The sequence below is a fragment of the Diadema setosum genome, chromosome 2 (assembly GCF_964275005.1).
Source record: "Diadema setosum chromosome 2, eeDiaSeto1, whole genome shotgun sequence".
In the NCBI taxonomy this organism is placed as follows: Eukaryota; Metazoa; Echinodermata; class Echinoidea; order Diadematoida; family Diadematidae; genus Diadema; species Diadema setosum.
The window spans coordinates 13581689-13719095 of NC_092686.1; the positions used below are offsets into that span (position 1 = coordinate 13581689).

General features: G+C 37.0%; 3 protein-coding genes and 1 pseudogene across 3 annotated transcripts in view; all 4 read left to right on the forward strand.

Annotated features, from left to right (window-relative positions):
* Positions 1-23649: 23649 nt before the first annotated feature.
* On the forward strand, positions 23650-52481 carry LOC140242629 (uncharacterized; annotated as a pseudogene).
* Positions 52482-59679: 7198 nt separating this feature from the next.
* Positions 59680-78000, forward strand: LOC140242639 (uncharacterized). Its single transcript, XM_072322396.1, has 8 exons — positions 59680-60058; positions 68017-68207; positions 70194-70322; positions 72636-72969; positions 73941-74094; positions 74625-74706; positions 76877-76927; positions 77842-78000. Exons 1-8 carry the CDS (start codon positions 59680-59682, stop codon positions 77998-78000), a joined length of 1479 nt encoding a protein of 492 aa, XP_072178497.1.
* A 26294-nt stretch (positions 78001-104294) lies between these two features.
* LOC140242649 (uncharacterized) lies at positions 104295-105578 on the forward strand. The gene has a single exon (XM_072322408.1). It carries the CDS (start codon positions 104295-104297, stop codon positions 105576-105578), a length of 1284 nt encoding a protein of 427 aa, XP_072178509.1.
* A 16833-nt stretch (positions 105579-122411) lies between these two features.
* The window catches only part of LOC140242669 (uncharacterized), a 41975-nt gene continuing 26979 nt past the window's right edge, over positions 122412-137407 (forward strand). The window contains exon 1 of the mRNA XM_072322432.1: positions 122412-122793. Coding sequence (XP_072178533.1) covers positions 122412-122793 — 382 coding nt within the window. The remainder of the gene's footprint in view (positions 122794-137407) is intronic.

Below are 137407 nucleotides of genomic sequence, written 5' to 3' on the forward strand. Positions count from 1 at the left end.
AAACAAACAAACAAACTCATGCGCAGAACTTGGAGAATGATATCGAGTTAATTTAATTCGTAAAGAATTTCTGGCAATTAGAAACTCCACCACACCCAGCCGCTATTTGGAATGGTGTTAGGAAGAGCATACTTTAAGTGACGACCAGGAACCTCGTTCTAACAGTTTTGTCATGTTTGTAGCGTGGTTTAAAAATGCTCTTCTTAGCGGAATAAGTCAGGCTGATGTGTACTACTTGCAGAGTACAGAATGCTGCCTCTAGATTGTGTACCATGTTGGTTTACGTTTGCATGTCACTCCTCTCAGGCATCAACTCCACTGGCTGTAACGCAAAAATATCTTACAAACTTCTCGTACTGGTCTGCAAAGAAGTCAGCAATGGATCTTCAGTGTACACTTGGGAGTGTAAGACATTCATTCTTCGACGTTTGTATTTCCCAATTCAAAAATTGTCATTCCTTTCAATTTCAATTATCAAGTAAGAATTAATCTCACATCAGCATCTGGGAATCTACACACCACAAGGAATGCTTCTACGTAGATTCCTCATATTTCACACGTTAAATTGTCTGAAATGATGTATTTGACAATTCATCCATGCTTTTGTATTGTTATGTTTATGGTTTATTTATTTGTTGAAATGTGGAATATGGAACAATAAAAAACAAACAAATAAACATACAAACATGCTCACTCTAGGCGCACTCGTCTTGCACTCAACCACGCACCAACAAACCAGCTGGTGATACTGTACAGACTTCTCTACTGCTCCCAGGCTATGGAACAGGCTCCCTCCTCATCTGAAATCATAACGAACACTTGCTCACTTGAAACAAAGTTTGAAGAACTACTTATTTTGAAATCTCTATGTATGCATTGGACGTGTACTGTCGCTGCCTGGAAATCTGTATATGTTAAATTTAGTTTTTGTTTGTTTGTTTACTTTAAACTCCTATGGCGACCAGGGGGAACATCTCATAGCTTTGTATCCAGTGGAAAAGGCGCTCAAAAACATTAAATGATTTATTATCATCATTGTATAGTTTTCCACTTCACCTCAAATGGGGTGAAAAGATTACTGTTAAGCCATCTTTTATAAAGGTTATCGCTGACTTGTTTCGTATTAAAAAAAAGAAATGCGTTCGAAAACATGATTCTACGGAAGGTCATTGCGGAGCTGGAGAGTGGAGAACATCGACAGACAAAAGCCAATTTTAAAGGGAAGGTAAACCCAAAAAGCAATGTGGATTGAGTGAAAGCACCAACATTAGTAGAACACATCAGTGAAAGTTTGAGGAAAATCGGACAATCAATGCAAAAGTTATGAATTTTTAAAGTTTTAGTGTTGAAACCGCTGGATGAGGAGACTACTAGAGGATATGACGTATGAGTGGACAACAATACAAAGAAAATATAAAGGAAATTCAACAAAAATTCACTTTTCTAGAATTATGAAAGAGCAATGGACCAACCTCTTTCAGAAAGCAGGGGGAATAATTGCTACCCCTAACATATATCAATATCAAGTTGATGGAATTTGTAATTTTCATGAAAACTGGATTTTTGTAGAATTTTCTTTATATTTTCTTGGTATTGTTGTCCACTCATACGTCATAACCTCTAGTAATCTCCTCGTCCAGCGGTTCCAACACCAAAACTTTAAAAATTCATAACTTTTGCATCGATTGCCCGATTTTCCTCAAACTTTCACTGATGTGTTCTACTAATGTTGCTGCTTTCACTCAATCCACATTGCTCTTGGGGTTTATCTTCCCTTTAACATTTTGCCGATCACTTCCAACAGATGGCACTGAATTATGGTTTGATCATCAAGTACAATAATTCTCTACCAATCTGTAAATTGGATTGTGTAAAGATGTCTTCAACTGATTAATTTCTGTATTCATTCAATCTAAATTCGCGCATGCCAAGATATGCTAATGAATTAGGGACAGCGAAAAGTAGCTACCATCAAAAAGAAATATCTTGGCTGCCACCGGCTGCCACTATATATGCAAAGAAACATTTATAAATTGTTTTCAAATCTTCATAAATATCATATCTTGATCTTCAGATCCAGTTTGACACAAACCTGTGAAGAATAAGTGTGGATATGCTGAAAAGTTAGGTGTCTTGACGCGAAACTGGATCAGAGCAGGACCCTTTTCGATGAGATAGTTGCAGACCTTAAAACAGAAACAGAAACAAAGAAACAGCTATTTCTCCCTTTGAATATATCAGCTATATTGATTTCGTTGTATGTGACATCGGATGAGTCAAATGATCTTGAGTCTAAACTGGATACTACCCTTCATTTGTGTCATAAGCTCATAATTTGTTAAAAAAAAAAAACACTTGTAAAATATAGCAGCTATCCTGGAATAAAATTGTAAATAATTCAAACGTGGAATAGTGCTGCAGTCTCTATTTTGAGTCTCCACATGTGACGACTCACATTGTACAGTACCTTGAAGACAACCACTCTTGCATGTAAAACATTCAAGTCCGATGAGTTTCTTATTGTACGTCTAGCAGTTTCTCTGCAGTTACTGTATTAACTTACTGATCCATTGTAAACACTGGGGGATTTGATCTCTAAACCTGTACATGCCTTGCTGTGGAAAAAAGAGAGAGCCATCATTAGAAAGGTTTCACTTTAATTTGTCAAAAAATGTAGACGAACACAAGACATCAATATCACTGAGGTGGTCAGTTGGTTAAGGTTTTGTCGAAATCATTACCCTATAATAACGTAATGAAGTTTCATTTTTAGAATACTGGAAGTCGATTATTGTGAATATTCATGTCCTTATATGCACAAATATCCGTCTTTGTTATTATTGCATGATCACGGTAATCACAAATGTCACTTAACTCTTCAGTGTGTGCCATGGTGGAAACCCCCGTGTGCCACATTATTCTGAGACACCAGCGTATTCATACGTTGAGGAAATAATCTGTTTTTCAAATCAATATAACATTTATAAATTTCTGTTGTAGAAAAAATGCCAAGCTTTGCATTAATGTAAATTCTATGACAAATCTATAATTAATTTTCTTTCAAATGCCCGGTAGATACATTACTGTAAATGTATGACTTTTACACACAAACAGTGACAGAAACTTAGAATTTGCACGCAAATCCAGTACGAAACACTGCTTGTTAGTCATTCACCACATGAAATGCAAGCTATAGACAAGAGGAACGGAATCGCGTGAAACGCTTTCATTGTACTGTGGCATTTGGCGATTTATCATTTGGTTTGGGTGGGTTTGTGCGTTTGAGCGGAATATGCGAAGTTGGCACGCCGTCGACTGAGTCGGACGTGCGAACGTGCCACATAAAGAGTTAAAAATGATTACATAGCCGTTTTCAGTTCGTGCTTTTTGCAAAAGTAAGTTTACATTCATGTAGTGTGCGCTACTGGTTAAAAAAAAAAGATATTAAAAAGCAGTTCAGATTCTAAGCTGAATTAGTTCTGTAGGCATATTGTCATGTTTGAGAAATATAAAAAAATCAAAACAAGAAAAGAATTGAAATGCTAAAAAATAAGATGTTTCAAGAAGGAAATTAGTGCTCGATCTCCTCATATCTAGTCATGGATTCAATAACGTCATCTTTATCGTTTGAGTGACAGTTGGCAATTGATAAAGAAAAACTTAAAGGACTCGACCTTGTACATGTTTTTAACGTTTTGGAACCGTTGTTTACACGTCTTTGACAATCTGATCCTGCCCCACGTCATTTTGGTTCCGAATACCCCAAAATAATGTGTGTCGTTTAATACGCATTTGTTGACCCATTTTGATGTCATTTAATCGAATCACCAAAAATGTACAGCATTACCATAAAAAGTACCGCAACATAGTGCCTGACACAGTGTTATCTTTGTCATCGATTTGTGTGTGTGCGGGGAGGGGGGCTCTCATTTCTTGACTGTTTTCACGTGGCTTAATGCTATTTTGTCAAACAAGACAGTGGTCATCAAAGCAGTTATATTAATTATATAATATTGACTGGCCTCGAGGGCGATGCCAGAAAATATTGCCCAAACTGAAAGAATATTGCCCGAGTCGAAGACGAGGGCAATATTCTTTCAGTGCGGGCAATATTTATCTGGTATCTCCCTCAAGGCCAGTCAATATCATAATTATTACCTATCCCCTATGTAAATTAAGAAAATATGTGACTACAGCTATACACTATGATATGGATTAAGCCACATTTGACTACCTGTAGATCAACTACAACATGTCGAATGATTGAAAAAAATTGTTCATCAATGGATATCATTCAACTCCAACTTCAAAGATACATATGTAGTTGTAACAGGCGAACTTCAAACATCTGAACGCTTTTACACTTTATTTTTGCTTCTGTTTCAATTTGGAGAGTTGTAATAACTGATGGTCACTGTGCAGTTATGTTTGACGCGTCGTGCTGCTGGAACTAGTGGAAGTGGTCGACCTTGTGTGAGTTGATTTATCGGCGTTCTTCTGCGGTGCGTGTAATCGACACGCAGCGACGTCCTTGAATGTTTTCTCTTCGTGGTCGATCGGAATGTTTACATGAGGTGGGAAGAGAAGGAGTGGAATCTCTCTTCCCACCTCCCTGTTTTACAGTGCACTCCCGTTATAACGAACACGCGCGGTTATAACAAAATTCTGGTTATAACGAAGTAAAAATTTGGGCTGCAATGTCATCCACTCTATGTATTTCTATCGTTTATTTGTTCGGTTATAACAAAATTCCGATATGACGAAAGAATAACTGCCGGTCCCGAGGATTTCGTTATAACGGGAGCCCACTGTATATGTAAAACCCCGGATGCTCGTAATATGCTCTAATATCGCCCGCTGAACTCCCGACCCTGCAAAATAACAACTGTAATTGCCTCGCAAAACTACCTCGTGTAGGTAATAATTTCTAATATAGTGTAACTCGGCACCATCTTTTGCTGTGAAAACCTGCAGGAACTTGTGGACGCCAGGAGGGAAGCTATATTTCTGGATCAGAAATGCGAGGTCAGTATTATCATCGAAAGTCTGACGTAACGTTAACTAAAAACAAGAAAGCACACACGAGGACCACGTATTGTATCAGTGTGTGCAAGAATAATTCAGCTCTGTACTTTGCGTTTGTGCTAAAAGAAGTTTTATACCTTCTTGGTTTACGCACATGAGACTTGTATTTGAAAGTGACCTAATGTACAAACATAAATGCAGCATAATCTAATTTTAGGCTGACTACATCATCTCTTAAAATAGGCATGATAAGGGCTGGTCGATTTCGTAGCATTATGAGGATTCTCAAGTCTTTTGTTACTGGCTTTTACACTGTTTGTAGCAATGAGGTGCTGGAAAAATGATGAGGAATGACTTTTAGCACGATAATGCATAATTGGAAAGCTTAATATGGCCAATAAAAATAAAACTAAGCATAACATGATCAGGAACTGTATTAGGTTTGTTTGATTAGGGGTCACATTTATATATACAAAATATTCGTTGATTGTGTGTGATCGATATTGGATGACACCAGAAAGTCATGCGAAACAATCAAACGGCCCTGAAATTTTGTGTTGAAAGTTCTCATCATAATTTTACATTTGCATTATTGATAGAAACTTGTAAATCACATCTCACCCATAAAAAGGCTTAGACAGTACTTAAAAGATTTTGTTCCGCCCTCAGTTCTTCTTCAATTTTTAACTGACGAGCATGACGAGATTCAGCTCTAGCCTTGTATTTCCCGTGGTCTGCCTTTATGATAAGATTAATGAGTTGTTTTATTTGTAGGTCAATATCTTCGAGGCAATACTGTAAAACACGAAATATTCGCGGCATGAAAATTTCGCGATCGGAGCCGATGGCCTTTCTCACAGCATGACATTTTCGCAAATTTTAACTGGCATCCAATGCACATTGTGTAGGCAAGAACTTTCGCGTGCATTTTAATTTCGCGAATGTCGGTGCTCGCGAAATTCGCGAAATTAAAATGCACGCGAACATTCCTCGTTTGTTTAATTAACTTTGATGTTATGTGCTTTGCAGAAATTGACAAAGGAAAATCGGGAATTCAAAGACAAGCTATCCAGATCGCCTGCACCTGGGCGATACGTAAATCTCCCCTCTAGAAACCCTTCCGAGGAGGAGGAGGAGGATGACTACGAAGACAGCCATGAGTACCTCACGCCGATCATACCAGAGAAACGACCTTTGCCCATCGGCTCGTCCAGCACGCTTCTCAGGTCGACGAGCAGGCACGACGCAGAATTGCTCAGCTTTGACGGGGTCAGAATCTTGCTTCTGAAGCTCGGGCTTGAACAGTACGCCCAGCGATTCGCTGACGAAGTTGTTAACGGCGCCCTACTGGTCCACCTGGAGGAAAAAGCAACATTTCCTGGAACTGGGCATGAGCGCTTTCCACGCACGCAAACTGAAGGTTAAAATTTCAGGCGGACTGCCTGCCACATAGTCTACGAAATTGGCGCAATTTCCCGAAATCTTGATAGCGGAGGTGTCCATGTTATCCCATACAGTGGAAAACTGACCAGGACTTGTGACAAGGATCAATGTAGATCAACAGCAATCAGTAATTACATGTTGTGACAAACGCGAAGATTTGAATGACTCCTTGAATAAGGACGACAGGAATGTGATGCGCGGATGTTCCTACTCAAACCCATTTCCTGGGATTTCTCATAAATGCAACCATCTGCCATAGTATAAATCTTTCATGGATTTCATCGTTTGACAGAACAAAAAAAGATATTTTATCGTCACCATGTACGCATGCTTAAGTCGTTAATAATGCAAGAGGTAAATTCACTGTAAATGCCCAAGGGTTCTAGAAGCGCTTTCATACTTGTTGGACATGTTACTCATTAGGTGCAGAGATTGGTCAACGAATGAACCCTCAAAGAATATGAAATGATGAATATAATATAGATAATAGCTTACTTACGTACATAGTCTGCATATCCGTAAGGTTAAATGATAAAGCAAAAGCACTTTGACACAAGTATTTTGCCCAATAAAAACTGATGGATCTTGGCAGTTTGAACATAATGCAAACAAAGAACATGCATATAGCTTCTATTCTTAATGCTCTAATAGTAATTTTTCTTCCAGCATTGGTGTTGTTGAATTCTATTGCTGTGAATTGTAGGATTTTCTACAAATAACTTAAATAGCAGTGTGCTTAATGTGGCATGTTGAAATAAACGTTACTCTTCCTGTTTGTCTGAAGAAACTGATAATATATCATAGTCATATTTACGCAGGGTAGCCGTATGTGTGTCAGCACTACTCTCATTATTAACCAGTTATTACACGACAGCTCTTTGTCTCCTGTGTCCAACTGTCCAAGGGGGCATCGTAACTAAAACGTCTTGACCGTTGTTGAATGCATCGGTGCTGGACAAGCCAAGGAGGTTCAAGAGTTGGATTTCCAGCTGGCTATCAAATATTCAAACAGGTGTCAGTTTTCTATGAATGGACAAAGAGATTTCACAGGTACATTAGTGCCTTTGTTGGTGATTGAAGTCGTCGTCTTTCTGACCAATGTGAAGGACTATTACATTCGAACGTTAACATAATGTTGAGTACATTTTGCTGGTTTAGTCATTAAATGAAATGACATCCTAACAGATAAAACACATATAACAATGCATGTTGGCTCTATCCAGAAATATGTGCAAAATTGTAAATTAGGGCTGTATTTTTTTAAAGTGTTTGAAACTGTGCCCATGTTGAAAACCAATGTTATCATCCTTCTGCTTGATTCCGACAAGAGATATATATATATCCAGTATGATTATCAGATTCGTGTCCTGAAATGCCAAGTCAAGTAATGTCTTGTCATCTTATTTCTTCAATCTTTGAGCCATTTCTATTAGCGCACGGCCCCTCTCTTAACCTTTTAATGTATCACTCATCTTTTGTAAGCAGAGATGCAAAAGGTAATACCATCATAAAGACATATATTTCTTTACAGAATGGCTGCATGGTCATACAATGAGATATGATCTGTGAGGCAGATCCAATTTGGCATATATTTCGAAATGATATTTTTGAGTGGCGGCTGCGAACATGGGTTAAAATGAATATGACAGTTGTGGCTCTTTCTATCGAACCTCCTTGGATGGACAAACCAGCTCCTCAGCAATGGTGCTCATCAGAGTCCAAAGTACGACCACTCTTACATTCATTATAGTGCGCCCTCAATAGCGTATCTTATTCCTAAAATGCATTTGATTGAATCAAATGGTAAGAAGTGGATACAATACATGGTGTACTTCGTCCACTGAAATTTTACATGTTTCTTTTTCCTGCTGTCATGCACGTTTTGCAAATCCAGATGCATTTTTTTTTCAATTGTATGATATGACAGTTGAGAGACACTTCACTGTGTGCCCGAATACTGCTTCGGAAGGGTCACTTTAAAGATATTAGCTTTAAAGCTGTCAGATTTTTTCTTTTTTTTTTCTTTTTTGCGTTAGCCATGACCAAATCACAGAAACTGGGTGAAATCTACATACCACACATGTATATTCGCTTCTATAATATAATCCTCCTAGCTCTAACCGGAAATGATAATGATTAGTCTACGTCTGTCAAAATCCATTCACTTCAAACAATGAATTGAACTGACTTGAATTGAATTGAATTGAATTGAATTGAATTGAATTGAATTGAATTGAATTGAATTGAATTTCAGAGAATCTAAACTGCAATTAATGTATATCATAAATCCTATTCATGGATATGGGACTTTGCATATTCCCTGAAGGCTTATTACCACATTACAGCGTATGAATGTGCGTGTTTTAGTTGAATCTTGAAAATACATTTCGTTAGTCATATTTTGCAAATATTTGTTGTAATTTTTACAGAAAATAACGATTACTGAAATAAACATCACATAAAAGACTGTTATGTCGAACAACAATGCACGAACTGATTGATTTTGTCCTTAATTGTTAAGGTATAATCACATCTGTTCACAAGTAATCAAAATCTTCGGAAAGAGGTGAAGCCTGCCAGAGTAAGTGATTGAATACAATAAAAAATTCGAGATTTTGATTCATTTATATCATTAATTTATTCATTTATTCATACAATGTCTATCATACACACATGTACTGTTGCTGATGTTTTATGTTCACGAATGAAACGACGGGTTTGATGAGGGTGCCAGACTCGATTAGCTTTATGCTATTTTCTGATACCTTTTTTCATTCCATTTCAGTTGTATGAGTGTATTGTGCTATTAAATACCATTAACATATCATTCTGATGTTGATAAACGAAAGTTCGAGATCAAATTGAAGTTCATGTACGCACAACACACACACGCACACACACAATGGATGTATTATTGTGTTTGTATTAGAATATTATACATAATTTATGTGAGTATGTAGGTATACGTATGTACAGTATATGGTCTCTGCATCACGAAACTTACAAAAAATTGCCAGACATGGAATTTCGGCTTGGGCATATTCTGAAAGAGCAAACTTTAAGGTCTCACATGATGTATAACTCAAATGGACTCTCCTAACCAGCCTAGATATTGGAAAGAAAGCATATGTTCTGGAAAAGTGATACAGACATATACTTTCACCAAGGCATGTTGTCTGGATAATTTTCTCCCGATTTAATGGCCTATTTTGCCACTTTTGCTTTTCCCGGAGATTATTTTGGAGATGACTGAATGGACTGTGTAAATCCCTCGTCATATTGACTTTGATGGAACAAGTGACATTGGACTCAAAAGCAAATAAGTAAGTACTTTTTCTATCGTACATCGCTGTTCTAGTCAAAGCACGTGTGACTGACTGTGAAATGGCTGCACAGCATCCTCGCACAGCAAAGCCAGTGGGCTCTACGCCCGCGCCCTCCACTGAAGCTGCGGTGCTGCCGGTGGGCACCGCACCTGCGCCCTCCGGCCGCATGCTACACATGCCCAGTGAAAGTTCGATGCTTGCGGACATTTGGTCAAAAATGCCACTTCTTGAATCAGTTTCTTCAAAACTTGACAAACTGTGTGATAGAATAGAACAAGTGGAATCTAAGGTGGCTGAAATTGAACACCATGTGTCAGAGATGGATCATGGTTTGAGTCATTTTGAACTTGATTTGGAGGAACTGAAATGTAAAATTGAATCTAAAGCAGACAAGTCCACCATTGTCAAGCTTGAGACACAGATCGTAGATTTAGTCAATAGAAACAAAAGGAACAATGTAGTCCTACACAATGTGCCTGAAGGTGCGGAGGAGGATGCCTCAGATTGTAAGGCAGTGGTACATGCCTTTGTGCGCGACGCTCTTGGTATCCCGCACTCTATGGAGATCGATCGTGCCCATCGCACTCCGATGAGGATGACGGTACGACCAGATGAACCCAGGGGAAACAAAAGACCGCGCCCCATCCACGTTCGCTTTTTGCGTTATGGAGACCGTGAATTGGTGCTGAAGACTGCTATTATCAAACGTGGTGTAGAATTCGGTGGGAACCGTATTTTCGTATCGGACGACGTACACAAATCGACGCGCGAAAAACACCAACAGCTGATGAAAAAAGTGAAGCAATTGCGCGAAGATGGCCATTTTGCATTTATTCCTTGGTCTGTCCCCCGTGTCATCAAGTATAAGGAAGGAGGGAAGGGAGCAGTAGGACCACTCAAGACTATTCGCGATCTATAGACAGAGTATAGTTGATGCGGGAAAAGCATGGTATTCGTACAAAATGAACGTGTTTCAACACTGGACATTGATTAGGGCCTTTTTGAATGGCAGAGGAAAGTTAATTTTGCGAACATTATTTTGTCCCCCTGAGTTTCAGAATTTTTTTTTGAGAATTTTGAGAAGAAACAATGGATTGTCATAAGTGCCTAGATGAAAGGTTTCAAAGTAAGACTTTGCTTTGTTTTAATTATAAGCACCCTCTATTGGATTTACTACAGAGTTTTGTAGTTTGTATGTATGTAGTTTTGCTTCTTCAGATAAAATGGCAAATTGATTGCATGTACAGGTCTATGAAAACTAAATTGATGACAAATTTGAACAATGAGTGAAAATATAGAGGTTTGGTTATACTCTCTCAATGTCAGAGGTTTAGCTAATGATGTGAAACGAAGATGTCTATTTAGTTGGCTTAGAAGGCAAAAATATGATTTATTCTTACTACAAGAGACACACAGTACAGAGAACTGTGAAGCAGTGTGGTCAAGTGAATGGGGTAATAAAATATATTTTTGTCACGGTCAGTCGGACAGTGCAGGTGTCTGTATTTTATTAAGAGCCAACTGTGGTTTAGATGTTTTGGAAGTACACAGAGACAAAGAAGGAAGGTTACTTTTGCTTAATTTGTCTTATGGTGAAACTACAAAGTTTACAGTTGTAAATTTATATGGCCCAAACAAAGATAAGGTGGATGTATTTCAAAATTTACATGATGTATTAACTGAGTATTGTGAAGAACCTTTGTTCATAGGTGGTGATTTGAACACTGTTCAAAACCCTGTTTTAGATCGGTATCCAGTTCATGTTCGATATCACCCTCGTTGTTATGATGCATTAGAAACCTTAAAAGATGATTTTGATCTTGTGGATGTTTGGCGTGAAAGAAACCCCAGTAAGCTACAATTTACTTGGCGCTCCAAACTCTCACGTAGCAGGTTAGACTATTTCTTGGTTTCTAAAAATATTTGTAACTATGTTGAGGATTGTAATATACATTATGGGCACAGGAGTGACCATTCAGCTATTTCCTTAATAGTTATTAAGAAGGTCCCTAAAAGAGGACCAGGGTTCTGGAAGATGAATACATCTCTTTTGTCACAAGAATACAATCGGGAACAAATAAGAAAAGTTATAATATCTACAATTAAGTTGCACTCTCATATGAGTGTTTGTAACTTATGGGAGTTTGTTAAATTTAAAGTAAAACAAAAGTGTATTGAATTATCTTCAAAGATTAGACGAGATTTAAAACATAACTTCCAATTATTAGCAGAATCAATAGAAAAACTTCAAAACGATTTTGATCAAAATCCTGATGATCATGATCTAGAAAAGTTGTTATTGAACAAGAAAGCAGAATTAACTAAAATTCAAGAAGAATTTGTTAGGGGATCAATGATTAGAACCCGGGCTTCTTGGGTCAGTGATGGTGAAAAAAATACAAAATATTTTTTTAATTTGGAGAAGAGAAATTACAACAAAAAACATATTCAAAAACTTCAAAAGAATGACGAGATCGTTTGTGACCCATCTGAAATTTTGATTATGGAAAAGGATTTTTATGAAAATTTATATACATCATGTAAAGTTGAAGAAAGGGACATTAAAGAAGTTTTTGATAATATTTCAATGCCTACGCTAAAAGAAGAACAGGCAAACCTCTGTGAAGGCATGGTATTTGAAAAAGAGTGTTTCGAGGCTGTTAAATCAATTCCAAGTGAAAAAACTCCGGGTTGTGATGGCCTTCCTATAGATTTCTACAAGGTATTTTGGCAAGACATAAAAGATATACTATGTCAAGTTTTTAACACATGTTTTATAGATGGAGAGCTGTCTACACTGATGAAGCGGGGTGTCATCACTTTACTGCCAAAAAAGGGTAAAGATAAGCTCCATTTGAAAAACTGGAGACCTATCACACTTCTGAACAATGATTATAAAATTTTAGCAAAAGTTCTTGCAAATAGACTTAAGAAAGTTCTGCCTTTTTTAATAGATTTTGATCAGACGGGCTTTTTAAAAAATCGTTATATTGGAGAAAATATTCGACTATTGAAAGATGTGATTCAGTATTGTCAAATGAAACCATTCAAAGGTTTAGCTGTGTCAATAGACTTTGAAAAAGCATTTGACAATATTGAGTGGAATTTTTTAATAGCTTGCTTAAAAACCTTTGGTTTTAAAGACGACTTCATTACATGGATTAGAGTGATGTACTCGGACATATCCAGTTGTGTAATTAACAATGGATATTCTTCAAGCAATTTTAATTTGCAAAAAGGTGTCAGACAAGGTTGCCCTTTATCACCCTATTTGTTTTTAGTTGGAGTTGAAATCCTAGGTATCATGTTAAGGCAAAGTAAGAACATTACTGGCATTAAAATTGATGGAGTCGAACTCAGAGTTAGTCAATACGCTGATGATACGATTGTATATTTATCTGCTAATGAAGTGAACTTAAGAAACACATTTCATTTACTGTCTGCTTTTCAAAAAATATCTGGGATGAAAGTTAATATTGAAAAAAGCAACATCGCTTGTCTTGGTCCGTGGAGTGGCACTTTGTGTTCAGATATCCAGATGAACTGGGTAACAGAATATCTATTTTACTTGGGAATATATATACCTTTAAGAGGAAGTGTAGACTGTTTTAACCAGAATTTCCAAATAAGGTTGAAAGAAACGGAAAGCACACTGAACATTTGGAGACACCGTAACTTGACACTGCTAGGAAAAATTACTATAATTAAGTCACTGGTGATGCCTAAGTTTGTGTATTTATTCAGTAACATACAAGATCCTCCAAAACGTTTTTTTGATGAGTTACAGAGACTCCTGTTCAACTTTGTTTGGAACCAAAAAACTGACCGTATTAAACGTATTATTATGTATGATGATTACAAAAATGGAGGCTTGAAAATGCCACATGCAGAAAGTTTTTGTCAGGCATTAAAAGTATCTTGGGTAAAGAGATTTCTCGAGGAAGAAACTCAAACAGGAACCAAAAAATGGAAATTGTTCTCTAAATTCTTTCTGGAGAAATGTGGAGGAAAGAGTGTTTTCAGAGGAAACTTTAGTGCACACGATTGTAACCACTTATCTGTAAATCTCTTTTGGATTGATGTATTAAAGGCTTGGGCCCATTACAGATACTACCACCCTGCTAGATATAAAGATATACTTTGGCAACCGATTTGGAATAACTCATTTATTAAGGTAGCAGGCAAAACTGTATTTTACAAAAGGTGGTCCAATGCAAGTATATCTTACGTTAGAGACTTGATACGAGAAAATGGTTTTTTTAAGTCTTTTGAAGAATTGCAGGCTGAATTTAATCTTCCTATTTCAAACTATTTAGATTATTTTGCAATTTTATCAGCTATACCTGCTGAGTGGAAAAGAGCTTTGAAACAAGAACATGTAAATGTTGATGAGCAGCCGGAAGTTTTTGATGACAAGTTGGAAGCATTTGTATGCCATAAATCACCTGTTAAATTTTGTTACTCACAGTTGTTAAAAAAGATCTGTCCAACCGAGTATTCCCGTGTTTTGTTAAAATGGGAAACAGATTTGCAACAACCCCTTGAGAGTTTGATTATATGGAGAAAGCGTTTCAATATTTCATTCTTTGCCACATTAGATACAAAAATTAGAACCTTTCAATTTAAGTTTTTGCACCGTATAATTGCAACAAACAAATTTCTATTTAAAATTGGTATAAAATCATCCCCAAATTGTAATTTATGCAACACTGAAGAGCAAACATTGCTCCATCTGTTTTTTTACTGTGATTATGTACGAACCTTTTGGCAAAACGTTACGAAGTGGCTAGAAAGAACTGCAATACTTTCTTCACCTCTAACCTGTATTGATATCTGTTTTGGTATTGACACCCAGAAGACTCTGGTAAACACCATTATTTTATATGCAAAACATTTTATTTTCCGTAACAAATGTCAAGACAAGACCTTAAGTTTTGATCAGTTTAAGAATGAGATAATTTATCTAGAAAAGGTTGAAAGAGCTATAGCTTATAGAAAAGGAAAATTAACATTTCATAGAACCAAATGGTGTTTGTTACTTGCAGTCTAAGCAATTGGGCTCAGTTACATTCCTAAATTCTAATTACAGTCAATTACACTTTTAACTCAGATTTTCAAACCTCTGCACTTGTCATGATCAGTATGATTATAGACTCTGTTTGGACTGGCTTGTTCGGCCTGTAGACAAGTGGGGATGGAAAGTTTTGCAGGGATGATTAAATCATCCCTGAAATATGACTGAGAATATGTTGGGGTTGTGGCTGAGCCCAATAAGCTGTGTGGACCCGGTTCTTTGTTTTTGGTATAAATGAGGGAGTTTTTAGCCTCCCCCTTGCATTGTATTACAATTTGTTTTTTACCATTGCAAAAAAGAAAACATTATACTGTACTTATATGCAGCAATGTCAAAATTCTGTATCTGTTAATCTGTGAAGAAGCAAAATAAAGACGGAAAAAGAAGTGATACAGACAAAAGATGCTCCGAAGTAGGCCTATAAAGTCTAGTCAATCGCTTAGTTCTTCCAGGCCGTGCTCTGTGCATTGAATGGGAAAACAAACAAACAAACAAACAAACAAACAAACAAACAAACAAAATATAATGTAAACTTCCATAGCAATAACACTAAAGAGATTATTAGATAACTGAAATGAGCGTGCTCTATTAATACATTCAACCCATCATTAATTTCATTCATTCATTCATTCATTTTTTTAAATATTTTTTCTATCGCAATGAATTAATAACATATATATATATATATATATATATATATATATATGCGTATGCACCGTGAAAGTAAAGAATTTCAACATATTAAGTAGTCAATAAAAAGGGGGTACATTATGTTTTAGCAGGGGCTCATACAAATAAGCATTATAATGATAAATAAATCAGAGGATGGAGATCAGGGACCACTGAAAAGCGAAGCTTGTAGATAACACTAATACTAACTTTCAACTAACTAACACTAATATTAACTTTTAAGCATAAGCATTATCCTTTCAAAAGTTATTAGAGTTGAAAGTAAAGAGTGTCTAAAAGTGTTTTTTTTTTTCAATGATGAGAAGGTGAATGTAAGATATACGTAATCGCATTACTAGTATTCTACAACAAAAAAAAAGTTCAAAAAAACTGATAAAAAAAAAACAAATTCCCGTTCGTTTTATGCTCGTTTTAACACAAGATTGACTATATAGGTTGACCGTTTTCACCTATTTGAGTCCTCACTTATAATTATTCAGGGCTTGCGACTTTCAGTTGGTTTTGTGTTTGTTTGTTCATTTTCCATCTGAGAAGATGGCTTGATAGCCCATATTCAGCTACACTAAGCTGGTTTTCCATGTGGTCCAGTTGCATGTGAGGCGGGATCACTTCACCGGGTTAAACACCGTGCTCTTTGCGATTAAATGAAAGAAGCGGGATCTTTTACGTGCATGAGTTGTGACTCTCTCACACACGGGACCTCCATTTTATGTCCTGTCCGGGGGACTCAAGTGTTTTACCTATTGCTGCAAAGAGGGGACGGTACGATTACACACAACATTGCTCATTGAAACTCGGATATCGAACCCAGGTCGCTTATTGGGTCGGGGGCAGACGCGCTACCGACTGAGCCAACTCACCGTCATGTGATGATGCGATGCTCAGTCACATACATGTAGATGCATGTGGGATAGGCGGCACTGAATGAGATACCTCAAGATATTGTAGGCCTTATATATCAAAGGGCCATTTATAGCTCGTGTTGAAGATGAGTGCATAACTCTGTGGTCCTTTCAAGGTAAATGCTACATTTTTTTTTTGTTTTTTAGTTCTTGAATTGAAACAGCTCGATACGATTAACAGTGGCGGATCCAGAGGGGGAGCACCGGGCGAGAGCCCCTCTTTATTTTTTATTTTTTGGTCAAAACAAAAGAAATAAAAAAAAAAACATGTGGGAGTGGGCGTACGCCCCCCTTTAATTTTTTAAAAGCGCCTCCCCCTTATGGAATTCCTGGATCCGCCCCTGATTAATATCTGTATATAGAATGTTTAACGCCTCTGTCTTAATTTCACCAATCCTCCCCCTCCCCCCCCCCCCCAAAAAAAAAAAAAAAAAAAAAAAAAAAAAAAAACAGCAACACAAAGCAACAAACACCAAAACATGCCGACGGATGTTTAGTTCAGTTCATCAGAGTATAGACGCAGGCTGTATTTTCTGTAATTTCTGGATTCAATTTCATCAAAAAGGTTGTTATGATAGCAACCCCAGACAACCCCAACAAAAAATGTCGTCCCCTAGAACAATGCCCCTAAAAAAACACTTATACATCGTCAAACTTGATCATCGATAGAGCCTATATTTTGGTATAGTTTTTCATTCAAAAAAAATTGAAAGTTCAAGCGCTTCATCTACCATAATATTGGTTGTTTCGATATCATGTTGATGATTCAGCACACAGCGAGAGCGCATCAGCTTAGCAACTCCTTGTCTTGTTTCCGATAATAACAAAGAACTCCTTGTTGCCTGCACGAGATATAATATCTAATGCTGTCGTCCCTTTGCAATACATTTGTACTGGGGAAGGGGAATCTACGTTTAACGGAGAACAGGGTTCTACTTTCTGTAAGGTCCTAGCTTGTACACGGAAAGTAGCTGAAGAGGTTGCATTAGCATTATCAGCGGGGGTCTAATATCGAGGCAGTGTGGTGGGACATCAAAGTTCAAATTTCTTTTCATTTCCATCAAATAAACAGAGAACATTATTATGCAATGTACAAGCAGAACATATTGGTAAAAACATAATTTAGCAAAATTCATGTAATGAGTAACAATATCAAGAAAACATAATTGTATTTTTAATATGTACATATGCATAGTACAAATTAAATAAGGATGGGAATGGAAATAGAGGGTCCGACTAAAAAGCACAACTTGTATGATAATGGGACCCTCAATCTCTGGATTGTATTCAAGAGTGTCAAATACTTTGAATCTACATCCCTCCCAGCTCACGAGTATATGCTAGAATCTTGTCTCACCTAGCCCCCCCCCCCCCCCGAAAAACCCAACCAACCAACCAAACAAACACACAGACACAAAACAAAACACACACACACACACACACACACACCACACACACACAACACGATACACAAAAATACCCAACAGTGTACTACACATGTATAATTATCCTTTTCAGGCTGTGTCCATGCCTGTACAGTCTGCTGCTAATTATTGTGTCCAAGTTTGCCCAAAGTGAGAATGAAGCATGGAACATACACATACAGGGCCTTGCGTGAGTAGTACAATGAAAGGACAATCAAGATGAAGACCGTTTGTTGTTGGTTTGCAGTAGTGAACTTTCTGCCAAGCATGAAAGCCTACACACTTAATGTGCAATACATACGTTCTACAAGGATGACTCCAGATGGTTTCATGTTTCGCTATTCATATAAGATGATCACTTAAAGGGATGGCTAGTAACTGATCAGTGGGAATCAGTGGGAATGCCGGGGGATGATTGTTCCAATTCTTGTGGGATTCATTTAAGAGTACATTATATATCTATTGTTGTGTGAAAATTACTTGCTTCAGAACGGTCTCATATTCAAGTAATGTGCAGTTTAATGCCCCATTACTGTACAGGCATGCTAGCCTGGAACCATTAATCTGCGCATTACTTGAAAATGAGACCATTCTGAAGCAAATAATTTTCACACAACAATAGATATATAATGTACTCTTAAATGAATCCCACAAGAATTGGAACAATCATCCCCCGGCATTCCCACTGATTCCCACTGATCAGTTATTAGCTATCCCCTTTAAGTAGTATATTCAGTGTACACTGTGCCATGTCTGGCCGATTGTTATCGTTAATGCGGTTAATGCGAGTAGGATAAGGCAATAGGCGCGTTGTTGGGAGTTCATGAGAGCTAGTATTCCCACCCTTGGATTCACGCCTTCGTTAATGTCGATGCGTATTCACAACGTAACTTTAGATCTCATTTGCAGCCAGTTTATCCTTGAAGCTCAATGACTTAATCGCCCAGGTCACGTTTTATGTAATATTTTCTTGATCTATACGGCTCCTTATTTCAAAGTCGCAATTGTAGTTCAGATATTTTTCTTTCATAGAGGCTTTCTAGCGGAAGCGGATACTATTTTGCACAAACAGTGATTAAAAAAAAAATGACGTTTAATGCCGCGCTTGCTTGTATGGATTATCATTTTTTAAAGGCCCTACAACGTCATAGGTTATGTTAAGGCATAAGGCCGTATTATGTGGTTTTACAACATATAATAGGGCGTTAATGACATACTAATTAAGACTATCATTGCTCCAGTCTTGTTATCTCCTAGGAGGAACATAGCAAGGGGCGGGGGAGGGGGAGCATCATGGTGCCCATTTGTAGAAAATTCTGTCACCGTAGGTATAATGGTGCTACAGAGCTGGTGCGGTGCGCTTTTGGACCCGTAGCTTTCGAGTACATACGGTACAGTACGGTACGATTTGGGAGCGTTCGGGGAGCTCCTCTGGCGCGGGTACCGTACGGTACAATACGCTCAAGGAGATCAGGGGCACTCGAAGGCATTCAGTGTTTATAAGAATATATTTTTTTTAATGGTTATGGTGGTGAACACTTGAGAAGCCTTGTTTGCATGAAGGGTTATGAAGGATTCACTATAGGGCAAGAAAGGGGAGTCCCCTTTTGATTGTTTGTTTTCATGTGTGCCGGCATGCTGCCATTTTGCGCCATTTTGCCAAGTAATCAAGACTTTTAAGTCATAGCTGTGTATGCACATTGTGTCAGGTGATGAGTCATACTTTGCTACTTAAATAGATAAATCTAGTTATTTATAGAATGTTCTGGTAAGACTGGATATAGTCATAATGTGGGTATAGGATCTTCTGGAAGACAACTGAGAATGACCACTTCGCAAGGTCCATCCCTGTAACCTGGCACCTTCATTCGAAGTGGCACTATTAAACTATCCTATTCTGCGGCGCGATTCTAACCTACCGTTTTCCTATTTAGGCGCACCGACAGGCTGATTCAATGAGTGCCGCCCGATTTATGTGTGCTGTCTGATCTAAAGCTTGTCGTGCTATTGACGAATCTGAACCAAGTCTAACAATTCCAAAACGCGACAAGATATTCAAACTCGAAACCTCGCGGTTGGGAGTTTTTCTTTTCATCTAAACTCCTCAAAATAAGTTCTACAATTAAAGTTTGATATATCATATTTCTCTTATACCCTCATTATCTTCATTAAATATGATGTCATAAGGAAGCCTGATTAATTATCTTTGAAATGACGCCTTACTTGCTATGATTGGGTATTCCTGGAATGCACAGTATGACTGAATATGAGGAAAGGTCAAATGTGAAATGTTGCAAAATAGAGCAAACGTGTTATGTCAAACAGTATAATTCCCATTTGCTTTGTCGTTTCAGGGAAGGAATGTGCTTGAAAAGAATGCATTGTGAGATAATCATTACATTCCAGGCTTCATGCATGAAATAAAAACTGCAGTAGTATTTGCAGATTGAAATTAAAAATAAAGGTTGACCAAACAGTCATCTAATGTCTAGGAAATGGGAGTTTTTGAAAGTGCTGTCATTTCAGCATTGCTTATTCCAGTGGCCCTTTTTCATCAAAACTGTACATTATCAATGACAGAATTGTTGCGACTTTTCACTTTTGATCTGTCCCTGTACTCAGCTGTTTTGCACATTCCAAGAACCCCCAATCATAGCAAGTGAGGTGTTATTTTAAAGATAATTAATCAAGCTTTCTTATAATGTCATATTTGATGAAGATAATGCGGGTATAGGAGAAATATGATATATCAAACTTTAATTGCAGAACTTATTTTGAGGAGTTTATATTAAATTTGTACAGAAACAAACAACGTCAGGCAGATTGTGGCACAAAAAGCTATAGTGAGACAATAAGTATGATGCCTATACTAGTAATTGTGACAACTCTCTAGCCGACACGTGATGCAAAGATTTCTGAAATCTGTGGGACAGTCGTTGTGCAATAACAAAAATAAATCATAACGCTGACACAGTGATGTTTCATGTTCAATCTTCAATCTAGAATCCACCACACTTGAAACCCTTGTGAGGACGCCTAAGTATATCACTTTCAATTTCAGTGCTTCTGTTGTTGTCGTTTTGTTTTTTTAATTCTATCTGCCTCTGTCTCCCTCCTCTTTCTCTCTCTGATCAGTTAAAGGGATCGTCTAGTTTTTGTTAAGACCGAACTTAACGTTTCTAACATTTCTTGGTGAGATAGTGAGAAAAATGTTATGAAGCGTGAAAGAATATGTAATTCCAAGTGGAATTCAATATTCATTTGATGAAAATTGGTTTTGAAATGACCGAAATATCCAAAACAGTGCAATCCTAATAAAAGGTGGGACCAACCTTTTATTACGATTGCTTTGTTTTGCTTTTTTTTTTGGATGTCTCATTGCAGCCACTCTATAACCAATTTTCATGTAATAAATTTTGAGTTCCGCCTAGAATGGTATGATCAGTACTATTTTATAAGTGGTTTCTTGGTATCTTGAAAAATTTAAAAGCCCATTCCTTATCTCAACCAATACTATGCCATCCCTTTAAGAATGGGCCTTCCCTTTTGCATTCCTTCCCAAATAGCACAGATCATAATATATTCCACCAGAATGACAAAACTATTGTAAAGCTATAACATTTCTGTGATATTTGAAGGTTGTTAGCAGTTCAAATTCAAATAATGCACCAAACGCTCACCGTAACGTATTTTGTGTACTAGGCACAGCTGCATACATTAATACTCCTGTGGTTGTAATATGATACTTATATTTCGAACAAAAGATTTATGCATGCTAAAGCTGTCAGGAAAGAAGAATTCACTAGCTTCCCTTACTTTGTTATCCATGGCAAATAAGAACACACCACTTACACGAACTACATGTGCAACTATGTGCATCACACAGGTCTGTAAAACTAGACTAGTAGTTTAGATGTGTAATTTTTTCGTAGTACGAAAAAATTATTCAAATCTTAACGGTCAATTTAACTAAACAAATAAAGACCCTCTTGAGTTCAAAATTTACAGGAGGTTTCCAAATAGTGTTTTCTTCAATACCTAAGTGTTCTTACCTATTTTTCAAAAATTTGCATGCAAAAGGAATTGGCTGTCTCTAAGGGGCATTTCAGACGAGTTTCATAATTTTATTTCACATCACGGAGTACATAAATAAACAGCTCTTTGTGGAATTATTTGTGGTCCTTGATCAGAAAAATCAATACTCTGAAAACCCAAAACAAATTACACTGAACAAGGATGATGACATAAAGCCTCACATATTTTCAGAAATGTAGCAATGTAATCCATTACAATACCACATGCTTAACAAGTTCAGCTGTGTATAATTTATGCATGCTTTCTTTTGTTCTGCTTGCTTGAGCCCCTACTCACGTATTCTTCAGTGTTCTTGTAGGGAGGCTGTCATGTCATCAACCTTGTTCATTGTGATTTCTTACAAATTTCGAAAACATTTTTATTTCTCATTCCGATCACTATAAATTCTGAAACTGTGTATCCAGTATAAGCAATTTCTGGTTGTTCATAATTATGTAAAAGTCTGGAAATTATCTTGAGGTCTCCTTTAGTGTAAATCCCATCGCATACTTCACGATCCAACCGGTCGCACGACTCGGGAGTCAAGCCGGATTGCACAATGAGTTGCGCGACCCCCCCCCCCCCCCCCCCCCGACATCAATGTGATCAGACCATACTGCACATAGCTGTTATGTGGGCTTACGATTGTACTGGCGTCAGTACATGATACTGTAGTGTGATTGGCTGAAAGCTCCATAATCGGTAGTGAAAACTCAACATGAGACCCAGTCGCAGGACTGGCAAGACTGATGATGTCACACATCTGGAGGCTAGGTCATACTTATTATAATGACCGGTAAAACGTGGCAACGTCGTGTAGTGTACACTGGTCTGCATGCACATAATATAATTATCCGCATCTTGTTAACTATGGGACCCAGCAATTATCTCCAATCTCCATCAAGACAACAAGCATTGTTTTTCGTCGGGCACCTTTATTCCATTCTTGATCTCTTTTATCTCTTGTTATCTAGCAATTCAATGGCATGTAATATCGGAAAATCATACTATGTCTTAGTTTTTATCGTCATTATTACTGCTTTTTAGTGTGGAACAACACAAATATATTAAAAGAAATGATATTATAAAACAGAAATAGACAGTGAACTAAAATAGCATAAAGCATTCACACATACACACACACATGCACATACACACACACACACACACACGAGCGCCCGCACACACAACAACAAAGAGAAACGATTGAGGACAGTTTGAAGAAGTCTTGGAGGACACTGACATTAGCCTTTGTGACAAAGAAAATTATCTTCGAACGCCGAAAATTACATTTCCCTTCATGCTTGTTCAAAATACACTGTTGGAGATATTTTAAATAATAATATTTTAGATAAGTTTAATTGTACGTCAATTATCTAATTCTAGTTTTCATGCTATATTCCAAATCGTCATAAAATTAGGAAATCATTTTTTATATGCGATTATATTATACGACAATTATGTTTGTTGCACATGCGCATGTGTCGGCTAACTTCAGTATGTTCAATGTGCGTAATAATAGAGGGAGTCATGAAAGCGGAAGTATAGTGCAGATAAATGCCCCGGTGACAATCAGCTGCAGTAGCCTGTCGGTTCACAAGCGAGCGTCTCGTATGGTTTGCCTGATGAATCGGTAGCGATGAGAGCAAGTTCCTGGCGCAAAAAGCACAACATATAATATTATTATCACTATGAACAAGCTAAGTCGACACTTCGCGGCCTCTAAGACGAACAAAACGCCGCAGCTGCACCCTCAACTTACGGAGGAGCCGCAGTCTGCAAGACCCGCCGGGCCGCGCTCGGTTTGCCTTAACTTCAATAAGCTGAGAGTTGAGGAGCGAGCCTCCACACTGGCCCGTGTCGTCAGCACGAACACTCTACCCGTCACCATACGTCTGGCAAAAGACTTCACAATAAAGAACTCCCGATAGCCTTTCAGAGCGGAGAGCTACTCCTCTTGTGCTTCGTCTTAGATGTGGAAAGAGTGCACGTCACGATGGGGAAGAACACCTACGAGCTTCCCATCCATGCCAATCAGTTATACGAAAAATTACCCCTGGGTGAGTTTTAATTAGCAATTGCCAAAGATTCAGCAAACACTACCATCATGATAACATAATTCACAAGAGAGATGACTTATAACAATAACCTTTACTTTAACATAATGTCTTTGTTATGAAAGTATATTATTTCTTAATTTGCAACCAATTCATGCAAGAACGACGACTTACAAGAAGTTTAGAATGAAGATGGTTACCGTATACTAGAACTATGTTACATTTTTTTTTTGTCATGACGACACACTCATTACGAATTTCACTGTGCAATTACGAGAGTGACGTATGATGATTTGAGTACACAAGTGACAGTTATATTACTCATTCAACCGACTTATACGTGTTTGCGACTTTAAAGTATTCTGTTCTACAAGGAACTAAGTCAAAAGCAATCCATACGCTAGTTACAAGAAAGTTTCCCGACTTTAATCAACTCGCTATTGTGTGAATCAACATGTTCACCTAACATCAAAACATGATACATGAGCCACACACAACAAAAAAGGGTGTGACTTCACCGTTACAACTTCTAGTGATAGTAGTAATTCACCATTATCTCGGGAAAGATGTTTGCTTGTGCGAAAGTTTTCCTCCCGTTTAATGAGAAGAAACGGAATACTATATAATATGTACTACGTCGTTGACAAAAAGGATTTAGCTATTATCTAGCAGAAACAACGTAGTATATAGTATTCCGTTTCTTCTCATTAAACGGGAGGAAAACTTTCGCACAGGCAAACATCTTTCCCGAGATAATGGTGAATTACTACTATCACTAGAAGTTGTTACAGTGAAGTCACACCCCTTTTTTTGTTGTGTGTGGCTCATGTATCATGTTTTAATGTTAGGTGAACATGTTGATTAACACAATAGCCAATTTATTTAAAGTCGGGAAACTTTCTTGTAACTAGCGTATGTATTTCTTTTGACTTAGTTCCTTGTAGAACAGAATACTTTATATTTCCTTGATTCATATTAGAAATAGTCGCAAACACGTATAAGTTGGTTGAATGATTAATATAACTGTCAATCAGTGGCGTATCGGGGGGGGGGGGGGAAGGGGGGCACGTGCCCCGGGCGCCACTCCTTGGGGCGCAAAAAAAACGAAAAAAAAAAAAAAAACGAAGAAGAAGAAGAAAAAAAGGGACAAAAAAACGAAGAAGAAAAAGAAAAAAGAAAAGCAGAAGAAAGGGAAAAAAACGAAGAAGAAGAAAAAAAGAAAAAGAAAAGGAGAAGAAGAAGGGAAAAAAAAAACGCCCGGAAGGGGGGATGGAGAATGGTGGGGGGGGGGGCAGAAAACCAAACAAAACAAGATAAAAACAAAACATGATGACGCGGACAAAATGACAATGTTTATTGTGTTCACACAAAAATTCCATGTTCTGTGAGCTGAAATACAAAAATTTTCGGCTCGCTCGCTGCGCTCGCTCGCCACAATTTATATAAAAAAGAAGGTAAGAACAAAACGTGATGATGACAAAATGACAGTGTCTATTGTGTTCACACATGTCATTTTATATTTAGTAGGCAAAATGTTTCATGGAGCAGCGGCTGCAATTTCTTTCGTTCTGAAGCGATCGCCAATTGGATCAAAAGAAGGCGCCAACGGTTTCGAACATACGGGGGGGGGGGGGGGGGCGCAAAAAAAAAACGAATCAAACAAGATAACAACAAAACGTAATGATGACGCGGAAATATACAAATTTCGGCTCACTCGCTCGTACTAATTCAGAGTATTTTTTCAAGTCCTCAGTTTGTTGGTATAAATCGTTATCTATAAGGCCGTCACTATATCTCGATTAGAATTGTAAGATTTAATGAGCAAAAAATGACAAGAGTTTCATGATTTGTAAGCTGAAATACAAAAATTTTCGGCTCGCTCGCTGCGCTCGCTCGCCAAAATTTGTATAAAAAAAGAGAAGAAGATAAGAACAAAACGTGACGATGACGCGGACAAAATGATGTCTATTGTGTTCACTCATGTCATTTTATATTAGCAGGAAAAATGTTACACGGAGCAGCGACTGCAATTTCATTCGTTTTGAAGCGATCGCCGATTGGATCAAAAGAGGACGCCAACGGTTTCGAACATACGGGGAGGGGGGCGCAAAAAAAAGATAAGAAAAAAACGTAATGAGGACGCAGAAATATACAAATTTCGGCTCACTCGCTCGTACTAATTTAGAGATTTTTTCAAGTCCTCAGTTTGTTGGTATAAATTGTTATCTATAAGGTCGTCACTATAATTGTGAGATTTAATAAGCAAAAAATGACAAGAATTCCATGTTTTGTAAGCTGAAATACAAAAATTTTCGGCTCGCTCGCTGCGCTCGCTCGCCAAAATTTATATAAAAAAGATAAGAGCAATACATGATGATGACGAGGACATATACAAATTTCAGCTCACTTGCTGTACTAATTTAGAGTATTTTTTTATTTTTTTTATTCATTTTTTTTGTACAGATCGTTATCTATAAGGCCGTCACTATATCTTGATTAGAATTGTAAGATTTGGTAAGCAAAAAATGACAAGAATTCAATGTTTTGTATTAAAGCTGAAATACAAAAATTTTCGGCTCGCTCGCCAAAATCTATCAAAATTCATTGCATTTAAATCACCCTCAAAAGATCCCTTTTAAGTGCTTGAAAAAGCATCATGTGGACTTTGTTTAAAGTCCCTACCGGGATGGTGTTGGGGTTGAACACTTTTTCAGAAATTAGGGGCGCAATTTTCGTGCTTGCCCCGGGCGCCGTTTTCCCTAGATACGCCATTGCAGCTGTCAATAATCCCCTCCACAGAACCATCTTAGAACATAAACAGTACATAAGCATGTTACCAACTTGACCGACATTGTTAATCTCATGTATCCACAATAAAAGTATGCAAGGCTATAGCAAAATTTTATTTGCCTTTTTAGTGTGCTATAAAGGCGATAGGATGTTCCTCTTTTGCCTCCCTCATGCCACATACAAATATAATAACAATCACTTATCACCTGGTTTCACGTTTTGAGTGCCATCGTGTAGATGATGTAATCTATGAAACGGAGAGAATTAGTTAGTCTTTTCATATGTATGAACTGAGATTGATCATTTAACCAAGGACGTACTAGGTGAGCCCGTCACTCGGTGTAAATGACGTAGACGTAAACCGAGTAATATAGGCGTAATATAATTCCACATTATTACCATCCACACAGTTTCCTGACTGGGCATTATTTCATTGTGTTTTCTGGTATACTGTGCAAATAGCTTTTGGTTTGTTAGCTTGCCTGCTTCTTTGTTTACTTCGTGGTTGACAGCTCCTTTCTTTTGCAGTTGATCATAGTTGGTCATCGCTGGTCCTTGGCATAATGTCATCTGTGGCATTCTTCACATTGGCCATGCATACTGCATAATGTGATCTCCATTTCCTATTCTCTATCGCACGTTTGGTATTGGTCTCTTCTAATGGGTGCTGTTCGTTATTCCGAAGGTTCGCTGTTCCGAAGGTTCGTTATTCCGAAGGGGCTTTAATCCGAAACACACAAATTCCCTATACCTAGAGGTTCGTTAATCCGAAAATGAAAAAGAGTTCGTTAATCCGAACATTTGTGGCGTTATTCCGAAGGTTCGTTATTCCGAAGATTCGTTAATCCTAAAATGAAATTCGGAACAATGAACCTTCGGAATAACGAATCTTCGGACTAAAGAGCCTTCGGAATAACGAACCTTCGGAATAACGAGCTGTAACCTCTTCTAATACACCCGTGTTATTTTGCATTTAGTGTGCCGATGGCTTTAAGAAGTACCATTACACTTCGCTTCTTGGTCAAATGGGATTCAACACAAATCTTTGTATTGAACCATACACTTCGTACATCAAATCTTTTTTTCTTCTGCAAAAAGAGGGATAATGTGATTAAAGGAGCATTCCAGACGATTGTCATAATTTCACATTATGTAGTACATAAATCAACAGTTCCATGTATAGATTAGTTGAATGTATTGTGGTCCTTGAGCAGAGAAACCAAAACTTTAAACAAATGACCCTGAATAAAGGTGATGATATTGGAGGTTTACATATTTCAGAAATGTAGCAGTGTAATTCCATTACAATACAGCTTGCCTAACAAGTTTACCTGTGTATATATCTATGCATGTATGCTTTCTTATTTTGTTCTGCTCCCTTGAGCCCCAACTCATTCATTCTTCTGGTGAGGCTGCCATGTCATCATTCTTGTTCATTGCAATTTGTTTTACATTTTGAAAACATTCTTATTCCTCATACCAATCACTATAAATTCTGAAACTCTGCACCCAGTATGGCTAATGTATAGTTGTTCAAAATGTTTAAGTCTGAAAATCATCCGGAGGTCTCCTTTAAGTGAGTGAACTGTAAAAGGCCCCCCTCCCGCGGAGTTTCTTTCTTTATATTTGGTTTTTGTGGTCGACGCGTATCATCTTCATGTCATTGTTTACTGACTTTGCACACTCCCTCACACACACGCACACCTACGCACGCACAAAATGAAAAAAAAAATGAAATGAAAACAAAAAACAGAAATACGACTCTTGGTGTGACTGAAAGGGAAGATAAACCCCAAGAGCAATGTGGATTGAGTGAAAGCAGCAACATTAGTAGAACACATCAGTGAAAGTTTGAAGAAAATCGGACAATCGATGCAAAAGTTATGAATTTTTAAAGTTTTGGTGTTGGAACCGCTGGATGAGGAGACTACTAGAGGTTATGACGTATGAGTGGACAACAATACCAAGAAAATATAAAGAAAATTCTACAAAAATCCATTTTTCATGAAAATTACAAATTCCATCAACTTGATATTGACATATGTTAAGGGTAGCAATTATTCCCCCTGCTTTCTGAAAGAGGTTGGTCCATTGCTCTTTCATGATTCTAGAAAAGTGAATTTTTGTTGAATTTCCTTTATATTTTCTTTGTATTGTTGTCCACTCATACGTCATATCCTCTCGTAGTCTCCTCATCCAGCGGTTCCAACACCAAAACTTTAAAAATTCATAACTTTTGCATCGATTGTCCGATTTTCCTCAAACTTTCACTGATGTGTTCTACTAATGTTGCTGCTTTCACTCAATCCACATTGCTCTTGGGGTTTATCTTCCCTTGAATGGTCTAAGCTCCTGTACATGTTCCTGGCTGGTATTATACATGTACTGCGTAAGTACACATGCTATAATAAGTGTGCCGTGCGGTATAAGAGTGTAGGCAAAAGGAGTATTTAGAAACGATAGCTAAAAGCGAGAATTATACATTGCTCAGTCAGCTCCTTATACAAGCATGGAACCTGTCACTACACTGTTCTTCACCTTTCAAAGAAGATCATTTCTAAGAGTGCCTACAATGTCTATCGGAGTACTTCTTCTGCCCGACTTTCGGATTTGCTGGGAAACACTATCATTCTACCAACCGGGGACACTTGATTATACTAGTCCCATGTAATGAAACTATGTGGGGGAAAAATAAAAAAATCCAACTGTGTTTCGACAAGCTTGAATCACAGGTTGTGTCAGGAAGAAACAGAAAATCGATAATTTTGTTGCTATAAGGTTGACAATGATCTTAGAGAAAAGAACTGACCTGTGTGAACGTGTTTGAGCAAGAAGTATCCAAACGAATGTAAAATTGTTATTTAGTTACAAGTATGCTGTAAGTACAGGATACAAAATTAATGATTATCGTGCAAGTAATGAACGCTGATTGCAGAAAGAATCTACCCCAGTCACTTTTGCAAAGTATGCAGCCAAGCCCAATCCTTTCTTTTATACCTGTAACAATTGCTTTACAGATGGAACGAATAATCATGGCATGTGTTTCTCAGGAACTGTTGCAAACTTTAGTGATTATGGGATTTCACCTTAAACATCGTTCACAAAAAAAAAACCAAACCAAAAAACAAAAACAAACATTAATTAATTAATTGAACGAGGACATGTCTTATACTGACAAGTGGTTCGTCACCCGAATCGTTACCTCGTTGTGTTACCACTTTTTTAAGTCCATCGCACACTAGACGACTTTCGGTTGCACGGCTGACCGACTTTAGATGTGAAATAGATCAGAATAGCTTCAGAATAAACAGGCTTGTTTATCTTAGATCCTTTTACAATTTTACGACAGAGAGTAACCAGTGGGGTAGCACCTGGCCTCTGGTAAGCATCCGGACTCTATCGGGACTCTCATAGTATACAATATCAGCACTATCAGACAAGCAATGCTTGATCTTGAGATGAGCGGTATTAGTCATCATGACTGTATAGGGTCAATATTCGAACAACATACATGCTGAATGAAGGGAAGAAGGAAGAGCAATTAATAAACAATGTAAATCTCTGGCTTTCATCTTTGACATCATTTTTTTTTTGTCTGTCTAAGAACTTTATTTACCTATGTCTTTGAGATATTATGGTAATATACAGTTTGAACATAGCACAACTAGTTCCCAGGACCAATGTATAAATAATCGTATATATATAAATAACGGACTTTAACTTCATCATGAATACATTATTCGCATGCTTATCATTTCGCTCTTGGACTTTGCTTCAATTGCTCTTGGCGTAGCGTACATGCATGACATGTACAATGTACAATAATGTGTGAAACAACTGCAGTATACGAACGGACGGAATAATCAGTGCTGAAATTTTATCACTGGAGTTGTTCTCTTTAGTTTATTTCAATATACATTGTACAATGTGAACGTTAGTCTCTATTCCCCCTTGCCATTTGATGCAATGAAACGTGATCAACTGAATGAAGAAATAACGTAAACCATGCTACCTACAACCTTCGGGGACATTGGTAACGCTTTTATAAGCAGGCGTGCTATTATTGACAGATGGAAAGCATCAACGTATTGGATAGAAGCAAATTTCATATCTGCTATGATTTTAATTCCTGTATGAAGAAAAATTAAACCACTTCGTATGCATTTCTGTTTTGATATGGCAACTGGGGAAAATGTGGGGGGGGGGGGAACTGGGCATGTACCAACCATATGATATCGAGGTGCAAACTGCAAATGATGCAAATAAGGCAAAATCGAATTTACCCTTTTTAGAGAGGCCTCTACCTAGGCTATTAATGGAGGATTTATGTTTGTCACTTTTGCTAAAAAAAAAAAAAAAAAAAAACTGCTAAAATGCCAAATAGTATGCGTGCAATGCCCTTGATTTCTATGAAGGAAATACTGAAAACAAGTGATTAGTATTATTAGTTATTTAGTATATAATATATATGTATATATAATAAAACGTGCTAGACATTCATGAGTGTTTGGACTTCGACTCATATATAGGTTTAATGCTTACTAAGCTAACGCGTCCATCACATTGACACTGCAATGTATTTATACTTTACAATGGAAGGTTTGTTTTTTTTTGTTTTTGTTTTTTTTTGTTTTTTACAGGATGTTTCAAGGCTATATAACGGAGGGTTTGTAGCTGAGGCTATACTGTTTCGTTGAACATTGTGTAGTTGTGTAGCTATAGAACACCAAACCTGGAAAAAATACAGAAAAAAAAAATCAACAATCAATAATTTCTTTCAGGAATATGTTGGAATTTTCCCCTTTTTTTTTTACATGATAAACGTTAGGATAATCGCGTATATCTATATTTGTGGTGTATATTTCAAAAACAAATTTCTCGCGGCACCTTGAAACGAATATTTTTGATTAAAGACAATTTTCGGTTTACTAATACATGTGTTTTGATTGTTTGGGTTTTTGATTTGTTTATTTGTTTGATTGTTTTGTTTTGATTTCCACAATGAGGCCGTATAAAATGGTAGGCCTAGTATACTGATGGCAGTGTCAGAGCATAAATCCTTAAAAAAAAAAACCTTTATTACAGTGGACAAACCAAATTTTCTTTATTTTGCACGCAATGGCTATTTGTCATCGAGAGATGCCTAGTGCCTACTGTATTATTATCCAATTTGTCATTACGCCACCTAAGACAGCTTCTTTTTGAGTAATTTAGCAGAAAATTCATTCAAGCATAACCATGATAGCTGGGGACGTAATAATGAATAAAAAAAACTGTATATATTTTCAGTAAAACACACATCAAAGCCATAGTGGCAGTGTCCATTCAGAAGTGCCAGCAGCAATTGGTATGTGTGATTTCGTGAAACATTTCGTGAAAAGTAATCTTTTGGGGTCTTTGAAACATTCCATATCAGGTGATTAATGCTGTTATTGTTTTATCATCCATTATTTGAGCCCTCTTATGCCATATCAACAATTCTTTAGCTTTTCTTGTTCCATCTTTATGTGCTCCCTCAACCACAACACAGGAACCCCTATGTTCACAGTTGCTGTTACTTGTTGTACATCTAATGACACTTATTTCTGAATAATTTTGAAGTCATAGAACGGTTACAATAATGTTAGGCATTTCCCCGAGACATTGTGCTAACCGAACTATTAAAAAAAGGGAGAACTGTCAAGATATGTGTGAGGGGTTCAAAAGAGAGGTGATAAAGCAATAACACCAGAAACAGAATGTTTCAAAGACCCCCAAATGAAGTTCTCCTTAGTTTTGAAGTGATTATTCTTGTCTTTCATATGTGCTCACTCATGCACGACTAAACAAATCATTGTCATTCTCACTCAGAAGTTAGTCAAGACGTGTATAGAAACAACATTGAATAATGGTTTTTCCAGAATATTTTCGTTTTTTTTTTATTATTATTATTGGGGAGTTGTAATTCACAGATGCTCCTTTTCCTTCAGCCTATTACATTGTAATAACAATCACTATTCTGATGCTCCAAACAGTACCGTTTCTAAGGCAGGAATTCACTTAGTTGTTGCTATATAGGTAGGGTCGTCTCCAGGAAGCTTTGTGTTTGCTTTGCTGAACAAGGCATGCATAAAATACAATGCATTACCGAAACGGCCTATTAGGCATGAACCTTTATCATATCCTTCTTTTAGAACTCACATTGCTCATTTTGTTTGCAGACGCTACATTTCGTACTTCAGCTCTCTAGCTTTTCATTACCCTAGAAATGTTATCATAATGTGATCACACAATTTGTATTGGTAAAATGACTCAGTTTACTCTCCACTGTGGATTTTCCATGGATACAATGTATAGACTTTTTGATGTCGATAAGGACAGTTTATGAAGCATTTTGAGTCAAGCAAATCTTTGCGCGTTAATCCTTTGCATAATTGCTTTTCGTTTTTTAAATCATATTTATGGTCTACTTTTTGTGATACTCTGGCTTTTGACTGATGTTCAGACTGAATGAACGAATATCACAACGATAGCAATAATGAAGGTCGGCAGTTATTAGTTACCTTCAGACGGTGATTCTTTACCTCAGGATAAGCTAACTTCGACGATAAGCTCTATGAGGTGCCAAGTGTCGCACTGTGGTTTCAATTCGAAATAGACCGTGCGACTCGATTGGCGCCCCATAGAACCTATCTTCGAAGTTAGTTTATTTTCGAGGTTAAGGATCACTGTTTGAACGTAACTAATGTATCTACTTATAAGTCTACACAGTGACTTGCATTAACGATATAGATTTCTCGAGGCACAAGGAGAATTAGTGGTTAGAGATTTGTGGCAGAAATGGTGGAGATTTAGTCAAATAATAATTATTACAGTAGATTACACGTATTAACACATCATCTGACACGCTCATGCTATAGTCTAACACTTTTTTGTTTTTTGTTTTCATGTTCACAGATCCTCGTCTGGACGACAAGATATACAATGGAACGAGAGCCTTGGTTGAAGCTAAGCCTCGTCCTGCACAAGTGCGCATCGTTGATGCTCAGCTCTTCGTTGATCCAATGGCAAGCCAGTCGCCAGGTGAAGTCATCACTATTCGAACAGTCGATGTCCAGAACCATCCCGAGAGAGGGAAAGAAAGGGTAATATTACTAGAGAACAGAATGTATTGAAATTTGACGTCACACCATGGAGTCCTATCAGATGCGTAGCATTTCTGTAAGCCTTCCCACAATGTTTTTTTTTTATATATTTTAGAGGAAAGGATATTTTAGACAGATCAGGGTTTCCAGCACGTCTAAAGGTAATAAACAAATTCACAACGACATAATCTTTTCTGTATGTTGCAAGCACCGAGTTGTTCCCTGTAAATACAGTATACGGTTAGATTTATACACTCAACCAAAAAAGTAAGTTCTCCCCTTGCATTTTTGATCATATCTATAAAAAAAAGAGGATTTTACAGATTATCATAATTCAAACGGGAATGTATTGGGAATTTTATTACTCATAACATGAAGGGCATATCATTGCCGCCAGATATCATTATTAGTGTGAAAAATTGCATTTTATGTCAAAATGAATGGGGAAAAAAGTTGCACCTTAGAGATTTGCATTTACTTTTACACAAATAATCAAACAATCATTCATGATTCTGAACTTTTAAGCATGGTTTATTGCATATTGATTCTCTACCTCTTTCTTTTCATGAGCATACAGTGAAGTATTTAATACTTGATGATATGTCCACCATCTGCTTCATTTGTATGTTACAGGTGAACCAGATCTTATTATGTTCAATTCTTATGATAGTAAATCCAGTGCAAGAGTTTTGGTAGAGTTTGTATGGTACATTGAGGACTCAATAAGGTCAACAATAGTTAAATGTGCATTTATACGCAGATTTATAGCTAAGTTCCCCTGTTTGTTTGTTTGTTTGTTTTTGTCAAATGACTACTAGTAGTAACGTAATTATGTTGACTCTGGCTCTAAGTATTCAATCACTCCTTTATAGTTTGTTACAGCACACCACGCACCGATGCACCTCATCGTATACACCCCGTGCATACGATGTGCACTGCACTTCACGTTGCACCAGCATGATATGCAGCTATCACGTACTGTCACTCATTGTAAATGGATTTTGATTTTGAAATAGATGACCAACAGCTAGTGAACCATACAAGCCAGTACTTCACTGTCAACGAATTTAACAGTCAATTTCCTTTTAATAACGCAAATCAGATTTGTGCTAATTTCAGTTTAATTCACTTTAATGTAAGAAGTTTAAATAAAAATTTTGAAATATTTGAATTATTTCTAAGTTCCCTCAATGATTTCCCATTTTCCGTCATAGGAGTTACCGAGACATGGTTGCACACCAATTCCCCGGACCTATTTGGTATTGAAAATTACAATTTTATTCGTAATGATAGAAAGTATGGCAAAGGAGGTGGGGTTGCCATGTACGTCAATAATCAAATTGAATTTAAAATTCGAACTGATTTGTGTATTCAGGAAGCAGAAAGTTTATTTATTGAAATCTTAAATGATAATGAAAAAAATATTATAGTTGGTACCATTTACCGTCCTCCACAAAATGACATTCAATCTTTTTTTGATAACTTTGACCATTGTGTTAATGAAATCTTCGGAGAGAGAAAATCCATTTTCTTGATGGGAGATTACAATATAGATTTATTACAACCCACCCATTTCCATGACATATTATTTTCCAATTCACTGCATCCCCACATCAATAAGCCCACCAGAATAAATAACACCACCCATAGCAAAACATTAATAGATAACATAATGTCTAATGTAATAACGGAAACCTGTACGAACGGCATTATTTATTCAGATATATCCGACCACCTACCAATTTTTATGATTAATGATAAATCTGTAACAACCCCAATACGCCACCAACCCAAACAATATTTGAAAATGCATAGAAACGTAACGCCACATAATATTGATTCATTGAATCAAGATTTATTTGAAGAACAATGGAATGACGTTTTTGAACTCCAGATGTTAACTCTTCTTATGAAATTTTTTTACAAAAATTATTAGATTATTGTGATAAACACATTCCTTTAACTCCCAAAAGAAATCTTTATAAAATATCTCTGAGAAAACCTACTCCTGAAAACGTGAAAAGGTACAAAATATATAGAAATAAACGAACTACTTTGATTCGAGTTTCACGTAAATCATATATTTCGAATAAACTCGAATCTAATAGGGATGATAAAAGTGCTCTTTGGCGGACCGTTAATGAAATACTGAAAAAGAAACCTACGGAATGTCCTGACAGCATTACTCACAACGATAATGTTATTACCAATCCTGATCAAATTGCAAATATTTTTAACAATTTTTTTGTTAATGTCGGTCCTTCTTTGGCAGCATCTATTCCCATAAACGATATAAAGAATTATAAAGATTATTTATCTGAAAGTAATCAAAATTCTTTGTTTTTTACTCCAATTAATGAATCGGAAATTATTGATACTGTTCGATTTTTGAAATGTAGTAAATCCTGTGGGCCTGATAACTTAAGTGTGAACTTGTTGAAAAAAATAATTTACCCCCTAGCAGCCCCTCTCACCCATATATTCAATCTATCCCTACTCAACGGAAAGTATCCAGACTCCTTCAAAACGGCCAAAGTTATCTCCATTTATAAAAAAGAAGTCCCTTAATGGTGAAAAACTATAGACCCATTTCATTGTTACCTGCAATATCGAAAATTTTAGAAAAAGTAGTTTACAAGCGTCTCCACTCGTTCATGATTGAAAATAAAATATTATATGCGAATCAGTTTGGTTTTAGGAAAGGATTTTCTACCGATTATGCTATAATTAAATCTGTTGATAATATTATTGATGCGCTTACTAAAAAGGAGCACATAATTGGAGTTTTTATGGATCTTAGTAAAGCGTTTGACACTATTGATCATGACATTTTACTTGAAAAATTACATAATTATGGTGTGAGAGGGATTACTCTGTCGTGGCTCAGAAGTTATTTAAGTCATCGAAAACAATATGTTGCATTTAAATCCATTCACTCAACATATTCTAACGTGTTATGCGGTGTCCCTCAGGGGTCTATCCTCGGGCCCCTACTCTTTTTGATTTATATTAATGATATTATTAACTCCTCTCCTCGTTTGAATTTCATCTTATTTGCAGACGACACCAATGTTTTTTTTTATTCCCACAGGGACATTGTAACACTGGTTGATACATTAAATACGGAATTAAGCAATATCTCGAAATGGTTTAGAAGTAATAAGCTTTCATTGAATATTGATAAGACATGTTTTATACACTTTCATACGTTGCAATCCCAACCCACCCTTCCTCAAAGTATTTTTATTGATGATATAAACATTGCTGAGAAACATTCAACCAAGTTCCTAGGAGTGACCCTAGATAGCAATCTATCTTGGAATACTCATGTTCAGAATATTACAACAGCAATATCTAAAGCAACTGGTGTTTTAAGAAGAATAAAATATTTAATTAATGATCAAACTTTAATTATGTTATGCAATACTTTATTTTTACCATATGTAATGTACTGTAATATTGTATGGGGCAACAGTAGCAAAACAAAATTGAATGCAATTTTTCTTCTCCAGAAAAAAGGCTCTTCGTATATGCACACATTCAAATTTTTTGGCTCACACTGATCCCATATTTTATCGCCTAAAAACTTTGAAAGCCCATGATATACATCTATACCTAACTGCCATATTTATGTATAAACACATTCGAAATTTATTACCATTTTTTTCATAATACCCTAGTAACCAATGACCATATTCATTTATGCCCTACTCGTCGTTCCCATGATTTTCATTTAAGTAATCCGAAGCTTTTACTTGCTCAAAAGTCAATTAGACATCAAGGTCCGGATACATGGAACACTCTTCCTGAGGAGTTGTAACAGTGTGCCTCCTTGTTTTCATTTAAAGCAAACTTAAAGAAGTATATTTTATTACAGTATACTTCAAATACGAACTAAAAACAAACAAATTATACAATTAATGTTGGTCTCCCGATAGCAACAACGCATATCGTCCCCTCTTTCAGTAAACCAATTTTATTATTCTAAATTCCAGCCTATCTGCCATTGTGCACATTCAAGCACCTGCACACACATTCACCACCACCACCATCACACACTAGAGTTTATTTTCCCCTGCTACTTTCGCAGCAGAATTTATATCGTTACGAATCTAGTACGTCCTTATCTTTTCCTCGGGCCGGCCATCTTTTCAAGCAATGCTTATAATGGCGGCCCTCTGCATAATCGTTTCTTAACTATAAAAGCTATTCTTATCACTGCTGCATAGACATGCATATTGTATATTATATTTCTTTCATATCGTTGTTTATGCAAGTCAAAAGACTGTGTTAAATTCATTTTATATATTTCCTACATGTTCATGATTATGTACTTATATGTATCGCGGTTTATGCAAGTCAAACGACTCTGCGTTGAATTTACTTTGTATACTTCCTGCATCTTCATGATCATGTAACTTATGTATATTGATTTGCAGAAAATAAAGTATCTATCAAACAAAAACATGACCAGCCGGTATCTCTTCCTCATACTGTTAACTAAAGTTTGTACTTGGCGCTGCTCAATGTTGGCCCATGCTCTCTGCAAGATGTGCTGAAATTCTTGCAGTGAAGTGTCATCTTTCACCTTCTTGCTCGCTTCCCGCTTACTGATATCCCAAAGATTCTCTATTGGATTACAGTCAGGGCATCTTGCAGCTGCAAGGAAAGCTGTAGCTCTCCCTTTTTCAAAAATCTGCACACGCGGCATGATGCAAAATGACCATAAGCATATTAATGTGATCAATCAAAATTGGAATTAAAAAGCACATGGCTCCGACCAACATTTTCATATTTAAAAGGCCTATTATTTAAAAAGTATGCATAACATCTGTTAATAGGGAAGCACATACGTGAAGAAATTCCTGAGAATTACATAACAATTCATAATGGTCATTAATTGCTAACTTGCGTAGGAAATGTACACAATATGCTTCATATAACCTTAAGTTTCCTCATTACCTTTAGAATATACAGCAGTACAGTTTCTTCATTGCCTTTACAATGTACAGTATGTCCCCCAAAAAAAAATTACAACGGGGCCCTCCGCAGTGATATCTTTAAAAATAGTGAATCAATCTAAATACAAATTCAGGGCTTGAAACTATAGCTCATTGCCCACATCTTACAGAAAACCCCATTCGATTTGCTTTAGTGGTCAAAGAGAAATATGGACTTTTGTAGAGGATGTCAGGGAATCTCTTCTGTCCAAATTCTGTCTATTATTCACACACAAGAGCATTGAATTTCTAAAATTGGAAGAATTAGACTCATGACATGCTTTACAACAATCCCCATTTCTCTGTGACCGCTTAACCAAATTGAATGGGGTTTTCTGCAAAATAGAGCTAAGATGTTATATTTCAAGACCCTGAAGTAGCGCTTAGACAGGTCGATCATATTGGGTGTTATCAATACGAAAATCTAATTGTAATTTTTTTGGCGACTTGCAGCAGTATGTCCCCAAAAACTTACAATCAGATTTTCGCATTGATAACACCCAATATGATTAATTCTTTTAAATGCTACTTCAGAGTCTTAAAATATAACACTTTAGCTCTATTTTGAAGAAAACCCCATTCAATTTGGTTAAGCGGTCACAGAGAAATGTGGATTGTTGTAAAGCATGTCATGAGTCTGATTCTTCCAATTTTAGCAATTCAATGCAGCTCTTGTGTATGAATAATAGACAGAATTTGGACAGAAGAGATTCCCGACATCCTCTACAAAATTCCTCACTTCTCTTTGACCACTGAAGCAAATCGAATGGGTTTTTTATTTTTTTTTTTAGATGTGAGAAATGAGTTGCAGTTTCATACCCTGAATTTGTATTTAGATTGATGCAATATTTTTAAAGATATCATTGCGGATGGCCCCGTTGTAATTTTTTGGGGACATACTCATACATACACATCAGCGATGCGATGAATAACGCAGAAGGGCTACAGCACATTAAGCATTGCTTGATTTGCATGCATATGCATATAGGAGGGAGGAATGACTTGCAAAGAGATAGGATAGAAGAAGGAGAGAGGAGAGGTCTGTCTGCTTTCGCTAATACACAAAGTTAGATCACCTGGATCACTGAATAGTAAAGCATGGCAAAATGGTATAGTTGAACAGTTACAGGTCATTGTCGGTTACATAACATTATGCAATAAATTCAGAACGGCGATATTTCCATGAGGGAATTTCATATACAATATAATTACAATGACATTACAAGATCACTGATATCCAGAGAGCAGCATTGTCTTTACAGCTTTCTTAAAAGAATACATAGACTTTAAAGTTCGAATTTCAGAAGGAAGAGAGTTCCAAATATCGGGTCCAGTGTGTCTGATAGATTTCAGAGCCATCACCGTTTTAGATTTTGTAAATGAAATTTATCAGATTGCCTAGTGGGATAAGAATGTATGTCCTTGTTTAACTGAAATAATGAGAAAAAAAGAAGATGGCAAATTACCGTAATACAAACGAAACATAAAAAGTGAATTTTGAAAAAAAAAATAATGTCATTTACCTTTAGTGTTTTTAATTCTACGAACAAATTATCTGAATCGTCCCGATAAATTGAATTGGTGCATATACGTATAGCTTTCTTTTGTAGAAGCAATATACTGTCAATGTGACTTTTTGCAGTTGCCCAAACAATATGAGATGTTCGATAATATCAACGAATTATAAAGCATAAATAAAATATTCTTCCGGACATAATACTTAAGCTTACAGAGTATACCAACGTTACGAGACACTTTATCTGAGATGTAATGCACATGAGCATTCCATTTCATATGTTCATTTATATGAATTCCAAGAAATTTGACACTTTTTTTCTAATAATATATCATCCACCATAATATTTAAATGGTGCATTTCATTTTTATGCTTCTTATTATGAAAATGAATAAAATTTGTCTTTTTTAAGTTGAGTGATAATCTATTGCTCTCTAACCATAATTTCGGCAATTCAGTATTAAGAGTTCTCAAAAGCGACTGAAAATCAGAATTGGGACAAAATACATTGGTGTCATCGGCGAACAAAATATATTGTAGTAACTTAGATGAATTTGTAATATCATTTATATACATTAGAAATAGTAGCGGTCCCAATATGGATCCTTGTGGGACGCCACAATGTATGTGTAAAACTTCAGAGTTTACCGACTCATATGGTACACGTACTGCTGTCTACTTGATAAAGTAATCTTCAAACCATTCCAGTGGAATGCCACGAACTCCGTAACCGTGTTATTTGTGTAAAAGGATAGTGTGGTCTAGAGTGTCAAATGCCTTACTTGGGTCTATGAACACACCAATGACATGTTTTTGTTCAGCTAAGGCAGTCGACACTCTGTCGTACAATTGGGCTAGTGCCATATCTGTAGAAGAAAATTTCCTGAAACCATATTGGTCTTGGCTCAGTATATCATTTTGTAACAAAAAAAAAAATCAAAAACATGCAAGCAAATAAACAGCCATTAAGAATGGCGATAACATGCAAAAATTATTCATAGAGTAAATCGAATTTTAGAGTTTGCGAACTATACATTTTTTGATACTAAAAACTTTCATCGGCTGGGGATGATAAATAATTAAATGACTGAGCTTCAACCAACCTTGAAATTGTAGAGGGCAAGCTTTCGTCCTCTCCTGAGGACTTTCTCAAGCCTTATGCAGTGTTGTCTTGCTGCCGTTGCCAGTCTTTATTAATCACTGGACCATATATTGGTGAAAGGGTATAGCCCGAATCTCTGTTGAGAGCTGGATGGCTTCTGATCCAAAGTGCTTCCTTTATTTTTCTTTTTAACCAGTTCCTTTCAAAGTCAATGATACGTGCCTCATCCCATTCAATGTTGTGTCCTGTGTTGTTAGAGTGCTCAGCTATCGCCGAGTGTGATGGATTGTTTAGTCTCAGTGCCCTTTTGTGTTCCTTGAGTCTCTCGTTCAAGGTTCTGCTGGTTTCCCCGATGTAACAATCATGGCAATCAGTACAAGTGATCTTATATACAATGCCTGACCTTATTTGCCTTGGGACTTTGTCTTTAGCATGGACTAGTCTACTTCTCAGGGTATTGAACGAGAGACTCAAGGAACACAAAAGGGCACTGAGACTAAACAATATCCAAATCGTATTCAAAGATCTTTACGTGCTTTTCAAGTATTCTATGCACATTAAGGTAACTATTTTTCTCAAGCATCACGTCGCAGTAAACCATTTTACACCTTAGACGCAACACTCTCTCGATTCGCACAACACACACCTCTAATGAGCATATCACGTTCATTATTATTACATTAATCTTACCCCTGCACACAGGCACACACACTAACGCATAAAACAAAATAATGAAAACTCATCATTTGGTGAGATGAGATAAGATGGCAAGCCTTTATTTTATCTTCCGTATTCCAGGTATTGGTTGGGATCAACGAACGTGGTGCCGAGGTCAGGTTTCCAGAAGCAATGGACATGGCTACCTACTCGACCATGATAGCTGATCACCTTCCACTTTCCGCGCTGCTCAAGTATGACATGCCACAGGTAAGAGACTGAGGAATCAATCTCCCTGACGTGTAACGTGGTTATCTCTGCATGTACTAACATAATGCCGAAAAGAGAAGATTGCCATTATTTTAAGAGTATTGAAAGTTTTAAGACAATTTGAGGTGTTTATCCTAATCACTACACTTCTCAACCGCTCACCGTGGGTCATTCCAACTTTCTCTATCTTCTTACAAATACTCACTCAGCGCCTGCGCCTTGTAGATACTGACAATACTGACACGGGAAAGATTTCGAAAGATGGAATTGTAATGCTGCATCACCATTACACCGACTATCACGTCATCACTGCACGTGCCAGAGACAACACCCTTTTCTCAATACCCCTCAGCACGTCCTTGGAATTTCACCTAATGGAAACGACGTTTCGAGAGGTGCGATCTCTCTTACCGCCGGTATTCAACCGTGTGAACGCCACATGGGATGTGGTAGACATTACCCAACCCAGGTTACCTGCTGAAATGCGTCCAATACCCAAGCCGATACCGGATGTGTTCCAAGAGTGGGCCCACAGCCATGAAGGTACATGAGACCACAGTAACACCGAGGCATTATGAACAATGAAAATGTAAATGAGAATTTACTATTACTAACATATTCAAAAGTTCGGCGATGTCCCATTCATAAGCCATCAACACTACGGATAAAATGACATCTGCCTAGTTAAAATCTAAAAACCAAAATTCACATACAACACCAACAAAATGTTTCACGCCCTGGTTTTACTCGAGGATTCAAAATAGGTGAAACTGATACACCTACAGTCAATCCTGACTTTTTGACATTTACTGATAAAACAATTTTTCTTCGAAACAAATGAAAATTGTGTTTTCATCAGTTATCTTTTTAGAACACCTGCTCCTTTTTTAAAACCTGCCTTTACACACTCTTCATTTTCAAATCGGCTTAAAATCAGCTTAAATCTAAAAATTTCTACATTGTTGTTGCGAAGGAGTTTTTTTATCCTGTTTTTGTCTCATTGATTGCACAGAGCACGGCTCTGCGCTTGAGTACACCCTCAACTTCAAAAAAATTAATTTCATTCCACACTTATTCCAGAGTGTACACGTTTTCTTTCCAGTATATAGATAGATTAGGAGAGTCCATTTGAATTGAGTTATACAAAGGTCTAAAGCTTAAAGTCTGCTTTTTCAGAATATACCCTCAACTTAAAAATCCATGTCTGATGACTTTTTATTGGTTTTGTGATGCAGGGTGACACATAAGTTTATGTATATAATATATACAGTGTACGTGAGCATATAGATACAAAGCTAGACCCATCATGAGAGAGTGATCATGAGTTAAATAAATGTTTTCGCTTATGTTCAGTCGAATGGTCTCCGCGATTTCCGTCAGTTGCATATTTAATTCTTTTTTCTTTTGCTAAGAGTGTTGATATTAAAATGAAGGTCTCACCATAAGCTCTTTCCCCTATCTTCTGAGAAGTGTGTTTGACTTACAGTTATATGGATATAATCTTGTATTATCGTAACATGAATATAGATTTGTCGTGTTTTCTTTCATTCTGAGCTCCTGTTCAACTCTCTTTGCAGGAAAGGAAGTGACTGGAAGTATTATTCGACAGGAACAGAAGAAGTTGAAGAATATTATCATGAACAGGGATGTGCAGATTTCCACTCTCAAAAATGTAGCAAGGCAGGCGTCAAAGACCCCGCGCCCGCCGGTACCGCCCAGGTCTGACAGACCATTGAGGTTTGTGTCCATTTACTCTTCAAGGAGAGCAAACTATAATCTACTGCGTCGTGCACGTTATTATTGTATTACAGAACACCTTGAGGAATGATTTCCAAGTTCAACATACTTTATCAAAATAAAATCCGATTATATGATTGCATGGTGTATCGTAAATCGTATTAGAACTAATCTTTTAAGGAGAATAATTATTATGAACAGAGGTATGCAGATTTCCATTCTCACAAATGTTGAGAGTCAAGCGTCGTAAAAATGACGTCATATTGGGTGATTGTAATTTGCTAAGTATTCCTGTCTGGAATAATTTTACTGTAGGCCATACATTGTGCCAGAATCATAATTATACGTTTGAAGAAAATGTCCCTAAACCCCCTCAAAACAGTAATGATGATTATAATGATTATGGAAGAACAATAAGAGGTCAAACTAGGTGTTACTCTTCAAAGAACTTATAGGCCTACACCGTTCACGGTAACTATGACTCCTCAGACATGTAGAAAGAAAAATGTTGCAAGAAAACATAACAATGATGGTTTTCCGTTTGGGCAAAGTTCCCTTACATCATTATTTGGGATAGTTTTGCTGCAAAAAAAAAAAAAAATCATCTAGTCTTCATTATGTGTTGTACTCTAAATTTTACATTATAGATTGAACTGGTTAATTTCATTACAGTTACACAAAATCTGAAGAAAAAACAACAACAACAAATTGCCAATTCAAGATATATGGGGACAGGAGCTCTTATTTTTTGTTAAAATACGATGCCAGTTTAGGAACTAATTAGTATGTTTATCAATTGCTTATTTGTATACTAATTTCACTGATCAGTAACATGACATCTGAGAAGATCAGTGAATTGAATCAGCAAATGAATACACCAAACTGACATAATACCGACATACACATAGGTATAAAGCACGGATATGATAAGACAAACTGATGCATGGGTGCACATGACATAGTTATTACGGTAATGGGTATTACATATACTGTCACACACACATACACACACACATACACTCACAAAGAAACACAAGCAGACTCACAAAAATCGAACAACCATTCTTCTACAAATTGCAAGGCACAATGTTACAAAATAATCGATTTTAAACGGATTTGTACGTCATAATTACAGAGAACTGTTAAGCGACACGCAAATGGAGACATGTTACGAAAAAAACAAAACAAAACAAATCTGTCAAAGGAGAGTAAAATCTTACTAAGCCCAATTAAATTCAATTGGTGGCGATCAATATTTATTGAAATATTTGAAGAAAATGTATCTCTCTATAAAGGAAAAAAAAAATAAGGAAAATAGTAGTAATCATGATTTCTACCTGTAATTGAAAAGTTTCAAATCAAGGAATATACAGGATTTTAATAATTCAGTAATTGGAGCAAACAATCATAACATAAAAAGAAACGAAGTAGTGACTTGAAGGATTTTTTTTTTTTTGGGGGGGGGCCTCTCTGCCTTATGAAACATTAACTGAGAATGATAAGAACTTTATTAAGATGACACAACACACAAACCACAGATATGTAGTTTCTGCAATTTCATTGATTAACATAACAAACAACATATTCTCAACTAATCCAGATCATGTTAGCTGGTGTTCCTATGAAAAAGAGAAAGGAGAACAAAATAATACTATAAAGAATACGCCACCATGACATTGCACTTACATATTGGTAGCTCACAGAGTCATTTCATCTCTCTATAAGACAAGGGGAAGAACAATTTTATCGACAGGAATTATAAGGTAGCTTTCCTCTATATTCAGTAAAATTCAGTAAAATGTTTTTAGAATTTAAACTGTAGAGACAATTATTCTATTTTTTGCTTTACTGGTTCGTTCGATTGTATATATATATATATATATATATATATATATATATATATATAAGTATTGGAACAAGTTCACGCGGTTGACTGCAGGTTCATCCGTATTTATTGCTACTCGGAGTTTCATGCAACCTCCATGAGGCGCAATCATCAGGGGGGCATTTCATGAAGGAACTTGTCGGATAAAATATCTGACAAGTCAATTATATCCGACAAGTTTTGAGAAATTCTTTAGTCTGATTGGCTGATTTCTCAAAACTTGTCGGATATAATTGACTTGTCGGACATTTTATCCGACAAGTTCCTTCATGAAATGCCCCCCAGGCAATTATCACATCCCAGAAATGATACCATTGAACAATGCATTTGGATTGAATTAACGCACTTTAAGCGCGTGATACCATAACAAGCTATACGCGCTAGGACCATAGTGACCAGTGCGCACTGAATCATATTCATTATTACGTATATCAGACAGTTAAACTCCTATGATAATGCATGATGCATTTGATTGAGTTGATGCATCTTAAAGTGCGTGGCACCATAACAAGTGCCACGCACTTAGTAGTGTCTTTTGGTTGTGATTATTGTCCGCATTACATTTAACAGCTTTATTTTCGCTGTAAAATGGGTACGTGAATAAATTCTTGATGATACACTTACTTACATTATTACGTATCGACTAATCCATGTTTTACAAGCCGTACTTTTCAGAGGACAACTCTTTTCCATCGTTACATTTACTTTTCTGTCAACCTTGCAATGCATATATTGACTATTCTTGGACAGTCAACTTAAAGGGGATGGCAAGTAACTAATCAGTGGGAATCAATGGGAATTCTGGGGGATGACTGTTCCAATCCTTGTGGGATTCGTTTAAGAGTACATAGTATATCTATTGTTGTGTGAAAATTATTTGCTTCAGAATGGTCTCATATTCAAGTTATGTGCACTTTATGTTTCCAGGTTAGCATGCCTGTACAGTGACGGGGCATTAAACTGCACATTATTTGAATGTGAGACCGTTCTGAAGCAAATAATTTTCACACAACAATAGATATATAATGTACTCTTAAATGAATCCCACAAGAGTTGGAACAATCATGCCCCAGCATTCACACTAATACCCACTGATCAGTTACTAGTCATCCCCTTTAATTGCACATAATAATGTTTCATTATATACTTTCTGGTAGTGGTACACTGCAAAATGTATATCCTGCAATTTGAATTAGTTAAATAAACAACAATATTAGTTAAATTAGTTAAATTAGTTAAATTAGTTAAATAAGCAACAATAGTTAAATAAACAACAATAGTGAAATGTATGCTTTGTATTTTGTTTCACCCTTCTGTTGAATGGAAATAGACGATAATTGAATTCATCTGAATAGATAACCATAATCATTCAATTGTAAGTCGTATAAACACTTATGAACTGATTTGCCCAACTATAACACCCTCAAATGCAGTACCGATGTCGCGAACAAACTTGAAACCGCTCAACAGACCATCAAAGAACTGAGAAAAGAGATTAAACAGAAAGACATCGTAAGTATAGATTTAGACATTGGCTTTATTCACTTGTCAGACATTTCTTAAATTTGCTAGTGAAAAAAGACTTAAAAAAACATTGCAGAGTACGTGTGACAGGTACTTTTTAATCTTTGTTTAAACATATTGGACAGGTAATTTTCGTACTTTTTTAAAAAGAAATGTGGCACGTAGATTTGATTCTGTTGATGATAACGTAATACCCTGAAAGCATCTGTGGCTAACATCAAATCAAATAAGACGGAATATGGAAAAAAAAGTGTAGTTATTAGATAAACTTCAAGCTCTTTGCGTAAGAAAAATAAAACAATATGTGTGCTGATTTAATTACAAGCCCGTCCATAACACAAAGCTACAAATGCTATCAGTTATTATATATAGCCATAGGTTTTTTTTTTTCTCCATAAATATTTGACTTGAACAAAGCATGAAATCAGGCCATACATTTAAGCATTACCACTGCGTGGATTACAGAACAGTAATCGGGCTTAACAGATATTGAAGTAACAGTGATGTATATTATGTTATTTTTTTATTGTCGAAAAACGGAATAAACTTTAATTTGAAATTTGAGCATCAAAACAGTTGCTAACTATAGGAAACAATGATAGGCCAAAATATATCTTCACTCTCTTACGGGCTGAATTCAAATCCAGATTAAGTATTATCAAGTGAAGTGATGACGAGTTTATAGACCTATAGGTACCTGCATATATGCTGGCTAAACATTATGAAAATGTTTGTTGGAAATTCGATCACTCATTGCCGCATCTTCTATTATTCGGATATTTCTCGAAACTAAATGAAACAGACTATACGAACCTAGTGTATAGAAATGTCATATTTGGCATTTGATACTATTGATCATAAAATTCTTATTCGCAAATTAAAGCATTATGGAATTCGAGGAATACCTCTGCTATGGTTCACCGATTATTCATCTAACCGTGAGCAATATGTTGATTTGATTCATATTCCTCCAGGAGATTAAAAATAAGTTGTGGAGTACCACAAGGGTCTATCTTAGGCCCTCTGTTATTTCTTATCTATGTTAATGATAAAATTAATGTTTCACAAATATTTACTTACATTTCGTTTGCAGATGATACAAATATATTTTATTCACATAAAGATCCATAGATACTTATCCGCACACTTAATTTTGAATTATACAAAGTTTCTTCTTGGTTCAAATGCAATAAATTATCTTTAAATATTTATAAAACTAGTCTTATATATTTCAAAAATGTTCATTATTCTGACATTGAATGTAATTTATATATTGATGGGTTACCCCTTGTAGAAAAAAAAAGTCCACTAAATTTCTTTGTGTAACTATTGATGCTAATCTTACCTTGAATGAACATGTAAATAATATAGTGGTATTGTATCGAGAAACATAGGTATATTGTTCAAACTGAAAGATCTTTTGATAGAAAAGTCTCTTTTTATTTTATATAATGCACTGATTTTACCATACATAACATATTGCAATATGGTATGGGCAAATTCTAACAAGACAAAAATTCAATCAGTTCACCTTCTCAAATAAAGAGCACTCCACATTTGCACCAACTCACATTATCTTGCAAACTCTGAACCATTATTCTCTTTATTGAAAACTCTGAAATCAACGATATTCATACATTACAATGCGCAATATTCATTCTCAAATACAAATCCAACACCCTCCATTCCTCGTTCCACAACCTGTTCACTGTGAACTCCAGCGTCCACGCTTACCCAACTTGACATTCCAAAGATTATGACCTCCTCAATCCCAAGTTAATGATAGCTCACAAGTCAATTAGACACTATGGACCTGACGTTTGGAATAATCTCCCTGAGCAAATCAAGACAACCACAAGAATCATATTCTTTCAAGGCACTTATGAAAAAGTATCTTTTATCGAAATATAATGATGTATGAGTGATAAGAAGTTTTGGGGTTTTTATGTTCACTCATAAACAGTTTATATTGATATAGTATTGGTTTAGTAATTTGCTGCACATCAAAATTGTTGATATTGTATATAGAAGTATGTAGCAGACATACATGTGACACAAAAATACACCAGAAGCAACTATAATACCCAAACATTAGATTAACAAAATGTATTTCATCGTATGCACAGCTCAGCACAGCACAGCGCAGCACTCACCTCAGCACAGTATTATAGTAAAGAATGCCTATTGATAACAAATAAACGATTACTATTTTGAATTTTCCCTTTATTTTTGACTTCATAATTTACTACGACATTTTTGATTTGACCATTGATTCTATTTTGTAGACACGTCCGTCATACAGATATGTAAATCGATTTTAAGTATCGAATTTTAGTCCGAGGCCTCGATCCATGTCAAGCTGCTGCTTATGATCGCGGTCTCCTGCTTTTCTGTTAACCAAAAAAACGTTTAATTTCACAAATCAATTTATTCAAATCCCCCTCTGTTATATTTTTTTTTCTGAAATTCGTTTATTGGAACGACATGATATACTCTGAATGAATAATCAATTATTATTTACATAATCTACAACTGTTGATTCAACGATTCGCCTCTGAACATTTTTTTTTTGTGTGTGTGTGAATGATATGCTATCCGTCTTATACATCGAATACTGTCATGTTCATAGTGTGTGTGTAGATATGTGTACTTTGAATTAATTTGTAAGACAGTATGCTTGCTTATGTGTCGTGTAAGGTTAATTTCTAAATGTGTGTATTTTTTTGTTATGTGTGAGTTGGAAAAAGGCAGAAATTAAATCAAATCAAATGAAAAAATCAAATCAAATGCTAGCTAAAAATGACATTGTCTTGAATCATCATTGACCTTTCCGCCACATCCGTCCTACCAATCTCTCCAGAGGATTATTGAACTACTCAACACCGAGAAAGAGTGTGGAGATAAATTAGTGGTAAGTTAAAGTAACATGGTATCGAATTTATCACAGGCGTGTATATCGCCTATATCATGGCTCCATTGTCAAATACCTTGACATATAGATGAATGTAGAAAGGGTCAAATTCTAGAGGAAAATAGTCGCTGTCGTTTGTTCCATTGTAAAACTGTGTAAGGTTATGCTGAACACTTGAATGAGTAAACAAAAGAAACATGCCATAAGTTTAAACAAACAAACAAACAAACAAACAAACATTTCCAACTTTTGATCCTTGATATTTCGAAAATTATCAGATAACAATAAGTTCCGATATAGGGTCAATGCAGTTTGTTGGTATTTGCCCCGATTCTCCGGAATGAATTGTGCTGGCTGTGTATTTTTTGCAGCAAACCATGCCGGGCTGGCCTTTTTTTCCGGGACATGGCGCTGCACATTATTGTGGTTACAGTTCGTTATTCCAAAGGTTCGTTATTCCGAAGGCTCTTTAGTCCGAAGATTTGTTATTCCGAAGGTTCGTTATTCCGAAAAATGAAATAAGGTTCGTTATTCCGAGGTTCGTTGATCCGAAAATGAAAAAAAAAAAAAAAGGTTGGTTATTCCGAAGGTTATTTAATCCGAAAATGAGACAAAGCTCGTTATTCCGAAGGCTCGTTATGGACCCTATTTCATTTTCGGATCAACGAACCTTCGGAATAACGACCCCTATTTCATTTTCGGATAAACGAGCCTTCGGAATAACGAACCTTCGGAATAACGACACAAATGTTCGGATTAACGAACCTTTTTTCATTTTCGGATTAACGAACCTCTAGGTATAGGGAATTTGTGTGTTTCGGATTAACGAACCTTCGGAATAACGAACAACACCCATTATTGTCACGTCACTTGTCCGTAAGCTAGTAAGCTTCCCCTCTAAAGCTCTTGATATGGGGTTCAAAATCCTAACTATTTCCATCTTTAAAGGAGATACCTTTTAAAATCTGGAAAGAGCGTTATGTGTATACGGTTGACCGTCTGAAGCGGGGAAGCATGGTTCGAAGGGCGGGATTGTACTTTACAATTTACTTTTACTTTTCTTTTCCAATTTGTCATAACCTGGACTCCCTCATGCCCATGTGGAATGAACGTTTTATATGCATTCTCATTTCTCCAAGGCTCTAAGAAGAGAAAGAGATGACATCATCTCGTCACAACAGGCTGATCGTGCTGAGATTGGTAGATTGCAAAGTAGGTTGGACCAAATGCAAAGATACAGTAGCGATGGTGTCTACGAAGACCTCGAGGGAGACGGATACTGCACCCCACTATCCTTAGCGAAGAATGTTTCACCGAAGTTGACCACTGCTGGTAGGCTCGATCCCAACTCTCATTATTATTAACCTTCTAGAATATATACATGGCAGAAAATTCAAATCTATTAACTAGCACCCCCTTTTTCATTGTCTATCCACTTTCATGAATTCCATCATAACAGTCAACGTGATGAAGGCTTATCAAAAGAAATTAAAATATAAATAAAGAAATAACACAAAAAAAAAATGGGGGGGGGGGCGCCCCCTTAAGTTTTTGTAAAGGCGCTCCCTTTAAGGAATTCCTGGATCAGCCCCTGTTTATTTTGTTTTTCACTCATTTCCGTTCTTTCTCATTATACTAGATTTCTAAATGAGAGAGGACACACCTAGTCATCGTTAACTGAAGATGCCGTTTAGTTCTTATTTATTTACCTTAAATTTGTGGTTCCTCTTCTATTCTTTTCTGTTTTATCTTGAAGACACGGTGGATCTCCTTCGTGACATTGGTCTGTCCGAATACTGCGATATATTCTACAAAGAGGACATCGATGGTGTGATGTTATTGGCCATCAACGAAGAGATGATGGTCGAAGATCTGAAGATGAGGAAGCTCGACGCCAGACGTCTTACGGCACATATCTCTAGGCATCAGAGTCCTGATGATAACATGTGAAAAAAAATAGATCTAACAAATAGACACACGCACACACACACACACACACACACACACAAACAGCTCCTTTTTTGTGGAGTATTGTGATCAGGTTTTTCTTATTTTATAGGCCCCTTCCATTTCTTGAAAATATAGCACCCTCTTCACTTTCAACTCTAATAACTTTTGAAGGGATGATGCTACTGCTCTGAAAGTTGACATTTATCATGGTCAGAATGTGGTAATAGACCATGCTTAATTTCAGCTTAATCTGATAATACCTTAATTGTTGGTGCTGCAGTGGTTAACATCATGTTTTTGTCCCATTCATGCAGGTAGCACAGTTTATATAATAAAGAATAAGCACTTGAATAGACCCTGAACTTCAAAGCCTCTTTTCTCCTATTCAAACTTTCCAGAGTGTGTGCTTTCTTTCCTGTATTTATATAGGTAAGAAGAATCCAATTGAATTGAGTTATACATCATTTTAAAGCTCAGCGTCTGCTCTTTCAGAATCTGGCTTTAACTAAAATCCATGTCTGGCGACTTTTTGTTTGTTTTGTGGTGCAGAGTCACATATTTCAAGCTTCTCGTACTGGGGTCTACAAAGTAGTCAGCAATAGATCTTCAGTGTATATTGGGGAGTGTCTGGTATGACATGCTCACATAGGCGCCCTAGTCTTTCATCATCAGTATTGCAGTATACCTTCACTCAACCACGCACCAACAAACTAGCTGGCGATGTAGCCTCCTCCTCTGCTGCTCCCAGGTTATTAAACAGGCTCCTCCTCTTTTGAAATTATTGCCAACACTTAATCACTTCAATCAAAGTGTGAAGTTTGTTTTGTTTTGTGTTTGTTTTTGTTTTTGTTTTTGTTTGTTTGTTTTTTTTTTGGGGGGGGGGGTAAAACTCCTATAGCGACCAGGGCTATCATCTTATAGCGCTTTGAATCCAGTGGAAAAGGCGTTCTAAAATATTAAATGATCTGATACTATCAGTGTAGGTTTCCCCTTCACCGCAGACAGGGTGAAACGATTAATGTTAAGCCAACTTTTGTACAGGTTATCGCTGAGTTGTTTAAAAAAAAAAGTTTTGTTCGAAAACATGATCCCTCGGAAGGTCATTGCGGCTCTAAAGAGTGGATAAGATTGACAGTCAAAGACTGATTTCATCGTTTTTCCGATCACTTCCAACAGATGAAACTGAATTATGGTTTGATCTTCAAGTACAATTCTCTACCAATCTGTATGTGTATCTGGATTGTGTAAAGATAATTATGTAAAACTGATTAATTTCTATTTTCATTTCATTAATCTTAATTCGCGTAGACAGTATACTTATGTATGTACCAGTGTGCATATACCGCTCATCTTTTATAACAATTAGGGGCGATGAAAAGTAGATATTTACCATCATAAAGAAATATCTTGGCTGCCACTGGCTGCCACTATGCAAAGAAACATTTATAGATTGTTTTCTTATCTTCACATAATATCTGGATCTTCAGATCCAGTTTGGCACAAACCTGACAAGAATAAGTGTGGATACGCTGAAAAGTTAGATGTTTTGACTCGAAATTGGATCAGAACACTAGATCAGAACAGGATCCTTTTAAAAAACAAAAACAAACAAATAAACAACAATTTCTCCCTTTATTTCAGCTAAATTGATTTCGCTGTATGTGGCATCGGATGAGTCAAATGATCTTGAGTCGAAAGTGGATACTACACTTCCTTTGTGTCATAGAATCATAATTTGTTTTTTTTTTTTTTTTAAAAACACTTGTAAAATATTGTCGCTATCCTGTATTAAAATTGTAAATAATTCAAAGGTGGAATGGTGCTACAGTCTTTATTTCGAGTCTCCACATGTGACACTCAAGTTGCACAGTACCTTGAAGATACCACTCTTGCATGTGAAACTTTGAAGTCCGATGAGTTTCTTATTGTGTGTCTAACAGTTTCTTTGCAGTTACTGTATTAATTTACTGACCATTGTAAACACTGGGGGATTTGATCTCTAAACCTGTACATACCTTGCTGTTGAAAATAATAGAGAGCCATTATTAGAAGCGTTTCACTTTAATTTGTAAAAATAATATAGACGAACACAAGATATTAATATCACTGAGATGGTCAGTTGGTTGAGGTTTTGTCGAAAACATTACCTGTAATAACGTATTAAGTTCTACTTTTAGAATCCTGGAAGCCAATTGTCAATATTCATGTCCTATGGACAAATATCCGTCTTTGTTATATTGCACGATCACGGTAATTACAAAATTTTGTGTTAGGCAATGTCACTTAATTGGTCCGTTCGATTCCAAAGTAGGGGAGTAGTGCCTGTTTTCTGCGAAAATCTTTCCGTGTGTGTGTGTGTGTGTGTGTGTGTGTGTGTGTTTGGACGATTCCTTGTCGATATGAAATATGCTAGCAAAATGATAAAACCACAATGAAAGCGGAGATTCTAGCTGCCAACGGAAGAAAGTTTCCAAAATTTGTGTCAGGTAAATGTGACTTTTTTATGCGTCTTTTTTTTTAAACTGCATAAGTACGTTGAAAGTGAAATGAGGCTTTTCGTCTTTTGGGGTTAAAGCGATCAGAATTACATAGTCATGCGTTTTCCGAAACTCATGCATATTACGTGTGCCAAGCCGTGATTGGTTATTGACACAATGATGAAAGTTAATTGAAAACAAGTTTAGTCAAGATTTTAACAGGAATTGATTTCCACAGAAGGAAAAAAAATGATTTAAAATCAGTATGTGGATAAGAATTCGGGTTTTGTTAATCATATCAGTACTAGGTGTTACGAAAAACATTTCCCACTTTTGATCCTTTATAGTCCAAAAAAATATATATCAGATAACACTAACATTGATATGAGCAATAGCTAAACAGGGTACATTTTTGAAGGAGGTAATTTGAAAAAGAAAGCATGATTCAGTTTCGTTAAATTCAACATTAATTTTTCAGTTAGGTTTCAGATTTTGCTCTGTTTTCAACCCTCTGTACAAAACTTCAACTTCGCACAGAGGGTTATTGGTGTGTATAGGAGTGTGTTGTTGATACCCAGCATGGTCCTGGACAATGGCCAGGATCGGAATGCTCTATTACATATTCATGAGGAATTCCACAATCACAACTAGTTTTTATTCATTCTAAAATGCGGTGTATGCAAGCACATGGAAACAAGTGCTCACTTTTTTCATGTGCATGCATATCACCCTGTGTCATGAATTCAGACTAGCAGTGCTCAGGGCAATCAACATGAATAATTAATAAAGCATTCATGTGCCTTGCAGCAGAGCTCTGAACAGGTGGTAGCCATGTCCATTTTTCAGGGTCATTGTAAGCACACACTCACATACACATCATTGGTTCTTGTGTAAAGTTCAAGTTTTGTACAGAGGGTTAAAATTTGCTCAAAATCTGGAACCTAACATTGAAATAAATCATTGATTTCATGAAACTAATATTCATATTCAAATCACATGAAACAAAATTGTACACTATTCAGCTATTACTCATATCAATAAGTTTCATCTGATATGTAGTTTTTGAACAATTAAGAATCAAAAGTGGGAAATGTTTTTGTAAGACCTAGTAGTTTATTGCAAACATGCAAGTTGTGCTCAGTGTAAGAAAGAGTGTGCTCCAACATTTTTGTTTGTTTTGTTAATCGTATAAGTATACAACCAATGATTGACAGATGATGTCCTTGACAGAACATTGGTTTGAATGTTGTTTTGTATGTGTGTGTGTGTGTGTGTGTGTGCCTATCCCACGAATTTGAAGAAAAAAATGGAGGAAAATTGTCATGGAATAAATGACACGTATTTCATTTGCAGACATAAATAGTGTTCCGGATATCATAGATCAACTCAAGTCAGTATGCATTTGCACTTCATATTCCCATTAGGTCACTTGGTCCATATAAAGGCCTAATATATTTGAAAATTTTACGTGCATTAAATGGCCATTACTCATGTTTATTGTATGGCATTTGGAAAACATCAGATACGTTCCTGTTTTTTTTTTGTGTGTGTGTGTGTGTGTGTGTGTGTGTGTGTGTGTGTGTTTTACATTAAGAGACAATATGTCTGATTGAATCCATATTTAGATCTGACAATTCCATTCACTATGTATCCAGAAAGGCTGTGAGGTTATAATGTGACAAGATAATGTTGGAGTCATTGGCAAAGAAAAGATGTTTGATGAAGTTACAATATAACTATAATATATACAGTATATTTCGATACAACCAAAATCACGCTGAGAATGATCGCACAAAAGAACCAATACATTGATGTTCGGGCGGTTTAATTTACAATAATATTGCCGGTACAGTCTCGTAATGATTATTCACAATAAATCGATAGAAACAATTATCAATCGGCAGTTGAATCACATGCATGACAGTCAAATCTGATATCACAAGGTCCACGTAATCCCCTGGAAATGTCCAAACACGATGTTCGATGCACAGATGAATGATCCTTGATGCACCGATGAATGATTCTTCCGACGTAAATTGATAGACACAGGTTACGGTAGTGGTAATCCGAAAATATATCCACAGAATAAACCAACAGCGACACGTGCAGAATCAATACGTTATGATGACCGCATCCAGTTGATATGCGTGAATAAAAATCCAGCAAATGATCCAGCACGTCACAGCTGTCATGTAGCAATGTCCATTGACATAAAAATGGAGTCTGTCTCCAATGTAGGCAAATTAATTCTCTGCAGGCAAAATGTCTCTTAAGCCTTATCTCCTCAAATATAGCAGGTAAGCAGATAACACAGGAATGACTGTAACAAGTCGCTTCATAGTCAGAAGTGACGTAACTCTCACAGCAGAGGTATTGGGAACCAGTACTCTGCCTACTTCAGAATTTCTGTGGCTTATGTAGGTCCACTCACCCCTTCTTGAATGTTCTGTAATTTGCTCCACCCTGGGGCTACATACAATGTAGAGTCTACCTATTTGCACAGACTTGTGACTGTAAATGCACATTATTTTGTTGACCGAAATCATCTATGATTCTGATTAAAAATTCATAGCTTTTCGATCATGACATTTGTGTATGAATTGACACATTAGTTTGTATTTAAAAAAAGAAATCCATTCTGAAATGAATCTAATTTGAGTTGAATTGTTGCATTTTATCAACTTTATAAGAAAGTGAAAAAACCCTTGAACAACAGTTCAAAGATGATAAAAATCGGATGAGTAAGGAACTTATGACATTCTCAAATTTCAGTCTATGTACATGCATATTCAAATCAGCAGGTTGATGATGTCATCAGGGAGGTGGGAAGGTCTCTTCCCACTTCCCTGACAACAAATGTCATGCTCTCCCAAATTCTCATTCATTTCATATAATAAATGGCAAAAAAAATCTTATATTTCACCTGTATGAATATAAAACTTATAACATAAAACTTAAACCAACAAAATAAAAACGAACAAATGTTAAATCTGATGTATATTTCGGTAGGGGGATATGCTTTTACCTGCATTAGCTAAAACTAACATGTTTTCCGAATTTCATATATTATACACATACATGACAAATTGTGAGGGCGTGACATCGTCAAAGCGCTCATTTGAATATTTATAACGACTGATTAGGAAATGTTTTCCGGAAAAAAATGTGAAATTTCGTATCATCCTTTTTTCCTCATCTGATTTTTCTTTTGTCATTTTTGGAATTTTCTGTACGGATTTTTCTTCTATTTTTGGCAATATTTGGGGTGGATTTCCTCTTAAAGGGCCATTTTTCATCTGCTTGATGCCTCCACCAGGCCTAGAAACTGCTTTAAAAAAAAAAAAAAAAAAAAAAAAAAATCAGTGCTGAACTCGTTCATGTTTACCAGCAGTGGGCGTCCGCGAGTATTGTCCTTTTCTCTTGGCAAATTTTGCTGATCTGCTCCAGAAAACACTAGCGTTATTAATTGCGGGTCGATAGCACACTGTTTTGTAAGCCATAATGCTTCAACAATACAGCATGATATACTGTAACATGTGAAATGTTACACACAATCAGCGTTACAGATTCGGAGCAGCGGCAACCCTATCCAATTTGATCACTGCAATCTACGAAATCTTCACTTATGCTGTTACTTGTATATCTGTGTATTACATCATTTTTTTTCTTGAAAGAAGTGTACGTGTATCTTGTAGGGAGTATATGCATAAATGCTATATGGGGGTATGCACACACACAAACACGAAAGAACAGTCCATATGAGTAGAGATTAAACTGTTCTTTGTTTTTTAATGTGTTCATGCTCTTGCAAGCTCGACAAATTATTGCAGGTCTGAACATGTCTGCACTGCCAGATATTTTAACGTTCCTTAAAACATTGTCTATGCATGCCAGACTGTCATACTGGGACTTGCCCACTTGGGAAAATTCGGAATTTGCATTATGCTATTTGAAACGGGTGTGAATGCAAACCATATAAAAGTGGTTCTTGGAAGCGTGAGTATATAGATATTGATGGTAAATTGTACACTAAAGACGAGCAATATTATGCGAGTCTCCATGACAAAGGTGTGTTCATCGCAAATCGTGTAGGAGGATTGGGCACAGTTTTAGGAAAATTTCACATGAACGGCACTACAAATAGACATTAATAATCAAAAGTGAATCTCAGACATAAGCAAGTCTAGCAAATAAAACTTTGACAAGTACGACCTGAAATGAATCTAAATATAAATCATTACTATGATAACGGAAATATGAATAATTACGAAGATAACGAAAATGAGGGGTGGTGACAACTAAAGTAAGTCTTAGAGGAAAACATCAGAGATAATATTTGTGACAAACAACTTGATGATAATATCATTGATATTATGGAATGGTGATAATCATCTTGTACAGTACTCTCGCTCGAAGCACAAGGTTGGCTGTATTGCTGTTTTCTTTTTTGCATCGTTGTGTATCAGAAAACTTGCGAATACGGGCCTATGCGATATAGCTTGGACTTTATGCACATGTTGTCGTCGAGTGCATATCGACGCACGGTTTCACAGAGGCGGAAGTATAGTGGAGAGAATTGTCGTTATTATGTGATAGGCTGCTATACGGTGTTGTAGTCTGCCGGTACAATGATGGACATCTAGAACAATGCAGAATGGTTTCACTGAGGTATCGTTAACGATGAGAGCAATCTCCTGGAGTGGAAAACACTTCATATCATCATGCATATGCTGAATCGACATGAAGGGGCATTAAAGAAAAAAACGCCGCAGCTGCGACCTCAACCTATGCATGAGCCGCAGCCTGCGGGAGCCGCGAGTCCAACAACCGGACCTGGCTCCGTTTGTCTTAACTTCAGCAAGCTGAGAGTTGAGGAGCGAACCTCCCACCTGGCCCGTGTCGTCAGCACGAACATTCTACCTGTCACCATACGTCTGGCAAAAGACTTCACAATAAAGAATTCCCCAGTAGCCTTTAAGAGCGGAGAGCTACTCCTCTTGTGCTTCGTCTTAGATGTGGAAAGAGTGCACGTCACGATGGGGAAGAACACTTACGAGCTTCCTCTCCATGCCAATCAACTCTACGAAAAATTACCTCTGGGTGAGTTTTTATCCTCAAACACTGCCATCGGGGAAACATTATTATGAAAATTAATATACCAACAAACAGAACATCATTGTCTACATCATGTTTATGTCTAGTGTATTTCATAATTTACAATCAGTTCATTCAAGAATGCCAGCTTCGCAAATGTTTGTTATCTATGTAGATGGTTATCATAGCAAAATAATATTGTTTTTCTTTAAATTCAAGAAATTCTTTCGTCAAGTTATTTTCATTGCAACTGATAAATTGCCTTACATTGACGTAAATCAGCACTCAATTGAACAGTGCGGGGTGTTTGGTTTTTGTTTTTTTTTTTCGTTTTTTTTAGTAGCCATGACAATTTAGTAGTAGCCATTAACGTCGATGTAGGGCAATTCGTTTAATCAGTTGCAATAATTTGTTTTTCTTGTAGTTATCGGTATGATGATAATACTGTATTCTCATTGCATATGTCAAAAATCCAATTACGATAATGAAGTATATCATACTTCATTAGTATAATACCGTACTTCATTAGTACGATAATGAAGTATCATACTTCATTAGTATAATACCATACTTCATAATACGATAATGAAGTATCGTACTTCAGTAGTATACAAGGTGGTAGTGAAAGTTTCGTTACTCATTAAAGAGACTCATAAGTGTTTTGACTATCCATATGAAACCAGGAACTAAATATAACCATAACACTTCTTCACAAAGAACGAGTCAAACAATCGATACACTGTATAAGAAAACCTGTATAAACCCACTCCTTTCTAATTCGCTTGATAGTGTGTGAACAAATGGGTGTCAGCCCAGTCTGTCCAAATAATTTGAAACATATTTATTCAAATTTATTAATTTATGCGTCGATTTATGCTCCGCGACATCTCCGCAACAACGTCTCCGTTAGATCTCCTGGAATGTAGCCGAGTCTCCGGAAGGTCGTGAGAGAATAGAACATGTTCTCTTTCTTTTTTTCGGAGGCTCTTTCCACTCTCCAGGTGGTCACACGATTAAGTTGCGGAGACTTATTTTATTCGCAAGGTCTCCAAGACTCTCTACGACTTAACGAAGACCCATTGGTGACCTCGGAGACGTCTCGGAGATGTCGCGGCGACGTCTGCGCTATTTCCGAACGAATAGATTATCATCGTATTTGGAGACGTCGCTGAAGTCGCCGTGAAGTCCCCTTCTTGGTGAGAGCGCGATCCATTTCTTGGTCTGTCCATTGGATACGATCACGACTACTAGTATACGCCTGTCTAGTGATCAGGATATCGTTGGTTCTAGTCCAGTCCGAGTATACTATGACCATGATTTTTGTCATGGCTCTATAAAGTACGTGCTTTAACTGCGAGGCGCGCCGCGCAGCTGAGGGTTGTAGATGACGTAACAAAAGGGTTCTATATTGGGAACTTGGGCGATTTTTAGAGTGCATGTACGTATACTGACGGGTGGAAATCACTGATCTCTGTGGAAGAACAAGATGATTGGTGGAAATAAGCTGCTTGGCGGAGGTCTGCACTCTCAGAGTGCTTCTCTAGTTTTGTTTTGTTGTTGCTGTTGGATTTTTTTTTAAAGTGGGGGGGGGGGTGGGACTTGTTTGCTTCTAAGTGCATTTAAACGCAATGCAGACGTCAGTCGAGCCTGTGACATTCTACAGTTATTTTACGACGTTTGTAGCTAGGTTTCTCAGGGAAATATCATAGATACAAAGTCCGTATTCTGTTCACCGCACAAATAATGTACAGACTAAGTAACTATTTTCGAGGGGTGGGCATGAAAGTGGAGGATGATGTTTTTATTGCAGTCTAAAATATCGTGCAGAAGGGAAAGGGCAAGAATTGAAGTCAACACTGTTGTTGCTCAGGGAAAGAGAGAGAGAAGGGGGATGGGGAGGGTTCTCGTTTGCCCTCAAAGTGCATTCAAATGCAGTGAGAAGGTCGATGATGCTCAAGGCCACTCAGGAAACCGCTCCGTCATTTCCAAGTATACGCTTATCTGGGTTAACACCAGAGATTGTATTAAGTCCGCATTCCACCCACAAATATGTAACTGTTTTAAGTTACCTGGTCAAGGAGTGGGCTTGAACTTAGTAGACGTGGCACACTAAAAGTGTAAAATGAAAGAAAAAGCATAATGAAGCTACGAGGTGTTGTAAATGTTTTTACTCGCCTCTCTCGAAGGAAGTACTCTAGAAACTCACATTCTTTTTGTGTTTTTGTGTCATAGATGTCATTACTTACTCGATTGTGTCCCGACATCCCGTCATTTTACAATTTTATTTTATATATATGTATATATATATATATTTTTTTTTGGGGGGGGGGGATGTCTTTCTTTTTATTCTCATCTTGTTATCTCCTGTTCCCTATAATTTCGTCATTATTCTTCGTTTACGCGTTGCTGCACAAAAATGTCTGAAATTTGCCATTGTGGCTTGCTTAACCTTATCTAGTTACAAGGTTTTTTTTTATATTTTTGTATGATGCTTAAGCTGTTTTCTCTCCGTACTCGTACTTATAAAGTGAAAGCATGTGTTCCATGGAAACTGTTTGACTATTCAACTTTTTCGTGTCTGCGTCTATGATTATCTAGCGCATTAAACTTAAAAACAAAGTCATTTATAATACTTTGTAATTGCTGCATTGCACACTTTGCCCGCATTTCTCTTTAGAATAAAAAAAAATGATACATTAAAAAAAAAAAAAAAAAAAAAAAAAAAAAAAAACACTGCAATGATGATAATAATTGGTGCTTCCATACGTCCATGAATGGCCATTAGTTAATAAGCGTAATAAAACCCTACAGGGTAATAGTATTTTGCTTATTAATTGTACAATAAAAACGCCACTTTACTTTGATGCCTCTCTCTTAGCACGTAATGATTACACATCAAGTGGTTTCACGTTTTTGGTACTATCGTGTAGACGATGTAATCTACGAAATGTAGACTCAGGCATTTGCAACTCTTTTCCTATGTATCCATACAATTATAACTGAACTAGTCATGACGTAGATATAGACAGTACAATGACCGTGGTAATATGAATCGAGATTGGCATGGTTACACACACAGTGTCATGAGTCATGTGAGTAGGCATTGTTTCATTTCTGGTATTATGTTCTCCCTCTATTAAAGTATAATAGCTTTTGGTTTCCTGGTGTCAATTCTTGTTTGTTTTGTGGATGACAGCGCCATTTGTATAGTTTTCGCTGGTCCACAGCATAACGCCATTTCTATCCTTGTCCACATTGGCAATGCATACTGCATGTACGAGTTCAACTCGCTCATCTACCGCCCTTTTGTATAATTATACTGGTCTGTTCTCGGTGATTATTGTTATCTTACCTGTGGTTTATTGTGGAGGGTTGCGTAAGTCCTATCAGGGTTCAACAAAATATTGGATCACTGCATGGAATCATTAATTTCGTGTATATCCGACGGCTATTAATGTAAAAGTACCAAAAGAAACATAGTGTGATTACGACAGTGAACCTTGAAATGCCCCATTAACGAGTTTCACTCTTTAGACTGGATTAAAATTCTTATTTTTTTTTGTCGGCACGAATCACTTTTAAAGTCCATGTTTGCAGATTGTGCATAAAAACCCATGCTCGTGAGTGTTGTGTGACTGAATGTTTAAAGCCCCCACTTGAACTTGCGTTAAACCCTTATACTTAAGGTAGTCTGCACGTATCAATCTTGTTTGCTGGATTGTCACGTATTGCTGCCATAACTTCTGCCATTCCAGGGGACCCACATTCTACAAGCACTGTCTTTTTAGTGGGTCCCTCCATTTTTCGAACTTTATGCAAGGTTGTACTTGTACTTTATATAGACCACTTCTGTTTCCTTATTACTACAATGTATGATTACTACTAATGTTCCTAAATTATTGTATAGTTTTTTCATTCTACAATGTTCTTTTACCTTATTCTCTGTTACGAAAGGAAGTGAAATAATTATATAACTTCTAGGTGGACCGCGTAGAAACACATCATTTCCACTTCTCAATATAACGTAGAGAGAATGAGGAGATTGCTTCTTTCCTGCTTTGCAATTGGCGCTATCATGTAAAGACAATATTTAGTGACTACACACACACACAAATATCTAGGGTGAAGAAAATTCCAAAGAAAACTGAAACCTCAGAAATGATTATGTATTCTTTTTTTTTTTTTGAGATTGAATCAAAGTTACGTATTTATTTATGAATTACAACAAAATAATGTACCAATAGTTCGGGATAGGCAAGTTTTGTGTGAAAAGATTTAATGGTTTTTTTTTTTTCAGATGCTTCATATTTTCAAAAAAAAAAACCTGTTTTCTCTCTTCTTTCCTTGATTTTGGTATGTTTTTACACATTGAAAGTAAATAGCCACAAGCCTTATAATAAAATTATATATATATATATATATATATATATATATATATACACATATATATATAAATATATATATATTTTTTTTTTTGTAGATTGTATGTATTAAGGTCACATGCCCCGATTTTACCTGCATACTCAAAAAATGTGACGTGGGTCAACCTTTATATGTATATATATATATATATATATATATATATATACATATATGTTGCGAATTCAAGTATTGGCTCCAATATAGCGAAGAATCAAGAAATAAACTAGTAATGCATTATTTCGCCAATAAGAATCGAGACTCCTGAAGAAGGTGGAGGCCACCGAAAATTTGAGTTGTTCAATAAACTCATTCTTATTGGCGAAATAATGCATTACTAGTTTATTTCTTGATTCTTCGATATATACATATATATATATATATCTGTATGTATTATTTTATCAAGCAGCAAAAGACGGTTCTACATTTTGGTAATGTTGGGAAATTTTAATGAATGATATTTTCTTTAGCAGTTAATCTATAGAACACTTCTTTTTGTAGAATATCGTGATTAGTTTCATACAGGCCCCTTTTCATTTCTTAAAAAAACCTTTACACAGTCTTCACTTTCAATTCTAGTAGCATTGAAAGTGATGTTGCTTTTGCAATGAGTTGAAATTAGTCATGAATAGAATGTGCTAATGAATAGAGTGTGGACAATTTCCGCTTAAACTGATAACCTTTTAATTGTGATTGTTATGTTCCTTGTCCATTTCACCGCACAGAGTACAGTTTAATGCGGGATTAGGCACTTGAATAGGCTTTGAATATACAGGCGCGGTGGAGCACCCCAATTATCTCACAGAAATCCATCGGCAGCCGAGCCTCATTTGCATAAAGTAAACAACATGTACTCGCGTAGTTGAGAAAAAGTACACAACTTCTCAAGCTAATAACAATTTAAGGAAACCTATTTTCGGATTAAAATTGAGTTAGTTTGAATTTGAAAACATGTCCGAATATGCACATATAACATATTAAAGGATTTGACAATGATAAAATGTGAAATTTTAGCGAAAACCTGGCGAGCAAAATTACCAAAAATATGCCTCGAAAATCATCCTAAAATTCACGAAGTGTGATTGCGGAACCAAAGCGCCATTCGAAGAAAGTACACCAAAATTTATTTATCTGCTTGCGTTTTAAATGTCATACCGTAATATTCCCGGCCATGGTTATGTCGGAAAAAAAACAGAAGGTGATATCAAAAATGACACGAACGCAAAGCGTACAGGTCGGTCCCATGTATGTATAATCGCGTGACTGTAGCGTTGCATGTCACAGCACACACAACGCTTTGCTGCATGCAACGTGCGCGGCAGCAGCTCAGCAGTCACAGCTAGCGGGTTAACCCGCTCTGAGCAGTCACCGCCGTGCGACACTCAGCAAAATTGACTGCGTCACATGCAAACCAACAATGAGCACGAAATCCTGAATCTCACGTACTGTACCACCACTGATCTCCCCCCTAGAGGGGAGATCAGTGTGTACCACGCATGCTCAATATTACGGGAAAAGAAATGACGTCATTTTCAATTGTATCGCTGACTACAATTTTCTATTCCAAACCCTGTAGAAACAAGTTGATTTCTCAAAAAGTACAGGTGGAACCAAGCGTAAACTTTCACCATAAATGGATTGAGGCCTGATAAACTTATGTTGCCAATTTCGGACACATTGGAGCCCGGCCATAGTCCAGTCGGAAAAAAACAGAGAGCATGTTTTGCGAGAGGTGATTTTCAGAACGCTTTAATATCTCAAGTTCATCAAAAGGAAGGTTTTTAAAAACTTAGATAGTGTGGGAAGTTTGAGTTTACTAGCGGCACACATAGCGGCACAAGGAGAAGGTAAAGATTTGACTTTTTCATGCACACAGTTTCGGGCAGCCGTGGATGCCCGTTGGAAATTCAAATAGAACGGGGCGATAATGAGATGCAAATTGGAGTGCTCCACCGCGCCTGTATAGGCTTGAATAGACTTGAAAGTCCATTTGTAATGGGTTATATACATCATTCTAAAGCTTAGAGTTTGCTCTTTAAGAATTGTCTTGAGACTTTGTTGGTTTTGTCATGCAGGGTCATATTTGTTCTGCAATAAATTTAAAAAAAACACACCCCCCCCCCCAAAAAAAAAACCTTAAAATAAGCCTTTCGAAGTATGGGTTTATTTTTTTTTCAGTGGAATGAGGCCGTCGAAGATGGCGCTAAACAAGTATCAGATGATAAATTCAAATCTCTATCATAAAAGGAGTTTCCTTTACCTGATTTCTAAAAATGCATCAAAGATTATTCTTTATAATGAATCAAATTCAACGTTCGAAAGATGATATTGGTGCCCGTTCCTGCCTACTTCACATTAAATAAATAAAAAAAAAAAAAACTGACATAGCGCTATCTACGACGACTTCTGTTTGAAGATTGTAAACCCTTTTGGAGAGCGACGACTTGCAATAAGGGGCTCACATGGGTAAATATTTGCCCAAAGCGACGTGCGTAAGATTCCAAATTCAAAAATTCTGTAAAAATGAGATACGAGATATTTCATTTTCGGTAACCTGATAAAGTGAGATAAACCCTATCATCCATCAAACTTCGAAGCGGGGTTCTTCAGCTCAAACTCTGTTCAAGGGTTCGCAATGCCAGACTACGATTTCTTTTTTTACTATTAAAAAAAAAAAAATCACATCTGTACATGCAGCCTATCAAATATAGTCCATTCAAATTCCATGAGATAAGCTATTATCTTCCAACAGAAATGCAGTTTGTAGAGGAATTCATTCTCAATATTTGGAGCTATTCAGATTTTTGCCAAACTGGATTTCTGATTTTAGGTTTATCTATTAGTATTTTGGAGAATTGCTTGTATGTAGGCCCTATAGTTGGATAATGACATGAATGCTTTATCAATTTTCATATTCTCCTTTCTTTAAAATTTAATATGGCGCATTTTGTTTTCAGAAGCTACATTTTGTGTATCAATTCTTATACATTAATCGTATCATGATCATCTAGTATCACCCCATAGTTAGTTGGCCATAAATGTGAATAGAAATTCCTGCCTTTGAAGTCATTGCAGATTTAGTCATCTACAAAATGTCCTAGACTATCTGTGCAGAGAGCATCCTGTCGACCGGACATTTATGAACATGAAACATTTTGATTCTGGCGTTCAAACGTTTGCACGTTGATTTAGCTTGGTAATTACAGTATTATTTGATTAAATGAAGGACTCATATCACAGAGATAGCAATGATGAAGGCAGGGAGGTGAGGCGAAAGGTCAGCAATTGTATTTGCTTATGATTCTACATTGTGACCGTTTGTATTAACGATTTAGCTCCCTTGAGGCACTTGGATATATAACAGCAGCTACTATGACTACAGTCATGGATTTCGGACAGTAATGACGTGATAGGTGTAGAGTCGTTATCGGAATATAATAATTGCGACGAAGGTAAAATGCCCTTATTGACACATTCTCTCATACATGTTCATCTTATGATTCTTTACTATTATTATCATTTTGGTATGCCTTCCTTCACACCAGATCCTCGACTGGACGACAAGTTATACCGTGGAACAAAAGCCTTAATTGAAGCTAAGCCTCGTCCTGCACAAGTGCGCATCGTTGATGCGCAGTACGGCTTCGCTGATCCAATGGCAAGCCAATCGTCAGGTGACGTCATCACCATTCGAACAGTCGATGTCCAGAACCATCCCGAGAGAGGAAGAGAAAGGGTAATATAACTAGAGAGCAGAATGTATTTATATGTGACGTCACATTTCTCAGATAATTATTTGGAAAATTGGTAATACGATTTATAATTTGTTAATGAAATTAATTTACACATCGATTTTCCTTCTTTGAATCATGTACTTGTAATCTGCTTACTGATATTCCATGTGATATTACGGAAAATAATTTTGATTTATGTATGAAATTGTGTTGGAAGAAAAATAAATCAATCAAACAAACAAACAAACAAACACCATGGAGTCCTATCAGACATGTCAGATGAAGAGCATTGATATCTGTTTATTTATTTTCTTCCATTCATTTATTGTGATGGTTTAAAGACAACCACCATGACAGCCAATAGGCCGAATACAGGTATGTTTACACAGTGACAATACATATAAATATCACATACAATATTGTTTATCGAAATAAGTGATATCATAAAATGACACAAGCTAACATGATAACATAATTAAATATATAAAATATTACAACTAAAATCACAAAACACAGATATAACATTAATAGTATAAAAACATAACGTTAAACAGTTACAGATAAATCAATGAATAAATAAGTAAATTGCAGTAATCTATGATGAAAAAAAAATCTATAATACAAAGCGTTCATGCCGTTGCCCAATTAAATATTAGCGCAATTTTTCAAGGACTAATGAACTAATTCTTTTCCTATAAATCTTGATTTTTATTGGGCCTACTGACGGTTTTGCAGGGGATGAGAATTTATGTTATGGAGTGAAACATATTTAGGACGGATTACAATTTCTCATCAGTAGTAAACAAAACATGACAACAACAACAAAATGGTTTACTCTTATGCACTATAAGCGTCGGGTTGATTTACATTTGTATTTTAATGCTAAATTGTAACGCTAATATGCAGCTCGATTTAGAAATCGAATTCAATTATTATAGCAGCGGTGGTGATAGCGGAGAGTTTGAAAAAAACGAGTGAGAGAATGGAGCGGAGAAGAAGAAGAACATGATGGCGTTGACGGTGATGTTCAGCTAAGGGTTGTGGCTGTGGTGATGGATGCTAATGATTTTAGATATGACTTAGACTTTAGACTTTGACCTATTTAGTGGATTTCTGGGGATTATTTCCTACCCATCAAAAACAAGCAAGCAAACAAAAACAAACAAATGAATAAACAAACAGCCACAAAGAATGACAAAAACAAGTACGGAAACGATCTATAAATAGAGACAATTAAGTTTTAGAGTATCTGTTCCAAAGTTGATGTGCCGTGGGTCTTCAAAGGTAGTATTCAGAGTAGCATATTTTATGTTACCATAATCTTGAACAACTTTCCACTTGGATCTTAACGAAATCATTTCATTTCTATTTCCAAAATAAGGACGAAGGACTCTTAAACATGTGAAGATTATGAGACTGTTATGAGACTGTCTGATGTCGTAAAGCCATACATATTGACTTTAAGAGCGAGTTCCTCTATTCAGTGCTACCTGTCTATCGCTAATTGTTTTAGGTGTCTATGAGTAGAGGCCCAAAGAATGCATAATAACACGCCTAAATTCTCTGAGGACTATTATTCTAAGCGTTGAAAAAATATGCAAAGCGTTTGTAGGACAAGCCGGTCAGGATTTTGAAGATGGAAAGCTATCTCCTTCTGATTTTTTTTTTTTTTTTGTGAAAACAACACTGCTCCAAACTTCAAAGATCTTTAATGTGCTTTCCCAGTGTCATATGCAGAAGGTGAAGATTTGCCTCTAATGTCACAATGTCACAGTAAACTAAATCACACCGAAGACTACGCTTTAAATCGATGGCCTTACCTGTTTAACAAGGCTACCCTGCGACAGAACATTTCATTTATTGATTTCAATATTACATTACTCAACCCCACCCCCCCCCCCCAACGCGCGCGCGCGCACACACACTCACACACACACACACACACACACACAGATGAATATGTGAGCAATTCATTTCATACATTCCAGGTATTGGTTGGAATCGACGAACAGGGTGCCGAGGTCCGGTTTCCAGAAGCAATGGACATGGCTACCTACTCGACCATGATAAGTGATGATCTTCCACTTTCCGCGCTGCTCAAGTATGACATGCCACAGGTGAGAGAATGAGGCACCAACCTACCTGTGACCAAAGTGGTTGAATCCACCGAGTCCGCCAAAGTTCCTCATGCGGAATGCAACGCATAGTTTTAGTCTACTACATAGGGTTTGTGCCGAAAGGGTGGGTTGGGTGGTGGCGCGTCGCGTTAATGGGAACACCACCCTTCGTCCAAAGCCCCCCCCCCCCCCGGTTTTGCCGAAAGGGTGCGTTGGTACTTTTTCTCATGTAATATTAAAAGACGAGTTTTGAATTTATATTTAACTTTCAAACAGCCATTTCAAAGAGGCTATCGTCCGGATCGGTTTACACTCTAGTACCACTTGGTCTACAGCCAGTTGGTGTAATAGACTGTTTAATATCAGTTGGTCTAATAACCAGTTGGTCTAGTCATCATTTCGTCCAATTACTGTTTGGTCTAATTGTTATTTGGTTTAATTACTATTTGGTCTACAGTCAATTCGTCTAATGATAGCCATTTGGTCTATTTTTGGTCTAACACCAATTTATATCATCAAATACCGATTTGGTCTATTATGAATTGGGCTCATTCCATTTCGTCTAATCATCAAATGGTCTAAAATAAAACCAAATTTGTCCAATTTAAAATACATTTGGTGTACACACCATTAATTTTGGTCCATTGCCCAGTTGGTCTAGCCTCTGTCTATCATCATTTAGTCTACACCCATTTAGTCTAATAACCATTGATCTTATTGTCATTTGGTCTAATAGCCAGCCTCCTGGTCTAATCAGCTACCATTTGGTCCAATCATCGTTTCGTCTATATGACCAACTGGGATATTTTTTTTTTTTGGGGGGGGGGGCCCTTTTTATTGATGTGTACACCAAATTTATATTGAACAAATTTGGTTTTATTTTAGACCATTTGATGATTAGACGAAATGGAATTAGACGAACTCATAATAGACCAAAAATAGACCAAATGGCTATTATTAGATGAATTGACTGTAGACCAAATAGTAATTAAACCAAATAACAATTAGACCAAACAGTAATTGGACGAAATGATGACTAGACCAACTGGTTATTAGACCAACTGATATTAAACAGTCTATTAGACCAACTGGCTGTAGACCAAGGGGTAATAGAGTGTAAACCGATCTGGACGATAGCCTCTTTGAAATGGTTGTTTGAAGGTTAAATATAAATTCAAAACTCGTCTTTTAATATTACATGAGAAAAAGTACCAACGCACCCTTTCGGCAAAACCGGGGGGGGGGGGGGGGCTTTGGACGAAGGGTGGTGTTCCCATTAACGCGACGCGCCACCACCCAACCCACCCTTTCGGCACAAGCCACTTCATAGAACAGGAAAAAAAACAATCAGACCAACAGAATTGTCCAAGTTTCATTCAAATTAGAAATGACACGAGAAAGTTATGGCATTTTCGTCAGCAATACGTTTGTGATATTGGTGGCAGTCACTTTTATCGAACTAGGCAAGCTATGCATGTCGCCGGCATGGTGGATGAGCTTCAAAGCTATAAGCTGTGCGACAGCAATGAGGTTTAATGTAGGCCTACGGAGCAACTTATCCCACTGCCTATGTGAACGTACAGTTGGTCGTGATTTACCATATCATAATGAAGATGAAACAAAACCAAGTTTTAATGCCCTAAAATAGTTGTAAGATGTGAGTTATGGATAGAAACAACCAATGTAAAAAATTTTAATCAGTGTAATCAATGTCATGTATAGTTAGATATACAAAATGTGAGCAATAAATATGATAAAATTGTTTCTGGAATAAACCGTCTGCAGTTATGGTTTATTGAGAAAAAATAGTGATACCTCCTTACATTTTAGGCCTTATTGCGAATTTTATATAATGGTAGAATGTTTTGTGACACAACTGACCTACATATATGCATCAAATGTGATAATTTCGATTATTTTTTTTTTAAATCGCTATGTCATGAATATGCATTTATGTAAAGTAAGTATTGTACAACTGTTCAGTCCACATGGGAGTAGAGGAATATTTGAGACTTGGGACTATGGCGCTTGAGGGGAGGGAATAAAGTTTTGTTGAAGAAACTTTGAAGGAACTCTAAGAAAGTCTGGTAGGTGGTGATCTGTTTTGTATCAGTGATTATACGTGTTACAGTGATAACTGCTATCAATGGTAAACAGTACCTTTAATTACCATCGAAATCTCGAATAGAAAAGGTTAGCATTAAATAACGAAAGTTTGAAGACAACTTGAGATGTTGTGCATAATCTTCATTTGTCAAGCGCTCACCGTGGATCTCTCCAACTTTTACTGTCTCGTTAATAATACTCCATCAGCGCCTACGCCTTTTAGATGCTGACAATACTGACACGGGAAAGATTTCAAAAGATAGAATTGTAATGCTGCATCACTATTACACCGATTATCACGTCATCACTGCACGTGCCAGAGACAACACCCTTCTATCAATACCCCTCAGCGCGTCCTTGGAATTTCACCTTGTGGAAGCGACGTTTGAAGAGATGCGAGCTCTCTTACCGGCCGTATTCAACCGTGTGAACGCCACATGGGATGTGGTAGATATTACCCAACCCAGGTTACCTGCTGAAATGCGTCCCATACCCAAGCCGATACCTGATGTGTTTCAACAGTGGGCCAAAAGCCACGAAGGTACGTGAGACCACGGTAAACCCGAAGCACACGAAGCCGATGCAAGTTTAGAGAAACAGAAATCAAAACGAGTTAGACCAATACAGTAATTATATCACACTGACCCTAAACCATCACTTTTCAAAAAACGTTGGCTATTGACCATTCATCAGATATCGACGTTTTTGATAAAAGGTCATCTGCCTATCATCAGAAAATACGGCTGATATCGACAAAGTTTACCACACTGTCACAAAAGCGGTAGGTCCACTTACAAAATGAAATCAGTGGAGTGGAGGTATAGTGTTAGGTATTATGATTATTATGTGTTATGAATAATCACATATATACACAAAGATTCATACAAAGATAGATGGAAAGATACATACAAAGATAGATGGAAAGATTTAGAATGTTCCAGTTGATATTCAGACATTTCCCCCCGAAAGGTCTGTCCGCGACATATTGTATATAAGAAAACAATATTAATCTGATAATATTCCCTGTCTGCTTTTATTTTTGGTTCATATTTTTTTAATCTGATCCAAGTGCGCTACTATCGATGAATGGACGCCTCATCATAAGCTCTCCCCTATTTTCTAAGTAGTGTGTTTACCTCACAATGTGGATATTAATTCTTATTAATAGTTATATTAATGGATAAAGGTTTGTCGTGTTTTCAGTCACTGTGAGACCCTTTTAAACTCGGGCAGTTCTAAAAGTTCGTTATTCAAAAGGTTCGTTAATCTGAAAACGAAATAAGATTCGTTATACCGGAGACTCGTTAGCACGAAAATGAAAACCGGTTCGTTACTGAAATGAAATTAAATACCGAAACTAACGAACCTTCGGAATTAATACACTTAATTTCATTTTCGTATTAATGAACCTTCGTAATAACGAATATTTTTTCTTTCACTTTCGGATAAACGAACCTTCGGAATAACGAGCCTTCGGAGTAACAGATTGTAACCTTTGCACTCTCCTTGCAGGAAAGAAAGAGAGTGGAAGAATTTCACGACAAGAACAAAATAAGTTCAGGAATATTATCAAGAACCTGAATATGCAGATTTCCACTCTAAAAAAAGAAGCGAGCCAATCGTCAGGGACCCCTCGCGTACCAGCCAGACCTGACAAACCATGCAGGTTAGTGTCCATTTACACTCCCATGGGATCACGCAACTAAACTATGCCCTGTACAGATAATTGTTATTTAAATCAAAAATCTGAATGGAAGATCCAAAGTTCAGTCACCTTTCAAGCACACATCATGAATGTCAGTAAAGGGGGTTTTACCAGCACATTTCAGGATTTGATCATTGTTTGATGTATCGAACACATCTTCGAAGGTCTAATAAGATGACGTCATATTGTCATGATGACGTCCACACAGTCATTTGAGCTCCCTGTGACATCATTAAAATTCAGTCCTGCTCTTGGATTTATTCACTTATCAACTTTTGTCCGCATTTCAAGTAATAATCCGTCCCTATTCATATCACGTTTGCTTGTTTTGCATTTTTTCTTTATATGCTTGTTGGTTGTGTGTGTTTTTTTCTAAATGCCGTGGTTGGTACTCTTTCACTAACTATTTTACATGCCCATACCCATTCGATTATCAGATTATATTTCTTGTGAACACTTTATATGAATTGACTTACCCAACTACCCTGTAGTCCCGATGTCGAGGACAATCTTGAAACCGCTCAGAATACTTTGGTCGAGGAACTGATGGAAGAGATTAAACTGAAAGACATCGTAAGTCGATTTACCATGGCTTTATTCACTTTTAAACAATTTCTATTACATTACATTGTCAGTGAAAGTATAATTTGCAAAGTATTTCAGAGCACAAGGGGCAGGTAGTTTGGATACATTTAACAGGAATTACCTTAAGATTATATGATGAAGGGCTGTGGTTAACGTCAAGTCAAACTTGGCAGGAAATCAAGTTGTATCAAGTAGGCCCCTGTTGCATGTGAGGCAGACTCTAAGCTCCGTGAGTAGAGCAAAAAGTGTCCTTAAAATAAAGATAAAAAAATCCCTATAGTTCTTCTCGGTGAATGTTTAACTAAGACAATGCATGTAATCTTATTCACGTTCTATTACATTTAATCCGTATCGGGGCAATTACTCCCAGAGGGCAATCACCCCCCGACGAAATACTGGTTAGTGGTAAGGTTAGAGTGAAGATTAGGGTTAGGGTTAGGTTAAGGGCTAGGAGTTTGGGTCAGGGTTAAGATTAGGTTCAGGATTAGGATTAGGATTACGGCTACTGGAAGGGTCCGAGGTAATTGCCCAGGGGGTAATTGCCCTAGACCCATGTAATCATTACGGTGGCGAAATAGATGGATCAAATAGACTGATGTAAATTCTTCCCATTCATCCAGTCGAAGTACAAGATCAATAATTAGTTGAATCAAGAAACTGGAAAACAAACTTACTGTTGCGACATTTCGCCAATTATCAATTGGCTTCTTCGGGCGAATGACATTTCTCCTTCAACGGCAAGCATTACATACAACAACATGGATGTGCTATGGGATCACCAGTTTCGCCCATAGTAGCCAACATTTACATGCAAGAGTTTGAGACCATTTCCTGTGATTTTGGTGCAATTTGGTTGAGTGAATTTTGAGATATCTACATGGATATGGAAGTACGCTAGCACTATACCTACACCAGCGCTTGGATCGTGAAGTGGCGGCACTGTTAGTATCTACGTGGTCAGGCCACTCTTCCGAGGTATGGGTCCTACTAAAACTAAACTAGATCTAGCTCTAGTCCTTGGTGTTAATACGACCACCATGAGATTTATCTCGACTACAAAAACATTGAAAATCCATAAAGCAGATACATTACCTGCAAAATTCAGCACAGAAACAACAGGGCCTGCAGCACAAGGCCCTAGATCTAACGGCAACGCTAGACCTTGGAGTCTGGACTTTCGTCTTCTTTCCCACAAATTTTATCTAAATAAAAAGCTTTTGAAGAGATTCCTTTTAAAAATTAATTAATATTATTTAATTTGTTTATTTCAGCTCCATAATGCAATTTTATTAAATAACAGTTTTTGCAGTACTTCATGTGAGATTTCATCAGTAAATTGACATGTGTAGTTCGTTTTGCTAAAGTCGGAGGGTGGCACCTGTGACGTATGTGTGGATCGTTCCTTGGCTTGCTCGTTTTCATTTTTTTTTTTCAAAAAATCATTACAGGCTTATCCTGGGTTTTAGAATCCTCTCTTTCCAGTTGTAGGCATAAAAACATGTAGATTAGAATTATCAGACAATTAGAAATGTCAGTATAGTTTTCTTTTAAGGAAAATTTAAGTAGTGGGTATTTTAGATGTTGTAGACGCATAAAAACAAATGAACTTCAGAAAGGAATGATAGGCTGAAAAAAAAAAAAAAAAACTTCTGTCGTAACTCCACTTCAACTTTGGATTTAGTGTGGATTACCAATGTTTAGTAAACTGATGATGAGTATCAATAGGGCTAAAGACACCCGCACATACTCTGGCGACACATTATTCGTTTAGACTTCAATCACTTCAATCACTTGTTGCCATCCTTTCTAGTAGCCAAATAGTTCTGATAAGCTGTATGAAGAAGGCCACATGCCTCAGATATAGCAAATTTACCTAAAATGATATTTTATTGAGTCATCATTAAAATTTCCGTCTTGTGTACGTACAATGTACATCGTAGTAATCGGCGTAGTTGAGAGGGCTGAATCATTTAAGCTGCTCTATTGTCATTCTAGTCTAGTATGAAACAAGGCGTCTTTCAGCATGTGATTATGTTACAAGGAATGCACTCTTATTTCTTTGCTTATTGATATGCATGTATGAATTATTGTTTTGAAGTGAAAGTATGGAAGCAAATGAATGAAAAGATGAATGAAAAATTCTGTCCTTCCTCAACAGAGGATTTCTGAACTGCTCACCACCGAGAAAGAACACAAAGACGAATTAGTGGTAAGTCAAAGCATACTTATGGAAGGGCTTAGTTGGCCATAAATTATGTCAGGGGCGTATATATCATGCTGCAGATGAATGTTGGAAGGATTGATTAAAGAGAAAAAAGCCCCATGTGGTTGATTCCTTCGTGAAAAAGTCAGATTATGGCTAACAAGTGAATAAGTCAACAAGAGAAATGTGTAGCTGAACATATTACCCTCACCTGTTGGTGTTTTACTGTAGAACTGCAGAATTTGTTGATTCAGAGTTGTATTTTTCTTAAACCTTCGTATCAAAATACGGACTTGTCATACGGGATACTTTACTTTGAAACGTACTTTTGCTTTTGTTTTCCTATTCGCCATTTTGTATCAGTTTAATGAAATTGCAGAAAATTGATGTACCAGAGAAAAAAGGCATACAGAGAATAAATCCAATCAAAATCAATCAAATCAAATCAAATAACCTGGACTTCCTCATGTTGAAACGTGGTACGGATGTTTTATCGGGTGCTGTTCGTTATTCCGAAGGTTCGTTTATCCGAAACACACAAATTCCCTATACCTAGAGGTTCGTTAATTTGAAAATGAAAAAGGGTTCGTTAATCCGAACATTTTTGGCGTTATTCCGAAGGTTCGTTATTCCAAAAATGAAATAGGGTTCGCTATTCCAAAGGCTCGTTTATTCGAAAATGAAATAGGGTTGGTTATTCCGAAGGTTCGTTAATCAGAAATTGAAATAGGGTTCGTAATTCCAAAGGTTCGTTGATCCGAAATGAAATAGGGTCCGTAACGTACCTTCGAAATAACGAGCTTTGTGTCATTTTCAGATTAATGAACCTTCGGAATAACAAACCTTACCACATTTTCGGATTAACGAACCTTCGGAATAACGAACTGTAACCGTTTTATCTGCGTTCTAATTTCCCCAAGGCTCTAAAAAGAGAAAGATATGGATTCATGTCGTCACAACAGGCTGCTCGTGCTGAGATTGGTAGATTGCAAAGTCGGTTGGACCACATGCAAAGATCCGGTATAGAGGATTGTGTCTACGAAGAGCTAGAGGCAGGCGGATGCTGCTCTCAAAGATGATTGGAACATTATTAAGATTTCACCAAAGATGACCACTGATAGTGAGATCCCCCACTTGCATTATTAACCTTCTAAAAATATTTGACCCGCTACAACAAAAGGATCCGAAAGTCGGGGGAGGACAATTTTCTGAAATGGCATGACATTATTCCCTTACTCTTCTACTTTAATTTCATTTATAGCACAACTTATAAAAAGTACTTGGTTGCGGAGATATCGATGATTTTATTAGCGCATGTCAAGTTAACATTGGACTAGGAATGTTCTTTTTTATTTACTTTTTGTTACTCAGAATATTTAATGAAAAGTATCAAATTTAATGTCTCTGCTTTACATTACTTTGTTGACTTTAGTTTTATTTTTCAAAAATGACAATTTCATTTTATTCAGACGAAGGTACATGAGGTCCAGTGGAAACTGTAGTAATAAGTTAAGATCCTTTTTAAAGGAAGCAACCTTTTTTGACACACTGGTTATGTTTTGCATTTGTTGGATTATGGTCTGTTGTTGTCGTAGATCTACATTGCGCTTTAGCCTATAATGCAGGACGGTATATTGATTTGGGGTCCTGCATTTCCATCTAGCGCGATCTTTGTCTTTTTTTTTTTTTTTTTGGTCACTATTAAATTTGCTTGTAGCTTTATTTTTTACTTTTTTCCTTTTAGCAGTTGTAATATATGTTCATGAATGTGGTAGTATCACTATCAGGTTCAACAAAGAACTTGCCCCGACAGATGCAGTCTATGCCAATTGTATGTTGATGAGTTTAATACGTAGTTAATTTGAATACATGTATTATTTTCCTAATTTGTGCATTCAATTTAGCACAATTTAGCCTAGATGGCATGTTCGGTATTTCAATTTTATAATCTTTTCATTCAAATTCATTTTGGAGCATTCAAATTACCTTTAACATCATTCGAATCAGCACTTTTTCAGTTCAAATTCGTAAGACAAGCACCATTTCGAAAATCGTTCATTCAATTTAGCATGATATAGTCACGTGATCACGTATACGCTGCGCTCGGTCATTCGAATTCATTCTTGGTCATCCAATTTCGCATTTTACTGCAGTCAATTTAGCAGACACGTTGATGCTTTTATTCCTTTTTTCCCATTTTCATTCATCATAGGTATTGTTTGCAAGCATCTTAAGATTTCATATTTCGTATTCATTCTTTATTCTAATATCACCTTTGCAACAGTAATGACAAAATATGTGTATGCGTTTATAATGTTCGATAACATTATTTCATTCACAGGTACATTAATCTTAAGTTTGTATGGACATTAATTGGGAGGAGGTTTCAATTTACATCGTGGTTATTTCTTTCATTTGCATGTTTCATTATTTTCATTTGGTGGGTGCAATATTGCGTTAATCATCATTAAGAATAAAGTTCTTGGATCAGCTCTAGCCATCAGTTTGTAAAGGTTATTACCCTCAAATGCTTCTATGATTCTTTCAATGTCTTCTTGAGAGATACGCCTGTATCTGACTCGTACTACCATGACTGGACATAAGAAAGTGAAGTGAATCTATGGTACTGGTGCATGTATAGTTCTGATGACGTGTATAAAAGAAGAGGGGCGTTACAGAACAACAAACTTGAATTATTTATATTCAAAGATACCTTTGCTTTATACTTAACAGTGTGTGGATGAAGAAAAAATTCACATTTAAATACATATAAATCACAGTTCTCACCTTTTCAAAATAGAAATAACATTACGCCAATTTGAATGAACATGTTTGGAATTTGACTGCCCATACGCGAAATTGAATGACTGAAATACCATTTTCCGCTAGTGCTGACGAATTTGAATGACTGAAGAGCACGTGCCAATTTGAATGCCCGTTTTGCGAATTCGAAAGGCACATGTGCGAATTTCACTGATCGAAATGCTATATTGAATGAACAAGTTGCAATTTTGAACGACAGAATGTGCAGTGACGAGGATTTTCGTTAAATTGAATGAACCTTTTATCAAATGGACTGACAAAAGTGCGAAATTGGCCGGGAAAACCTATATTATATTTTTGCAAGAAACACACTCGGATGTATGTGGTGAAAATTTTTGGAAAACTCAATGAGGGGAATCATCCTGGTTCACAAGTTATACATCTAATAGTAGAGGAGTGGCCATCTTAATTAGAAATTCAATTTCTATTCTAGTAAAGTCTATTGTTAAGGATCCAAATGGTAGATATTTGATCTTGTTAATTTGCATGCCCCAAATAATGATGATCCATTTCTTCCTTGAAGTATTTGGTGAGGTAGATAAACAGAGTGGTTCATTTATAATTGTTGGAGGAGATTTCAATACAGTTATAGGAAATATGGGTTACCAGGGTAACAGACCTCATCATTCCAATATTAAAGCTAGTGAAATGTTATCTGTTTTAATGGAAGATTTTTGTTTGACTGATATTTGGAGAAATTTCCATCCAACATTGAGACAATATACCAGACACCAGAAAAATCCAAAAGTTTTGTCCAGGTTGGATTTTATTTTAGTTTCAAATAATTTTGTCAATAATTGTGTAAAATCCAAAATTTTACCTGGAATATTCAAATTCAAATTCAAATTCAAACTTTATTTTCACTTTTTCTTTCCAACAGAATGTACAAGAAACAATATTATGAGTTTGACATGGGAGTAACAAAATATACATAACCAGACAGACTTAACAAAATGTACATGTCTACATGATCAGTACAATAAAGATACATACATTGTATATACACTCTGCGAAAAAAAAAAGTGGAGGTACCCACTCAAAAGACTAGGCTTGTATCATGTGGGTACCTCTGAGGGAAAGGGGGAAATAAGGGGGTGAAAAACTTACAACACAAAGAGTGCGGGAAACTGGGAAACTGGGGAAGTCGGGAATAGAGAGGGAAAAAAAGCAAAAGTGTGAAAAGAGGAAATAAAAACAGGGAAAAGAGGGAGAGAGAGAGAGGGAGAAAAATAAAAGACTAAATAATTTCAATGCAATCACCAAGGGCGAAAGCCCACAGAGACAATTAGCCAAGCGTCTTCCAAAGTGATACATTGTCGAGCTGCTTTCCAGCGGAAGAGATTGTAACTGTGGGGACGAGAGCACGTATAGAATACTAGCACGAAGTAAAGATTATCTATGCCTCAAGAGAACGCAGCCTATAGTGAAAGAAGAGAAGACAATGTCGTGCTTACGAAATACATTACAAAATTAAATTCATTCGGTTACATTATAAGACTTCAAAAGAAACATTTTCAATGTCTTTTTAAAAGAATTCAATGAAGGTGCATTTTTTATATCCATGGGAAGGGAGTTCCAGAATTTAGGACCTACATAAATAAAAGTCTGCTGAGCTAGCAAGGTTCTTAACAGAGGTAAATGAAATTCATTTGACTGTCTAGTTGGATATCTATGGTATGTCTGGTTACGCATAAACATAAAGTTAAAAATTAACGGAAGGCAATTATTATTATAAGTATACATAGATTGCCCCATTTGTAATAAAAACAAATCTTTAATTTTCAGAATCTTATTATCAAAGAACAAAGGATCTGTATGAGAATATGGAACGGTATTACAAATAATGCGAAGAGCCTTCTTTTGTAACAGTAGAACCCTATCCAACAATAATTGATGCGTATTTCCCCATACCAAAATTCCATAATTCAAATAAGGTAATATCAGAGATGAATACAATGTAAACAAAGAATGTTGAGGAATGAAAAATTTTACTTTATTAATAACACCTATATTACGTGAAATTTTTTTACAGACATTATCGATATGAAATTTCCAAGAGAGTTTATTGTCAACTGTAATGCCGAGAAACTTTATATGGGAAACATTTTCTAAGACAGCGTCACCAAAACAAATGTCCGCATTCAAATTATCTAAAGTGTTACTGAAAAGCATATATTTTGTTTTTTGGATATTCAAAGACAACTTATTTGCTTGTATCCACTCACATAAATTTTGTAATTCACAGTTAACTGTCTGCACACGAGTATTTGGGTCTTCATGTGAGTAGAATACATTTGAATCGTCGGCAAAAAGTATGAACGATAACACATCGGACGAAGCACAAAAGTCATTAATGTAAACAATAAACAACAGCGGGCCCAATAAACTACCTTGTGGCACGCCACACTTAAGTTCTCTCATATCAGAGTTATGATTGTTCAGAAAAACATATTGTTTGCGATCAGTTAGATAACTCCTGAACCACTCCAAGGCCTTCCCACGTATACCATAATGAGACAACTTGTAAAGTAAGATATCGTGGTTTATAGTGTCGAAGGCCTTGGAGAAGTCCAGGAAGATACCAATCAAATGAGAGTGATTGTCTAAAGCATGTGCTACTTTATCAACAAAATTTAACAAAGCGTGACAGGTGCTATGCTTTTCTCGGAACCTAAACTGCGAATTTGTAAAAACGTCATACGTTTTTAGAAAATTCATCGTTCTTTTATATATAATTTTCTCTAAAATCTTGGACAAACAAGATAATAAAGAAATAGGCCTATAATTGCTAACATCTAACTTATCTCCATTCTTATATACGGGAATAACTTTAGCTACTTTCATTTGTTCCGGAAACACACCCGTTAACATCGACAAATTAAAAATATGTGCCAAGGGATCCGCAACAGAAGATATAACACCTTTCAAAATCATATTGCTTATGTCATCATAACCTGAACTTTTTTTTTGTTTTTCAAACCAGATACAATATCAGTAACCTCATACCTCGTGGTAGGAGTAAACAATATTGAATTCATATTATATTGATTTAAAAAATCAGAAAAATGTTTATTAGTATCGGGAATTTCTTGAGTAATGTTTTCTCCAATTGTTGTAAAATATGTGTTAAATACATTTGCTATATCCGCAGAATTATCAATAATTTCATCATTAAATCTTATTTTTGAAATACTAAACTTTTCATTTGATATATTCATTGCTTGTTTTACTACATTCCATGTACTTTTTATATCACATCTGTATCTCTCTAATTGCTTGTGATAATATTTTTTTCTTTTCAATACGTATTATCTTAATGAGAGTATTCTTATACAAAGTATATTTAATTCGTGCTTGTTCAGTTTTTTTTTTTTCATTTTAAATACATAAAACAATTTATTTTTCCTATTTATGGAACGCAAAATGGACTTCGAAATCCAAGGAAGCTTTGGTGTTGTTTTATAATTCCCTCGTTTGTTCTTTCTTTTAGGAATGTGAATATCCAAATGATTATTAAAAATATCCAAAAAAAATATTCAAAGCCAAATTAATGTCATCAGTACCAAACACACAATTCCAATTGACATTATCCAAAGAAGCATAAAAAGAAGTCAAATTTTCTTGGGTTACTTTACGCCTCAAATGTCGCTGAGATGAATTATTACTAATATGGTTGAGTTTAAGGTGCGTCATTATTGGAAAATGCTCGGTAATATCTGATAAAATTATCGACGAATTTGAAAGGGTTAAAACATTACTAAATATATTGTCAATTGAAGTGGCCGACTGATGGGAAACGCGTGTCGGTTTCGAAATAAGAGGTAAAAAGGAAGAGGATAAGAATGTCTCTAGAAATTCTCCCGAGATATTATCCGTCGTATGTTTTAACAAATCAATGTTAAAATCCCCGAATATAAAAGAGTCTGAGTTTATAAATAAAGTGTTTGTAAGCAGCTCAGTGAGATATGATAAAAAGTCTTTGTTGTTGGAATTGGGAGGTCTGTAAATAATGCCTATCACAATGTTTTTCTGACCAGGAACAGTAATCTCAATGAAAAGTGACTCAACAATGTCATTCATTTTGCTAAGCTCTTCATGGACAGTGCCTTCAAAGCAGCGTAAAACATATAAAGCGACTCCACCACCAGAGCGATCAGTTCTATGATTCGCAAAAATATTGTACCCTTCAAGCGCAAAAGACTGTTTTTACATCTTTGTGCATACAATCAGACCATTCAGTGGTTTCCTTAGGTTTCAAAGATAATCAGCCATTAAAGGGTAGAGGATTTTGGAAATTAAATTGTCATTATTTACATCATGATGCTGATTTTGTAAATATCATTAAGGATAAAATAAAGAATTTAAAGAACTGCACAAAGATGTAAAATGTTATCCTAATATATTGTGTGATACTTTAAAATGTGTAATTACTGGTATTTGTATGGAATATACATCTAGAAAAAAGAAGGAAAGAAACAGAGAGAAAAGTAGATTATTATTGGAAATAGATACAATTAAAGAACAAATTAGTAATAACAGTGATAAAGATAATACACTTATTTTGGCTTTGGAAAAATTGGAAGAGAACTTAAATAAGATATATGATTTTGAAACCAAGGGTTTAATCATTCGTTCCAGAGCTCGTTGGCTGGAGGAAGGAGAAAAAAGTTCTAAATACTTTTATAATTTAGAAAATGAATCTGGGCAGAAAAAGAATATTTTTGTTTCTATAATAGATGATGATGAAAAGGTTATATCAGACCAATCTCTTATTCTGAAAAATATTCACAAATTTTACAGTATAAATCATATTCTGTTCAAAATACTTCAGGACAAGAAGACAGATCAAATGATTTTGAAACATTTTTTTAATTCATTGGAGTCTCCCAAAGTTACTGAAGGTGAAAATTTAAATCTTGAACAGCCACTTTCAAAACAAGAGTTGTATGATGTTCTTAAGACTATGAAAACAAATAAGACCCCTGGGTATGATGGTTTGCCAGTTGAATTTTGTATTGCTTTCTGGTCTGATTTAAGTGCTTTGATGATTAATGCCTACAATTTTTCATTGCAACATGGAAAGCTTTCCCAATCTCAAAGAAATGGTATTATTACTTTACTCCCTAAAAAGGATAAAGATCCGATGTATATAAAAAATTACAGACACATTACCCTCTTAACTGTAGATTATAAAATTGTAGCCAAATGCCTTGCTAATCGTTTAAAGCGTCTTATAGGTCAACTTATTCATTCTGACCAGTTCGGCTTTCTCAAAGGCAGATTTATTGGTACCAATATTCGCCTTATTTCAGATGTTATTGAATATGCTAATGGAAATGATCTTCCAGGTTCTATTGTATTTCTTGACATTGAGAAAGCTTTTCATAGTGTCAGACATGGTTTCTTATTCCGGGCATTGAAACATTATAATTTTGGAAAAACATTTATGGATTTGATTAGAGTTATTTATTCGAATAGAATTAGTTATGTCATGAATAATGGTCATATGACTGATCGTATACACATGGAGAGGGGTATCTTTCAAGGATGCCCTATTTCTCCTTACTTATTTTTTATTTGTAATCGAAATGATGGCGTCTTCTATCCGTCAGAATAAAGATATTAAAGGATTTGATGTTGATAATCAGGAAATCAAAACGTCTCTGTTAGCTGATGATACAGTTTTTTTTTTTTGTTTTTTTTGGAGGGTTCTTCAGAATCTTGATAATTTGTTTAAGACATTAAATTGTTTTAGTGAACTTTCTGGATGTAAAATTAATATGAGTAAAACAGAAGCTGTTTGGCTCGCTGAAAAGATTTATCTAATTGGAAAATCAACTGGATGAGTGTTCGTTTTATCACAATAAGTGGAAGTTACCTTGCTTGATAAGACTTTCGCCTGATGGCTCTGCAGGCTTCTTCAGATCGAGCGTTGTGAGAAGGACTTCCCACTAGCCGACGTAGCTGGCGCACGCCGATCTGAGAGAATGGGATTGTATATTCAGGCCACACAAGAAACTCAGGAACATCCTAGTACACCCAAAAGATAAAAGAGCCATCGATGACCAAGCGGGGGTAGTTTACTGGATTCCATGTGGGAACTGTGAAAGTAGCTACATTGGAGAAACAGCCAGGAAATTCGGTACCAGGAAAAATGAACACAAACAAGAGGTGGACACAGTTAGTGCATCCTACTTCACACGAGGGAAAAGAAAGGAATCCACCTCCCACATGCACAAGTCGGCCATCAGCGATCATGTGGCCAGTGAAAACCACCACATCAACTGGAAGAAGTGTTCTATCCTAGCCAGAGACTCGGGGAAAACCTCACGCTGGATAAGGGAAGCCATTCACATTCGCAAACAACAAGGGAAAACCTTCAACCGAGACCTGGGGCAATACTCACTATCCTCAATATACGATCCCATACATTCTCTCAGATCGGCGTGCGCCAGCTACGTCGGCTAGTGGGAAGTCTTTCTCAGCAGGCTCAGCAGGCGAAAGTCTTATCAAGCAAGGTAACTTCCACTGATTGTGATAAAACGAACACTCATCCAAAAGCTGTTTGGATTGGTTCCAAAAGAGCTTGTAGGGATATTCCTGCTTCTGGGCTTGGAGTATCTTGGAAAACTACTCATTTTAATTTTTGGGAATACATTTTTCATTTGATAAAAAATTATCATTTGATCTTAATTATAAGAAAAAGTTAAAAGAAGGTGAACTTACTCTTCAATGTTGGCGTATGAGAAATCTTTCACTGATTTGGAAAATATGTGTGATAAAAACTCTTGTATTGCCACAATTTCTGTATCTTTTCTCGGTGTTAGGTATCCAATTAAATCCCTTTTGTTTTTTTCAAAGAATTGAATAAAAAATTACAGTTTTATTTGGAATGGTGGTAAGGATAGGGTGAAAAGGAAATTAATGTGTAATGATTATACGCAATGTGGTCTTTGTATGATCGATCTTTATACATATGCCCTTGCTCAAAAATGACATGGGTTAAATGCTTATTAGATAAAAATTATGACAGTGTGTGGAAGAGAACTGAACTCGCATTAAAAAAAAAGAAAAATAGATATTCATGCAAACATAGATATTTTGTGGATTCTTAATGCTCCAGAATCCATTCTGAAAACTCTTGATAACATCCAGTTAGCAGATTCCCTCCGGAATTGGTATATTTTTAGGGAAGGGGCTTTTATGGAAATCTTAGGGAAAACTTTCTCACATATTGGGATTTGTCAGTCAGTGTGGTTCAATAAAAAGATAAGATCCAAATCAAAACAATATCTGTATTATGATGAATGGTATGTAAAAAATGTACGTAATGTTTCAGATTTATTGAACCCACCTCTCCGTGGACACAAATTATTTGAAGAACTAATTTTAGACTTTGATGTTTCTCGTAAAGATAGAAGGAAATATACATTTTTGTTGAAAAGTATACCAAATTCTTGGTTTGAATCCACTAACGTAGAAAATACTGAGCTTGTTCAATCTAAAAAAAATCCCTAAGTATGCATGTTATGTATTACAAGATAAATGTACCCCAGATGACCGTTATGAATTTTGAAAAGGATATGTAACTATTCCACCAGACTTGAATTGGGAAGTGGTCCATAATGTGAACTTCAAGTGTTCAATTGATACTCGTTTACGTTCTTTTTATTTTAAAATTTTCCATAAATCTATTGCTTTAAATGAATTTTTGTTTAAGATAAAGAGAAAAGATTCGCCTAACTGTAGCTTTTGTGGGAATATTACCTGAATCAATTATTCATTTGTTTTGTGAGTGTTACGTAGTAATGCCCTTATGGAACGATTTGTTGAAAATAATTTTAAAACATGATAATGATTTTACTTTGGATAATTTCAAGAAAATGTTTCTTCAGAAAATTTTTATCTGTTTTGTTTTTGGCGTTAAAATATTTTATTTATATATGTAAATTAAAAAACATTTGCCCCAATTTTGAATCTTTTAAGTTACACTTGAAAATTAAGAAAGAAACAGAGTACTATGTATTGTGTGGCTAAGAAACGAGGTAAACTTCATCTTCACTTTAAGAAATGAAGAGTTTGTTAGCAAAAACCGATAAGTCCATATTTGCCAAATGGAGATATTTGCAATTAAATTTAAAGGTCAAGAAAAATAAAGAGAATAATAAGAAAATGTTTGCTTCTTTTGCCCATAACTTCAAAAATGTTGTTGTTGTCGTTGTTTTAAAGAACGAAAGGAGAGAGAAAGAAAATGGGGCCCTATACAAATAATTTGCCCCAGACAGCACTTAACATAAAACAAACATTATAAATCTTATAGAGATATAAACAAGAATATTAAATATATACCAAGTCTCCACGAGGGAGCTCATATTGTCTCCACGAGGGAGCTCATATTATCTCCACAAAGGAGCTCCTTAAGTCTCCACGAGGGAGCTCATATTGTCTCCATAAAGGAGCTCATTACGTCTCCACGAGGGAGCTCATTGATATTGATTAATACCTCATATTCTTCAAACAAACTCAAATAACTACACACTGCAAAAAGTCCGGTGTTGAATAGTGAACACCGAGCTGGTGTTAAATTTTCGGTGCTCATTTATGGTGTTAAATTAACACCTACGGGTGTCATTTCCAAATTTTAAACTGTTTTTTGAAGAGTTTCTTAGTAACTGCACTTCTTGTTGATATTTGATTTAAACAAGACGATCAAGAATTTTACATTAAAATACTAGATTTTTGAAAAAATGTGAAAATAAATTTACACCAAAGTAACACCAGCTGGTGTGGTCCCTTATTGAAGCTGGACGGGTGTTAAACCATTGATATTAACACCAGCAAATATCAAATCAACACCATGTGGTGTCATTTTTGAATTAACACCAGTACAGTGTCAAAATAACACCAGGTACAGTGTCAAATTAACACCACGAGGTGTCAGGTGAACACTTTTCAACACCATCACAGTGCATTTTTAACACCTGTGGGTGTGGTCCTTTATTGAAGTTTGATCGGTGTTAGATTTAACACCCGTGGTGTTAAATCTAACACCGATGTTTTTACAGTGCACAATACACGCGCGCGTGTACCGCACACTAACTCATCCACGTGCACACACTCAGACACACACACATACACCTCCAACCACGCACACACATACCAATATCATGGTTCAACCCAATGTAATATACGGTATTTAGATAGAGCACACACACAATGATATGTTTTACAAAATAGATAAGATTACTATGGCTGTATCATTATTTCGAGGGAAAAAAATACAGTGTTTATATCAAGGAGCTCTGAGCGTCACAGCAATGATTCGGGGGAAAAAAATTTTAAAAAAGTCAGAGGCGTTGATACAGGAAATATATTTTTGCAGCAAACGACGGAGAAATGTTATACATATATTCGTGGTTTCTATGATGTATGAGTATACCTGCGGGCTTCAAGCCAAGAAAAGAAAGTAAATTTTGTGCCAGAAAGTGGGAGTCATAATAATCTTCAAAATGAATTTAAACCACAAGTTTATAAGTATTAAATAGGTGCAGGGGACTCATGCGAGAGGGGATTTACAGAAATTTTGAGTTGTTCTTATTACTAAAAGAATGAAAAGTGTATCATTTATAAATAACTATAAATAAGTATATGGACGAAGGGATCCCCTGTTCTTGCTAGGGAAACGCACGCAAGGAACGTAAGACAATATATATACATGTATATGTTTTACATAATAGAGACCCATTGAGGGAGATGCCGGGATCTGCAACAGCGAGTGACTCCCAAAACCCGCTTGCTGCAGATTCCGGCACCTGGACGAGGTGGACGGAGGACTAGGAGGCCTCGACGTGACGGCTGACCAAGGTCGGGTTGATGTCGGAGGGAACCGGAGAGCGATGTCCGCTGTGAATGTCGTGAAGGTCTATTACGAGGAGGATACAAAAATGTACCTTCATATGTAGTGACCAATATATCATTTGAAAGGTATTACTTTGTACTTTATGACAGAGACCCTAACTCAAAATCTTCAAAAATGGACGTATCGGTTTTTGCAAACAAACTCTTCAAATGGAAATTTGATTTGTAAAACCCGGTAAAGATTTAAGGCGCTCGCTATGAGAGCGGGCGCTCGCTACTGAGAGAGGGCGCTCGCTATGGAGGTTTGAGGAGGTATTTTTGTGAAGCTCCGGGAAGTCTACCCCAAATTCATCGAAATAACATACAAATGAACTAGTTACATCCCGTAGTTTTGTAACCTACTATGACTACGAGAAAAGGAGAAAAAGTGCCATCGAGAGAACCATATTCGCTCCGGCAAAAACGGGAAAAAGGAAAAACCCCAGCTCGACCCACCGTGGCAACTCGGACAAACCCACGCACACAAGCTGCAGACGTCTCATCTTCACCTGTACAACAAACGGACGCCAGGCCCATACACTCCACGAACGACAGGCCTATACATACCATGGACGATAGCCCCGTACATTCTGTGGACGACTCAGCGAATTCAAATATGGCGTCATCCCCAGTTGACTGGGTAAGTCGAACTGTCTTCAACGAAACAACTAACAAAATCATTGATAAACTTGACTCTCTCAATACCAATATAGTTGCAATGAGAAGTGAATTATCTGATATGCGTGCATCATTAACGGATCTACAGGTGGCAGCTGCCGATTCTTCCGCTAGATTAACCAAAATAGAGAACGAATCTTTGCCTGAAATGAAAAAGGAGAATGTGAAAGTTGAAACTGAACTGAGAGAAAAGATCCTTGCTCTTGAGATCCACGACAGAAAAATGAACCTACTGATATATGGGGTAGAAAAAAGTCTGGAGTAACAACTATTGAAGCTGTGAGGAATGTGATAAAGGAGCTGAAATTTTCATCGGAAGAGGCCAACAACATGTTTCTGGTGAACGCCCACCGTCTTCCACGTCGACCTCCCCCGGGGGGAGAGGAAGGGCAGCGCGGACCCGACCCTATCATTGTACGATTCGGATCCATGATTGACCGTGACGCAGTACTCGGCGCTTTTCAACAAGCCCAGGTGCGAGCAACCAATCCCAGGGACCCGCGCATCCCCCGTCCGACTTTCCGCATTGTCACCGATCTTCCCACGCAACTTAAGAGACGGCGTTTCATGCTGGAGCAGACGGCCTATCAACTGCGGAAAAAAGAAAACAAATCAACACGAATTAAACTAGTTGGAGTCAAACTACAGCTCGAATGTAAGGAAAAGGGTTCCACTGCAGCTTGGCGACCAGTGAGCGAATGAATTTTTTTTTCCTTCGACATTTTGGCAAGAATAATAATGAATTCAAACAGCTATGAACAGCAGCCCATGTGCCAGATTCCTGGAAAAAATAAAACGAAATATTGATGTTGTACAGTACACTTGTAGTTGCATAAAGGTTGACAGGTGCTGCTCAGAGAAGACGCCGCTCCGCAGATACTTTTTGTAAATGGAGACGGATATCACTATCAAAATGATATGGATGTAAACAGTTAATACTGATCTAATAATGTTACGTTTTATGAGCTTGTTTCAATATTTTTTTTGCTGATATGGAGTGATATTGAACAGAGAATTGTTCGTGTTTACTAGGGGTGGTGCTTTCTTTCATGCGGGAATGTGTTGTCTTTTTGAACATGAAGCTTTGTTCTTGCATCGTTGGAAGGGACGGGTTGGTTTTCACACCTTATTCTTGATTTGGTTGCAAATACATGTATCATGTATGTATGTGCATGTGTGTGCAGGGATATTGATGTGCGTTTAATGTTTATTATAAACATACATGCATAATATGTACATGTCTAAGACATTATGGTGGTTTGTTTGAAGCATTTTCAGGGTTCACTTGGCCTGATATACATATCAGACATGAGTATGTTGGTAAAAAGCATTGGTCTGCGGGCTGCAGAGAAAACAACGTTCAATGTCACGCAGAGGTGCCACCATTACCTTGCGTCTCGTTTTGTGCATGACACCTGCTGTACAAGACATAGTGTACTGTGAAGGGATTGCACATGCTGATTGTAATTATGTTATTTACAGGTAGATATTTCATCTAAGTGGCGACAGTATTATTTGTGGTGGGTGTAATCTAGACAATGATGGATGCTGAAGTTAATAGTGATTTAAATATGTTATGAGTTTGTTTCAACTTGCTCTGCTGATACGGAGTGGTATTGAACGGAGAATTGTTCGTGTTTACCAGGGGTGATGTTTCTGTCATGCAAGAACATGCAAATGAATAGCCAGATATTCTGTAAGTTTCCTTTTTTTCTCTCTTTTAATTATGGGGCTGTGTTTTTGCAGGGTTGGCAGGGACGGTTTGGTTTTTAACACTTGTAAAAGTTCATACTGGTTGGTTTATTCATGATTGGGTTGCATACATGTACACGTGTACGTATGTATGTGCATGTGTGGGTACTGAAAAGGATGTGTTTCCATGTTTATAGAATACATGCATGCATATGTCTATGACATTATAGTAGTTTGTTTGAGGTATATTTCAGGGTTCATTTGGCCTGATATGCAAAACAGACACTAGCATTTTGGTAAAAAACATAGGTCTTCGGGCTGCAGAGGTGTAATTGAAAACTGTGTACATTCTAATTGTAAATGTGTCATGCAGAGGTGCCACCATTCCCTTGCGTCTCGTTTTGTGCTTGACACCTGCTGTACAAGTGTACTGTGAAGGGATGACACATGCTAATTGTAATTGTGTTATGCACAGGAAAATATTCATCTAAATGGCGGCGGTATTATTTGTGGTCAGTGTGATCAAGACAATAATGGATGCTAAAGTTAATAGTGATTTTAATATGTTAAGAGTTTGTTTCAATTTGTTCTGCTGATATGGAGTGGTATTGAACGGAGAATTGTTCGTGTTTACCAGGAGTGATGTTTCTGATATGCATGAACGCGCAAATGAATAGCCAGATATTCCGTTTAAGTTTCCTGTTTTGAATATGGGGCGGTGTTTTTGCATGGTTTGAAAGGACGGTTTGCTTTTGAACACATGTGAAAGTTCACACAGGTAGGTTTATTCATGATTGGGTTTCAAATATACGTATGTATGTGCATGTGTATGTAGGTACTGAAAAGGATGTGTTTCTATGTTTATAGAATACATGCATGCATTATAGGTACATGACATTATGGTGGTTTGTTTGAGGAATTTTTCAGGGTTCATTTGGCCTCATATGCAAAACAGACATTAGCATTTTGGTAAAAAGCATCGGTCTGCGGGCTGCAGAGGTGTAATTGAAAACTGTGTACATTCTAATTGTAATTGTGTCACGCAGAGGTGCCACCATTCCCTTTGCGTCTCGTTTTGTGCATGACACCTGCTGTACAAGACTTAGTGTACTGTGAAGGGATGACACATGATAATTGTAATTATGCTATGCACAGGAAAATATTTCATCAAAATGGCGGCGGTATTATTTGTGGTCAATGTGATCAAGCCAATAATGGATGCTTAAGTTAATAGTGATTTTAATATGTTAAGAGTTTGTTTCAATTTCCTCTGCTGATATGGAGTGGTATTGAACGGAAAATTGTTCGTGTTTACCAGGGGTGATGTTTCCGTCATGCATGAAAGTGCAAATGAATAGCCAGATATTCCGTAAGTTTCCTTTTGTTTTTGAATATGGCGCATTGTTTTTGAACGGTTTCAAAGGACAGTTGGGTTTTTAGCACTAAACTCTTGTGAAAGTTCACACAGGTTGGTCTATTCATGATTGGATTGCAAATATATACGTATCTACATGTGTGTGCATGTGTGGGTATGGACAAGGATGTGTTTCTATGTTTATTTCTATGTTTATAAAACACACGCACGCATAATGTACATGTATGTGACATTATTGTAGTTTGTTTGAAGTATTCTCAGGGTTCACTTGGCCTGATATGCATAAAAACAGGCATGAGTATGTCGGTAAAAAGCATATATCTGCGGGATGCAGAGGTGTATTTGAAAACTGTGTACATGTACATTCTATGTAATTGTGTCACGCAGAGGTGCCATCATTCCCCTGCGTCTCGGTTTGTGCATGACACCTGTTATACAAGTGTACTGTGAAGGGATGACACATGCTAATTGCAATTGTGTCACGCAGAGGTAGATATTTCTTTTAAATGGAGGTGGATATCACTTGGGGTCAGTGTAATCAAGACAATATGGATGCTAAAGTTAATAGTGATTCTAATATTATGTTAAGAGTTAGTTTCAGTTTGCTTTGCTGATATGCAGTGGTATTGAACAGAGAATTGTTCGTGTTTACCAAGGGTGATGTTTTTTGACATGCATGAACGTGCAAATGAATAGGCAGATATTCCACATGTTTTCCGTTTGAATATGGGGCTATGTTTTTGCATCGTGGAAAGGGATAGGTTGGTTTTCAACACCTGTGAATGTTCACACAGGTTGGTTTATTCATGACTGGGTTGCAAAAGTGTATATCATACATGTATGTGCATGTGTGTGTATGGATATGGATGTGTGATTATATATTATACGTCTATACATACATGTATGCATAATACATGTTTATGACATTATATGGTAGTTTTGTTTGAAGTATTTTCAGGGTTCCCTCGACCCGAGATGCATGACAGACACGAATACGTTTTTACGAGGCATACGCGGGCTACAGGGGTGTACTAGTATTTGAAAGCAGTGTGTACATGCTAATTTTAATTGTTTCAGGCAGAGGTGCCACCATTTCGTGGCATCTTGGTTTGCAAACATTTTTCTAAGTACTCTGGGGGTAGGTGTTCCCATGGAGCTTCTTTTTGGGTTTTGGGTTTAGTTTATTTTTAATTGTTGTTGAGGGGTCGCTTGAGACTCTTCGGGTAAGCAACCGAGTTTTGGTTAGCACGCCCTCTCCCGTGTGTGTTTTGCTATTTGTCTTTTGTAGTCTATTGTGTGTTATTCATTTGAAAACTACTTCCACAGGTTGTCCTTTTGCACGTTTTCTGAAAGTATATTTACCTAATGCAGGATAATGTAACATTTATTTCGATGAATTGTCGTGGCCTAGCGAATAGCCAAAAAAGGCAAGATGTTTTGTCGTATCTGAAGTCAAAAAAGTATGATGTTTGTTGTATTCAAGACACTCATTTTATACCGAGCACTGAGGCAGAAATCCGTAAGGAATGGAAAGGTGAATGTTTTCTTTCATGTAATACCTCAAATTCAAGAGGTGTCGCCATATTATTCAAAGACACAATCCCAGTAAAAGTTAATAGAGTTCAGATAGATAAAACAGGAAACTTTGTGATATTAGATTTGAAATTATATGAATATAATCTGACATTTATATCTTTATATGGTCCGAATACTGATAAACCTGATTTTTTTGTTGACCTTCAAAAGATCATATTAGAATTCGAAAACCCACATACTATCCTTTGTGGTGATTGGAACTTAGTTCAGGATACAACCCTCGATACATATAATTATGTACATGTAAATAACCCTAGGGCCAAAAAACAATTAGACACAATGAAAAATGATTTAAGTTTATGTGATCCATGGAGAATATGTAATCCGGATGAAAGATGTTATACGTGGCGGCAACAAAATCCCTTTAAGCAAAGTAGATTAGATTTCTTTTTAATATCCTCCGAATTGCTCTCTTTAGTTAGTAACACTGATATTTCTTCAGGTTACCGTACTGACCATGCTAAAGTTTCTCTTAGTTTAAATCTTAATGAGTTTAAACGGGGACCAGGGTTTTGGAAATTTAATAATATCTTATTGAAAGATGAAATATATGTTCAGAAAATTAAACAAATTATAAAAGATACAATTATATTTTATGCAAAGGGAAATGTCCAGTTTGATCACAATGACAACGTAATTGGTGAATGTCAGCTGACTGTTAATGATCAGTTATTTTTTGAGACTTTAATGATGATAATACGTGGGGAAACTATTTCTTACGCTTCTTATATTAAAAAGCAAAATATTGATAGAGAAAAGGAATTGGAGAAAAATATAGAAGATTTAGAAGAAAAATTATTATTGTGTAATGATAAAAGTGAAATATTAGATGAAATAAATAAACAGAAAGAAGAATTTGAAATATTACGCTCAAAAGAAAATGAAAGAATCGCAATGAGAAGCAGGATTAAGTGGATGGAATTAGGAGAGAAGCCCTCAAAGTATTTCTTAACCTTGGAAAAACAAAATAATGTTAATAGACAAATTCGTCAACTTTTTTGTGAAAATGATATTATTATGAATCAGTGCGATATACAGAAAGAAGTGTTTAAGTTTTATTCCTGTTTGTATGAAGAAAAAGAAACCACAGATGTAGATTTAGACTTATTATTGTCATCTTCTGACATACCAAAATTATCACAACAAATGTCGTTATCATTAGAAGGTCCCTTAAATGAAGAAGAGGTATACTCTGTGTTAAAAAATATGAAATGTAATAAATCTCCCGGATTAGACGGTTTTACCGTGGAGTTTTATCGTGTTTTTTGGAAGGAAATAAAATCTTTTTTGTTGAATTCCTTAAATTATGCTTATTTTTCAGGACAAATGTCGGCAGCACAAAAAATGGGAGTAATCACATTAATTCCAAAAGTAAATCAACCCCGACAGTTTCTGAAGAATTGGCGTCCAATTTCTTTATTGAATGTAATATATAAACTGGCATCTGGTTGCATAGCAAACAGATTTAAGAAATTTTTATCATATTTGATACATGGAAATCAAACCGGATTTTTGGAAGGTCGATACATTGATGAAAATATTCGTTTACTGTATGATATACTTTTATATACAGAGTTACATGATATAAAAGGTTTGTTACTCTTAATTGACTTCGAAAAGGCTTTTGATTCTGTGTCTCATAAGTTTCTTTTTAAAGTTTTAGATTTTTTCAACTTTGGCCAATCTATGAAAAAATGGGTTCAGTTGTTTTACAACAATGCTACTTCCAGTGTTTTAGTGAACGGTTATTTTACAGATAGATTCAAAATAGAACAGGGCTGTCGACAAGGAGATCCTTTGTCACCCTACCTTTTTCTGTTGGTCAGTGAAATTCTTGGAATTATGATTAGGCACACGAATTCTGTGGTTGGGTTGCAAATTAATGAAAAAAATTTTAAAGTATTACAATATGCAGATGATACACTTTTAACACTTAACGGATCAGATCAAGATCTAAAAGATGCTCTTGAGATTTTTGATACTTTTGCTAACATATCGAATTTAAGAATTAACCCCAGAAAGACTAAAATAATATGGATAGGAAAGAATCGGAATTGTACAATTAAATTATTGGAAGATTGTAATTTTGACTGGATTTTTCAGGGTAGGTAGTTTAGGTACCTGGGAATAGAATTTTCAGTTAAATTATATGAAATGGTTGAACAAAATTATTGTGAAAAAAATGAAAGATATTACAAACACAATGACCTCTTGGTCTAAACGATCACTTACTGTTTTAGGAAGAATTGCTGTAGTTAAATCATTATTGATGTCAAAATTAAATTATTTGTTGTTATCACTTCCTGAACCAAATTTTAAAACATTGACAGATATAAATCGTTGTTTTTATTCGTTCATATGGGAAAATAAACCCGATAAAATAAATAGAAATCAAATGTGCCAGCTATATTGTCATGGTGGTACTAAAATGATTGATGTTTTCATGCATGCTAAATCTCTTAAAATATCCTGGATCAGAAGGTTTATTTGTGATCCGCAGACTGAAAATTATACGTTCCACATGTTCCGTTCCTTTTTGCCCCAACCAGTATCGTTTCATTTATTTATGGGGTCACTGTACTACAAAAAACTTGCCAATGTAATGTCTAATGATTTTTGGAAAGAGGTACTTCTGGCTTTTTCAGAATTTCTACAAATTAATACAAATGATACTCTTTGGAATAATCCTTTGATTAAAATGAATAATAATACTGTATATTTTAAATCTTGGTGTGAAAAAGGTGTACGTTTTATAAATGACTTGTTAGATAATGATGGAAAATTTCTTTCATATTTTGAATTTCAGAGGAAGTTTGGTATACAAACTAACTTTCTCCAGCACGGTGGACTGTGTAGTTCTATCCAATCATTTGCAAAAAACTGCATGTCGAAAATAGCAGACCCTTTTATTCCTCATGGTTTAAATGTAATACTGAAACATAAGAAAGGTTGTTCTGATATTTATCAAACGTTGTTAAGACACACGTCAAAACATTGTAACAGTTTTGTTAAGTGGAGTAGTATGTTGGATCTTGATGATGAAACATGGTCATTATACTGTTTAATTCCCTTTGAATCAACTATTGATATTAATATGAGGTGGTTTCAATTTAAGATTTTCAATAGAATATTATATATGAAAGACGCTCTTTTAAAGGGGATGGCTAGTAACTGATCAGTGGGAATCAGTGGGAATGCTGAGGGATGATTGTTCCAATCCTTGTGGGATTCATTTAAGAGTACATTGTATATCTATTCTTGTGTGAAAATTATTTGCTTCAGAATGGTCTCATATTCAAGTAATGTGCAGTTTAATGCTTCCACGTAAGCTTCCCTGGTCAGTGACGGGGCATTAATCTGCACATTACTTGAATACGAGACCGTTCTGAAGCAAATAATTTTCACACAACAGTAGATATATAATGTACTCTTAAATGAATCCCACAAGGATTGGAACAATCATTCCTCAGCATTCCCACTGATTCCCACTGATCGGTTACTAGCCATCCCCTTTAAAATTTGGTTTTGTAACAGATAAAAAGTGTACGTTTTGTAATGACAGTGAGGAAACCATAATGCATATATTCTGTTCATGTCCTTATTCAAATAATATATGGAATAAGTTTGAGCGATGGTTACTTTTGAAGATAGATAAACAAATTGTATTTACAAACCAACACAAGTTATTCGGATTCTATGGTCTCAACAACAGTGCATTAAACTGTATGATGATTGTTATAAGAAGAGAAATTTTTTTCAGCGAAATTAAAAAAGACCGTTCCGTCATTCGAACATATAATATCTGAGATAAAATGTTATTTTGAGATGGAAAAATGTATAAGTCAAATAAATAGTAGAGAAAAAAATTTTGTGAAAAAATGGGCTTTATTTATTAAGTGCTTTTGAATATTAAAATTACATGATATTCATAGTGTTTTCAGGGTTATTTCTGCCAATAAAATAAAAGAATGATATAAGTTATATGTTGTAAAAAAAGTTAAAGAAATTTTGTTATTATATGTACAAGTGCAGTAGGCCACTGTTTGTCGATAACCAAATTATTATTCTGTTTTGTATTTAAAAAAATTATTTGTAAATGTGACTTTCTGAATATGTGTATGAATAAAACACCCTGTGGAAGGGAAAAAAAAAAGATTTAACATAGACTGTATTTGTTAGGGTAGAACCGGCAAGATGTTATATTGGTAACTACCACAATGATTTGTTTATTGAACAAAATGATACTACGTTTTATGTCTTATTGATGATCTTATTTTTATTGTTATTTATATTTTTTGTTCCATATGTTCATAATTATTGTGTAATTTGTAATGTTTGTAATCATGAAAATCAATAAAACATACAAATACACACACACAAAAAGCGCATGTCAAGTTGTTGAGGGAATCAGAGTTTCAAAAAAAAAAAACGCCTTCAACGTTTTCCTTCAGACGATATCGTGATCAAGGGGAGGCGAGACAGTTTTCACCGCTTGACAATAGAAGGCATGCTCCTAGCGACCTCCGCGATGTTCATTCAAGCTTAGCGCGTGCAGCGGTGTACGCACGACCAATCGGTAATCAGGATATCACGCACTGACCAATAAGATCACTTCCTCGTTGCTAGGGGCGGAGTCTAGCTGCGGCGCTAAATCCAAATCTTCGGACACGTGTCTGTTACATTGAAAGTCGGAAAATCATGGCCCAGAAAAACACCGATGAATTGCCTTTCCTTTGATCATTCAGCTTCAAAATTTCGGCAGATGATAGACAAAACATTAGACTACAAAATCATGCCAAAAACAGAAATCCGATTGATATGACCAATTTTTGATGATGTGACTTCAAACTCCTTTTGTTGTAGCGGGTCACAATTATACTGATCCACTGTAAACACTGGGGGATTTGATCTCTAAACCTGTACATGCCTTGCTGTGGAAAAAGAAAGAACCATTATTAGAAAGGTTTCACTTTAATTTGTCAAAATGATATAGACGAACACAAGACATCAATATCACTGAGGTGGTCAGTTGGTTAAGGTTTTGTCGAAAACATTACCCTATAATAACGTGTTGAAGTTCTAGTTTTAGAATACTGGAAGTCAATTATTGTGAATATTCATGTCCTATGCACAAATATCCGTCTTTGTTATTATTGCATGATCATGGTAATCACGAATGTCACTTAATTGGTCAGTTCGATTCCATAGTACGGGACATAAAGTGCCTGTTTTCTTCGAAAATCTTTCTGTGTGTGTGTGTGTTTTATGTATAAAAATATACTAGCAAAATGTTAAAACCACGATGAAAGCGGAGATTCTAGATGCGGGTCCCGCACACAAAATTACGATGTCGATACGTTTTACAATGAAGATGAGACACAAGGCGAAGTATTTTTTAGTAATGCCAACGGATGTAAATTTCCAAAATTTGGGTCAGGTAAATGTGACTGTTCTTTTTTTGTGTGTGTGCGTCTTTTTTTCTGTACAAATACGTTGAAAGTGAAATGAGGCTTTTCGTCTTTTGAAGTAAACGATAAGAATTACATACGTTTTCCGAAACTCTGGCATAATACGTGTGTCAAGGCCGTGGTCGGATAATTGACACAAGGATGAAAGTTAATCGAAAACAAGTTTGATCAAGCTTTTAACAGGAATTAACTTCCACAGAAGGAAAAATAAATGATTAAAAGCTTAGAATAAGAATTCGGGATTTACTAATCATATTAATATTTACTTGCAAATATGCAAGTTGTGCCCAGTCTAGGTGTGCTCAAACTTTTTTTTCCTTTTGTTTTGTTAATCGTAATTTAAATTCCAAATTATGAAGTCCAAATGCAGGCTGATTTGTTTTGATTTATGCAAGGAGGTGAGTCACCTCCTTAATTTACGACAATATCGGGAATAGTGTGTAATCGGCATTTATTGCATTCCTCTATTGTGGCATTATCATTACTCTTTCTAGTACTGCCAATACACGGAGCAAATTCAATATACACTCGCCAAAAAAAGGTAAGTAAAAACTTTTTCAAGTTCATATTTTTCATAGTAGATTTTGATGAAAATCAATATATTATATATCATACTAAGGTAACTTGATTGGCTATTGATCTAGTAGGTCAATATAAAGGAATATTTCACGCATGAGTTAACATATTTTTTTAGTTCTGCAAGGCACAAAAGTACAAATTGCAAAAATTGACATGTGCTCTTTATTTGCAAATGCCCTTCAAACTAACAATGGTAACAAAAGACCAGTTTAACTCAATAAAAAAAAAACACGAATTAAATAGCAAAAATAGGCTTTTTACTGTCTTTCTCTTTATAACCTGAAACAAAATCTAAGTGGGAAATTAAAGGGGGAAAATACGAATTTTCTGTCTACTCAAACTTCAAATGACATAGGGAGTAAGGGCACAATGATGATGAAATGAACAGAATATTTTTATTTCATTCATTGATTTAGTAATGTAAGAGCTCATGAGAAAATCAAAGTACCAAATATTATTCATAATTTTCCTAATTTGAGCAATCCAATCAAATTCCAACCATTTTTTTCTTTTTAGATATTGATTCCTCTTCATTTCATTTGAATTTGGATTTGACAGAAGATTTTTCATTCTCCATTATTTTTAGCCTTTGTTGATCTTTTGGGCTTCAAAGATGGTATATAGATCAAAGGTTTATTTTTTCAACCTAATCAATGTTTTCTATTGTGTTAAATTCATCGTTTGTTCTTAATGTTACATGAAAAAAAAGGCACTTACATGAATGACAACTTGTTAATTTTTTTTTCAATTTTTAGTTTTGTGCCTTGAGAGAGATTAACACAAAGGTGTCCATTCCTGCACAAAGTTTTTTTTTCTTTTTATTGACCTACCTATTAAATTACCTTCCATATGGTATAGAGTACATTAACTTTTATTCAAATATTCCATGAGAAATATAAACTTGAAAAAAAATGTTTACTTTCTTTTATTTTTTTTTTGTGTGTGTGAGTGTATATATACTGTAGCGAAAACGGGAACCTTGTCACTAATATGCCGACCGAGCCGACTGTCCGTTTGATCGAAATATACGATCACTCTATAAAGAGGATGAAACCTTTAGTCTTCCACCATTCTTCGCACGTCACCAGTTTACAACTTGCAATTCACATCATCTGACTCAAAGGCACTTTCTCACTCTCATATCTATCTCATCCAACACACTGACATGTGAGTTCTCTCTATCACTCCCGACGTCGTTTCTAGAGTGCGTCGTTCTTTGACGTCATTCAGAAAGTACGTGGTTTCCCGACGTCCCCCCCCCCCCCCCTTGTACTTCGTCGTTCTGCACCTTAGTTCAGAAGTTCGTCATCCTCCGACGTTCGTTCTGGAAGTACGTCGTTCGTACTTATCATGTCCAAAGTACTGTACTTCGTTCTCCGACGTCTGATCTTGAAGTACGTCTGACGTACTTGTCCTTTCCAAAGTACTGTACTTCGTTCTGCGACGTCCGTTCTGGAAGAACCTCAGTTATCCCACGTTACAGCAAAGCCCGCTCGAGAATGCTCGCAGAGGCTGCTGGACGAGTTGTCTTCTAGTGCAGAACCACCGGTTACCATCCTAGTCTCTATCGGCATTCAGCGCTCATTCCAACCAGGGAGGTGCTAGAGAATGAGAGGCAACTAAGATCCAGTTTACAAGGCGAGGCTCGGCCGCGGCCGAGCCCTCGTTCATTTCAGTGTAAACGCGCAAAAGGCCAAATGCGAGGCCAAAATTGGCCGCGCATTTGGCCACGCTCTAGAGGTGGTCTCTTCTTGGTGTAAACGCAAACTGGGCCAAATGCGCGGCCAATTTTAGTCTGCTTTCCAGACCCTCTGCCCGTACTATTTCGCTATTCACGATATTAACCCCCTCAACGTCGAAAACTAGTATAGCTTAAGGTAGTTTTGTCCTGCAAAGGATTTTTCCTTCGGCAAAGGCCTTTGCCCGAACGGCGACTTCGTCGCCACGGAATCCAGTTGGCAAAGGGTCTGAAAACCAGGCTATACCAAATTGCGTTTGTTTACAAGCAGAGCGCCACCACGACAAAATATTGAAAGGTTTGAATTAAAAGCGCGGCCGAGCCCGGCAGTGTAAACGGACAAAATTTCGGCCCCGCAATTGAGGCTGGGCTCGGCCGCGGTTTGGCCGCGGCTCGGCCCAGCCCCGCACTGTAAACGAGGTCATAAGCTCTCCTTTGAAGTCATGCGCGGCACCGCCGAGAAGTCGTGCGTTCAACTACAGGTGTTACCCATGTGCTTTGACAAAAGAGAGCATCAATAATCGGGACTAGCGCTCTCACATCTAGAAATATTTGCTCCTACTGCAATTCGCTCTCTCTTTCAATGTGATGGCAACAATGAATTTGTGTACCTTGAATTGGAGCAGCGAATCAAAATGCATTGTAAAACTCACAATTTTAACAGCAAATAGTTTAAAAACACGCTGGAACACGTTTTAACGGAGTACTTTATTTGAAAGATCAAAATATCTCTTATTAAAAGATAGAAAAATTAACATGCGGAAATGTGCGCATTCTAGAAAAAATTAGGTTTTTTTTTAAGAGGGCCTAATTTTCATTTCCTTTCGATTTGCGAATTACGAAGAAACTAGAAATACATATTAATAATATTGAATTCTTTCCAAAACTATTCTAAATCAATTCGAGTATTTCATATAAAATTTTGCGGTGAAATAAAGCGTGTAATTCAACGAAAGGTGAACTGCGTTCTTCGTCTCCGAACTTCGTCTTGCAACTAGAGCGGTGCCGAGCATGACTTAAAAGAGTGATGGAATGCTAGACATCCCATTGTAACGCCTTGAACCCAAACATGTGTTTGCATGAATTACGAAAAGTTGCCGCTCCATCTCCGTAACATCTCTCTGTTCCAACCAATACTTATCTTTAGGGCGGACGTCCACTTGGGCGCGGACAAGCCCCGGAAGGGTTGCGGAAGCAAATTTTGTCATTTCGGCATCCTGTCCGCGACAGACGCGGAATAACTTTGTGAATCGGCTTGTCCTGGGACATTCCTAGGACTGTCCGCGGACTGTCCGCGGACAGTCCTAGGAGTCACTCCGGAAGAGCGCGAAATACCTCGGAATATGCTAATCGTAGACGGGCAGCGCGGAAACATCTAGGATTACACTAGGAATGAACGCGGACAATCAGGATGCCTTCCGGACAACATAAGTTAGACATGCGGACAGACTGCGGACAATACCAGGAAATGGAAAGGTATAAATTTGGCGCTGACTTTGAATTTTCCTCATTTGACAGCTAGCCGTCATGGAGATCGCACCAGTCGGAATTCAACTTGCGTTACTGCTTCAGATGCAAGCTGAGAGAGATGCTCAGCTAGCACTTGTCCTGGCCCTCAAGGGAAGGAGAAGGAGACGTCACAGATGGTGGGTAAAACCATGGTTGACAGTAGAAAGGAGACTTCAGTATGACCAGTATGAGACACTCATGCAAGAACTTAGAGTCGAAGACGTACGTTCTTTTAAGAGGTACCTGCGTGTGACACCAGACATGTTTGACGAGATTCTTCAGCGCGTGACCCCCAGGATCCAGAAAAAGAACACTAGATTTAGAAGCGCTATCCCTGCAGGTCTCAAGCCAGCCGTGACTCTCCGATACCTTGCCACTGGTGATACTTACACATCCATAGCGTGTGACTTCCGTACGGCATCGGAAACCATATGCCACTTCATCCCGAAGGTATGCGATGCTATCGCTGATGAATACAAGGAAGAGGTGTTGTCTTGTCCTCTCACTCCTGAGGGCTGGCTTGAAGTCGCAGATCAGTTTGAGAGAAAGTGGAACATTCCTCATGCCGTAGGAGCTTTAGACGGGAAGCATATAGCAATCAAAAAGCCGGCGAACTCCGGGAGCCTTTACCACAGTTATAAAGGCTTCTTCAGCATCATTCTCATGGCGCTGGTTGATGGTGATTATAAGTTCCTCTGGTGCGATGTGGGGGGACTAGGTCACCAGTCCGATGCTCAGATTTTCAACAATTCTGAGTTAAAAGACTGCATAGAAGACAACACAATCGGTTTCCCAGCTGCGTCACCACTGCCCAACGACGACAGGCCAATGCCTTATTTCGTACTGGCGGATGATGCTTTTCCCATGAGGCCAACACTTATGAAGCCCTACAGGCGGTCTAATCTCACTCATCGACAAAAGGTCTTCAACTACCGGCTCTCCCGTGGCCGACGAATCGTGGAGAACGCATTTGGCATCCTAGCGTCTCGTTGGCAATGCTTGTCAAAGACAATGCTTCAAACGCCTAAGGTGGTGAAGACCGTGGTCACAGCTTCCATTTGCCTGCACAACCTCATCAGAATGAGGTACCCTGCTCTGGACCGTGGCAAGATGGATACAGAGGATGACACTCACAACGTTGTTCCGGGGGCATGGAGGGATGAAGTGCACATGGACGATGTTGACCAAGCGGTAGGACGAGGGAACATTGACACTGTCGCGGGGAAGCAACAAAGGGAGTACCTGAGCATGTATTTTTGCAGCGCGACGGGTTTAGTGCCGTGGCAGGATAAGATGATCTAGAGACCCACATTCAGCAGGAACATGCTTTCACGGACTCTCTGATATTGTACTTTCTTTCTCGTCACGTATTTGGAAGTCTTAGTCAGGCATACTGATACTCTGTTGGTATGATATTGCCTAAGTTGAGCGAGGGTATTCATAAATGATGAAAGTATCTTGTCTGCATTGTTTCATAATATTCTTTTTGCAGGTTTCCTCATTACTGGTTTTACACTTCTGTCAATGGGGGTGGGGTGTCATCTTTCGAAAAAAAAATACTCTGTGAAAATGGAGTTCCTCATGACTCATGAAATTATGAGATCGTCATCCCCAATTCCACATTGGGTTCTGCAGATATTGTGTAACTTGCATTGATAATAAGATAATTTTCTGTAATACTTCTTGAGTGTGATCATCTAGGGCTTAATATGAGCCATACACTTCACTCCTTAGTAATTCCATTGCATCTGTAATATTTATCCCGTTTAATGATACTCGAACATTTCTAGCTTGTTCAAGTATTGGATTAACTCGTACGATGATTTCGTCACTCCGTTAGCAGAGCATCACCAGGGTGTATTCATTGATGTTTTGCTTTGTTTTGTTAAATAATAAATATTTTGTGATATTATGACACGTATACACTCTTTGTAGTTAATGTTTCTTGATAGTTCCAAATGAGGAGTCACCCTCCTTCTTTCTCTCCCATTTTTCTCACCTTCCATTATCGCTATCCCTTTCTTCTTTGTTTTCTTTCGTAGCATCACTTGTGTACATGAACATGTCTGTTTTTGCTGTGTGAAATGATCTGTTTTTGTTGAAGTTGGTGTGTTGATAGTTTGTTGAAACTGCTGATTGATTTCTTGGTGCATTTGATGAGGCTCCAATGTAAAGCTCGGCCTACTGGGGATCTTCTTGTATGGTACTTTGATTTTTTTTTCTTCTTTTCACTATTATCTCTGTTCTCTGTCACTATGATTTCTTATAATATACCTTTTATGTGTAAAATCAGCCATGAATAATGATGAACCATGGGTATATTTTCGAAAGTGATTTAGTCAATAACATCTATCACACAGAAAAAAAAAATATGATGAAAAGAAATAGCATTCATTATTACAACTAAGTCGCAAGTTCAAAGCATTCACCTAATATACAGCACAGTCTTGTCTAAAATGTTCACATGTCCATATCTGTTTTGCCACAAAATAGTTCTACATGTTCTTGAGTCGTTGAAAATAAACAGCACTCCTTTATACACATAGCATTACTCCAACTTGCTCATCAGTCACTGAAATTACACCAGAATTATGTGGACACAATATGGGAGACCTCCGTTCTTTATTTCAAGTCATTTATTACATGAGCTTTTTCTTTGATGAAAAAAACAACAACGAAAGAATAATACAGTCATACAGTCATCTTAAAAGAACAAATATACAAAAACTGCGTGATACATTAAAAAAACCCTTTATGATCATACATTCAAAGGCGCACAAGATATATGAAACAATGCAAATATTTTGAAAAGCAAATTATAAGTTATTCAAGTTGCAGAAAAGAAAGTTCACTCTTCTCCATGCTTTGATCGCCCTGCTTGCTCTACTGGTTGTCATCAGGGGCCATCACTCTGAAAGTAGAAATGGTTGCACTAGCAGTAGTGCTGGGAGCTGTTGCCACGTCAGCAGTCGCTGGAGGCGAAGCAGAAAACAACTGATCATCGTTGAGCAGGCTTGAGTTGCGCACTCGAATGAAAGACTGCTGGGGGATACGCGATGCGGAGGTCGGCTGTTGTCGCTGTTGCTGCTGCTGTTGCTGCTGCTGCTGCTGGTGGTGGTGGTTGTACTGAGTCATGTAGTCACACCCCTGGCTATGCCAAATAGAGCTGGCTGCTGGCGGATATGGCGTCCAATTGGATGGATGCGGCTGCCACCCAGGTTGGGTAAAGGACTGCTGTGGCTGCTGGGAGGGAGTCTGACGAGGAAGAGGTGCAGGTGCTGCCTGACCTGTAATAGCTGCGAGTAAACATAGATGTTCTGTTTTGTGAAAAATATTGTTGCGAGGGGAAAAATGAAATGAAATCATAATACATATCATTGTATTAAAAAAAAGACACACACACACTCGGACCCGACAAAACCACGCTAAATATCAAACACTTACCATCAGAACGCTGGTGCGCAATGGTCCTGTAGTGAGTCGCCAGCCGGAACATTTCTCCCTCACATTGCTCGTACAGGTCCTGAGGAAGTTCCTGCAAAAAACTGCCACACCACAAGTTGAATTGGTGGCGATCCTTTCTCTGGCCAGCCTGTTGCTGCTGATTTCTGAGGAGGCTCTCCGACAGGTTGATGAGTTGGTGGTGCCTTTCACTGCTAGCTACCAGTGCTTCCATAATCTGGTCAACGCCGCGAGACTGCCTGCCAGACTGTGATGTCATGGACGCCGGAGTAGAGCGGCAGGTGGCTGTCTGGTCCCCTGTTTCGGCCTCAGCCTCGGAAGCACCGTGAGCTTGCCCACCCTCGAGAGCAGCGTGAGTTTGTTCACCCTCAAGATCAAGACTCTTTGCAGGTACACTGGACAGTCTACGGCGGAGCTGCACGCAATTATGGGACAAAAAAAAAATAATGATTTAAGACTACAAAAGTTGAAGACAGAAGCGTGGACCTCTTTGATTCGTGTTAAAACAGAATTGCATCAACAAAAGGGATGAGTTGCATTAATTACATAATACTTACACTAACAACTGGTTCATGAGATTGGGTATTGATGTGTGGGCGAAGGAAATGCCATCGTTCCCAGAACTGAAGGTCGGTCTCCTTCCATGTATCCTCGAGAGATCCGGAGCCAGACTTGTTGGCGAGCATCTTCAGGCGGCCCAGGCGCCTTCTCTGGGTCTCATATCAGGTGAAGATGTCCTTCCAGTCGACCCCCATCGCACGCCCTTGCTGCTGCCAGAGCTCATTCTTTTTGTGGGTCTGCTGCCAGAGCTCCCTCTTCTTGTTGTAAAGCCCCTCGTTTCGGATGAGAAACTCGATCACCTCCTCTTTCTGCTCGTCAGTGAGTAAAACACTGCGACGCTTGCCTGCCTTGCCTGCCTTGCCACCAATGGGTTGTGATGCTCCCGCTTCCTCTTCCTCCTCCTCCTCCTCCTCCTCTTCCTCTTCCCTCTCTTCATGGGCACTGTTGCCAGCAATGGACAGATCAGGCATCATCTCTACGTGGGCAGTGTCCCTGTTCTGTGCCAAGATGTCTGCAACCTCCTCGTCCGGAGTCATTGATGCTCCTTGTTGTGCTTCCGTAGTAGCTGCTGATATCATATTGATATATGATTGGTCAATTTTACAAATGTGACCACCAAAAGTCGAAGAATAGGATTGTCTGCTTGTCGGCTGACGACCCATTTTTTGTTTGATTTGTCTCATCTGGGAGAAAAATCTTTTGTCTACCTACAGTCACATGGAAACTCAACCGAAACTGAGATATTCGCAGACTTTTTGAACCATAATAAATGTATATATATATATATATATATATATATATGTATTCTTTATTCCTTTTTTAGACCTGTGCTTTATCCATCGAGAAGTACAAGTTTTGTCTGATACTCCTGCAGAGTATGCCAAAATGATCTTAATCTTTAATTTTGATTTTTTTTTCTCTCATGTTTTTATGAGCTGTGCATCTCTAACTATCTCTCATTTTGATCACTTTTAAACAGTTTGCAATGATTCAAGTCCGAGAAGTTATTTTCTTTTATGCTGACTGCTTACTTATGTCATTGTGTAAAAATGGGGAAACATTTTTAACCTTTTGGGTGTTTTTTTTTTCAGCTGGCCTGTCAAATTGGACAATCCAGTTTATTTCCAACTAAAAAAAAAAGAAGAGAAGATAAAATCATTAGGTAATAACTACGAAAATCATTCAGGTAAAAAATATTTCTGATATGATTTGTGATGCTTAGAGTGTACTTAGATATATACACTCGGCAAAAAAAGAAAGAAAGAAATGAAACACTTTTTTTCGAATTCATAATTTTCATAGAAAATCTTGATGATAATTCAATGTTTGAACATACCGTATTATAAAGGGTAATTTAATCGGCTATTTAGCTAGTAGGTCAATATAACACAAAACCTTCCGCATGAGTGGAAAATTCGTATGTGTCCTCCAAGGCACAAAAGTAAACATTGCAAAATTTGACGTATTGCCTTTCATTTGCAAATGCCCTTAAAGATAACAATGATAACAAAGACTAGTTTAACACAGTGAAAGACATGAATGAAATAGCAAAAATAAGATTTCGTTCTCTTCATCTCTTTATAACCTCAAACAAAATGAAAGGGGGGAACTAAAGGGAAATTGAATTTTTTTTTGACAACTCAAACTTCAAATGGCATAGAGAGCAAGGGCACAAATATGATTAAATGAACACAATACAGTTTTTTCATTCATTCATTTTAGTTATGTAAGAAAAGATGAGACAAATTCAAGAAAGGAATAATTCAAAGGTTTCCTTATTTGAGAAATCAATTCAAAACCCTACCATTCATGTCTATATTGCTTTTTCTCTAATTTCACTTGGATTTTGATTTGACAAAAATTATTTACTTTCCTCCATTATCTGTAGTTTTCGTTGTTATTGTGGGCTTCAAAGATATTACATTGTAATGAGACCATAGGTAGATTTGTGCAACTGAATCCATGCTTTTTATTATATTGAATTTGTCTTTCGTTCTAATATATTGTATCATAGAAGAGCATTTAAGTATGATTGACAACTTATTCATGCTCATATAATACATTAACATTTAGCCAAAAATTCAATGAGAATAGTGCAAACTTGAAACAGTTTTTACATGCCCTTTTTTCTGAGTGTATTTCTCCTACTTTTGTGCATATTCAACTGAGCTGTCACATGGGACAACATAGTTTGTTCGCAAATTAAAAAAAAAAGAAAACAACACAAAAAAAAATGTACCATAGTAGGTGATGGCAACCATGAAAGTCATTCAGATGAAAAATAATTTCTGAAAAGATGAAATCAACATAAACTTACTAGGAGGTGAGGGGGGCTGATTTCTCTTCTTCCTGCTGGTTCCCTTCTTGCTCATTTTCCGTTTCATCGGCATGACGCTCGCGAGACGTGTCAATGCTTTCGTGTCTAGACCACAAAATGTCCGCATCGGTTCCGGACACTGTCATATACAGATCCGCATTGGCTCCGCGCTGTCCTAAAACATTCCTGGTGTCTTCCGCTTTCATTCGCGAAGCTTCCCCACACCGCAAGATTCTTTCCGGAGCGTGTGCGGAAGGAGCGGAAGGGTTCCGGACAGGCGGGACATCCTCAGGACATCGTCAGGACAAGTCGCCGAAGGTGTCAGGAAGTTCATTTCCGCGTCCAAATTTTGGTCTCGATCAAAATTTGGACGCGGAAATTTTTCTCTCTCCCGAATGCGCGGAAACACCCGGACATGTTTAGGACAGTGAGCGGACACGTTCAGGAACGTGCGGACAGGTTCCCGAAGGAGTGCGGAATACCAAATTTGCATTCCGGGGCTTGTCCGCATCTTGTCCGCGCCCTAGTGGACGCCTGGTCTTACTGAACACGAATGCATCACAACTTCAGAGACGATGCACCGGAACACAATCTTGTTTTATTCACAGGTACAATGTGTACATACTCACGTTCAGGTCGTCGTTCCGAGCACTAGAAACATAGATCAGCATCGTTCCTCAACCTCTTTGCACAGAGAATATAAGAAGAGTAACGTTTCTGAATTACAGTTAAGCACCAATTGAGATGTTAGGGAGATAAGGTAGCTACCAGTACCTGTGTGGAATCATTATAGGCATGGTTATCAAACTCCCCTAAAATTTTCGTTATTCTTTATTTATTTTTACACACAATTAAGCTATCCCTTTAAACTCTTCAGAGTTTGATGGAAATTATTCAAATCATACATCAACACCATCTTCAATCCAATAAGTGATCACGTTTACTAATTAATTAAAGTTAATTGTCTAAAATGTATCACATGGCCAATCTGCATACACACGTATACTGGTAAACTGACACACACAATGCTAAATGTATGTGTCAAACCTCTGTAATACAACTTTGAACTAACTCTAGGAATTATCGCTGCACTTATCATCCATATTTTGTTAACACTATCTGAATCTTCACAAAAAGCAGTAATTAACACATAATAATACAGAAAACTGACTTAAAGGAACATTTCAGATACTCTTTTACATTGCATAGCTTGTAACATGTATAAATCAGCACAAAGTAACCACGACCACATTGTGTTACTTAATTACTATATCTAATTGTTGTGCATCATTCTTAGTAATAAGCACTGTACATCAACACAAAATAAATATCATTTTGTTACAATGCATTAATACATCCAAAAAGTTTGACCCTTGAGGAACTCTGCAAGCAAGGCCATGGTACGGCAGGGGGTATAGTGACAAATAATTATACTTTGCACCTCACTCTCACTTCCTCTTGGTACCATTCAACCAAAAAATCAATGTGCACATATTGGTTAACTCGATCTTCTGCAAATAATCGTCTCTATGTGGTCACTACATTTCTAAGTCCAACACCCAGCTCCATCTTTCTTCTCACATCCAAGAACAGACAGATTGTGGAACTCTTTTTCACCAACCTCGTTTCCTGATGTTCCAAATATTGTATGTGTCAAGTCAGCAGTAAATGCACATTATGTTGAACGAAATAATCTATGATTATGATAAGAAATTGGCTTTTCGGTCATGACATTTGTGTATGGTGACATGTTGGTTTATCTTAAAGAATCCATTCCAGAATTATATTAACATTATGGGAACGGGAAAAAAAAATCCCCTACAGAACAGTTCAAAAACGATCAAAATCGGATAAGAAAGAAGAAACCTATGTTATTCTATTTTTTTTTTTGTGCGAAAATACTTCTTGACCAGTCGTTATCAATATTCAAATCAGCAAGTTGATGATGTCATCCTCTTACAATTTCTTATTCATTTCATATACAGGAATTCCAAAAATCTCATATCTCGGCTGTGTGAATTAAAAAAAAAAATGCCTTAAAGCCAACCAAAATAAAAATGAACAAATGTTAACTCCGATATATTTTCGTATGGGAATATGTTTTTACCTATATGAATTATATTACCTGGAAATAACGATTTTTCCGAATTTCATATACAAACATACATGACAAATTGTGAGGGCGTGACATCATCAACTCGCTCATTGGAATATTCATAACCACGGGTTAAGAAATGTTTTCAAAAAAAATGTGAACCTTCAAAATGTCATATCTTTCTTATTTCTTATCTGACTTTTGTTATTTTGGAACGTTCTTTATAGGCCATGGGGTGAGGCTGAAAAAGGAGCTTAAAATATGGGTTTCGTTCCAGCAACACTGGCACTACTTTCTGAATGCGGAAATGTGATGTTTTGTACATCCTAAATATGCTGTAAAAAGTTCTCCTCAAAATATCCTGTAGTTTTTGCGCAAATCCATATTTTAGGTTCCTATATTAAACTACGACCAGCAGCCCCATACGCATAGCGTAATGGGGCTGCGGATTGTAGCATTTAGGATCATGACAGGGTAGTATTGCGGACAAATATCAACCTAATATCGAAATATTTCTTCAATTTGAAGACTTTCGTGCAAGGTTTGGTTCTGCCTATAGTCCCTTTCTGTTCGAATTGATGACTTAATGTGACTCGGTGGAGAGGAACCTGGGAGAGCTACACTAAATTGACTGCCAGCGCATGCGCACACATCACATGCGCACAAATTTCAAATCCATTGACTGGATAAGATGTCTGTGTGCGCATGCGCTGGCCGTCAATTCAGTGTAGCTCTCCCAGGTTCCTCTCCACCGAGTCACATTAAGTCATCAATTCGAACAGAAAGGGACTATTGGCAGAACCAAACCTTGCACGAACCCTGTTGTCAATACTTCAACTTTACTGGTCATTCTTCAAATTGAAGACATTTTTCGATTTTATGTTGATAATTGTCCGCGATACTACCCTGTCATGATCCTGAATACTACAGTCCGTAGCCCCATTACGCTATGCGTATGGAGCTGCTGGCCGCAGTTAGTTCCCATAGTGTTTCTATGCTATTAAAAATACATATCACATTTGTAAAGCACTGCTTTTAGCCATATACCTAGCAAAAAAAAAGTATTAACAGTTGCATTATCATGTTTCATCTTTTCCTCATGCTGGCTATGCCAAGGAGGACAAGTGGTTCGAGACCATGAGAGAGAGCACCGACTGACTGTCCGAGGTCATGGACAAGGCAAATGCCTTATATTCTGTTAAAAGACATGTCAAATCAAATGACTGATCATTCAAGACAAAAAAAAAAAAAATCAGTGTGTTTGTTTGTGTGTGCGTCCGCGCGCATGTGGGAAAATCTTATTGTACACACACACACACACACACACACACACACATACGCACATACATAGGTATGAAGATTTAATATACCCAAGTGTATTAAAATATTATTCTACATGCCTTGGCCATTTATCACATCAGCATCATCATAAAAATCATAATCATAAACATGAACACACAATGATATAATATTGATCAGTGCATACAAACACTCACATAATATATACACTCACACGCACACATAAACAAACTCATTTACACACATGAGACATTACTATTAGACAGATCATATTGTTTATCAATTAACTTTTTTTTCTTCTCCTTTGTAAGAAGCTTTAATATATTTCGAGCACATAGCCATCACGTTGTTCATGAAATATTATACAGTACTTTCGAAAATTTAATCTGCATCAAATTTCCTGAAGTTTTCATTGTTATCATTACCACATGGTGGGACACTACTTTATTTCCTTACACGTACGATATAAATAGCTCAAAATAATAATCATTCAAATTTTCTGCTTTTATTAAATTTCCTGGAACATTCCATGAACCAAATGTCCTTGAAAGGGTGTAAAAGTTTAAAAAAATGCTGATATATAAAATAAAGGCAAAATTATAGTTTACTCATTGATGAGTGAAAACTGTTGGAGGCAATGTGTACCTGAAAATCTGGAAGAGAATCAAACAGGTTTGACATTAAAAATTATGATAACATTGCAATTAACTTCCAATAACAGAGGATCTGTGCAAACCTGGCTCAACTTATGCACAATTTTCATTCAGCTGGTACTAGTTTTAGCAAACTGATTTTGTACTCACACCTACTAACCTTTCTACATGAATATTCTGTCTCAGTATTTATAACAGTTACATCTTTTTTTTTTCCAGAGTGGGAGAAAAAAAAATTGATTTTAGTCATTCAGTTATATCACAAAAAACGCACTTAGGGAAACATCTTTGTTATTAGAATAATTCAACCCTAATTAGATCATAACAGCGGGCAGAAAATAAATGTTTGCTACAGGGCGAACAATCACATACTGAGGCAAGGAGTCAAAACAACATAGTGCATAAACAATGGCATTCAAAATACAGGAAACACAATATTACAAAGACATTTCATCATGGACAACTTTGGTAAGATGTCAATTCTTGAATATTAATCAAACTGACCAAAGCATTGATGCATATACATTCTGTTGTTTCTGAACTTTGCACTGAAGTTCTTTATGTGTGTGTGTGTGTGTGTGTGTGTGTGTTCTTAAACCATCACTTCAAAAATGTTGCTTCTTAAAATAAAACAGAAATATATGGGTCCACCTCTTTCATAGACCACACATAATAACATGACAATGTATTCTTTCTTGAATATTCATCATATTGACCAAAGCATCAATGTACGGTATATAAACATAATGTTGTATCTGAACTTTGCACCAAAGTTTCTTTGCATACATACATGAACACTATCTCTTCTCAAAAAGAAGTAAAAGAAAATTTATGTTACAAACTTCGCTACTTAACATAAAACAAATATATTGCTCCATTTCATCATGGACAACTTACAGTAACATGACAATGTATTCATTCTTGAATATTAATCATATTGACCCGTTTCCCTTGGCGAGTGATGAGCAGGTTGACTCTGTTGCAAATGATGCATTTTACAGGCAACACAGCAGAACCTGAAGAGCTTCCAGAAGAAAATCTTGATCTTGACCTGAGCTTCTTAGGGGAGGAAACAGATGCTTCTGCTGACAGACCAGGCTCCTCCTTCAGCTTTCGTTTCCTAGCGAGATTCAGGCGTTTGCTATCTATAAATCTCTTGCAGCATGTTTCATGGAATCCTATATAATACAATGGAGAAACGAATAGCAATGATTAGTCACTGGATTTTGTGAGGGGGAAAAAAAGGCTAAACGCTAGGGGGAGGGGTTGAACATTACACTCAATATATTTTTTGATGTACGGTAGACTATTGACTGCCAATATTTGAATCTTGTAATTACCAATCAGTGGCGTATCTAGGGAAAACGGCGCCCGGGGCAAGCACGAAACTTGCGCCCCTAATTTCTGAAAAAGTGTTCAACCCCAACCCCATCCCGGTAGGGACTTTAAACAAAGTCCACATGATGGTTTTCAATCACTTAAAAGGGATCTTTTGAGGGTGATTTAAATGTAATGAATTTTGATAGATTTTGGCGAGCGAGCGCAGCGAGCGAGCCGAAAATTTTTGTGTTTCAGCTTACAAAACATGGAAGTCTTGTCATTTTTTGCGTACCAAATCTTACAATTCTAATCAAGATATAGTGACGGCCTTATAGATAACGATTTATACCAAAAAAATGAGGACTTTAAAAAATATTCTAGATTAGTGCGCGCGAGTGAGCTGAAATTTGTATATGTCCTCGTCATCATCACGTATTGTTCTTATCTTTTTTTACACAAATTTTGACGAGCGAGCGCAGCGAGCGAGCCGAAAATTTTTGTATTTCAGCTTACAAAACATGGAATTCTTGTCATTTTTTGCGTATTAAATCTCACAATTATAGTGACGATCTTATAGATAACGATTTATACCAAAAAAACTGAGGACTTTAAAAAATACTCTAAATTAGTGCGCGCGAGTGAGCTGAAATTTGTATATGTCCTCGTCATCATCACGTATTGTTCTTATCTTTTTTTATACAAATTTTGACGAGCGAGCGCAGCGAGCGAGCCGAAAATTTTTGTATTTCAGCTTACAAAACATGGAATTCTTGTCATTTTTTGCTTATTAAATCTCACAATTATAGTGACGACCTTATAGATAACGATTTATACCAAAAAAATGAGGACTTTAAAAAATACTCTAAATTAGTGCGCGCGAGTGAGCTGAAATTTGTATATGTCCTCGTCATCATCACGTATTGTTCTTATCTTTTTTTACACAAATTTTGACGAGCGAGCGCAGCGAGAGAGCCGAAAATTTTTGTATTTCAGCTTACAAAACATGGAATTCTTGTCATTTTTTGCGTATTAAATCTCACAATTATAGTGACAATCTTATAGATAACGATTTATACCAAAAAAACTGAGGACTTTAAAAAATACTCTAAATTAGTGCGCGCGAGTGAGCTGAAATTTGTATATGTCCTCGTCATCATCACGTATTGTTCTTATCTTTTTTTACACAAATTTTGACGAGCGAGCGCAGCGAGCGAGCCGAAAATTTTTGTATTTCAGCTTACAAAACATGGAATTCTTGTCATTTTTTGCTTATTAAATCTCACAATTATAGTGACGACCTTATAGATAACGATTTATACCAAAAAATGAGGACTTTAAAAAATACTCTAAATTAGTGCGCGAGAGTGAGCTGAAATTTGTATATGTGACCCTGCACCTCAAAACAAACAAAAAGTCGCCAGACATGAATTTTTAGTTAAGACCATATTCTGAAAGAGCAGACTTTAAGCTTTAAAATGATGTATAACTCAAATCAAATGGACTCTCCTAACCTATCTAAATATTGGAAAGAAAGCACAAACTTACTAAAAGTGGGAACTGAGAAAAGAGGCTCTGAAGTACAGTGTCTATTCAAGCGCTTAATCTTTACCAAACCGTGCTGGCTGTGCGATGAATGGGACAAAAAGCAGGAAGTAAACCACCAGAGTAACAACAATGAAGGGATTATCAAATTAAACTGAAATTAAGCATGCCTCATTAACACACTCTGTCCATAATTAACACCAACTTTCGAAGCAGTAGCCCTATCCATTCAAAAGTTATTAGAGTTGAAAGTGAAGAGTGTGGACAAGGTTTTTCAGAAATGAAACAGGGATTCTATTTAAGACACACCTAATCACACTATTCTACCAAAAATGTGTGAGATAAACTACTAAAAAAACACACTTTCCTGCCCGTTTTATGATACCAAATTTTAGCATAATGTAAAAGAAGACCCGCTCTTTCAGAAAATATGAAAAAGTCAAGTTCGGCTAGGTTGACCCATTTCACTTATTTTCAGTCCTCATGCAAAATCAGTGTGTGCGACTTTATGTTCGTTTTGAGGTGCACTGTCACATATGTCCTCGTCATCATCACGTATTGTTCTTATCTTTTTTTATACAAATTTTGACGAGCGAGCGCAGCGAGCGAGCCGAAAATTTTTGTATTTCAGCTTACAAAACATGGAATTCTTGTCATTTTTTGCTTATTAAATCTCACAATTATAGTGACGACCTTATAGATAACGATTTATACCAACAAACTGAGTACTTGAAAAAATACTCAAAATTAGTACGAGCGAGTGAGCCGAAATTTGTATATTTCTGTGTCATCATTACGTTTTTTTCTTATTTTTTTGATTTTTTTTTTCGCGCCCCCCTCCCCCGTATGTTCGAAACCGTTGGCGTCCTCTTTTGATCCAATCGGCGATCGCTTCAGAACGAATGAAATTGCAGTCGCTGCTCCGTGTAACATTTTTCCTGCTACTAAAAATATAAAATGACATGTGTGAACACAATAGACACTGTCATTTTGTCATCATCACGTTTTGTTCTTACCTTCTTTCTTATATAAATTTTGGCGAGCGAGCGCAGCGAGTGAGCCGAAAATTTATGTTTTTCAGCTCACAGAACATGGAATTTTTGTGTGAACACAATAAACATTGTCATTTTGTCCGCGTCATCATCATGTTTTGTTTTTATCTTGTTTGATTTGGTTTTCTGCCCCCCCCCACCATTCTCCCTTCCCCCCCCCCCTTCCGGGCGAGTTGATTTTTTTCTTCTTCTTCTTCTTCTTCTTCTTCGTTTTTTTTTTCCCTTTTTTTTTCTTCTTCTTCTTCGTTTTTTTTTCGTTTTTTTGCGCCCCCAAGGAGTGGCGCCCGGGGCACGTGCCCCCCTTGCCCCCCCCCCCCTAGATACGCCACTGTTACCAATAGTACTATACCAGGTATTGGATTAACCATAACAAATTAATCATTAATTACAACTCAAGATCATCGTCATCATCAACTACTTCAACTTGTACTTGCAATGCAATTACTGATTTTAGATTACATCTTCTTCTTTTAGCATCTGATTAGAATATCAATTATCATAATTATAAATACAACAACTGCCTTATCATCATTATAAGTAGTAATCCTTTCACTATCACCACCAACCACTGCTTTATAATTTGGCACAACATAATGCAATGGTAATCATCTGTTTTAGGGAGTTAATTGTTGAAATTATATTATTGTCATTGTTGTTTTTTAGACCTATTAAATATTAATAAGTTTCATTTAATGAGACACTAAATGTGTGTTTTGAGGGGGGATTCGCCAATTTTGGGCTGAGAGAAAAAAGACTGGCTGGGTTAAGGGTTTCAATATAATAATAACCCCCCCCCCCCCCCCGATAATGGATATGAAAATATTTAGACCTTTTTCACTTCAGTCCAGTGTGTTAAGATTTTTTCAATATCAGCTACATAGAACAACATGTAAAATTAGATCTACATTATAGCGGCGCTATGCCATGGTGAAATTCAAGATATCTAAAAAGTAATAGACACACTAAGTTACTGCATTAGCGCCCATTATAGCATACACAAGCAACGTTCATAACTAGTCATCACGCATATATAGGCTAAGCCAGGCATAGACTGTAAACTAACCTATAGAACCCTATGTCAGGTTGCAGATCACCATAGTCCACAGCAGTAATCCCTCTGCCTCCCTTCGTTCTGCGATTTCACTGTCTCCTCCACTCAATTTGATCCACTCTTTGGCACACGAAATAAATTTCGTCCATCTTAGGTTTGTCATAGCCATGAAATTTTCAAACTTCATCGATTCTACATGCATAACGCATCTAAAAGTGTCGGCAAAGCACACGACGTAGACGCGTCGTCGGGCTCACTGGGGGCGGCCATTTTGACTCGTAATAAAAATGTAAACAATGATTCTCGATTCGGATTGGATAACATACATCACATGATGGTTCGCGAATGAATATCGTACACGGCAGAGTGTACATATTGTGGCTCCTCAGTGACAAAAAATTCACTGTTTTCCCCCAAATTACCAGAATACTACAGGAGGGTTTGTGTCGAACTTTTTCCTGTAGCCTCTTTGGTCATTTGTTTACACGTAGCTGTTGAGAGATTTTAGTGCCGCAGTTGTCGGAACGAAACAAGCGAAAAAACCGGCTCACCCCACGGCCTATTACGGATTTTTTCAAAAGAGTTCATCTATTTTGGGGTGTTTTTCCTGAAGTTCAAAGTCCACTTTTTATCTATACTTGATGTCTCTTCTAAGCCAAGAAACTGCTAAACAAGACAAAACAAAAAACAAATAATAAGTGCTGAACTCGTTCATGTTGACCAACAGTGCGCGTCCGCGAGTATTGTCCTTTTCTCTTGGGGAATTTTGCTGATATGCTATATGAAACACTGATGTTATTAATTACGGGAGGGTGCTTTGGACGTCATAATGCTTCAACAATACAACATGACATACTGCAATAGGCGAAATGTTACACAAAATCGGTGTTACAGATTCGGAGCAGCGGCAACCCTGTTCGATGTGATCACTGCAATCTACGAAATCTTCAACTAATTTGTATATTTGTGTACTGCATCATTTTCCTTGAAAGAAATATGCACACACACAAACATGAAAGAACACTTCATAGGAGTATAGATTGAACCGCTCTGTTTGTTTGTTTGTTTTTTTAACGTGTCCATTCTCTTGCAAGCTCGACAAACAAATTACTTCAGGCCTGAACATGTATCTGCACTGCCAGATATTTTAACATTCCTCAACACATTGAGTATGACTGACAGACTACCAGATTGTGACTTGCCCACATGGGAAAATTCGGAATTCACATTATGCTATTTGAAATGGGTGTGAATGAAAACGCTTATAAAAGTGGTTCTTGGAAGCGTGAGTGTAGATATTGATGGTAAATTGTGAACTTAAAGCCTCGGTTACACGGGAGCCGAATCAGCTGCGAATACACCAGAATACAAGTGATTCGAGTGGCTTCGGGAGCATTCTGTTCTTCTTCCCCGAATGGGCGAAAATTCGGGAGGGATTCTGGAACATTCGTGGAGGGATTCGGCTCGTTTTGAAATGTTCAGAACCAGCCGAATACCCTCAAAACTACTCCCGAATGTGGCCCCGACATATGTCACTCGGACCACATTCGGGATGTATTCGGATGGAATTCGTTTGGATTCGGAGAGGCATTCACGGCATTCTGGGCAGATTCGGGGTTATTCGTATCATTAGGGGAGTAACGGCCGAATCATCTAACAAAATAGACCCGAATATCACGAATAGAGCCGAATCTGCCCAGAATGCCCCGAATACCTGACCGAATCCATCCGAATCGTTACCCGATTACAGAACAGAATGCAGGCGAGTGAGCCGAATAGGCCAGAATGCGGCCGAATAGCAAGCGAATAGATCGAACAATGAGCGGCCAGAATGACCCGAGTACCCTCGCGAATATAGCCATATTAGCGATTCTGCTCTGATTCGGTACCTATTCGGAACCCATTCGTCTCTGATTCGGGGAGCTCCCCAAATCAGAGGCGGATAGGTTCCGAATCCACCGAATCCATCCGATTCAGGCCATATTCGTACAGAATCGGTCCAAATTTATTCGGGATATTATTCAGCTTTGGTGGAGTCTGGCTTAATTGTGCGAGTCTCAATGACAAAGGTGTGTTCATTGCAAATTGTGGAGGAGGATTGGGCACAGTTTTAGGAAAATAAACGGCACGATAATCAGACGTCAAATAATCAGAAATGAATCTCAGACATAAGAAAGTCTCGCAAATAAACTTTGACACGTATGACCTGAAGTGACTCTGAAGCCTGCCACGTGACCTTGGAAAGTTAAATATAAATGATTATGAAGATAACGAATATAATTTTTGAATGATGATGAAGATTATCCGAAAAATGTAGGTGTGGTGACAACTTAAGTCAGTCTTAGAGGCAAACATCAGCAATAGTATTACTTGTGACAAACAGCACGATAATATTATGGAATGGTGCAATCGCCTTGTTCAGTAATCTCGCTCGAAGCGCAAAGTTGGGTGTATTGCTGTTGTTTTGTTTGTTTGTTTGTTTGTTTGTTTACACATTGTTATTTATCAGAAAACTTTGGTTTATACATGTAGGCCTATGTAATATAGGTTGGACGTGTGCGCATGTTGTCGCGCATGTAGAATTTCAATGTGCATATTGACGCAGGGTTTCATGAAGGCGGAAGTATAGTGGAGAGAAATGTCGTTATCATGTGATAGGCTGCTATACGGTGTTGTAGTTTGTCGGTTCAATGGCGGACATCTAGAACAATGTAGAATGGTTTCACTGAGGTATCGTTAACGATGAGAGTAATTTCCTGGTGTGAAAAACACTTCATATCATCATGCATATGCTAAATCGATATGCGGGGACATTAAAGAAAAACAAAACGCCGCAGCTGCGACCTCAATCTATGCAGGAGCCGCAGCCTGCAGGAGCCGCGACTCCAACCACCGGGCCTGGCTCTGTTTGTCTTAACTTCAAGAAGCTGAGAGTTGAGGAGCGAACGTCCACCCTGGCCCGTGTCATCAGCACGACCACTCTACCTGTTACCATACGTCTGGCAAAAGACTTCACAATAAAGAACTCCCGGACATCCTTTCAGAGCGGAGAGCTACTCCTCTTGTGCTTCGTCTTAGATGTGGAAAGAGTGCACGTCACGATGGGGAAGAACACCTACGAGCTTCCTGTTCATGCCAATCAGCTCTACGAAAAATTACCTCTAGGTGAGTTTTTATCTTCAAACACTGCCACTGGTGAAATATTATTATGAAAATTAATACACCTATAAACGGAACAGCATTGTCTACACCATGTCTATATCAAATATTTAATGTATTTCATTATTTACAATCAATTCATTCAAGAATGACAGCTTCGCAAATGTTTGTTTTCTATATAGATGGTGATCATAGTATCAAAATTTAGTTTTTCTTCAAATTCATGAAATTCGTCCGTCGAATTATTTTCATTGCAACTGAAAAAAAGAAAATGCCCTGAATTAACGTAATGCCCTGCATTAACGTAAATCAATACTAAATTGATCAGTGCACTTTTTTAGTAGCCGTAACAATTTTGTAGTAGCCATTTACGTCGATGTAGGGCAATTTTGTTGATCATATTTTGCAATATTTTTTTTTCTTATAGTTATCGGCAAAATGATATTCTCATTGCATTATATGTCAAAAATCCAATAACGATAATGACGCATCATACTTCATAAGTGTAATACCATACTTCATTAGTACGAAATAGTATCGTACTTAAGTACGATAAGTATCGTACTTAAGTTGTATACAAGATGGTAGTGATAGTTTCGTTATTCATAAAAGAGACTCATAAGTGTTTGTAATTATCTAGATGAAACCAGGAAGTAAATAGTCTGTAGTACTTCTTCACAAAGAACGAGTCAAAACAGTCGATACACTGTACAAGATAACCCACTCCTTTCTGATTCGCTATATAGCGTGTGAACGAATGGATGTCAGCCCAATCAGTCCACGTAGAAAAAAAACAAATATTCATTCAAATTATGAATACATGCGAGGAGTTCTTGTTATTGCAACAGTTTGAAAAAATGCCCTTCATCGACGTAAATAAAGTGTGTATCTCATTGAGCCAGTTAGCAGTTGGCGACCTAGTGGCGACTCGAGGCTCCCTCGTCGCGGAGAGTCGGGGACATCTCCGCGACATCTCCGCAACATCTCTTGGAATGTAGCCGAGTGTCCGGGAAGTCGCGAGAGAATAGAACCTGTACATTTTTTTTTTTCGGAAACTCTTTCCAGTCTTCAGCTGGTCACACGGCCAAGTTGTGGAGACTTATTCTATTCGCGAGATCTCCAAGACGTCCGAACTACTTTGCGAAGACCCATTGGTGACCTCGGAGACGTCTCGGAGACGTCTCGGAGAGTTGCGGCGACGTCTCCGCTAATTCTGAACGAATAATCATCTTATTTGGAGACGTCGCTGAAGTCGCCGTGGAGTCACCTCCTTAGTGAGAGGGTAATCCATTTCTTGGTCTTTAAATTGGATACGACGCCTTTCTAGTGATCAGAATATCGTTGGTTCTAGTCCAATCCGAGTACTTAAGTATACCATGACCATGACTTTTTTCATGGCCGTATATCACTGAAATGATAATAATAATTGGTGCTTATTTACGTCATGAAGGGCCATTAAAACGTTATAAAACCCTACTAGGTAACATTTTGCTTATTCATTGTACAATAAAAAAAAATGCCACTTTCCTTTGATGCCTCCCTCTGGTCACGTAACGATTAAACATCAGGTGGTTTCACGTTTTGAGTACGATTGTATAGACGATGTAATCTACGAAATGGACACTCAAGCCTTTGCAACTCTTTTCGTATGTATTCATACAAATTATTATCACTGTACTAGTCATGACGTAGATCTGTAGACGATAATTATAATGACAATGGTAATATGAATCCAGATTGGCATGGTTATACACACAGTGTAATGAGTCATGTGAGTAGGCATTGTTTCATTGTGCTTTCTGGTATTATGTTCTCCCTCTATCAAAGTATAATAGGTTTTGGTTTCCTGGTGTCAATTCTTGTTTGTTTTGGGGATGACAGCGCCATTTGTGTAGTTTTCGCTGGTCCACAGCATAACGCCATTTCTATGTTAGTCCACATTGGCAATGCATACTGCATGTACGAGTTCAACTCGCTCATCTGCAGCCCCTCTTCTTTAGGGTTCAACAAAATATTTAATCACTGCATGGAATCATTCGTTTCGTGTATATCCGACCGCTTATTTCTGTACAAGTACAAAAAGAAACATAGTGTGATTTACGACAGTGAATCTTAAAAGGCCCCCTTTACGAGTTTCATTCTTTAGACTGGATTATTCTTTTCTTTTTTTTTGTCGGCACAAATCATTTTTAAAGTCCATGTTTGCAGATTTTGCACATAAAACATGCTCGTGAGTAGAATGTTTTGTGTGACTGAATGATTAAAGCCCGCACTGTACTTGAGTTAAGCCGTTATGCTTCTGTGTTTAGGTAGTTGACACGTATCAGTCTTGATTGCTGAATTCTCACGTATTGCTAACCAAACATTCAGCGTGTGCCATAACTTCTGCCATTACAGAGGGGCCAATATTCTACAAGCACTGTCTTTTTAGTGGATCCCTCCATTTTTCGCGCTTTACGCAAGGTTATACATGGACTTCATTTCGACCACTTCTGTTTCCTTATTACTACAATGTATGGTTACTATAAGGTTCCTCAAATATTGTATAATCTTTTAATTCTACAATGTTCTTTTTACCTTATTCTCTGTTGTCAAAGGAAGTGAAATTTATGTAACTCGTAGGTGGACCGCGTAGAAAAACACCATTAACCTGGTGGTAGGATAGGATTATCGCGCATTGTGCAGCTCTCCACAGAGCTCCTCTATTTTTTGTTATTTATACTTTTTTAGCACACATTTTACATTTTGTGATCATTGTTATCTTGTTATGCTAGTGATCTAGATATTCCTAGACCTTTTTTGGAGTGTTTGATCATTTTGGTCACTTATAATTATACCAGTGTCAATTTTCCTTTGCAACTTAAATAGCCTTTTCAGCCAAGGCAAGAAGGCATGGTCTCTCATACACTGTAAGTAGTTGCCTATGTTATACAAATGATGCACAGGATAGAGTGTGTTAGTGAAGGTGCGGCGCGCTCGAGAGTATTGACAATGGTGCGACATGCACGAGGCGCAGCCGAGTGCATGTTTGCAACCGTTGTCAATACTCGAGAGTGCGCCGCACCTTCACTAACGCCACGAAATAATCATGTGCATCATTTGTTTTATAAAATGGGTCGAAGACTAACAGCATTATTCACGTACCTTTGTGGGTCAATACCAGTCAGCTACATGTAGCACTCGCTCAAAAGTCAAGATGTCCGAAGATGTTCGTCCCAAACATTTACGCACGTCGCACTCGGAAATCCCATACATAAGTACTGTACGTACGTATAAGAGTATACGTACGCCACGTGTTATGCACAAGAAAGGCCGCCGGCTGTTGTGGCAGCCCGCGGCCCGAACTAGAAGTTATTTACAGGATTGACAGCGCGTATAGTAGCGCGTGACGCACTTGTAACAACTGATTGAGTGCGCACTGCTAGTGTAAACATTGTGACGTACGTCAGGCCAGGGAGGTGGAAGAGACTCTTCTTAGTGCATTTACTAAGAAATTAATGCACGCACACGTGACTCATCTCAGCGCTTCCTATTGGCTACATTTTTGAACCCATTTTATAAAATGTACTGCTACATAACCATACCCACTGTAGAATGTGTATTCATTGAACCTGAATTTGGACACAATGGGACTTCTTCAGCTGTGCCTGGTGCTTGCTGTGTGTCTTCATGCGAGGCTGAATGGACCTGAACATTATAATGGACACTCAACATTCCTTCCTTTTGTTCGTCAGCCTTTCGTCAGAATCTCCTACAGCCAGAACTGCAGTGCTTCTTTTCAGATTGAGATACTGCAAGATGGAGATATCCACCCTAACCCAGGACCAGACCAGCAAATGTCACCTACATCTTCTTTACTCAGACTGTCATCTTCTGAACGAGGAATCAAGTACACTCCAACAGAGCTTCAACACTTCAAAGACTGTAAGTGCTCTTCATTACCTGGGCATAAACTTCAAATTATCAACGCACTTCATATTAATCGTGGTAAAATTTCAGACAATGTTGAATATCTTGGCATTAAGCGCAGAAAGAAAACCAGGAGAGGAACGCGTGGAGGTAAGAGACATACCTCCGACAGTGCTACACACTCTGCCTCTACTCCTCGTAGCTATCTCAGGTTGTGTTCTGTAAATACTCGTTCAATACGTAGTAAGTCAGCATCTACATTTGATTTCATCTGTGAAAGAAAGGCTGATTTGTACGCCTTAACTGAGACTTGGTTGACAGATAATGACTCTGCGCTCATCCATGATAGATCGTCCCTACTGGTCGCCGATTTGTTCATTGTCCGCGTACTGGTCGTCGTGGTGGAGGAACTGCCCTCCTTTTCAAGGACACTCTTGATGTCCATCAAGTTCTTTCTGGTGAAAAATTGATCATTTGAGTGTGCTTGTTATCACATATCACTCAAATCATTCAAACTTGATCTCATGAATATCTACAGGCCGCCATATTCTGATGCTCACCCTATATCAATGTCTACTTTTATATCTGAATTTAATGAGTTTATACAAGAGTATTTGATATGCAACATACCTGTTGTAATCACTGGTGATTTTAATATTCATGGGAATATGGATAATTATGAGTGTATATTATGTCATTTTCAAATCTGCTTGAGTAATTTTCCTGTATTCAGCATGTTGATTTTAATACTCATTCACATAGTCACACTTTAGATTTGATTTTATCTCGTAAGTCAGACAACATAATTGTGGGCCGACCGTGGCCTGGTCCTTTACAGTCTGATTATTTCTCTGTTATGTGTGAGCTTAATTCAGTCAAGCCACATGCACCATCTAAGAAAAATTTCTTTTCGTAGAATTGGCCGTATAGATTTGGATTCATTGAAGCATGATGTGGCTAACAGTTTATTGTGTACAGACACTCCTAATGATCGCACAGAATTGGTTAATTTATACAATGATACACTTAGTTCAATTTTGGACAAACATGCATCTTTAATTACCAAGACTGTGTCATCTCATTCACAGGTGCCATGGTTCACAGATGATGTAAGAACACAAAAAAAAGAAAAGGAAGGAAAGCTGAGAAGAAATGGTTGAGAACGAAATCTCCTCTAGATTATGAGAATTTCAAAGCTGTTCGTAATAGAACTCTTGTTATGAATAGTGCTCGTCGTGTATATTACTCTCAAATGATCAAAGAAATAGTTGCGATCAAAGGTGTCTCTTCAAAGATACTAAACTATTGCTGAATATGACTAAGCTTCATATTGTTGATGATCTGGGAAAAATGATTCTTCTGTGATAAGATAGTAAAAATTCATTCTCAGATTGAGTCCTCTGTAGATAATGGGATTTGTCCTTTTTATGATATAGATTTCCAGACTTCACACAATGCAAACTTTAAACATTTCAAAGTTGATAAATTCGTTTTTAGTCTGAGCAAAAAGTCCTGCTCTTTGGATCCCATGCCAACAAACCTTGTTTTGCATTGCACAGAGTCACTCCTCCCGGTCTCTACTAAAATCATCAATGTGTCTCTCTCCAGTGGTCTCTTTCCATCTGAGTGGAAAGTGGCACTAGTTAGGCCACTTCCCCAAAAAACGTGCTATGGAATCGAGTTATGACAACCTAAGACCAGTTAGCAATTTACAATATGTATCAAAACTGGTTGAAGGAGCTGCTACTCAGCAGATTTTAGAACACCTACAGGGTAATGAATTGTTTCCATGTATGCAGTCGGCATACAGGCAGTTTCATAGCACAGAAACGGCCTTTGTTAAGATCAAGAATGATATTTTATTGGCAATGGATAATAAAAAAGTAACATTTTGGTACTGCTCGATCTAAGTGTTGCAGCTGACACTATCGATCATGGGATATTGTTGAATATATTACATTCATCTTTTGGCATGAGTGAGTCTGTCCTTGCATGGATTGAGTCTTATCTTTCTAACAGACAACAAAAGATTATGATAGAGGATGTAATGTCAAAGAATTTCGATGTTCCATACGGGGTGCCTCAGGGGTCACGCCTTGCCCCCCTTCTTTTTACACTTTATACAAGTAATCTGATCAAGGGCATTCAACGTCGTTTCCTAAATGTTTCCTGTCATTGTTATGCTGACGATACACAGTGTTGTATACATTCCTTCAGTCCTGATGGTGAACAGCACATTGACAGTATTTCGAACTTAGAATCCTGTATATGTTATGTCCGTTCTTGGATGTCCAAACATAAGTTAATGCTTAATGATGGGAAGACTGCGTTTCTTGTTGTTGGGACACCAAGACAAGTAGAAAAGTAGAAATATCAGTTGGAGATTTTGAAGTAAAACCATCGAGCTCTTTGAAAAACCTGGGTGTATGGCTTGATTCTCGTTTAAACATGGAAAAGCATATATGGACCACATGCAAGTCTGCTTTTTATATGTTCCATAACTTGCGTCACATACGTAGATATTAGGGAGCTTTAGATTTTAGACGCGCGGACGTTCAAAGGAAAAAAAAAACAACATATTCTGAGCGTGCGCAGTAGCGCGCGTAAAGTCAATCTATTATTAGCTTGCGTCGACTGAGTTTTTCACTACGCGTACTGGGCTATTTTCACGTCCGCACAGTTTGCGACGTAGAGAGATTCTTCATGCACTGATCATATGGGGGCGCGATTTTATTTTTTATACGTTGCGTCCCAGCGTAATCTAAAGCTACTTTTCCACACGACGCAGGGAGAGGAGAACGTCCAGCTCAAGCGTCGGCTCAAACATCCGCGCGTCAAAATGTAAAGCTCCCTATTAGGCCAAAAAAAAAAAAAAATGGTTTGTTTGCCCTTCGCGACCGACCGAAAATCACGGAAATTTCGGGTCGCGTTTTTTTTTTTTTTTTTTTTTTTTTTTTGCTCTTTCAAGTTTATGTTTTTTCCACAAATTTGTGAATGATTTTAAACCCAAAATTATCCATTTTAAGCTAGAGAAAGAATTACAAAAAGTCTAAAAATGTTTTTTTTTTTTTTTTTTTTTTTTTTTTTTTTTTTCATCTCATCGACCCGTCGTAATTGTGTTCGGGCCGCGCGGGTCCACAGGCTACGTTTTATAGCATGCATTGCATGCTACAATGTAGCTACCTTTTTGGCTCACATGCGTGCACGCACACGAAATCCAATCAATGCATATATGCACCAAAATATGCACTTAGTACAGGGCTGCACACTGGCGACCAGTTATTCGCGCTAGCTTGCGCATTGGCGCTGCTCACGCACTGCCATGCCATGCAATACATGCAAAGCATGTACAGAGTAACTGCTTTTCGTTTGCTTGCAATCGGCGGTCATGCCAGACAAGAAGCATTGATAAAATTAGAAGTGCACGCATTTCTGGGTCATTTTACTCACGATCCGATCCCGGCTTCGCAGCAGCGTGGCAGTTGACATGTTAGAACTAATTTACTTGTGTCGATTTTTAGAAAAGTAAAAACATATTCGATATTCAGCGATACAGTAAATGGATCTGATTGCGTTCAGTTTCATTTTACACAGTCATTTCACAAAATATATTTACTAATGAATATTTTCATTCGTTCAGAATGATCTCACAATGAAGATAGGCGCAAAAAGGATCACGAAATCGGCCCTTCCGTGTACTTTTTAAGAACGCATGCACAAAATGTGAAGAGATAATACTAGGGAGAAAAAAAAAATCATGAAATCATCGCAGTCCCGCTTACGTGGAGGTAGAAATCGTCCCAAAAAGGATCATGAATTCGGCCGGCCGCGTCGTACACCTTTCAAAAGCTCATGTACGAAATGCGAAGAGGTTATAGAGGAGAAAAAAAAAATAAAGGACACATTTGGTACGTGCATCATAAAAGATTACAGCCGAATAAAAATTCATGAAATCAACGCAATCCCGTTGAAATTTGAGGAAATAATAGGCGCAAAAAGGATCTTGAATTCAGTCCTGCATGCCGTGTTGGTTATCAAAACGCATGCACAAATGCGACGAGATTATCGGGAGAAAAATAAAAAACACATTTCTACCCTTCTGGTGCGTGCATTACAAAAGATTACATCCGAAGTAATTAATGAAATCGCCACAAACCCGCTGATATTTGAGGTAGAAATAGGCGCAAAAAGGAATGTGAATTCGGCCGTGTCGTATACCTTTTAAGCACGCATGTACGAAATGGGAAGAGATTAGCGGGAGAAAAATAAAGGACACATTTTCATCCCCTTTTGGCGCTTGCATCATATAGATTACAGCCGAGTAGTAATTCATGAAAATATCGCAATCCCGTTAAAATTTGAGTAAACAATAATAGACGCAAAAAGAGTCTCGAATTCGGCCCTGCATGCAGTGTAGAGTTTTGAAAACGCATGCACAAATGCGAAGAGATTAACGGGGAGAAATATAAAGAACGCATTTTCAACCCTTCTGGTGCATGTATCACAAAAGATTACAGCCGGAATAATTAACGAAAAATCGCAATCCCGCTGATATTTGATGTAGAAATAGGCGCTAAAAGGATCGTAAATTCGGCCGTGTCGTATACGCATGTACGAAATGCGAAGAGATTATAGGGAGAAAAATACAGGACACATTTTCAACCCCTTTTGGCCCGTGCATCATAAAGATTACAGCCGAATAATAATTCATAAAATCATCGCAATCCCGTTGAAGTTTGAGGAAACAATATATAGGCGCAAAAAGAATCGTGATTTTTGGTCGTGTCGTATATCTTTTAAGAACGCATTTACGGAATGCGAAGAGATTATGGGGAGAAAAATAAAGAACGCATTTTCAACCATTCTAGCTGGTGCGTGCATCACAAAAGATTACATCCGAAGTAATTTATGAAATCGTCACAATCCCGCTGACATTTGAGGAAGAAATAGGCGCAAAAAAGTATCATGAATTCGGCCGTGTGGTACATCTTTTAAGAACGCACTTACGAAATTCGAAGAGTTTATCGGAAAAAAATAAAGGACGCATTTTCAACCCCTTTTGGCGCGTGCATCGTAAAATATTACAGCCGAATTAATTCATGAAATCGTCACAATCCCGCTAATATTTGAGGTGGAAATGGGCGCAAAAAAGATTGCGAATTCGGCCCTGCATGTCGTGTACCTATCAAGAACGCATGCACAAATGCGAAGAGATTATCGGGAGAAAAATAAAGAACCCCTTGTATCGCGTGCATCAGAAAATATCACAGCTAAAATAATTCATTAAATCATCGCAATCCAACTGACCACCAAGAGCAGGTTACGCAGCAAGTTCGTGCGCTGATGTTTAGAAAAAGTCACAAACGCATTTGATACAATCTGATTTTGTTCATTGTCATTTTACACTAATTCACAAACAAACATTCTAATTTTTTCCTGTCTTTATTTTTAAATTTTTTGTGCAATAATTATAATGCAAGTTAAAAAAATATTAATCCGTATAATGTACACGAGGGGGGGGGGGTACATCCATAAAAAACAAAATAAGTTTGCAAGTCATTTAATGTTTTTTATGTTGTTGTTGTTGTTGACCGGTAAATTTTCTGTTCGGATCTGTAAAAATGGTAAAACGGGGCATTTACCGGTCCCACAGAGACAGGTCGGACCGGCAGAAAAAAAATGGGTTAGTGTGCAGCCCTTCACAAGATGGCTACTTTTGCAGCATCCGTTACCAGCTGTCATGGCACCAAAACTGTTTGGAGTTCAGTTGCCAGCTTCTCACTGGAAGGTACTTTTTTGGAGCTGTTTGCAAAATTTAACAAAGATGAACGTTATAAGTGTTTGTCAGCTGCCTCGCGTACCGGGCCCTGGCAAGACGTAAATTTGAATAAATCTCTTGGAGTTTTGAGTGCATTGACATGGAAAAAAGGGTACCCTGTATTAAAAAAAAAAAAAAAAAAAAAAAAAAAAACCGACCTACCGACCCTCTTGGGTTTTGACAATTAAGGGCAAACAAACAATTTTTTTTTTGGCCTTAGGGAGTTTTCGCTACACGACGGGAAGACCGAGAATACGCGGAAGCAATCAGCTGTGACAGTCCCCATACTCAGACTCCCATCCCCATAACTAAGGAGTTTCGCTTTCCTGTACAGGACGGAGGCGTCGGACAAGATGATTCCTCCCACCTGAAATATACCGATCGATTACAGAAATGACAAAACAGGGCTGGTAGAATCATACTTGGAATAAGTCCCTATAAAAGTATATCTAATCATGAATTACATCAAATTTTGAATTGGGAATCCCTAAAAATCTCGCCGTATTAAACATACTATATCTTTGGTGTATAAAAGTTTAAATGATCTCAGTGCACCCTATATGCAAAATTCATTTCAATTTGTTTCACATCCATATAATCTACGCTCCGATGGAAGTCTCTCCTTACGAAAGCCTCACACTGATTATTGTAAAAGAATGTTTTCATATCGTGGAGCTTCTTACTTTAACGATTTACCACGTGACGCTAAATCTTCAACTTCACACAATTTGTTTCTTAAATAAATTGATCAATATATATCAAAACGGCTTTAATTGATTAATATATATATATATATATATATATATATATATATATATATATATAAGTTATCATGGTATGGTATGGTATCTATTTCCGTATAAAAAACAATAAATACGGGTGGATTGCCCATATTCAGCGTTCTTCCATGGGGTCCACATACAATGAATACAACATACAATTTAAAATAGACACGTACAAAATAAAACCAACGTTTATACAAACATGCAGATGGAAACACATACAGTAAAATGAGAGAAAAAAAAAACCCAACGGATAATGGAAAGGTCTTAATGGCAATTAAGTATAACAATGAACAGATCAAAATATGTTTAAATATAAAAGTGGGATGTTTGAAAATAAAATAATCAACCATATTTATGCAGTGAAAAAAAAAACAGATTGTTATACGGTTATTACTTTGATAAATTTAGATAGAAATACGTAGTACACGAATGAAAAAGAAACTGGAGACTTGTACAAAATGCTTAGATGACAACTTAAGAAAACGAAAATTCGTGGCAAGTGATATGTCAAGGTAAACTAAGGTGAGGCATATATCAATTGCATCGAAATCAAAGGATAATAATTCAATGGATGAAACAGATACAATAATTTGTAAGCAGTTTTTAAGAAATATTTTTAAATATGGAATGGGTGGGAAAACTTATTCGGAATTTAAAATGTCATGAGTTGTGAGAAAAAAATAAAACATAATATTAAATGGTACGGATTGCATAAATATTCGTTTACATACCTAGGGTTAAAATCATAAACAAATGACAAAATGACAAATTCAAAGAATAAATAAAACAATTGTAGATTAATACTAGGCATGCAATCGCAATATTGAAATGAAAAGAAAAAATTTAAGAAAAATGCTACACCAAAACAGATTATATCACGTTATATATAACTTCAAGAAAAACAATTGAGTGAGATTTGAATAACAAATATGAAATAAATCTAAGAACAGTAAAAATACATCGAAATCAAAGGATAATGATTCAATGAATAAAGCAGGTACAATTTGTAAATAGTAATCAAAAATATTTTGAAATGTGGAATGGGTGGGAAAGCTGATTCGGAATTTCAAATGTCATAAGTTGTGAGAAAAAAATAATAAAATAGTATTTACTGGTACGGATTGCATAAATACTCATTTTAATACATGTAGGTTTAGAATCATAAACAAGTCACAGAAATCCAAAAACAAATTCAAAAAATAAATAAAACATTTGAAAATTAATACTAGGCATGCAATCGCACTACTAAAATGAAAACAAAAGTTAAGAAAAAATTGCTACACCAAAATAGATTATATCTCATTGTATATAACTTCAAGAAAACAATTGAATGAAATTTAGATAACAAGCATGACATAAATCTGAAAACAGTAAAAACACAATTAGAAAGTCAAGTACGAGGGTTGAATAACAATTGTTAGCGAGTGGGAAATATGAAGTGGTTATGGTCAAGATTTGGACAGTAGTTGAATGCTTGAAAGTTTTACCTCATGGGATGAAAAAATATAAACAAGAAATCATAAATAAGTTTAAATTTAACTCTTACGGGTTTAATGCTATTTTAGATCTGAAAACATCAATTGTGGTAGAAGATTTTATATTAGAAGGTAAGGCGTTGTATGCCTTCGCACCTTGGTATTTAAATGACTTCTTTAGAGATTCTGTTCGTGGTTTCGGTAAAAGCAGTTTTTCGCCTAGTCGGGAAGAGTAATGTTGGGGAGCAAGGTCGAATTCACTACGTAAGTAGTGAATAATAAATACGTAGTATTAAAGGTAAGGCGTTGTATGCCTTCGCACCTTGGTATTTAAATGACTTCTTTAGAGATTCTGTTCGTGGTTTCGGTAAAAGCAGTTTTTCGCCTAGTCGGGAAGAGTAATGTTGGGGAGCAAGGTCGAATTCACTACGTAAGTAGTGAATAATAAATACGTAGTAGTAAGCAATAAATACGTAAGTAGTAAGTAGTAGTAATTTTGCACACGGCACGCTCAAATCCCGGCTGCGTCGTGCTTGCGAAAACTCCCTATTTGAGCCAGGAAGACGCTGAAACTCTTGTTCACGCAATTATTATCAGTAGACTTGATTATTGTAATGGGCGATTTTTTTTTTTTTTTTTGGGGGGGGGGGGGGGCTTACCAGATTCACAGATAACCAAGCTTCAGCGTGTTCAGAATGCATGTGGGAGACTTGTATCCAGTTCGTCAAATTTTTCACATATTACACCTGTTTTGATGAAGTTATATTTGTTGCCAGTAAGGCAGAGAATTGTATTTAAGATTTTGTTACTTATTTATAAAGTATACTACATGGTCAAGTACCTGGTTATTAGAATTAATATCAATGAAATCACACACATATTCTCATAATTTACGAAGTACACAGGATAAGTTGCTTCTAAAGCAACCTCACTTAAACACAGATTATAACCTTGGGGGATTGTGCCTTCAGTTGTGCTGTTCCAAAACTTTGGAATAAATTACCTGAGAAAATGAGGAAGGCCTGTGGAGCCGGGAAATGTGCAAACGCCGGGAAATGTGCAAACACCGGAAAATGTGCAAACGCCGGGAAATGTGCAAATGTCTCGCCTGGATATGTGCAAATTTCATCAACGGGATATGTGCAAACATGACGCCGGGAAATGTGCAAACGTCGCCGGGAAATGTGCAAACCATTTACTTTAGCAATACTGTGTATAAAGATGGTAGATAAACTCCATGACAAAACTTCGCATGAACCTTCGCCTTTAATATTTTCTTAATAAGATCTTTGACAGATTTTCAACAAAATTGGCAGGTAGCACCATTGTGGCGATGGGATCTCAATTTGCTTAGTCATACCCCCCCCCCCCAAAAAAAAAAGGGGGGGGGGGGACCTCAAAGTCCCAGAACTACGGTGTTATCAAAATTCTTCTTATATTATATAACCAAATAAAATAGAGCTTGTTTGGTGCTATAAAGACATTGATGACAGTAGTTCGAGTTTTTAATAATGGCAAATCCAGGGATGCAGGGTATGAGGCCATGGGAGGGGGAGGCTTCAACTCTCCTCCCTAGCCCCCTTTCGGGGGGGGGGGGGTTGAAGCTTAAAGGGACTGTACAGTACTGGTTGAGGTGGCGATTCATGTTTTGAACATTCCTAAGTGAGATAATGAGAAACCTCTCGTGAAATATGAAAGAGCATGTAATTTTAAGAAGGATTCAACGTTTGTTTGATGAAAATTGGTTTTCAAATGGCTGAGATATCAAAAAAAAGGTGATAATGATAAAAGGCGACAGGCCACGCCTTTTATTAGGATCTCTTTGTTTCACCTTGTTTTTGGATATCTCAGCCATTTCACAACCGATTTTCATCAAAATAAACTTTTCATACCCCTTAGAATTGCATGCTCTTTGACATCTCATAGAGTGGTTTCTAAATATCTCTCAAAACATTAAAAGCTAAATCCTCACCTCAACCAGAACTGTACACAACCTTTAAGATTCCTAATCTCTGAAATCTTTAATCTTCTTCTGTCAAACCGAAAAAGATAGAACTACGTTAATGCTATATGCAGACACCGTAGTTATTGAAATTTCAATAAATTTGATGATGACGGATCCGGGGGTGCCCTGATAGGGAGTGTGAGGGGGAGGAGGGGGATTTTCCACAATATATTTCTGTATGTTCTTGAAAGATCGTAACGGATTTTCACCTAACTTGATTTTGATTTATTAAAATGATGGGGGGGGAGGGGGGGGGGAAGGGGGGGGGGAGTTGAAGCCTCAGAGTCCCTAAACTCTGATTATTTTTTTAATCTCCTGTAGAACCGAAAAAGATAGAACTAAGTTAGTGCTATGAAGACATTAATGACTGAAATCTCATGTTTAATTATGGCGGGTGCAGGCTGGGGTACCCTGATCGGGGGTGGGTCGGGTGAGGGGGAGGAGGGAAATTTTCCAAATTTTCTCCATCTTCTTAAAAAAAAAAAAAAAAAATCTATGACGAATTTTCACCGCCCCAACCCCATCTCAGCCCCTCGAAAAGGGCCGAGACGAGGGGGTGGGGTCGTTCGGGTGGAATTCAGAATTTCAGGTATTTCTTGAAAACCCTACGCATGACAAAAGGAATAGG

Excerpts from the sequence above, each read along its gene's own strand:
- LOC140242639 (XM_072322396.1), top strand. The coding sequence starts at position 59,680 with ATGCATATGCTGAATCGACATGAAGGGGCATTAAAGAAAAAAACGCCG. Across the intron at positions 74,707-76,876 it reads AGATTAAACTGAAAGACATC|AGGATTTCTGAACTGCTCAC; the intron begins GTAAGTCGATTT and ends CTTCCTCAACAG. Across the intron at positions 76,928-77,841 it reads AACACAAAGACGAATTAGTG|GCTCTAAAAAGAGAAAGATA; the intron begins GTAAGTCAAAGC and ends AATTTCCCCAAG.
- LOC140242649 (XM_072322408.1), top strand. The coding sequence starts at position 104,295 with ATGGAGATCGCACCAGTCGGAATTCAACTTGCGTTACTGCTTCAGATG.